Source organism: Carassius carassius, chromosome 17 (genome assembly GCF_963082965.1).
Source record: "Carassius carassius chromosome 17, fCarCar2.1, whole genome shotgun sequence".
Classification (NCBI taxonomy): Eukaryota; Metazoa; Chordata; class Actinopteri; order Cypriniformes; family Cyprinidae; genus Carassius; species Carassius carassius.
This window is the reverse complement of record NC_081771.1, coordinates 7,009,417-7,153,595: the sequence shown is the minus strand read 5'-3', so window position 1 is coordinate 7,153,595 and position 144,179 is coordinate 7,009,417. Positions and strand designations below refer to the sequence as shown.

The window sequence follows — 144,179 nt, the reverse complement described above, 5'->3', positions numbered from 1 at the left end:
ATTAAACCAAGCAATGATCCTATAGTCTTGGCAATGGAAATACTCAAAGGATAATCGGGAATACATCCATATCCTTTGCAGAGTGAACCAAACTCTTAACAGTGTCAGTCAATAAAACCAGTGGAATTTAAAGGCTGGATTCTGTTGTGGCTCAGGGTTGGAGATTTTTCTTTGACCTTGTGTAAAAGCCCAGTGCAGTTTCCAAGAATCAGTAAAAAATAGATGAGAAACTGATGAGAGATGGAGCAAAAGGCCTTCGAGAAATGTCTAGTAAATAATAGCGCTTTTTTTCTTCTTCAGATAATTATGTGCACTGGACTCTCATAGTGAAGATTTAACTTGAGGTGAGCATAAACTGATATTTTACAGCTGTAAACATCAATAGAATAATTCACCAAAAAAATTTAATTCTGTTTTTACTTAACCATTGCATACATCTCACATACAATTTTCCTTGAAACATATAAGAATTCTTAAGAATCAAATTTTAGAAGGGAGCTACTATCATTAAAGTAGATTGAGAAGACTTGGAATTCAGTTCAAGTTTATTTGTATAGTGCTTTTCATGATATAAATTGTTGCAAAGCAACTTTACAGAAAATTACATTTCTACAATATTTAGCTTAGGTGACTTTCGGTTTATGTACAGCAGAAATGTATGGGAAAAATCAATTAAAGACGTAATCAAACAGAAGATGAATACTATTATTTATTATATGATGCAAGTAATATCTTCTAGGAATATCTCCTATGGTCGTATGGAATACTTATATGGTGCTTTTTATCCAAGTATCCTTTACAAGGAAATAATATTTCAGTCTTTCTTCAAAATTTCAGGGTTATTTCACTGTGTTAAGTACCATTTCTGTCTTTTTGAAAAAAAAATAAAAAAATAAAATAATAATTAATAAAAATAAATAAATAAATTACTAGTGATTTCAGAGTGAAAATTGTTTCAAAGAAAATCATACACTGCAAAAATTGGTGAAGGAACTGTTGTTGTATAGAATATAGCTGTGTGAAAACTTTAGGTTGTTGCCTCCGAGCTGAGCAAGTGACCCAAACATCCAAACAAACATTGATATGAAATGCAGCCCTAACCTCAGATTTCATTATCCAGACTTGAGGATGAGACACTGGCTATGTGCAATAAAGACACATCTTCTCACGTTATTTTATCTTCCAATACAGAGGGGAAAATGGCATCAAACAGAATTTGATCCCTCATTTGGTGGATATCCTGCTGGGGCTTGTGAACTTCAAAGCTGGGCAGGTGACACAGATCCATCTGGTTCCTCTGTAGGCTTTGAGTAAATCAAGGGCACCTTACTGCTTATTCAGCATGACTTGTCTTTCATTGTATTCTCTAGACAGTGCACAGTGTCTTACTTGGGCACTCTTGAGACACAGATGAGCTTTTCCAATATCTCCAATTATGTTCCTTGAGTATCTCTTTTTGTTTCTAATTGGCATCTATAGCTTATTCTAAATGGGTATTTTTAGAAAACATTGTTTCCAAATGCAGTTGATATTGATTTTAAAATTGTATTCTGAATGGGTTGAGTTTAAATGAGTCCCAAATCAAAGCGAATCTCGTCAGAAGACAAGAAATTGCGCCATATATTTTATGTTTCGTTTTATTTATTTATGATCCCATGTCTCCTAATTTGTTTGCAATGCCCTGAATTCCAAGAAAATCGTTATTTCTGTATTTCAAAATATATTTAATAATGGAACTCCTGAACGAACTGTCAATCGTGGCTCATCATTAATCATAACCAAACAGTTGGGGAAACTTTTAATGACTAGTCATCAATCATTAATGGCATAATCATCAATCACGATCAAACTGTTGTGGGAAACTTTTAATTAAACTGTGCTTGACCTATATATTTATTTATTTGGTTAGTTGTAATTTTTAGCAAATGAATTTTGATTTTTTTTTTAAAGTAGCATTTACAAAAATGATAAGTCTTAAAATGTCATGCAGTATCAACCATTTCATAAATGGTTTCATTAGTTTCAATTCAATTAATCTTAGAAAAAATAAAAATAACAATCTTTCAGGCTAAATTTGATGAAATATACTGAAAGTACCAAAATAATGTAATCATTAGTTTGTCAGACATTGGCTGCCTGGCCAAGGAAGTAAATGAAATTCATTTCCAAAGAGCTGTGTATCTATCCATGCCTCCATCAAACTACATAAGTTAAGCACAACTTGCTGTTTCAGCTGTTCGTATCAGCCTTCAGTTTTAACCCTCTACTGCATGATGTTTCTTCAGGGTAGCAAACTAATTTTCTTCTCTTTACAGGCTTAGAATGCTCATAAAATGGTAATAAAGGGGTGTATAATTGACAGATTACTTTGAATAAACCATTTAAATGTGTTTCTTTATCAAATTACATCCTGCTGGTCATTAAAAAATAAAATAAAAAATAACTTCTGGCATAGTGCTCCTTAAAAAAAAAAAAAAAAAAAAAACAATAATAATAATAAAACAATATGTTTATTTTTCAAGATTTAACCGAACATGATTTTATTCACTCAACAATTAGGCAATACTAACAACCAAAATGTGAAAAAAAATTGCAGTTGGTGTTTCCTTTTTGAGTTCCACTGTTAACCCTCTGCATGCTATTGTTATGCATTGATCTTTTATGACACAGATATGATAAAAAATGATGTACTATATTAACTCACATTGCTTGTTTTACACACATGTCATAACTCAGGATTGTTGGAACATTTCTCAATGTGTCCAGCCCACCAAACAGCCCTATTGACTAAATTGTTTGATCCACAACAGAGAACACAGAAGCAAGAGAAACACAGGGAACGAGGTATCAATACAAACACACATAGTGCCTTTTTTCGGAGAGCTGCATGGTCGACTGCACGCTCATCTTTCATGACTTCTCATTTGGAGGCTGTGACAGCCCACTGGTATTAATTAAAAAGAGAGGGAGATCTGTACCGCTCAGCTCTGACCCACGACAGACATTGCTCTCAATTAGGTGCCCTCCAAAGTCTCTCCCGCTAAGGCTTTTTGGCAACATGGTTTTTCAGAGTGATGATTTGAGTTTGTAAATGATAGCAAGGCTGTGGTCAGGACTCCAGTTTATTCTGAACACGATGCAGTGCTGCAGACTCCCTTGAAACGTCTAACACTCTACCTCAATAAAGTCTTGCTGAGTGGACAGTCATCTAATATTAAAAAAATGGATTCATTATTTATCTCTATGTTGCTCAAATCTGTTTGATTTAGACCTGCTTTATTACATTGAAGACAAAAAGAGAAATTCTGAATATTGTGCTGCTTAATATTTTCCATGCAGTTACGATGAATGATAACCTTTTGATCTTTTACTGATTAATTATTGATGAATTCTTCTTTTATTTTGAATAACTGTTTCAGAAAGTGATTTGTTTATTTGATTGTGCAACATCAGTAAAAGTCTCAGTTTAAAAAAAAAAAAAGTTTTAAGGCCCGTTAACACTAAGAACTATAACTATAACAGTAACTACATTAGCATCCACACCGATTAAATAACGTTCTATTAAATGTGCGTGATGCCATTATGTCATCTGCTGCTTTAATGAGTTGGATGGATTCTGATTGGCTATCAATGTTTTCATCTTTCATAAACTTGAAAAAAAATATTGAAAGTGATTCCAGTGGTATTGTTCCTCTGTGCCGTTATAGTTGTGGTGTGGAATCTGCTTTTAAATGTAGAACGACTTTTAAAACTACGGTTTATGTTTATTGTTACCATTATAATTATTGTCCTAGTGGTGAATAGACCATTATTGCATGTTCTGCCATTAGTTTTTTTCATTCATTAATACATATAATTTGTTCTTCTCCCAAATGCATTCAGCTCCCAGGAAGACAACCAGGAGACAATACACTATTTTAAAAGTGATCCATATGACTTGTACACAGGGGCGCTGCACAAGATCCCGGGCCCTATGCATAGGCAGTCCTAATGGGCCCCCTAATGGGCCCCCCATTTGTTGACACACACAAAAGAAAGAAAGTCATACAGGTTTGAAACATGGTGGCGAATAAATGATGACAGAACTTTCATATTTGGGGCAGACTGAGAAAAAATAAATGGACTCTCAATAAGCAAAACCACATAAAATGTCTGTTGTGTCCTTTAGATATGAAATATCTATTGTGCCTGTCTGAGTGTTGCAGCTGTCAATATCAATCTTATCTCTGCACAGTCTGAGTTTGTTTAGTGTCTGTTTGCTTCTTTTAGCAGATAGAAGAATTTTCTTCTTGACTGAGCATGTTTGCAGCATTCACTCAAAAACCCAGTGCCAGCTTTTCAATCCATTGCCTCCCACTTCATCTTGTGATAAAACAATCTCTGAACCAAGGGTGTCGCTAGACCCTTTTACTCAAATACTTCAGTGATACATTTTAGTGAAATACCACTGTGCTCCGGCAAAATATAACTGATAATAAATCCTTGTCTGATGATGGAGATTGCCGTACTGACCTGAAAATCATTTTCAGCAATATATCCTCTGTTTTCTGTCAACTGTTTAAAATCAGAACCAGCAGCGATGCCATGTTCGTGCATGAATGTTGCTCTAAATCATCAAACTGAAATTGTTTGCAATTCAGTTTGATTCAATTGGACACTTTACTCACGCGCCGAATCATTTGATACAGTATTTACCTGCAGTCAGTAGGAAACAAAATAATTTGTAAGCAGTGAAACAGCATTTTATGGGAAGTGTAGCTTGTGAACAACTCTGTTGCAGATAAGAGTATTTATATGCATATATCCAAAACAGAAGCAAAATAAAATTTCTATATCAAGTTTGTATATCAGTGTATCAGATTATTGGGACATGGCTCTCTGGAATACTGATTCTAATTCAGAGGTCAGATATATTGTCAGAATAAATTCAAGCTAATATTACATACGAGTAGGCTTGTTATTTACTTTTAGTAGCCATGTTACTCGGAGATCCTGATTGGCTGACTAAATCCTCACTAAACTGATTATCAAAGAGTGGTACTCCAGGCCTATTCATTTAATAACTGAGGATTAGCCTACTCATTTTTCAAATATTGTCAAAACACTGTGCAAATGAACATCCTGGCCTTCCCAGTGTCTTTTTTTCTGAATTGTTACAAAGTTACTGTCAAATAGAAGTGTACAGTATTTTACATATCTGCTTTTTGACACTTGCTTATTAATAGCATGTGTATCACCACAAGGGATTCCGAATTTCCTAAGGGGATCTTTAAAACTGGATCATATCCCAGGAGACCCCTGCTAGCCTGCATCTGACAGCTAAAAGATCACTATATTTTTTTTTATGCTGAGCAACAAATCATATGCACATAGAAGCCAGAAAGGCAAGACCTTAATGCAAACTAGCACTTTGAATCCATCTCCTTATCCTGCTCTGTTTGTAATGTGAAGTGTTATAAATGATGCTATATTCCCATGGAGCTGTTCTGTGCTGGAAGAACAGGAAGTGAGTGAGCTTTTGATGTTTTCTTTCTCAATGTAGGTTAGAGGAAGTGTGAGGCCCAGGTGGTGTGTGATTCTACAGAGCATTTTCTGAACCAATACATATGCTATGATAGGGTGGTGTGTCTTTTGTTTACACCTTTGAAAAGGATATGCAATGTGGAAGCACCAAATTTATGCATGTATTTAGGTATGCATGTGTTAGATGTTTGGCTGCTCTCCAAAAAAAAAAAAGTGTTTTATTTCTCATATTATTTTCTGTCTTTCTCACTCTTTCTGATAGCAGTTCTAATTAGTGTTTTTACTGAATGAACATTTGGATTTGTTACTCATCCACGTAGATCACTCTTGGGCATCATTGCATTCTCTAAGTGAATTACAGTTGGTTGCTTTGTAGAATTCTAGACATATGGCAGTAATTATTTATTTATTAATTTATTTATTCTTTTTGTTTATTTAAAATATTCAGTGTTATATATCAGATCACCAGTATGCATCTGTAATATGTATCTGATCTGATGGACTAGGCAGAAATTCAGAAAACCTTGAGGCAGCTTTCTGCCATTGGTATGAGTTTGGAAAACATGGAGTGTTTGTGAAATGTGCTTTGCTAAAGTCTTTATTTTGATCATAGATTTAAAAATTTGCCTGACCGCAAATTGTATTAAATATAGACACATCGTGTTGCATAGCATGATACTTTAGTCATTCAATTAACAATTACCTAACAGTCTAATAAAGTGAAAAGCTGTATATGTGTAACAATCATTTTCACTTTAAATCAACGCTTCTGGACAAAATACCAGTCTATAATGAATTTGTTTATGTCAAACATGCAGCCTTTCAGTTTACAATCACTTGCAAACATTGTCTCTGAAACCATGCTTTTACTTAGTGTGAAGCGAGCCAAGAAGCCAGGATACAGTAGCGCATCTCCCTTTATTACTCCTTTGTCTCATGAGAAAGGGACACCCCAGTCACCACCAATATCTTCACTTGTTCAGCGTTGCATCCTTTCAAGCCAGGGCATGCCATTCGCCTATTTATTTAAACGGCATCAATATTTAATTTGCTAACGTGTTGCAGAAGATCACAAGAGCACTCACAAAGGACCTCAGGCTGAATATGCAACGCCTTGATAAATATTTCAGCACTCCATTTCGCCAGCTCCCCCACTGACTCACTGTGTGCCTCGAGCTGATGCATGCAAGAATTAAACATGTTATAGCAGTATTTGTTCTTGAAAAAAGGAACAAAACAAGCGGGGCATTGCAGAGGTGAGGCATCCAGAAGAAGAGCATTTAGGCTTTGATATTGTTGCATTATTGTGAAGCAATTAAAGACACACATACAAACACCCACATACTGAAAATCAGTGCATTCATTTCAGTCAACCGTTTCACTTATGCAGTACACTGTCATTTTAATATATGGGACATAATGTTAAAATCACACACACACACACACACACACACACACACACACACACACACACACACACACACACACATATATATCTATATCTATAGCTATATCTATATCTATATATATATAAAATATGGAATAAGTATTACATTTTTTTCTTTGATATTATGAGGTTTGAGTTGTTTGTGTACTTTTTGAAAACATTTAATGTTGGTATAAAATCACCATTTACAAAATGGTTAAAAAAATTAACAAAAAAGTTATAAATTAAAATTATAAAATTGATAAAGATGACAGGATCATATAACTTTAATTCTGTTTTTATTTTTTATCATTTTGCTCTCTGTAATTTTGTAAATAATTAAGTTAAAATTCATGAAGATGCATGAATTAAACATTTTTGAAAGTCTAAGATACCTTTTTATAGAAATATTACAAGCATACATTTTTGAGAAGTTCAGGTGCTGCATAACTGGAATGACCCACATAATCTTCTCTGTTCCCTTATAACACTTCTAAGAATCCACAATAAGAGGAATTACAGCCATATTAGCTTCACATATATATTCAAATTGAAAATGCATAAGAGCATTTATGTATTATGCATTTTAAATTTGAATATATATGTGATGCTAATATGGCTGTAATTCCTCTTATTATGGATTCTTAAATCATATAAACATATCGAGGGGATATAGCCAACAAACTAGAAAATCCACAAGGCCTTAAGGAGCAGCTCCTGTAAAGATTCTCTCTACACTCATTCGTGGGCATCCATCAATAAGGCAATTGTTTAAGCTCCCAGCAGAGCTCGGCTCTGCCTGTGAAATTTATGAGAGCCAGAGCAAACAGACGAGTGGATGAATGGTGAGAGTGAATCCCGCAGGCAGACGGAACAGAGTCCTTAACAATAACAACACAATCAATCAGGTCATACAAGCTTCACACTCAAGCCTAGGACTGCTCCCAACATCCCCTCTGCATCTTCTGCCTAGCTCATCATTGCGCTTCATGGTAAAAGGCTATTGAGGATGAATGATAGTGCACAGGCTGCTATGTTTATACCAGATTTAGTGACTCAAAGGTGGCATTTGTTACCATCATCAGCAAGTAACTGAGGAAATGGATGCAACTTCCTCTGCATATTTTATCTGTTGTTGCACATCTCTAGATGATTGGAGAACGATTTATGATACGGTAACAACCTGGAATGACAAAGTTGAGTGTAGATGTAAGAAAGCAGTTTGCACTAAATTACACAAATTCACTGTGTGGATGATGTTAACATCTTCACGTTGTTTTCGCACTGGAAAAAGGCTCATGGTTAGCCAAATAGCCGCTGGCATCACAACAGCAATCAGTCACTGTATTTTACTCATTATGCAGCCCTCAGGCTGCTGAGAGAAGCTCGGTGGAGGGTTTTATCCACATCTCAGATGTGAATAGCTAAGTTTAGCCAGGGTTTGGGTGAAGGCTCTTGAATGTACAAAGGGTACGGAACATACATGGCTACAACTGCGCATAGATTACTACTAGCATGAAGACTGGAGGCAATGCAGAAAATCTGAGGTCTAGGCTTGCAACTAAGTGCACAAGGGATAGAAGAACAGACAGCATAAAGTCTTGCCACAGAGAGGAATTGTGTTTTGCCTACAAACAATGATGCATCTTTTGAACAGAAAAGATGCTACAGGATCGAGACACAATCTGTCCCCACAGCAGTGCTGCAACACGGTGCGTGGGGACTTCATTATAATCTTGACTGTAAAACTTTGAGATGATCACAGAGAATTTTGTCTGTTTGTTTGTATGTTTCTTTTCACCCTTCCTATTGTGTTTTGGATTTGTTTTCTTTCTTTCACTTTTGCCTCTTTTTTTAAGGCATTCATTTTGTTCCCGTCTGACAGTGTTACTGGCCAGGTCTACCTTAGCAACTGTGGCCCTCCTCACTATAGACAATTTTTTGATCTTTCCTAAAGGAAGTCTTTGAAAGTCTTTTGAACATTATACAACCCAGAGGTTATACGCATTTTTTTTCCTTTTTCCAAATCTTTAAATAAATCCTGTTTGTGCAAAAACAGTTAATTGCTCATTCCCAAATGGAGATATTTCAGTAATCAGTAACATCAGTAATGTCTACCCTATAAGGCTTAAATTATACATTTATTTGGATATTAATATAGTAAATAGAACAGAATAGTGTATATATGCTGTAGAAACATAAGAATTTCTATTCATTTTTGTGATGCGTGTGATTTTTGCCTTAAATACTTTGGGAACCTCGCTCCGTTCCTGCGGCCCTCGCCCCGCCCCACTCATCACATACCCCCATCGCCCCTGTTTTGCATGGTCTGTTCCTTCCAGTTCACTTAAGAACAATAACCATCTCATTTTGCATCACTTTATGAGCATTCATGAGCATTTTTAAGGGCACTGTTTACAGAAATCTCTGGTTTAGTGGATGTTGTATAAAGCTTGTCTGAGCAATCAACATTAACCAAGGGAATCTGAGCTTAGCAAAAGCATTTTTCTCTTTTTCTTATTTCTGAAATTCTTTACTCGCCTTTACTTGCACCCTCCAACCTGTTGGCGTGCCTTCCTTCAAGTATCTACCACCATGGTGACTATTGTCTTCCTCTATTGAGTACTATGTGACTGTATGACAATTGCATGCAGACTAAAAGCATAAATGGAACTTTGGCTGTGATCCAACTTGACCAGAACAAGTTTGATCAAATGTGGTTTAAAGACCAAACCAAAACCACTCAGTGCTAAGTTATTAACATGTATAATACATGTTACTACAAATACATACTGTATCAGTGGTGAAAAGAGATTAATATTATTCTACTTCCCATTCTGTGGTATGGTATAACAATATTCTGTATGTTTGTTTGTCTACATGAAATGTGTGTTTATGCCTGCAAGCCTCTCTTTTGCCTGAGAGTTGTCTAAAGTCTGGAGTTCTTGGTTGTATGTCTGTTTGTTAAGCTTACATCACCAAATCCAGTCAATTTAAGCAGATTGCTCTTCACACCTGTCTTTCAAATGAAATTTGGTTCTCACTCTCTGAAGCGGTTGTCTTGTTTTAGATGTATTCAGAATAAGCTCCGCAAAAAGAGAAATATAATTTTGTTCTGGGGTTGAATAAGATCTGAGGGACAGAAAGTTTATCCTAAAACAGGTTAAACATCCTAAGCTGCACACCTACTTACCTAAAAAGAACTGAATATATGCAACCAGAGCCAAATGAGAGAGGCTTTCAATGCCAAAACTTTGCGTCGAACTTTTAAATACACATGCAGTGTTTGCAAAAGCTCTCATTCAAAATTGATCATTAAGTTCAACACTTCCTTAAAAGCTTAGAAAAATGCATACGGTATGTTTGTTCTTCTCTGAACACTTCCCCACTGAATCCATAAAATACGCTCGTGAGTATGACTAAAAGGCTTGTTAATGCCTTGGACTGCATTATGACAAGCCTTGCATACATTAAAGCTGCTAAAAAATTGCTGTGCTATATTGACTGTGAAGTTGTTATTTAGTATTCTGCTTTCATGTTTGTGCTATACTGCAATGCATTTACCTTGAGTAAAGCTATTGTGCAAATGAAAGGAATAGGAGGACTGTAATTAGCTGCAGTTATTTCTTCATTTCTCTTATTGATCAGGCTGGTGTGCAAATGATTTAATACAGCCTAAAGAATCAAACATCCTCTTAAGTATCCAACAGCTGAGAAATTACATTGTGTTCTATGGCAAGCACAAACACACTGTCCTTGTCCTTCTGCTGTATTTATCTGCTTTGCATTGGGAATCCAAAAAAAACCCTCCCGCCACTCTTGTAAATAATGAGAATAGGGACTTGCATTCCTCTGTTGCTATTAATCACATCATTTCTCAATCTAATTTGGCTTACAGTATCTCGCTGATGGAGAATGTGATGCCTGATGAAGTAATTCCACAGAGGTGTGGATGTGTGGTGGTATATATGTAGTGAAATTCAAAGATCTCTGCCTTAAAGAAACAGAGTAAACCCAAAATAAATATTTTCTGACAATGTACTAACCCTCAGGCCATACAAGATTTAGATTAGTTTGTTTCTTCATCAAAATGGATTTGGAGTTGTCTACTATTAAGTTTAGCTTCCTCACCAGGAGATCCTCTGCATTGAATGGGTGCCATCAGAATCAGAATGGTAGTCTAAACGGCTGTTAAAAACATCACAATAATCTGCAAGTTATCCACACCACTCCATTGCATCTTTTAATGTCTTGAGAAGTGAAAAGTGACATGTTTGTAAGAAACAAATACATCAATAAAATGGATTAAATAACGTTAAAACATTACTCCTGGCCAAAATACCAGGCCATAATCCATAATAGAATTTCCTCCAATGAAAAAGTCCATCCCTTGTGTACATCAAATTCTACTGACGAATTAATTAATATATATATATATATATATATATATATATATATATATATATATTTTTTTTTTTTTTTTCCTTTTTTTTTTTAAAGAAGAAGCATATATTTTTCATACAATTTTGGGTGAGCTAACGGATAGGCCTGTATATATTTTTGATTTCTTGATTTTTTTATATTTTTCTAAAATAAAATGTATAAATGTTCAAATCCCACAATTGCACAAAGCAGTTTTAAAATCTGACAATAGAAATAACATATGGAAAAAAAATACTAACTAAAATTGATATATTTTATATTATTCTACCAGCAGTGGTATAAACAACCCTGATCTAGGCTATGGGGTTTTGAGCACAGTTTTCAGACAGCAACTGTAGGATTCAAGCATCCATAGTGGGTGTAATTTGAACATTGCTGCTCCCTAATAGAGCAGCCGTGTTTCCCAGAGCCTCTTTAGGCATCTCAGGAACATTCTGGGCTGAGATCACTGGCTTGTGTAATCCTTTATAGAGACAAAGGGGTTGTCTTTAGCGCTTCACTGATGCCTTGCTTGGTGTAAGCTTCTTGTAAGTACTTTCACAAAGTCATTTCATCACAAAACCAGGATTTTGAGGAACTCACAGATTGATGCTTTTACTGTCATTACGGCCTTTCTGAGTAGCGTTGGGGATTACTGCGCTCGGCAGGCTGAAATAACAGCAAAGGAACAAAGCTCTGATTGGTATCTCAGGCCAACACGTTGAAATTTTGTTAGAGAGGCTGAAATGGGGAGGTCACTTTTAAGAAATACTAGATAAATAACCATTGTGAACATGAAGAAATGGTTTGAAAAGGTTCTATTATTAGCAGTGTGTTATCTCTGCTTTCTGCCCATCTGTGATGTTATTGGTTTCTAGAAATTCTGGTTCACGTCATAGATGTTTGTAAAATCCTTTCTATATCCTATGCTCAGAATAAGGTTTCTAACGTGAAAGCTTTGCTCTACAAAACTTTGTGAGAGTACAAAGGAAATAACATAAGTGGCTGTGCAACTAAATACACAAAAAGTGATTTTGCTCCATCGTGTTATCATGACTCATGATGATTAAGGTTGACATAAAGCAAAACCATCTTCTTGTTGACCTGTATTTATCCAGTAATTATACATTTCAGAGACAGTAAAAACATCTTGATTGCTTATGTGTAGTTGGACAAACAAGACTCAAGCTTTTTTCCTAGTTAAAATAATTCAGTGAAAATAAACTATATATAGAGATATTTTGTTTTTATCCGTGGTTGCTAAGATATTCATAGACATAATACAGTATATTTTGCCAAGCCATTATAAATAGTTTATTGCATGAACATGGAAAAATATAAGTTAATTTCATGTAAGTTTTATAATCAGCAATGTGTAAGAAATAAGGGCACATAATCTATCATTTATTATTGTAACTCATTAGCATTAATGTTATTGTCATTCAATTAGTGTTAAATAAAAGCACCATGAAAAACCAAGAGGTTTTCTTTCTCTTCAACAAGACACTTGAGCTTCTGTGTCTTTCACAAGTATAAAAGAGAATGCAATTTATTTATAAATGAAATCCAGATGGAACGTTTGAGAAAAGAGAAGTAATTTGCACTCCTTGTAGGAATTTAAAAACTGCGGCAGTACAACAATATACAAAATCTCACCCATGAGCAAGTACACTCTCATTAGAACAAACATGGTATCATTCATTTTAAATATTTAGCTCAAATCAGAATAGTAAAAAACTCTATTTTTCAACTAATGTGCTTTTTTAATTAAGTGGTTATCACTAGACCACCTTTGTGTTGTTTTTGAAGCTTGAATACCTTAGTCCTTTTTTTAATTATTATAATTTTTTTAAATGAATTTATGGAAAAGAGCGACCAGTACAGTTCTTCAAAATCTGAAAAGTCATGGGATGAGCAACGGACAAAAAAACCTTAGTAAAAACATTACTATAGTATTAAGATAAAATGATAAGGAATAGGTTTATAGAATTTGTCATTTGCTGTAATAATACACTAAGTTTGATTAGCATCCATATTTCACAAACTTGTCATGACTATTACAGATCGGGGATCACAAACAGTGTAAACAGAGTTGTGTCTATTCTGAAATGCAGTGTGCAGATGGCTCTGGCCTCATAGAAAGATCTGTTAACTCACTCTGTATGTTCTCTGCCCATCTGTGATTGTATTAGTTTCTAGAATTGCTGGCTCATGCCATGCACGTTTTTAATATCATTTGTACATCCCAGATTATTGATGTTTAGAATAAGATCTTTAACATGAAATCTTTGCTCTACAAACTTTGTGTGACTATGTGATGGTACAAAGAAAATAACATGGTAATAAAATGGCTTAATGGTTTCCACCATAAAAATGGCTAAAGATGTAACTGTTTTTGAATGCTTGTCAAAGTAGATGCTTGATGCAGTCAGTTGGTGTAGTTGTAACATCCAGAAGTTAACCAAGCCGTGCTAACCGGCCAAACCTTGACCCCTTGACACACTCATGATGCAAAGTAATACATACTTGTAGAGTCACATGATCAGCACACATCATCAGGGCATGACACATCTTCCATTACCAGTAAGAAATTGAATGCAAATATCCCAAGCAGATAGGCAGAGCACATCAAAATCCTCCAAAGAGATGTGAAATCCTGCTCCTTAAACCTACAGTATAACTTGTGACATCAAAAGCAAGCTCCTTAGGAAGATCAGAGAGAGTACAATTTGAAAAGTCAAAGTGAAATTGCCATCCATGTCCACGTAAACTCTTCTATATGAAAAATCCAGCACTTGACGAGCAGCTATGTGTGTATATGTGACTGCCAGCGTGGATAGGTGGGTGTACGGAAACAAAAATGAAAGACTTTTGACACAAACCTTGTTCTTATGAATCATCTTCACAGTTGGTTAAAACATGATGGTGCCCCATGGTTTGCAATAAGTCACGTATTTCTCTTTTTTTCACTTGAAAGTCTCCTCGTTTGATTAGAGTCTGGTTTGCTTAGAAAGTTTTGAATGTGTGCAGTCTTAAAATAAAGAGCTCAAGGTTAGAGTTCTTGATGAAATTTCAAAGAACAAGGGCACACCAGGCAGAAACACAGCTGCTGTCTTTCTTCTTTCTAGCTTAATTGTTCTTTTGTTGTTCTTGTACTGAAAGACAATTGTGAAGCCAAAGGTGACAGGAGCTTGATCAAAAGACTGTCACATCCCCAGCTCTTTCTAAATCATCCCATATAGTTGCTTACATACAAGGAACATTGACAGTCAAAAATCCAAATCTCCATTTATTAGGACTGTTGGATCACAAAGTATAAGAATGTGTTTACAGCTGGTTCATGTATTTTACAGAACAAAGAGCTCTTTGATCTTGAAAAACCAAGTGTAAATGTCCTTCAAGATATATTCTTGGATTGGGATGGCAGTCTTTTCATTCAGTGTTCGAGTCTGGTGAACTGATCTGCAAATGTGTAGAATAAAAAGAAAGTTTGATTTAATAAAAAGATTTAAGTAACAGATTGAACTCTTGGCTCAGTACAAAGAATGCAGACTGCAAAACTGTATTTATTTATTATTTAAACTTCATTTGCTTAATAAGATTAAAATCCTAATATTAGAAAATTTTGCATTGTGATATTTTTTATTTATAGAAAATACAATTGAAATAATTGTCAAGATGGCATTTGTTGTATTACCGTTAATTAATTATAATTTATTTAAATAAAAAGGACTATCACAGTAATGAAAATCACTGAAAAAAAATTATGAGAATGGATAAATGTGTAGATGGATGGATAGATAGATAGATAGATAGATAGATAGATAGATAGATAGATAGATAGATAGATAGATAGATAGATAGATAGATAGATAGATAGATATTCAAATTTCTCGATTCTGCATTTACAGTTAATAGCAGATTTCCTCAGACAGACATATTCCAGATATCATTGCTAAACTCGGATTTGAAGTTTAGCAACTTTTCAGACAAAGGCGTTCAGGATTATTGAGGTGGTAGCCCTCAATACCCAGAGAAGATGAACAATGAAAAGAAAATCTCTGGGTTCAAATGAGAGGGAAGCAAGCTTGATTCATTATGCAGTTGAGAGTGGAGTTGTACAGCTGTTGAACATCACCCAGGACAGACAGAAGTGCCACCAAATTAATTTGAAATCCGCCCTCCATTATGAATGAGAGCCAGGTGTTTCTCATTAAAAGTGGGCACACTGTCAGGAACACTTCAAGCTCACATGTGTGCCCACACACACACACACACTCTTTGGTGGGTGTTAAATTATACACTACAAATAAGCTGGTGGCAGAATTTACCTCTGCTATATGATTATGTGGATGTAAACCTTGGGGTTTTGCTATTCTTAGGTTATATCATTTCTAAAAAAAAAAAAAAACCTTGTTAGGGCAGTTCTTATCCAATAAATAAATAAATAAATAATATTAGAAAATGTTTTTTTCAGGGCTATGATGATTGGTCTGTAGTAAGTATAACAAGATTTTTTACATTTTAAAGGAAATGTAAGTGTTTAAGTCCCATGGATAAATTGCTGTCATGATGCCAGAGGGATGCTGTAGCTGCCAAGGTGTTTTGGTTGTTTGCTAACTGCCCCAAAAGACCACACTAGCCTAAATGTTCAGGGCCTTTATATGTAGATTTATGTGTACATTTTATCTTACCAGTAAAATGAATGAATAAATAAAATTGTATACATGTTTTTGAAAGTATTCTCTTATTCTCACCAAAGATACAAACAGTAATATTGTGAAATATTATAACATTTATAACTTTTCTGTTTTAATATTATTATTATTATTATTATTATTAAATATAATTTAGTCATATAATGACAAAGCTGAAATTTCAATGCTGAATCTTTATCCTAATTTGGTGCTGAATTATTTAAAATATGTATTGGCTTTAAAAATTTATATTTATATATATATATATATATATATATATATATATATATATATATATATATATATATATATATATATATATATATATATATATATATATATATAGTTTTTTATGATTATTATTTATGATTATTATTTGTTGAAAATGTTTTTAATGCTTAATACGTAATATGTATGTGAAAGCTGTGATAGATTCTTTCAGTGAACATTATTATTTTTTTATTTTATTTATTTATTTTTTTTGTTCAGAAAGTTATTTTGTAGCATTATAAATGTCTTTACTGTAACTTTTGATTATTCAATGCATCCTTGCTAAATAAAAGTATTCATCTTTTCTTAAAAAAAAAAAGTACTTACCTAAGACTTTTAAATGGTAGATTGCAAACATTAATAAAAACTCAAAAGTCTTTAGTAATGGCTGCTATAAATTCAGCTTAACCATCACGGGCATCATTTACATTTTTTTTTTTAATAAAATGTAAACTGTAACAATATTTCATAATATTACTATTTTTACTGTATTTTTGATCAAATAAATCACAATAATCACATAATTTATAAGAACACTCTCACGTCAGTGAACAGCTGAGTCATACTATTGGTACATTGTCAGTTTGTAGAGAGTCAGTTGTGTTCGGAATATGCAGATCTCTCCATCTGGTGTCCTAGACAAGCACCCTTAGCAGCTTGCCCAGTGCCAGAGCGCCCGTTCTCACCCAGACTCCTGCTTCTTGAGTTGATCTAGGGTGCCAATGTGACCTGATCCTCAATCAGTGCCAGGTGTTTCTGCCAGGAGAAAGAGCTGAAAATAACCCTACAATTCATCATGGGAAATAGCCAGCTGGGTGAGTGTGTGCGTGTGTGAGCAGAGTATGCATGAGGTATGCAATCCTTTATTCAATGGGCAAGAGATGCAGCTTCAGATGAAAATAATCAGCAGTATCCTGTATACTGTACCTGTTATGTAGCCTATTATATAAATTATTTTTAATTTTTTAACGCTAATCTGTGTGAGACTTGTTTTTAGTGTCCTCTCAACAGTATTAATAATAGTATTAATACATTTTATTTATAACTTATATTAAACAAAATCTTGTGCCTATACATATATATATATATATATATATATATATAACTTCTGAAATAGAGTGTTCCAAAATACCAAATTCCAAAAAAGCAATTGCTATTTAAATATCACTATTCAAAAGTCCCTTTTTTGACTATATACTGTATACAGTACATCAAATATTATTTCAGAAGTCAATCATAACCAACTGCTATATTCAAACAGCATCACTGAGAGTCATTTCCCTTTATTTTAAGAAGACTTGAATGACAAATTCATTTTGTAATAGCAACAAATATCTTGACAGTTTTGGATGTGGTTGCTAAAAATGTGTCCTGGGATAATTATTGCCACTCAAATTCATTAATAAATCTCTGGGAAAAAATCTGTTTACACACACACACACACACACACACACAAAAAGCACTATGTACTGGCAATCCATCTATCCAGGCGACTCCATTCTTTTAAATCACAGTAATGTTTTTCTTCTCACACAGGTCTAGGCTTGTTTAAGTTAAATTATTCTTCTGTGGTTGATGGCAAACTGTTATTATTCTCTCCTGAAGTGGTGAAACAGCTGCTAAATCATTTCCTCAGCATTGCGGGTGGATAGATGCCAGATATGATTGAGTAAGGCTGCAACTTACACCTGTCTTCAAACATCATGGATCTGCAGCAACAGGAAACTCTGCCATAAAAACATAACATGATGTGATATGAAACTTGTGATAAAAGAATATTAAGGGATGCAACTGCCTCCTTCATTTCAGATAAGATGGATACACACAGCAATTGTTCTATTTTCTGCATTTGGCATCACCAACCCATTGGTGTAGGAAAATGTATCTTGTCATCTGTTTTGGTCTTCACTGAAGTATATTTTATTGCTCAGTTATTTCTCTGCAGCTGAGGGATATTAGTGGAGTTCTGTTTCATTAAGCTTTGACTAAGTTGTTTTTCTTTACAAAATATAAAAAATATAACATAACTGTCTTGCACTAAGAGTAGCTACAGAATGATAAAATGAACGAAGATAGAGGTAATTTGTTTTTTAAATTAATTCTTGAGTTCATACTGAAATGTGAGTGATTTCACTAAATGATTTCGCTACTATTGCACAGTGCAAATACTGCTGTCTTATTTACTAGTAACCACCCGCAATCCAGTTTAACCAGGCACTAAATGTGCTGGAATAGTGTGATGTTGTGAGCATTCATATTTAATTATTGGAAAATTGTTCTCTACAATTTGCATTCAGTACAAATTTTGTCTGTGGTTGCACCATTTCCTGATTTGCATTAAACACATTCTCAGTGCAAGCAAACAAACAACACTATGAGGAGTGAAATTTATTCTCAGTAATTGATCTCAAACTCAGAATTTATATTTAGTCATAAGAGGGGTTCTCTTAGAGAGCTCTCTCGTACTGCGTCTTAGCTAAGACGCTACAGGAAAAGTCTCTTTTCACGAAATACTGAAGCAAAAAATTATCCTTAATTTTGTATTTTTGTAAAGCGCATTTGCAGCAGTACACAGCCATAGGCGAGACGGCTCGTTCTCTCATTGGCTTGTTCTGCGGCAAATGCACAGCCTATCGAGCGCAGGCTGATGCAACATCAGACCAATAAGGGCACTTCGCGCCCTTCCTGCCACTTTCCGCCGAAACGGGTGTGGCCCAACCTATAAAAGGAGCTCAAAAAGGCTGACTCACCTGATTTTTCATCTCTTCAGCGAAGCTCACGCATCGCTGGATCACGGAGGAAGCAAGCGCCGTCTGAGAAAGCAAATCAGCAGGACGAGCCATTCTGAACCTGCTGGCATCGCAGCCTTCCACTGCCGTTCCAGCTGCGCTATCCGGCGCCTATATCCTTTCAATTCTGTTATATCCAAGCTGTTCTTTATGTGTGTGTGTGTGTGTTCGCCCTGCGTCTCCTGCCTGGGTGAAGATCATGCAGCGCTCGCGCTCGCGCTCGCTGACGGCGGATGCCCCCACTGCGAGCTGTTGCCATGGTGACTCTGAGGACTCGCCTGGGCTTTTTCTCTGAGCCTGTATTCTCCGCTGCGCTGAGGCGCCGTAAAAGCATCGCTTCCAGCGGATTCCGGAACCGTCTTCAGCTCAACTGAGCTCGCCGGTTCGCCCTGCTTCACCGCCCCCCCCCCTGCATCGCTTCCCGGTGGGCAGCGCCCACTGTTTGCCGGCGCATCGTCCGAGGAAGTCGATCTCAGGGCCACGTCGGGGGAAGAGGACACGCGCTCTCTGCTAGCTTCGGGCAGTGAGGGCTGGGCGAGCTGGGTTCGCCTGTCTCACTAGCATTCTCCACACTGATGATGCTAAAAACAAGAACTACCACTCACTTCCGCCGGTGAACAGGCAATAGCGACGCACCTTTGTCCGCCCTCTGCTGGACGGCGGCAAAAGCGGTGTTGCCATCTAAAGCCTGCTGTGTGACGCTGCGTCGGCACTACTAACGATGGCTGCTTCATCGAAGCGCCGGTGTACGAGTTCCGCTGCGGCCGGGCTCTCACCTAAGCGCCCCGCTGTTTCAGTTCCAGAGATTGTGACTGTTTCAGCGTTTTTTGCAATGAGCAAGCCTGTACGGTTGCCCGCTTGCCTGCACACAAAAACCGTTATCACGGCTACCCAGATGTTTCCCGAAAAAGGTGTAATTTCTGGTGTCCCGGCCACGGCCGATGGTGCTATAAATGTAGTGATGATGCCCACTGCTCAGTGCCCATCTCCACATATAAGCACAGCCCTTCACACAGGGCTCGCGCCCATAAAAGCGACTCAAGTCGATCACGCGCACTACATAGTAGACGTGCCCAGTCCTCAGTGCCCACAATCACTATGTCACACGCGTCATGTGGTTTCTGTAAAAACGAAACCCGTGCACGCTCGTCCGGCCAAGGCCGATGGTGCTATAAATGTAGTGACGATGCCCACTCCTCAGTGCCCATCTCCACATGTAAGCACAGCCTTGCACAAAGGGCCCGCGCCCATAAAAGCGACTCAAGTCGATCGTGCACACTGCATAGTAAGCGTGCCCACCCCTCAGTGCCCACAATTACTATGTCACACACGTCATGTGGTTTCTGTAAAAACGAAACCCGTGCACGCTCGTCCGGCCACGGCCGATGGTGCTATAAATGCAGTGACGATGCCCACTACCCAGTGCCCATCTCCACATGTAAGCACAGCCCTGCACACAGGGCTAGCGCACATAAGATCGACACAGATCGGTCGAGCACGCCGCATAGTAAACGTGCCCACTTCCCAGTGCCCACATACACTATGTCACACACATGCAGCCCACGGTTACTCGCAGATATATCGAGTCCCACGGGACCCGCTCAGCCTCCCCCCAGTCGGTTAAGCGCCGGAACGGGGTTGAGGAAGAGCGATCTGCCCGCTGTGATCAGCGCGCTCCCCGCCTCAGATGCGCAGCACACTCGAGCGCCGCCGTTGCCCAGTCAACAGAGCGCGTTTCGCATCCAGCCCTTAGCCATTCATGCAGATGCATGGTCAGCGCTTCCAGGGGTTTCGGATTGGGTGCTAGGCATTATAAAGAGAGGCTACTCGCTACAGTTTTCTCGATGCCCACCGCGCTTTTCAGCGCGCGTCGAAACTACGGTCAAAACAGAAGTAACACACATACTTCGGGCCGAAATATCAAAACTGTTGAGCAAAGGGGCTGTAGAGCCTGTGTCTCAAGCTCAAAGCGAGGGGGGGCTGTACAGCAGATACTTTCTGGTGCCCAAGAGAGACGGGGGTCTCAGGCCCATACTGGATCTAAGACAGCTGAACAAGGCATTGATGAAACGCAGTTTCAAAATGCTCACGACCAGGAAGCTCCTCGCGCAGATTCGCAGAAGGGACTGGTTCATGTCAATAGATCTGAAGGACGCGAATTCTCAAATATAGATAGCGTCAAACTACAGGCGATATATGAGATTCGCCTTCGAGGGCCAGGCATACCAGTTTACAGTCCTGCCATTCGGCTTGATCACCTCGAGAAGCTCGGCCTCAGTGTCAATTGGGCGAAGATTTCGCTGAACCCCAGTCAGACAATCCTGTTTCTGGGTATAGTTCTGAACTCGTGTTCCATGACGGCGCGGCTGTCAGCACAGCGCGCGATGGGCATTCAGCGCGCAGCGAGTTCTTTCCGCTGCGGCGCGACCGTGTCGCTCAAACACTGTCAAAAGATGCTGGGTCTCATGGTCTCAGCATCTCCGGTTCTGCGGCTGGGCCTGCTCCGCATGCGCCCCTTGCAGTTCTGGCTGAAGGTTCGGGTGCCGCGCAGAGCGTGGGCGTCTGGCCGGCTGCATTTTAAGGTCGATCAGAGCTGTGTTGCGGCTCTAGCACCTTGGACAGCGAACAGCTGGTACCGATCAGGTGTAAGCCTGGGGACTTCCCCAAGTGTGAAAATGGTGTCGACGGACGCCTCCACTTCGGGATGGGGAGCGCTGCTCGAAGGCAGACCGTCCTTTGGCCTATGGTCAGAACGGGAAAAGCTCCATCATATCAACTGCCTGGAAATGCTGGCAGTGGAGAACGCGCTGACGCGCTTTTGTCCCCATATCAAGGATCACCACGTCGTAGTCCGTTCGGACAACATGTCCGTGGTGTCCTACATAAATCGCCAGGGCGGTCTCGGGTCCCGAAACCTGTGCAGGCTGACGGAACGACTCCTGGTTTGGGCTCAGCGCAACGTGCGCTCGCTGAGAGCAGTGCATGTGCCTGGACTGCAGAATCTGGGTCCAGACAGGCTGTCCAGAGGCAATGTTCCTACAGGCGAATGGTCTCTACACCCGCAAACAGTCCGGCTGTTGTGGGAGAGATTTGGCATGGCGGAGGTGGACCTCTTTGCGTCCCACGAAAACGCTCACTGCCCCGCGTTCTTTTCCAAGAACGAAAGCGCGCTGTCACGGAGATGGCCGTGCTGCCCGCTTTATGCGTTCCCTCCCGTCTCCCTCCTTCCGCAGGTGATAGAACGGGTGAGAGAAACGAGATGTTCAATACTGCTTGTAGCACCTCTTTGGAAGAACCAACCATGGTTCCCAGATTTGATGCAGTTAGCAGATGTCGTCCCGTGGCTGGTACCGTTGAGGAGGGACCTCCTCTCGCAGGCCAGGGGCTCGATTTGGCACCCTCAACCGGAGTTGTGGTCCCTCCATGTGTGGGCGCTCAACGGTTACCCGCTGATCTCGCAGTGGGAGTGTTAAATACTAAATACTAAATACTCAGGCTAGAGCTCCGTCGACACGACGTCTGTATGCCTCGAAGTGGTTGGTGTTCTCCAGCTGGTGCACAGCTCGAGGTTATTCACCCCTTAGTTGTGAGGTGACGGAGGTCCTCTCCTTCCTACAGGAGCTGTTGGATAAGGGCAGAGCCCCATCCACGCTCAAAGTTTATGTGGCGGCCATCGCGGCGTTTTCTGAAACGGCGTCCGGTCAGTCAATAGGAAAGAACGATTTAGTCATCCGTTTCCTCAGAGGAGCTAGGAGGCTGAATCCTCCCAGACCTCCGTCAGTCCCTATGTGGGACCTCGCGGCGGTTTTGGAGGCCTTGAAGGGTCCCCCTTTTGAGCCTATCCAATCGGTTAGCCTTCAGCATCTGTCGTTCAAGACAGTATTCTTGTTGGCTCTCGCTTCTGTGAAGCGTGTGGGTGATTTGCACGCGCTCTCGGTGAGCCAGTCGTGCTTGGAGTTTGGGCCCAATGACTCAAGAGTCATACTCAAACCTAGGCACGGTTATGTGCCGAAATCCCTCAACACACCGTTTCGGGCTCAGGTTATTGCCCTGTCTGCCCTGCCGGTGTCAAGGGAGGATGGAGACTCAAGTCTTCTTTGCCCTGTCAGGGTATTAAGAGCTTATGTGTCTCGCTCTGCTGCCTTTCGGCAGACGGAGCAGCTGTTTGTCTCGTTCGGTGGACGTTCCAAGGGAATGGCTGTTTCGAGACAGACTCTATCCAGATGGATAGTTGACGCCATAGCGTTAGCTTACGCTTCCAGGGGCCTTCAGTGCCCGTTGGGCGTCAGAGCACACTCCACAAGAGGCGTCGCCTCGTCGTGGGCGTGGTCTACTGGGATCTCCTTGCAGGATATATGTATGGCGCCAGGTTGGGCCTCGCCGTCTACATTTATCAGGTTCTATAACCTGGAGGTCCCCGCCTTGCAAGCAAGGCTGTTGTCGGTATAGTCGAATCAGGGCCCTGAGGGGAATTCTGAGTTCACGAGCGCTATGCGCTGCCAACTGTTATATGGGCAGTATTGCGTAAGACCCGCATTGCCACATTGGTCAGGCCTTGCCTCGGCTGTGTGATGTCATATTGCCGCATCTACGGATGCTGCTAGATATATTACGGAGGGCTTTTTCCCTTTTCTGTCCTGGACTCTCTGTGAGTCCCTCAGGTGACTGTGCACTGTAAATCCTGGGCGTTGCTTCAGATTTATTGGTGTGTGATCCCTGCGCGCACAGCGTTTTATATTGGGTTCCCGTAGCGTCTTAGCTAAGACGCAGTACGAGAGAGCTCTCGTAAGAGAACGTACTCGGTTACTAAACGTAACCTCGGTTCTCTCTAGAAGAGCGAACGAGTACTGCGTTCTCTGCCGTGCGTACGATTCACTCTGGTTCGCTTCGGCGATGAAATAAATCAGGTGAGTCAGCCTTTTCGAGCTCCTTTTATAGGTTGGGCCACACCCGTTTCGGCGGGAAGTGGCAAGAAGGGCGCAAAGCGCCCTTATTGGTCTGATGTTGCATCAGCCTGCGCTCGATAGGCTGTGCAGTTGCCGCAGAACAAGCAAATGAGCGAACGAGCCGTCTCGCCTATGGCTGTGTACTGCTGCAAATGCGCTTTACAAAAATACAAAATTAAGGATAATTTTTTGCTTCAGTATTTCGTGAAAAGAGACTTTTCCCGTAGCGTCTTAGCTAAGACGCAGTACTCGTTCGCTCTTCTAGAGAGAACGGAGGTTACGTTTAGTAACCGAGTACGTTTTCAAACTAGGTTTGCAAGCCTGTGCTAGGAGATCCATGAAATTTTGAGACTGAAGTTTTTGTTTTGTTTTGTTATTTTTCTTTTTAGTCTAGTATACAGTACTATTGGTTTCATTTTTGTTAAATATTTTAAGATATTACTCTTATTAAGACTTACTATTATTAAGAGTCATACTCAAACCTAGGCACGGTTATGTGCCGAAATCCCTCAACACACCGTTTCGGGCTCAGGTTATTGCCCTGTCTGCCCTGCCGGTGTCAGGAGAGGATAGAGACTCGAGTCTTCTTTGCCCTGTCAGGGTTTTAAGAGCTTATGTGTCTCGCTCTGCTGCCTTTCGGCAGACGGAGCAGCTGTTTGTCTCGTTCGGTGGACGTTCCAAGGGAATGGCTGTTTCGAGGCAGACTCTATCCAGATGGATAGTTGACGCCATAGCGTTAGCTTACGCTTCCAGGGGCCTTCAGTGCCCGTTGGGCGTCAGAGCACACTCCACAAGAGGCGTCGTCTCGTCGTGGGCGTGGTCTACTGGGATCTCCTTGCAGGATATATGTATGGCGGCAGGTTGGGCCTCGCCGTCTACATTTATCAGGTTCTATAACCTGGAGGTCCCCGCCTTGCAAGCAAGGCTGTTGTCGGTATAGTCGAATCAGGGCCCTGAGGGGAATTCTGAGTTCACGAGCGCTATGCGCTGCCGACTGTTATATTGGCAGTATTGCGTAAGACCCGCATTGCCACATTGGTCAGGCCTTGCCTCGGCTGTGTGATGTCATATTGCTGCATCTACGGATGCTGCTAGATATAGGACGGAGGGCTTTTTCCCTTTTCTGTCCTGGACTCTCTGTGAGTCCCTCAGGTGACTGTGCACTGTAAATCCTGGGCATTGCTTCAGGTTTATTGGTGTGTGATCCCTGCGCGCAAGGCAGTTTACATTGGGTTCCCGTAGCATCTTAGCTAAGACGCAGTACGAGAGAGCTCTCGTAAGAGAACGTGAGAACTGCGTTCTCTGCCGTGCGTACGATTCACTCTGGTTCGCTTCGGCGATGAAATAAATCAGGTGAGTCAGCCTTTTCGAGCTCCTTTTATAGGTTGGGCCACACCCGTTTCGGCGGGAAGTGGCAAGAAGGGCGCGAAGCATTATTGGTCTGATGTTGCATCAGCCTGCGCTCGATAGGCTGTGCAGTTGCCGCAGAACAAGCCAATGAGCGAACGAGCCGTCTCGCCTATGGCTGTGTACTGCTGCAAATGCGCTTTACAAAAATACAAAATTAAGGATAATTTTTTGCTTCAGTATTTCGTGAAAAGAGACTTTTCCCGTAGCGTCTTAGCTAAGATGCAGTACTCGTTCCCTCTTCTAGAGAGAACCGAGGTTACGTTTAGTAACCGAGTACGTTTTCAAACTAGGTTTGCAAGCCTGTGCTAGGAGATCCATGAAAATTTTGAGACAGAAGTTTTTGTTTTGATTTGTTATTTTTCTTTTTAGTCTAGTATACAGTACTATTCGTTTCATTTTTGTTAAATATTTTAAGATATTAATTTTATTTTAATATATCATTTATTTTATGCATTTAATTATTAAATGTATTTATGTATTATTAATATTATGTAATTATATAACTTAAATTGTATGTATTATATTTATGCAATTTTTAATGTTTTAGTTTTGCCTTGTGATGACCTTAAGATGTTGTTTGCTTTCTGATCATTACTTTTTTTTTTTTTCCAAGGAGAAATAATTGAGATATTAAAGAGATCTCAGCTGTGATTTTGCTAAAAAAATGTTTTGTAGATTTCAGCACTCAGCATCGTTTTGCATAGTTACCATGGTAACTATGACAGTGATAACTTTCATGTCTGCAGGTGTGCAGCTCTGGCAAAGTTTCATTCCCTAGTTTTTTTTATATCTTCTTGAATAGTTCAAAGTCCTGCGGATAATCTGCAGTGCATGTGTCATATTATTTCATGTGTCTTTCAATTTAATGATGTTACATGACAAATTTCCTCATTACACTAAGTTCAGGGCAGTCAGAATATGACTTTTAATGTCTTTTAAGCATTAACGTTAGTGTACTCTGCCTGAGTCTAGCAAAATCTTCAAATGAGCCTCAGCATCAGTAAGCACTACAGCTCACCTGTAAGACCTTGCTTCCGCTTCCATATTCTCTTTGTGTTTTCAGACTGCAACTGCAGTAGCTTGAGACTGAACCCTGGAAATGGACATCAGTGGTTTCACCTGAGCTGCCCAAATCCAAAGCAAGCCTGCACCTGCTGTGGGATCTGTCTAGTGTTGAAACTGGAGTAGAATAGAAAGGTTCTCTATATTGATTGAATTTGGAAATTTGCTGAGATTTAAGTGCAGTCAATAGAATACTTTGCCAAAAAGGGGGGGGGGGGGGCAATAGCAAAATACAGTTATGCACACTGTAAAATGAATGAATAAATACATTTGTCATGTTTAATATGGTAGTTCATAATAATCAGAGTGCAATTTAATGTGCACAAAGCAAGATCATAGGGAACACTATTGTTCATTGTTTATTTGTTAATTTCTTTTAAAATAAATTATGTTGATTAGACTTGAGTTATTTTTTGTGACAATTTAATAATTTTATTATAATTAATAATTTATTAAATTAAAATAATTGAAATTAAATTATTGAAATAAATGAAAACAGAAACAAATATTAAGTGGCACAGTTGTTTACAATATTGATAATAATATTAATTAATTCATTATTTAATTAATTGAGTAATGGCTCAAAATTTAGCTTTGCAATCACACATTTTAAAATATATTTAAATAGAAATAGAAAGATTTTAAATTGTAATAATATTTCAATGTTTTACTGTGTTTTGATCAAATAAATGCAGTCTTGGTGAGCATAGGAGATATCTGTCAAAAATATACAATTAATAAGAAAATAACCTGGACTCATAAATGATGTAAAATTATTGTTCATTTTTAGTTCATGATATCTTATGCATTAAGAATTAACAAAATGAAAATTTTGTTGTAAAATGTTATCTTAAGACTAAAACGGCCCTATTGAATGCCCAAATGAATCAATCTCATTTGCAAATTAATAAAGAAAATGTGTTAATGCAGTGTTAATCATCAACCACGAAGATGTGAACCTTTGAAATTTTTCAATGAAAACGTCTTTAATCACTAGTATTCAGATGTAACATGTCTGCATTAAGATTGATGACTACTTGAAGAACATCTGCTCTGAGCACAGCTTGTATGGAGCCGTGCGAGTGACTCTTATGTGGCTGTTTTCATTTTCAATAATGGCTGATACTGCAGCATCGCACCCCAGCTCTGTGAGCCTGCACCGGTGTCTTCACTCAGCTCTAAGTACGAACATCAGACTATTTAAAGCTCTCAACCAGCCAGTGAAGCACCCTTTAAACCAGCACTGCTCCCTGTGTAACAGGATGCAGGTGCAGAATGACTGTACTGCTAAAGCCAATTAACAGGGTAGTCTGCTTCAAGAGACGTTCAAATGATAAAATTACTGGATGATCACAACAAACCATGGCTGGATTTGACTCAGAGGCCCTTGACTTCTGCCAAAACTCAGTGTTCTGTAGGACATTAGAGGACCTTTTCATGGTAAATATATAGAGTACTTATGCAATGCAGCACAATCACGGAAAAAAAGCTCTCATGAATCTGAGTTGTCTAAGCATTTTTTCTTGCTATGTGAGTTCTATATTGAGCCAGTGAAGATATTAGAGAGGATATTTAGTCAGTAGCCACTTCTATGTTGCATGGAAAAAATAATTATAATAAAAATACTATGCAAGTCAATTGCTATGAAAATGAATTTTTTTTTTATTTTGGTCAGTCCAGCAATTATTTTCTTAGAGTCTGCTAGCATAGAGACAGTTATTGGGATATTTGTAGTTTATCAGCACTGTTTAATCATTTAAATATATGTCCCGGATATGGAACCTTGCAGATATCTAAACATACTTTAAATGTTGACTTGCATGATCAGCACAGTATGGGACACAACAGTAAAGATAAGAATATGCTATGCTGAGCATAGCCATTGGCAAGAGATGGGGTCATACACTCCTGCTATCCATTACCGTGAAATAACTAAATAAAATGCAACAAGACACCCCTGATTCTGATATATATTCACTGATATGCAGTAGCATTTTTTTTTAGCTGTGTCCACAGGCTGGTTTTGGACGCATACAGACTACAGTGATATTTGTATGTTTTTCCATTTTTGCTTCTTTCCTTGTCTCTCACATGCCCTCTTTCTACTATTAGACATCTTTTCTCTCTCTATTTTTTATTCAATCAGCATCACTCCAGTCCTGTGGTCAGGAGCGTGTGGTCAAGAGAAATTATGGGAAATTGGAGATGTATCTGGTCTTTATTGCATCAGTGTTGTCACAATGAACCAGGTCCCTTGTTTGCAAGTACAATATGTCCTCAAGGTCCATATCAGATCAACACAGTTGCATGACTGACTTTCTTTTGTGAAACACAAAAGAAGTTTTAATTAAAACATTGGACACTATTGAATTTTATTGTATTAAATAAATAATTTTTTTTTCAAAATAACTTATTTTATGTTCCTCAGAAGGAAGTCAGTTGGTTTGGAATGACATTAGGATGAGAAAATGACAATAAAAAATGGGGGGGGGGGAAATCTTGTACATTTCATTTTTGTGAAATTGTAGTTTTCCTTAGCACCGGCAGTGATTAATTTCAATACATGGCCAAGAAAGTCATCATATATGCATATTTATAGTGCAAAAATCCAAAGTTTCTTTGGCATACTTGAAGCAACAGATTTTGAAATTCTTTTGACTGACAAGGTTGCTTATGACGACCTTGGCTTGCGCTCACCTCATAGTGATTGGCTGCCTTCCGGCATTTTTTGCCTCTCATTTGCATAAACTTTTCTCAACTTTCTGACTCAGTCTTACCATTTGCTCTACTCCACCATCGATCCCACAATCCCCTGTGCAAGCCTTCCGCCAAGCTCCCATAGAGAGCGAACTGGAAAAACGTACTCGGTTACTAAACGTAACCTCGGTTCTCTCTAGTAGAGCGAACGAGTACTGCGTCTTAGCTAAGACGCTATGGGAAAAGTCTCTTTTCACGAAATACTGAAGCAAAAAATTATCCTTAATTTTGTATTTTTGTAAAGCGCATTTGCAGCAGTACACAGCCATAGGCGAGACGGCTCGTTCGATCATTGGCTTGTTCTGCGGCAACTGCACAGCCTATCGAGCACAGGCTGATGCAACATCAGACCAATAGCGCGCTGTCCAAATCTCTCCCACAACAGCCGGACTGTTTGCGGGTGTAGAGACCATTCGCCCGTAGGAACATTGCCCCTGGACAGCCTGTCTGGACCTAGATTCTGTAGCCCAGGCACATGCACTGCCCTCAGCGAACGCACGTTGCGCTGAGCCCAAACCAGGAGGCGTTCCGCTAGCCTGTACAGGTTTCGGGACCCGAGACCGCCCTGGCGATTTATGTAGGACACCACAGACATGTTGTCCAAACGGACTAAGACGTGTTGATCCTTGATTTGGGGACAAACGCGCATCAGCGCGTTCTCCATTGCCAGCATTTCCAGACAGTTGATATGATGGAGCTTTTCCTGTTCTGACCATAGGCCAAAGGACGGTCTGCCCTCGAGCAGCGCTCCCCATCCCGAAGTATAGGCGTCCGTCGACACCATCTTCACATTCAGGGAAGTCCCCAGGCTTACAACTGATCGGTACCAGCCGTTCGCTGTCCAAGGTGCCAGAGCTGCGACACAGCTCTGATTGACCTTGAGATGCAGCCGGCCAGACGCCCACGCTCTTCAGCCAGAACTTCAGGGGGCGCATGTGGAGCAGGCCCAGCTGCAGAGCCGGAAATGCTGAGGCCATGAGGCCCAGCATCTTCTGACAGTGTTTGAGCGACACGGTCGCGCCGCAGCGGAAAGAACTCGTTGCGCGCTGAATGCCCATCACGCGCTGTGGTGACAGCTGCGCCGTCATGGAACACGAGTTCAGAACTATACCCAGAAACAGAATCGTCTGACTGGGGTTCAGTATGGGCCTGAGACCCCCGTCTCTCTTGGGCACCAGAAAGTATCTGCTGTACAGCCCCCCCTCGCTTTGAGCTTGAGACACAGGCTCTACAGCCCTGCTCAACAGTTTTGATATTTCGGCCCGAAGTATGTGTGCTACTTCTGTTTTGACCGTAGTTTCGACGCGCGCTGAAAAGCGCGGAGGGCGTCGAAAAAACTGTAGCGAGTAGCCTCTCTTTATAATGCCTAGCACCCAATCCGAAACCCCTGGAAGCGCTGACCATGCATCTGCATGACTGGCTGAGGGCTGGATGCGAAGCGCGCTCTGTTGACTGGGAAACGGCGGCGCTCGGGTGTGCTATGCATTTGAGGCGGGGAGCGCGCTGATCACAGCGGGCAGATCGCTCCTCCTCGACCCCGTCTTGGTGCTTAACCGACTGGGGGAAGGCTGAGCAGGTCCCGTGGGACTCGATATGTCTCCGAGTAACTGTGGGCTGCATATGTGCACATTTACCACTTTCAACTCGCTGTCTGCTTGTGCAGAGCGTACGTGCACGGGCCTCATTTTTACAGAAGCCGCGCGCCGTATGTGACATAGTGTATGTGGGCACTGGGGAGTGGGCACGTTTACTAAGCGGCGCGCTCGACCGATCTGTGTCGATCATATGTGCGCGAGCCCTGTGTGCAGGGCTGTGCTTACATGTGGAGATGGGCACTGAGGAGTGGGCATCATCACTGCATTTAAAGCACCATCGGCCATGGCCGGACGAGCGTGCACGGGTTTCGTTTTTACAGAAACCACATGACGCGTGTGACATAGTAATTGTGGGCACTGAGGGGTGGGCACGCTTACTATGCAGTGTGCGTGATCGACTTGAGTCGCTTTTATGGGCGCAGGCCCTGTGTGCAGGGCTGTGCTTACATGTGGAGATGGGCACTGAGGAGTGGGCATCGTCCTTACATTTATAGCACCATTGGCCGTGGCCGGAAAACCAGAAAAAACACTCTTTTCGTGAAACATCTGGGTAGCCGTGATAACGGCTTTTGTGTGCAGGCAAGCGGGCACTCGTGCAGGCTTGCGCATTGCAGAAGACACTGAGGCAGTCACAACTCTTGGAACTGCAACAGCGGCGCGTTTGGGTGAGAGCTCGGCCGCAGCGGAACTCGAACACTGGCGCTTTCCCAGCAGTGCTAGGATGTTTTCGGGGCTTCTGGCTTCACCGCAATCCTCTGCCGCGGCTCCCGCGGCGCGGGGCGATGGCTTGAAGAGCAAGAACGGGGTCCCGAGCTGCGTTGCTGACGCTGTAGCGATAACGCAGTTGGAGGCGGAGGGCGTGACTGAGAGCTCTGTGGGGCCGGCATAGAGCGGCTAGCTGCAGAACCGGAGCGCTTCGGCAAGAAGTGCTTGAACGCCTGCGAAGCTTTCTTGTCCTCGGCGAATCTCTCCACAAACTCGTTGACAGATGATCCGAAGAGGCCAGCAGGAGTCAGCGGCGCGTTGAGGAACGCAGCGCGCTCAGACTCCTTGATGTCAGAAAGCGTCAGCCACAAATGCCTCTCAGCCACCGTAGCAGAAGCCATAACCCGTCCCATGGCCTGTGCAGCGGACTTAGTAGCGCGGAGGGAGAGATCCGAAGCACTCCTCAGATCCGCGAGACAGATCGCTTCAGGTCCCATCTCATCCAGCTTGCGGAGGAGATCGCCCTGGAAAATCTGCAGCGTGGCCATGGTGTGTAGCGCAGACGCAGCCTGCCCAGCAGCAGAGAAGATCCGTGCGAGCAGCGATGACGTCATGCGGCAGGCTTTGGATGGCAACGCCGCCTTAGTCCGCCATCCAGCAGAGGGCGGGAAAAGGTCCACTGCTATAGCCTGTTCCACCGGCGGAAGTGACAGGTAGCCTCTGTTTTTAGCACCGTCCAGTGCGGAGAATGCTGGCGAAACAGTTGAACGGATTCTCGCCGAAAATGGAGCGTTCCAAGCTTTCCCCACTTCTTCGTGAAGCTCAGGAAGAAAGTGGGCGTGCTTTGAGCTTGAAGAAGAACGCTCATCCGGGAGATAGCTACCATCCAGCCGGGAACGTGAAGGGGGCGCTGGTGCAGACCACTCGAGGCCGAGGCTCGCCGCGGCCAGCGCGAGCACTCGCATCAGCTCCTTATCGATATCCCCCCGTCTGCTGGGCCTCTGAGCAGAGGGCGCGAGATCCACGGAGCTCGCCCAACCCTCACTGCCCGAAGCAAGCAGAGAGCACGTGTCCTCTTCCTCCGACGCGGGCCTGAGATCCACTTCCTCAGATGACGCGTCGGCAGACAGCGGGCGCTGAACATCAGGAAGCGATGCAGGGGAGGCCGGCGAAACGGAGGGAACCGGCGAGCTCGGCCGAGCTGGAGGCGGTTCCGGTGGGCACTGCGAGCGGCGCTTCTTACGGCGCTGCAGCGCAGCGGATGATGCAGGCTTCGAGAAGGATGCCAGGCGAGTCCTCAGAGTCACCATAGACAGTAGCTCGCAATGAGGGCAGCCGCCGTCAGCGAGCGCGAGCGCTGCATGGTCCTCACCCAGACAGGAGACGCAGATGACGTAACGATCTCCTTTGCTGAGCGGGGCTCTGCACGAGCCGCACGAGGGCATCTTTAAAAAGATGCAGCTCTTTTTGTGAGTGTGCGTCGCAGGGCGAACACACACAGGATATATAAGGATACAAAGGATATAAAGGATATAGGCGCCGGACAGCGCAGCAGGAACGGCAGTGGAAGGCGGCGAGACCAGCAGCTTCAGAATGGCTCGTCCCGCTGATATGCTTCTCAGACGGCGCTTGCTTCCTCCGTGATCCAGCGATGCGTGAGCTTCGCTGAAGAGATAAATCAGGTGAGTCAGCCTTTTGGAGCTCCTTTTATAGGTTGGGCCACACCCGTTTCGGCGGGAAGTGGCAAGAAGGGCGCGAAGGGCGTCTCGCCTATGGCTGTGTACTGCTGCAAATGCGCTTTACAAAAATACAAAATTAAGGATAATTTTTTGCTTCAGTATTTCGTGAAAAGAGACTTTTCCCGTAGCGTCTTAGCTAAGACGCAGTACGAGAGAGCTCTCGTAAGAGAACCCTCGCCTTGTAGGGTCACAGAATAACAGCATCCTCTTTTGTAAGACCCCACTGGACATTCACAACCTCTTACTTGGAAACCTTTTGTTTTTCCACTCGTTTTGACTTCGTTTTTTTTTTTACTTTTAAAGCATTGCCCTTAATCCCACAGTTGCTGTCGTCAACTCCCGACACTCGCTTCCACTTTTATCTTCTTGTCCTCACTGCAGTCAATAAACTAAGACTCTAGGGGTGAGAAGAGAGAGGAGGATCGAGTGACATGCAGTATAAAAACGGAAATAACAAAGTTGTACTCAAACTTTTGTCACTGCTGGGCCGTGTTGATAATTAATGTCAAAACAGTGCAGTAGTATGGGGCAGCAGTGGCTTCATTTTGAGTCTGACATGGTCGCAGTGTACCAGCAGGCTTCAGAGAGCTTCAAGGGCTGCAGAAGAGACATATTCCAGGAGAATGTACCGCCAAGCCCTGCCACTGCCCCTCTAATGAGGAGAGGGACTGTCAACAGTCGCTTCTCTTGCTCCCTAGCCAAGCCTCGCTTCCTTATTTGTTCTCTTTCCATCTCCCTCTCACTGCCCAAGGGATCCCAATTCCCTGTAGGCCTTTTCTGCCATTCACACTGACTTCACAGATTAATCAAATACCCTCTGAAGTGCCCTCAAATGCACTCTCATTTTCACCCTGTTAAATTTTGGATCCATCACCAACAAGCCGGCTACATCGATGGTTCTTAGCATGGCTGTTTTCCATGAGGAGGTAATCAAAAATTACAACACACAAGATCAAATAGTATGTAAACCATGTATATTCCTAAAATATCACTGTCCCACACCAATGGATAAAGTTTTCTCTAGTTTCATCCCTTCTACTCGTTACATTCTCATAGAGGTCCTGAAGTTTAACATGGACTCAAAATACAGTCATGTGAGAGGAGGCAGTGCCTTCATATTACTTTGGCTAATTTACTGTGTTAGGGTGATAGTGCCCAACTATGGTGCATTGAAATCACTCTGCAAATCAGCATGAATAAAATATCATGGGACTGGTTTCTTGGTGAATTGCTGTAAACATCAACTGGAGCATGAATTTACATTGGGATAATTCCCCTGAAAGAAGTGGTTCACCCAAAACTGTTTTCAATTGGGTCAAAACTATTTATTATAAAAAAAATGTCTACTTATGTTTTCCACAAAAGAAAGAAGTGCATGCAGATTTTAAACAATTTGTTCTTTTTGGGGGGTTAACTGTGTCCTTGCATGAGTTTGTGATGTTCCAAAGCTCTTGAGATAACACTGGCTCCACTAAAGTAACAAAGCACATTGTTTTACAGCTAACCCAATCGCATGGCAATTCATACATATTTTACTAGGTGATTAATTCATACAATTTGTGAAAATTTTTACATATTTTATGAGGTGGCAAACCCCTAAGGACCAACCCCAACCCTAGCCCTAAACTTATCTACAAAATCACACAAGTGAGGTCATATGAATTTGTACGAACTAGCCACCTCGTAAAATATGTATGAATCGGTCATGATATAGCGTTGGTTATAGCCATTTTAAGATAATCTGTGTAAAAATGCTATGCATAAAACTATACATATGTAAATATTTTCCCTCAAGAACAATAGCTTCTAAATTTGGCAAATTGTTAGCAGATGGTGCTTGGCATGAGACTACCCAAACACTGACAGGTGGTGTCACTGATATTTGACATGGAGATGGCCTTTCCTGTATTCCCTACATTTTTTAGATTACCAGAGATATCAAATGTGTTACTAATAATCAAATGTGTTTCAAATAATGGGGTTGTGGAGGTTTTCTAACCATAAAGGGTGAAAATTAGGCCACATGCTGTGTAAAAGTGCTTCAGTGGTCAATGCACCAAATGGACGGTTTTATGTATGCGTGTGACCTGCAGTACACTGTAAAAAATTACTGATGCAAATAGTTGTACAAATGAGGAAATACTTGTTGGCTCAACATAATGGTTGTGTCAAAAAAGAAAAATATGTTTGGTCAACGATTGCATGATTTCCATGACTGTCCTACAAAATGTTCATCAAGAACATAAATAAAAATAAAATAAATAATTGTGTTGACAGAACTTTTAACGGTGCACAAAAAATATTATGTTGCCCGAGCAAGAGGGAACAGCGTCAATCAGTTGGACGTGGTTGTGTACAAGAGGTAAAAACGATATAAATACTGTTCAATTTCTTACACAATCCGCTCGTTTCGTGTCTTAGGTCATCAATGTGTACTTAAGGTGGGGAATTGTTTAATTTTGACTCCTCTTTGCATGCTCTTAGAGGTGGTGACCATAGACCTCCATTATGTGAGTCACAGACAAGAACGGTTGGACCTAAAAATATCAAAATGGGAAATACTGAGGAAACAGAGAAACCTACATCTTGGATGTCCTTGAGGTAAGCTAAAACATACCAAAATTTAATTTGAGAGTGAACTATCCCTTTAACAGAGCATTTTCTTGTTAAAGATGCAAATGTGTAAATGTGGCATAAGGCCTCTAGAGAGCAACAGCAACACATTTAGAGAAAATATTAATTGTGTTGTAACTCAAAAGCAATAACAGAGAAATTAATTGCAGAAAGGCTTATATTTATCCAAATAGCCCCTTGATAATGCTAAAGAGCTGTGACTAGAGAGTCAACACGTCCATTTTGAAAGCACCTGAATGAGTAATGCCATTTTTCGCTTGTGAGGAGCTATATTTAAAATCAGTCGCAGCCAAAGTAATGTATTACACAGTGTAAACTCGTGCTGGGTCTCATTGGTGTGACAGAACCCATGCTGAAGTAATTAAGGACAGGGTCTTTGCTGAAGGGCATAATAAACAGTCCTCTAGAGACCAAATGCACCACCATTAAGGCAGCAGGCCATTCCTTCTCTGGAGAACCCCTTGCTGACATGCACAGAAATGGTTCTTAATTATAAATTTGAGAAAGAAATGGGGGAAATGTGCATGGGGAGACATCCTATTAACAAAGGGACATTGAAGGTCAGTGGAGATGTAATGTGTGACTGTAGTCATCTGTGATTGATTATATGCATGTTCAAATATTTATTTCTCTCATTTCGCATGCTTTTTTTAAAACTTGATTTTGGTCCAGTTTTGTGATATCAGCCATATAACGCTGTTTTTATAAGTATATCGTGTATATCCACTTTAACTTAAGAGTCCTTGTGCATAGCGAAAGTGTTATTAGTGTTCGGGTGTGTAATTTAAATCCTAATGTCTTTGGGCTAGTGGTGCACCTCGCAAATAATTAGCCCGTATGGCCTCTGTGATGTCAATTTGTGAAATGTTTTTAGTAGCATGACAATTCACTTTTTCCACCAATAGGGGACATCCTATACTTAAAAATGCCTTCAAGGTTGTGATAATGAAATATATATATATACAGTATATACAAAAAACAGCATTGTTATTTCCAGACAGTGGAGGGCAGCACATGCCCACTTTTAACACAGAGGTTAAATTCAGAACAGCATACTATTATACTACTTGTATTAATGCTGCCATGTTTATATTAAAAATGTTTAATAATATATGTATATTTTATATAAAATATGTAACTTAACATATTATCAAATGCAATGATCCAGGACAAATTCAAATTAGCTATAGAGATAAAAGGGCAAATATTTAACAACCATTATTTGAAAAAAAAAATAAAAAAATAATGTATATGTTCATTTATTTATCTTATTATGAACACACACACACACACATTTTGTTCATATACAGTATATATATATATATATATATATATATATATATATATACATACACACACACACAAAAGGGGGCATGCTGATGTTAATAATAATAATTACAAATTATTAATATTATTAATATAAGTTTTGTAGCGCTAAAAAAAGGAAAATAAAAGAACTACTACTACACTCTGATAAACTTATTACTATTACCGCCTTACAGAAGTTTCTATTCAATGGCAATCATCTGTTCACATGCACATCCACTTCATTACCGACTTGTTGCTGTTGCAATGAACAATGCAGAGATTGAAGCGAAACAAGCATGAACTTACATTCCACATTATTGTGCACATGCAGACAGCAGACAAAAACACTCTTTCGTTTGAAAGAGGATCCTCTAGAGCATAGTTTATTCATAAGTCAGTCTAGACCTCCATGTCGGTCTCATACAAACAGATGCATTCACACACACACACAGAGACAGACAGAAACTGCACAGACAGGAACCTGATTAGTGGTAAATGCAATTCTACTGTTTGGTGTGACTGACAGTGTCAGAGAGCGAGGGTCTCGTCTCTGGATGATACCATCAAAGTACTGCTTTATTTGTCTTGATGAGGAGGAAATGCCATGTCTCCTCTGCTCCGGGGGGCTTGCTGATGTCATCAGAGTGGCAGCGGAAACATTTGCCTATCTCTGCAGCTGCCAGGAGCCGCAGTGCAATCTCACATCATGAGATATTGTTTGTCAGCCCACCATATTGTATAAAGTTAGAATTTGTTCCATGTTTGTTTACTTTCCTGTTCATGATTTAATCCCAAGGTGTTTTCTTATAGCTGAATAGCTTAAATGTTATATGAGTACATTCCTAGCAAAACAATTGCATTTATCAAAGGTGCTTGCTAAGTGAGGCATCTATATAGTGCATTAATAATATTGTAAGGGATCCTCTTCATAATTCATAACGGCAAGTGTATAGTTTCATGTATAAGGATGCTATGAAAAATATACACTATTCTTCAAAACTTTGAAAAAAAGTAAATGAAATAGTATTACAGTTATATAAAGTTTATATTTTATATATGTACAGTAGTATAGTTTTTTTATATATATGTAATAATAATATATGTCCTAACAACCATTCACAATGTCATAGCATTATGTAGCATACATTTTTTGCTTTATATATTCTTCCGAACTTTTCATGCAAAAATTGAACGTAATTGTGAACATTAATCTTCTATTTTTCCACAGTGTTAGTGGATAATAGGTCTACGATTAGTATGTTGTTTAATGTGTCCCATGCTGTGCTGTTTTGATTTGAAAGTAGTTGCGAGATGAAGCGGCGTCTGGCTTCCCTGCCGCTGCCAGGCTTATTGCAAAGAGGCACATGCAAATTTCATGCAACACTGCCTGGCTTTGTGTGCGCCAGCAGACGTCTTTGAGCACAAGGGGCAGGGCACTTTCTCCACCCTGACAGATTTATCAGTCGCCCTTCTGTGTGCTCGTTTTACTCCACTGTGGATCCTCACACTGAAACCTGAAATAAACACATAAGATCCATCAAGATTATCCCTTGGCAGAGATGTACAAAAGCAATATATAAAAGCTTTTAAGGGCCTCCAAATCTAAAGAGCCCTTCAGAGTGGCATGGTGCAGATGCATATGGTTTGCCTGTGATTATAATGGGAATGCGCTATAAAAACAAAACAATTGATGAATGTGTTAAAAGCAAAATAAATTGTATATTCATCACCCACAGAACCGTAAGCCACGCAAGCTCTAATGATATGCATTAGGATAGCCAATGAACTGAGTGCCACCTAGATTGAATTTCCATAGCAACCGCTGTGTGCTTTTAAAGCAGTTGCGGCAGTAGCTGGGGGAGGAGAATAGAAAAAAGAATAAGTGGAGGAAGATAAAGAACTTTGCATCCCCTCTTCAAAACCTCTTAACCAAGATTAAGTTTTTCTTTTACCCAACTTTGTGTTTCATTTTCTTTGATGTAGTCTAGTGTACTAATCTCCCATTTATCCACAGGCAACAGGCTAAGCGTTAGCCTTGAGAACTGGCGAAAGTGGAACTGTAATGCTTATTATTTGTAGTTGGTGTTAATGCAAGTTTCACTATTACTTTTGATCATGGGATTGGAAAAGACCCCTAACCCTAAGTATTGGGTAAATTAAATTTATGAAAATGCTTGACTTAAAGGGATAGTTCACCCAAAAATTTAAAATTGTCATCATTTACTCATCCTAAAAGTTATACATGCCTGTGAGTTTCTTTCTTCTGATGAACATAAAATAATATATTATAAAGAATTTTTTTTTCATACTATGGAAGTCAACGGCTACCAGGTTTGGTTACCAGTATTGTTGAGCACCAAATCAGAATATTAGAATGATTTCTGAAGGATCATGTGAAGACTAGAGTAATGGATGCTTAAAATTCAGCTTTGTCATTACATGACATTTTTTTTTTTTTTTTATTCAATATAATTTTTTATGTACAATTTTTAGATAATAAAATTATATTTATCAATATTACTGTTTTCACTGTATATTTTATCAAATAAATGCAGCCTTGGTGCAGTTTTTATTTGCTATAAAATTGTTTAAGATTTTTTTTTGGGGTGGGGGGGGGTTGCTTCATGGTTTCCATATAGGCACACAAAGAGACAGACCTATCAGATCTTCTGTCTGGATGAAGAAACAGTGGAGGCCATTGTATAAAGGAAAATAAAAACGGAAGGGAGAGAGAGAAAAGGGGGGATGTGTGAGTCCATTGACTCCGACATGTGGGTGTCGTATGTTCCTGTCAGAAAAAAATGTCATTCTATCACCATCCAGTCATGTCTGACCAGTCCTATTTCCTGTAAGGATGACCATTCACTGATTCACGTGCTGATCTGTGGGTTTTATTCTTCACATAGCCGTGTCTTGTCTTTATAAGAACCGGACATTCATGTTTCACTTTTTCTTTACAGCAGAGTAGTATTCCTAGACATTTCTATAATGCCTTATCCCTCCACTCACTTTGCACAGGATTCTGGGACTGCACGTCCAAGAACTTGCTGATAAGACCTGCCATATCACTTAAAACCCATTAAAGGAACTACTTGCATGTCACTTTGTAAATGTCAGGAAATTCTTATGAGATGCTACAGCATACGCCAAGGGCTATATTTGATGGCTGTCTGTCAGCCAGTGTAAATGACTCATGTGCAGAATACAGAGAGCGAGACGGCTGCTGACTGCAGGCGACAGGGAATGGGGTGAAAACACCAGGTCAGACTTCAGTGCTTGTCACTCAGCTGAGATGCGGTATATGTTTTATGTTTCTGTGCACTATTAAAGACAATAAATAATAGGAGGTGAAGATCTTCTCTGTCATTTCCATCTGTATTTCACTGTCACTACTACCTGGTTTGTCACTTAACCGTGTTATTTTTAGTATTTGTATGTATTCTATACTATGAAATATACACAGTAAAGTATATTGTTATTAGGTTTTCTTTTTTAATAAGGCTGCATTTTTTTTAATTCTCCTTTTTTCTTCATTTCCCTTTCTAATATATATATATATATATATATATGTGTAAATTGTGTGACTTCATCTGATGTTTTCATCTGATCAACAATAGAATTAGCAAAAAAACATCCTTTAAATTTGTGTAAAGGTGAAGACTTGAGCCATAATATATAGACTTGGGGCCAGTCACCATAGCAACCACATAGCAAAAAAAAAAAAAAAAAAAAAAAAAAAAAAGGGAACCGCATAGCAACAAATTAAGAACCATTCTCAACACCCTTGCATCATGGTTCTGTTTTGCACAGCCAAGTATCATGAACTTTTACTTAAAAAAGGTTAAAAAAGGTTTTCCCTACATTTTCCATGTTTTTCACCCATCCTTTATATCACCAGTGATCCCGACCCCCAAAGTGAAGCTCTAAACCATCTGTCTCACCTTTAATATCCGATTACAAATCACTGTGTGGGCATAAAATGTAGAGACAATATACTGGGGACCATTCTTATTGATTTTTGTCTCTTTTCTTTAATTAGCTGTGCGGCTTAAATTGTGATTTCATCTGCCCCCTGGTCTAACTGTATTGATTGCCTGTACTTTCCCCTAAAACAACCATCCTAGTTATTCATGCCTTTTTTACCCAGTCTCGAGCCCTTGTGGTTTGGCATGCTAACTCATATGCTTCTGTCTGATGGGCTGAGATGTGGCAAAATCTCATCCCTCGGGAGAGAAAATCTATTACAATGTTTTGAGTCACCAGTGGGATTTGGGGGCCAAACAGCAAAACTGTAGTGTTTTCTCATCCCTGAATTTCATCAGGGGAATCGAGCAAACATGTCAATGAAATGCCTTAGGGGCCGTGTTGAATTTTCGAGGCCTCTTTTGAAGAATAGCAACAGCATCTCTCAGAGTGTTCGTTTGCTGTGGCTACATCCACCCAACAATAAGTTTAGATGTACATCAGATATGAAAATGCGAGCCTCTCTTCGGCGCATTAGGGTAAGAAATGAAAGTCATTATTTGCATGAACACACTGTCATTGTGCAGCAATCATCCACTGAGAAATGTAATTATGCCACGCTTAATTCTCACAGAGTGGCAGCGGAGCTCTGGAGACAACTTCAAATGTTATGCATGCATGAGCTTTAAAAAAAAATTCTTTGCATTGTACAGATACATCAGGAGTATTTTATAAGACTTATCAAAGTCATATTTTTAGAGACATTTCCATCTCTCAAGCTGCCTGTCCTCTCCTCTTCATTGCTTCATTTCCATTTAATGATTCTTTGAAAGCATATAATTAAGTTCTTCATCAACACCACAGATCTCTCCAGGGTCTGCACATCTTTTGTCCACTGTGGAATTGGAAAATGCCTTTCCATGTTGCTATCCACACAATTTAATTACAAGCTGACCACCAGTTATGGCCCCTGCTTCAGCTGATGAGGTTGTCCAATAGGATCCAGGCTGGAAAAATCCACGTCTTCCAGTGACATTTGCTTAGGTTTCGGAGGGGGGAGGATTACAGGAAGGAACATATGAAATGGTGATAAAGGTATTATGTGGTTATTAAGAGAACCTCTAGTCAATAGCCTGCCATATAAGAATCTCATAATCTGGCTGTAATCATATGAGTATGCTGGAGCAAAAGGACATTACATGGTGTTTCAGCAGGAAGATGATGTCAAATGATTGTGTGGTATGAAAAACTGTTATTTTGGTTTGCAATTTTTCATTTTTTTCAGTAAACATGGACACATCCCAATATTTTGAAGTAGAATGTTTGACAGTATGTGTCTTTTTGTTTTTGTCTTTTTGTGTCTCCAGGTAATGGAGGATTTGACATCCACCATGGGAACAAACATGCTTTTAGCCTGATGAATCACAAATCCAGCCTTGATATGCCTCATGCACAGAGGGAATGAGAGGAAGAGATCATAGGTCTACTTAAAACCCTTCAAAGCTTCCTAATAGCAGATGAAAACAATACAGTAATCGCTTTTGCAAACCAGAAATGCATGTGCAGTTGAGAGCCAAAGATTCGTGATCATTTGTTAATTATTTGTGTAAAGACTCATGCACAAAAAAATCAGTCCTGTGTGTTTGGATTACTGGATTTATAGATACAAGAGGCTATTGTAATTGTGTTTTTTTTTTTTTTTTTTTACTCATGCAGTGCAACACATCTCTTTCGCATAGAGTTGATCTGGTTGTTGATTGTGGCCTGTGAAATGTTGGTTCACTCCTCTTCAATGGCTTTGTGAAGTTGCTGAATACTGGCAGGAATTGGAACACGTGGTCGTATACGCCGATCCAGGGCATCCCAAACATGCTCAGTGGGTGAATTCCAGGAATTGTGTACAGATCCTTGCAACATGGGGCCATGAATTATCATGCTGCAACATGAGGTGATGGTCGTGGATGAATGGCATAACAATGGGCCTCAAATGCCATCAATAAAATGCACCTGGGCCACTCGATCCACAACGTTGATATCAGCAAACATCTCTGCAAAGGAGAAGTGCCCACCAGTGGCGGCTCCAGACAATTTTGATTAGGGGGCAATGGGGGGTCCTGGGCCCGGTTCCCCAAAACGTTCTTATCGCTTAGTAGTTCTTTACCTATTCCTTAACCTCTCTCTTAACCTTATGGCACGGTTCCCGACACGTTCGTACGCTAAGTATATCTTCTGTAAGTCACACTTTCGTAAGGTTGGTCTGGACCATTCGTAGCTCTCTCTTAGCGTTATTTGAGCTCATGACGCTACTGTACAGCAGTATTTAGAAACCAGCGCAGCGAAGTACAAGTCAAACTATGGTATGTTGACAATTTTGTGGCTCAACAATGATTTTCTGTTATTTTTTAAGACTCATAATATATTATGTTCGCAATGGATACAGGCCTATTTATGAAGTTGACTTTATGTGGTTACAGAACTAATAAGGTGGTAATTAGCCTAGGCTTTTTCGTAATGTAATTAAAGCGAATTGGCAATCATTTTTTTGATAATTAAAATCTGGCAAACAATTTGGCTCTAAATGGCTAAGATCTTTAAATAGGTAAGCATGGTGGTGTCCAGTAAGCGACCAACTATGGCAGCGATCCAACGTGTTCTTGTATTGAATCAAAGACGGAGCCGGACTCGGAGCCGGACTCGGAGCCGTTTAGTCCATGTCAGTTTTTTTATTCGGCAAAACTTAAGCCCTTTTGACATTTTGCCTGACGTGGCTATATTAAAAAAAATCCCCTCCCAAGACAACTCATTGTGGAGCAGCTGGACCTTCCCAGACCTGCGCTGGCCAGGCTAACGCGGCGGAATTCTGCTTTAAGCCCTGAAGCCCAGAGCTACTTTTTTTTTTTTTTCTTTTTTTTCTTTTTTTTTTTTGCTACAGAGAGATTCATCGAGGTCGTGGGAGAGGGCTACAGCCTAATAAAGACCTCTGTGTGGAAGTGCGTCCACACTGTCACCAACGCCCTTCTGCGCCATGCCGGGGATTGCATCCTGGTGGATGGCACTCATCCCTATCGCCAATCCATCAGTGATTGATCAGGCGTAGGCTACTTATCGCGAAAGGAAGACGCGGCCATAAATGTGCAGGTTATAGTGGACCATAGGGGTGTGATATCTGACCTGGTGGCAAGGTCCAGCAACACTTCAAGTTCCTCTGACGAGAGGCTTGATGCCCTTTTTTACGTTGCTTCCCCAGCATATTTTGTATCTAACTCTCTCTCTCTCTCTCTCTCTCTCTCTGTTCATTGTAGATAGGTTGCTTTTTATTAAAAACATAAACCAATTGCAATCAATACCGCATTAAACAGAAGTAACTGCAGCTGCTTGCCAATCAATTCTAATTGTAAAGTACCTTGCCATTAATATAAAAGTGTATTATATAATTTTTAGAAGTCGTTAAACCCATGTCAAGAAGCGGCACAAGTGGCACAACGGGATGGATGATTAGCGAGGGATACCCGGTTTGTCTTACCGTCACAACATATCGTGTGAACATTACTGACCCTTTGATAATTTAATTTATAGTCTATATTTTACTGATAACTTAAACTATGTTAAAATAAATGTTACTGTAATAATTTGAGGAATGTTTCATTTGCATAGAACGTGTTGTCTTTCTTAACACTGTAATGCACCTTCGCGTAAAGTGGAAAATCGATTCATGAGCAATCGATGCCAACTAATTCAGCACCCTGATTTTGGACAGCGCTATTGTAACGTCGGACGTAAGAGGCAGCGTGCTAAGAAGCTTCCTAAGGGACACTTCGGGGAACACACTTAGAAACATCAACAAATTTGGTAAGATATATCTTTCGATGTCTTCTTAGCGCGCTAAGAGTGAACGTTATCGGGGAACCAGGCCCTGGTCATTTCAAGGGGGGTCTCATGAAAACCAACAAAAAATACAGTGGACACGGCTAATAACTCCATATTACTGCATCGACAATACATTTTGGTCCAAAATAGCAAAAACTATGACTTTATTCAGCATTGTCTTCTCTTCAGTGTCTGTTGTGTGAGATTTCAAAACACTGAAGTGTAGTGATATCCGGTTCACGAACGAATCATTCGATGTAACCGGATCTTCTTGAACCAGTTCACCAAATCGAACTGAATTGTTTGAAATGGTTCGCCTCTCCAATAATCATTAATCCACAAATGACTTAAGCGGTTAACTTTTTTAATGTGGCTGACACTCCCTCTGAACAGGGCCATGCAGAGACCTTTGGAGGGGCAGGTGCTCAAAGTATAAATCTCCTCATTTGATCTATTACTTTCCACTCTCTGTCCATCTAGGAACAAGGCTCAATTTACTATTTCAGCATTAATCTATTATTTTAACCAACACTACTACTCTTGCACCTAATTAATATGTCCACCTTAAATATTGATACAAAACCTTAAAAAACTGATACACTGGAATATAGTGATTAATATTATTATTACTCATGTAGTTGTCTAAAATTGAACACCTTTGCGATGTAAACAAATGACAGACTACATTTGTTATTCATATCCTTCACACTGCACTTTGATGTCAGGTCAGGTAAATTATGCATTTTTTATTGACATTGATATTTTTACATTTATTTCCAGAGAGATATTATTGAGTTTACAGGCTAAAGTGGTCTTGCTGTTGTAAACACTGTTGCTATTGTAGAAAAAAAATTTTTGCGTCACATTTAAAATATAATTATATTTTAATTCATTTCTGAATTGTTTTTATTTTTATAATGATAATTCAGAGAATGAGAAAATCTGAATAAGCCTTACCAGTGTTGTGATTATTATTTTTAAGGCACTCAACGTGGTAATAAATAAATAAGTACTGTAATATAATAAAAGTTTAGTCAAATAACATAAAAAGACCAGACCCCTCGATGCCTGTGAAACTTTTCTCCCTCAAACAACACGCTAGTGTTATTTCTACACTACAGGCTACACACAGCAATTTAAACAACATATCTGCATATTCTCACATCACATCGTTCTTGTAAAATAAAAATAAGTAAATAAACATCAAAATCACTTCGCTGAGAATGAAAAACCACTTACCAGCTGCCACGGTGTTGAAAACATAGACATGTATAGAAAGGCTAGATAGCTTACCGGCGCTGAGAGCCAATGGGACCCGACGACGTCACACGGCGGCCATCTTAGGACAGGACCGCTCGTCCAGTTATAACATTAAAGTCTATTGTGCATGTAGTGCTGAAATAACTATATTTTGCTCAATTTTCAACCGATTTTCAAACGGCTTGGTGTGTCATAAACTTCAGGGATGCGGCTATTTAACTGCATACTTGTGAAAAATTATAGCCACGGAGTTTATTAAGAAAATAGTATATTAAGTAGACTAGACAGGTAAAGTACTAGGTATACCCATACACACACACAGTAATGATGTCAATATTTATAAGGTACATGAAACATGAAATAGTGCAATTTAGTTTATTACTAATATTTACATTATTAAATACATGTGTAAATTTATGTATAATATAAATCTGTCTCAAGTTGCCATTCTGTAAAATAAAGAGAAAAGAGATGGGTCTTTGTTTTTTGTTTTTTTACTTAGGTCCAAAGGCACACAATTAGAAAAAACTTACAAAAAAAATATACAAAATATACAAAAAAAAAAAAAAAAAACCATTAAGACACAATTGGACACAAAACTCTTTCCATCAATACAATATAATCAATACAGCTCCCTCCCTCTCCTCCTCTCATTTTCCACAAGCGTAATCAGAAGTTCTGTAAACAAAAAACCAACAAAGTAATCCAAATGTAAAGATGTTTTTAAGAAACCAAACCACTTGGAAATCATGTGTAACTCAAAGCTATGTTGAAACGAAAGACTAACCCTGTTTCTCAAAACGTGAAGCTACAATTTAAACATCGGCATCAGCACAAATCATAGCCACGTTAATAAGGTTTGTAATAAACCAAACCGTTTGTAAATCCGTCAAGAATTCAGCAAGTTACGAGCATTTTAGTTGGCGTATGTCACTCACCTTCCGTCCACAGCAGCAGGGAGCAGCAGCGCAGTCTCCTGACCTAAGATGGCCGCCAAGTGACGACACAGCTGACTCCGCCTTGAGCCATCTAGCCTTTCTATACATGTCTATGGTTGAAAATATCCTCTAACAATTAAAAAATGCGCGTGCTGCGTGAGGAATCGTCCCGGTCTGATGAGGTTGTCGCCGTCAGGTGAAAGGTCATCATGTTGGTCATTTTATTTACGGCTAAATTATTATTAATAAATTGTACTAATATTATGATTGGGTGTGGCAGGTATTCACAAAAGGGTATGTTATTACAAAAAAAATTCGAGAAAATTTTGCTTCGACTTAAGGGGCAAAGGAGCAGTGCTCAAGTGAACCGGTTCTTTCGGACAATTGGATCAAATAAACCAGTTAAAAAAAAAAACGGTTCACCGGTTCTTTTGCGCTCGATGTAATGTCATTGGCGATGACTGCCCCTCATTCAAGCTTTCGGTTTACCCGCGCTTATAACATTAGCACATAATCAGTTCAGAATAACTCACTAACACAGATTTAGACAGATTTGTGCACAATATTTGAGAGAATTATGTCATTAATGAACATAGAAAAAGACTTAGATCTTTGAGTTCAGCTCATGAAAAATGGGGGAGGGGGGGGGGCAAAAACAAAAGTGTTGCGTTTATAATTGTGTTCAGTATATATATATATATATATATATATATATATATATATATATATATATATATATATATATATATATATATATATATATATATATATATATATATATACATACAGGTGCTGGTCATATAATTAGAATATCATCAAAAAGTTATTTCACTAATTAGATTCAAAAAGTGAAACTTGTATATTATATTCATTCATTACATACAGGCTGATATATTTCAAATGTTTATTTCTTTTAATTTTGATGATTATAACTGACAACTAAGGAAATCCCAAATTCAATATCTCAGAAAATTACTTTAGACCAATTCAAAGAAAGGATTTTTAGAAATCTTGGCCAACTGAAAAGTATGAGCATGTACAGCACTCAATACTTAGTTGGGCCTCCTTTTGCCTGAATTACTGCAGCAATGCGGCGTGGCATGGAGTCGATCAGTCTGTGGCACTGAGAGCCCAGGTTGCTCTGATAGTGGCCTTCAGCTCTTCTGCATTCTTGGGTCTGGCATATCGCATCTTCCTCTTCACAAAATGTATTGCTAAAATTCCTTTCTTAAATCAAATAAATTTTGCTATTGTATACAAATGATTGTAACTATCAGGAAAATATGTTTAACTAGGTTAAATCTTAATTTAGGTTGTTTGTTTGATTTAGGGCTTTACTCCCGTTAAAATAGTAAAATACTGCAGTCTAATTACAGTTACTTCCAGGGTCACATAACCATCTTTAAAGTCCAGCATTTTCTTTATACCTCAGATGGAAATGCATATTCAGACCTAGCATACGGTCAGCAGACCGCAAACAGGCTGCATATTTATTTCCACATCATTTCTTCTCATTACACAGTTCTTAGGATGTCAGTGGAGCCCTTTCTGCTCCATTGATACACCAGTGTGTGAGAGAGAGAGAGGGAGAGGCGAGATAAAAGGTATTATTGTGTTAAGGTTGAACTGGTGAACTCTGGTAGACACTTTTGAAAGAGGTTGTAAGTATTTGCTAGCCAAGCGATGATTGTACATTTCTCCATTTGGCACTGGAAAAATCTCTAAAAGAAAAATATCTGAAGAAAAACAATTGATGTTTGAATTTGGCAGTTGATACTGGAATAGTAGAAAACAGATATGTTAATAGTACAATATAAATGTTTGTCTCATATGCTGTATAACAGTATTTCAGGTTGCCCATTTTACTTTACACACCCTCTGAATCCACAGCGATATTCACATCGCAATTAAGCTTGACTGACTAAAATTGTTCTGAGATACTATTACCAATCTGCTTCCAGCTTAGCAACATGTTCTGCTACACTGGCCATAAGTCAGTGCTTCTCCCCTAACCTTTTAGTCATCACATGTCTGATACTCATCACTATAGATTGGTGTAGTGCAAGCACTTTCCTGCCCCTGCAGTAGATGCTTAGATGTGACAGGTGTCCGCCGGCTGACAATAAATCAATTTGGATTTAAGAGAGAACCTACTGAGGAGCAGCAGGCCTCATAAAACGATCCAATTACATTTTGTGCTGGGTGAATCTATGATCTTGTAAGCCTCTCAATTAGATTACATTGGCCCAAATTAGATTAGTTTAGATTTTCGCTGGTCACTTGCTGCCTTTGAGGGGATACAGCAGAATGAGTTAGGCACTCGTTTACCAGTTTAGCAGGTATGAATTTCCTCTGTTAATTCTGATGTGTTGGCTAAAATAAATAAACTCAACTAAATGGGTTCAATTGGGATATAACTGACAAAAGCTGTCAACACCAGGGATGGCAAGGAAAACTTATGGGCCGTGGCTTATAGATACACATTTTAGACATTTATCTATTCTGTATATATATATATATATATATATATATATATATTTAACCTCAGCATGCCCCCTTTTATGTGTGTGTGTGTGTGTGTGTGTGTGTGTGTGTGTGTGTGTGGACTTTCTTCACTGTATATAACCTTAAAATCATGATCACTAAAGTGCATATTTCCGTGACAATGTAGAAATGTTAAGGCACACTAGACATAATCCAGAAGCCACCGATTGTGCTGCTGTCAAGGTGCTGAAAACACAACAGGGGCTAAATATATTTTTTTAAGTCCATTACATTAACATAACAGTCTTGCTGGTCTTAGCTGGTTTAAACAGGTCTCCCAGCTCATTCAAGCTGGTCTTCAGGCTCTCCCAGTCTGAAAAGCCCCTCTAAAACCAGCCAAACAGCTACTGTAAGAGCAAAAAACTGGCTTGGTTTAAACTGTTGTGTTTGTTTTTATTTATTTTATTTTTTTTAAGAAAATCATAAAAGTGTATATATTTATACTTATCATAACTGTAATACTTGTTTAACACAAAAGTGAGGAAAGTGGAGCATTATATAGTGATTCAGTTTACTATTAATACCCCTCAGCTTTCTGAGAAATTCATAGTCAATTGGCATATTGTTGGTGAGTAGAGTCACTGTCATTGAGGAAGGGGGTGTGTTAACCCCGGTCACAATGTAGCGAAGTTGTGGAGGGTGTTCTCGGTTGCCATGGATTTGTAAAAGCTATTGACTGCGTTCTGCCTTTCACTGAACGTATTTGTAAGAGAAACGCACCACTGAAGGGAAAGCATCATCGCTCGTGACATTCCGCTGTCGAGCGCTGAATAACAGCTCGAGCTCTGCGCACTTCTCACACCAACTACAGCGAAAGGTAAGCAATTCTTTATTATTATTTTTGGCGAGGAGAGGTGTTACCCTCGACATGTCGTAGGATTCGTGTGTTTTAACACTTTGAAAACCTGTTATGGGATGTATGAGAGTTGTAAAGCTCAACTGACAGGTGAAATCAAACCCGGTTATTTCCTATTCCGACGAATAGTGTACTTTTTTACCTAATGTGTGCTTTCACTGATATTAAGGAAGTTTAAATGATGCAGATATGGAGACAGAACTATGTTTGTTAAGTCTGGCATCGTTTCAGAGTAGGTAGGTTATTATATTAACAACCGCATCACATGTATTAAAGATCGATTTAAGTGGCCACATGCACATTGTATATTGGAATTTTTTTTTTTTTTTTTTTTTTTTGCTAAAGATGTTAGATTTGCAACCCTTTTTTCTCCTGGTTAATAGCATAAAAGTGTATCAGTGGCATTTTGCTGTCATGAGACTTAAAGATGTAGTAAAATCTGTGAATCTATTATTGATACTGGCTTGCAGTTCTATGCAGCAGTACATGTAGTACTTTCATTGCACTTGTGGTGCTTTAAGCATATTGTGCTCTTGAAAACATGCCCTTGGTAGCCCTTGACATCCTTACCACCAACATTAGATCTTGAATAGATGCTAATTTTCCTCTACAGGATTGATCTCTCGTGTGTTTGGAGTGCTTGGCTTGCTCTTGGGTTCTCACTGAACCCCAGGCTATGTGGTCTTAAAATAAACGTTTCGGTTAAAAGGAAAAGGAGCTTTAGAGGAAGCTGGTGAAGTTCCACAGTGTATTTTCTATTCTCCAGTTGAGAAAATCATATTGCAGTGGCATATGGTGAGCTTTTGAAACGAAGAGGCAAAGTCCCATTCTTCCATTGATGGATGTTTTAGGTTTAAATTCATGTTCCATTTGATGGTGAAATTTTTTCCAGGTTAATGAAACAAGCTATGAAAGAACATTTATATTACATTATACTATAAAACAATTAGCTTTTTTGAATGAATAGTCATCAAACCCTCAGCAGGTGGATGCCATTTATATATTAAGTAATTGCAGGTAAATTTTGATTCAGATGTGACCAAAAGTGAAGATTTGAAGTCTGAGTGGGTAAGTTGAATTCTTTTTCTATTTTAACCAGTTCCAGGATGATTTGCACACCTTTTTTGAAAATCATAGGCAGGTATTATTAAGCTGACAGTGTGATTAATAACCAGCCCTCTCTTGTAACTTTTCACCTGTATCCATAAACTTTTTCCATTGGTTAGCCATTTTTATCAGATTATTTTAGAGAAGGCAACGCTACATTTTCTTCCTTTGAGAAAACCCTGATGTACTGGTATTTTCAAGAACACAGAAACTAATATGTTGATTGAAAGAACTTATAGGCTGATGTAACATCAAAACCATTGAAGAACCTTTAATTTTAAGAATTTAGTTATACAAAATTCATTTACATAACATGTAGGCTTTGTGAACTCCGTAAGAACTGTAGGCTCTTTAATGTAAAACATATTGAATGCTGCCCTCAGAGTTGAATTCTGATGTGATTATGAAGCCTTTCCTTTATGAAAATCAGATTCTTTCTAAATCTCTGTCATGACAGCAAGATAAGTTACTCTACTGTAATGAAAACAATTAAAGTCACATTAGAGACAGAAGGCAGCCTAGCGTGCTTTGAGACTTCACGAGTGAATTCGGTAGGATGAATTAGCACGATGATTGGTTTCTTCTTCGGTCCACAGTAAGAGTGTGGAAATGCCAGATAATAAATGAGTTGGATGTTCCTCCACTGAGACAGTGGCTGTGATTTGCTACTAATGAGTGGTGGCAGAGGAATGAACATTGTGCTCATCTGAGCTTGTGAAAACATCATAGATTGCTGGTTTTCTATTAAGCATTTTTAAAATCCTACTTCGAGGAACAATAGGCCTCATTTATTTCAAATTCAAATCTTGCTTATGTATGATATCCAGTAGGGCTGATAATCATTATTATGCAACAGTTAACCTGAAAAAATTGGGTTAGGTCAAAAATGTGTGTGTTTACTACTAAATTATAAATCATTAGACCTGCACATAGTTTGAAAGCATTATGATTCATTATATGAAAGATGTATTGCAATAACAAAGTTCAGTGCACTTTATAGCAACAAAGTTCAAGGTTTCAGAGCTCATAAAAAGTTATAATGAACATTATCAACAATTTGAACCAATGGGTGATGTTTCTTTTTGGATTTGATGACAAATAACTATTACCATTTAAGCAATTCAAATTTTAATGGAAAGTCGATTAAATGGTTTTATGTTCATACCGTCTTATGTAAGTTTAAACTGGAATTCTTTCATGGCATAATGGCCATTTATTTGCCAAATTCTGCCAATTGAGGCCACTGTGAGGAAAGTGGGGCAAATTCCTCTCACCAACAGTCCACAAATAGAACAATGCAGGACACCACCATTTTTCTGTGCCTATCAGATCCCTGCCATCCAATAAAATTATTTTCTATGCGTACAGTTTATGTGAGGATCAAGTAGTGTCGCTTATTGAGGAGAGGTGTGCTGTTTTCTAAACATTCAGATTTATGATTTAATCTGGCGGATGATAAAATTACTAGAGCAGAAGGTACTTAAGGATTTCTAGGGACAAGAACACCTTAGGAACTGCATAGGAACCACCCTAGTTTCATGCTAGCGGTCTTGTGGTCAAGCACCAGAAATCTAGTTCTTTATACTCTTTGAGGATCACTGTAAATCGATGTGTGATAAGACCTTTTTCTCTTTCATAATATACTTTTATCTTATTAAAAGGTTTCAAAAACAATCCAGAATTCATTTTGTGTTGGAGATAACCTCTATGGCGAAGCACAGTGTAGGCTAACTGATTTTCGCTGTGGATTCGAACCATTGCAGGCAGATGTGCAACCTACAGCAAGGCCTCTCATCTCCATGTGTGATGCCATATTCACTCAGACATACAAATTCAATTGAGGAACACCTGCGCCCTAAGCTAAAAAATATGCTGCATCTCGCTTTTCATTTTCATGCCAGCTTAATGCAGGCGCCAAAGTTTTCTAAAGCAGAACGACACTAAATAAATAAAAAAATGAATGAGGGTGGCATGCCTGAAAAGAAGCGCAGATATGATGTGAATCCATGTGAAAGAGAATGTGAGAGCTTTTTAGTCTGGTTTGCAAATGTAACATTACTGGAAATGTCACAGAGTTGACATTTGCAAACTGGATTTGATCAATAATTTTTCTCAAGGACTAAGTTAGAGACTATTGTTGTTAAGCTAAACATAGAAAGCATAGTTCAATAAAAAAAATAACATTCTGTCATTAATTATTTATCCTCCATAATAAACCTGTATGACTTTGAGCATATATTGGATATATATATATATATATATATATATATATATATATATATATATAATTTTACTAATTCTTTTTTTTCATTTTATAATGCCATTACTACACATTTTAAATATTTTATATACAATAATTACAAATATATAATATTAAAAATGTATTTTAGCAATGATATTACAATATTCTATATATTTATTATAGTGCTTTTTTGTACTTTAGATTTTGGTTTAAGCAGAAAAGAGAAAGTCTTAAATATCTGAAACAACATGAGGGTCATAAATTGTGTCAGAATTTTTTTTTATATTTTTGTGAACTGTCCTTTTTATAATAAGAACACTTTGGACCCATGCTATAATTAAAGGAACACTCCACTAATTTTGAAAATAGGCTCATATTCCAATTCCCATATAGTTAGTCTCACATAGCCAGACCTTCAGACTGAAGGTCTGGAATCTATGGCAGCTTTCATTGGCCAAGACCCACCCATGAAGCCGTTTGACCGACATGTCAAAAAACCAATCACAGTTCGTTTCATTCATCATCACGTTTCGGGGTGCAGAAATGTTGTCACAATAACAGACCATTGTGTAAAACTCTCTGACATATTTTAAAGATTATATATTTATTACATTGAATATTTCACATACTTTTGAGATTCCAGCGTTTAGTTGATCCTGATACGCACTCGTCGTCAGTTGTAAGCGCGAAGGATTTCTTCTTTCATGGGGAGGTTTGGCGCCACGGTATCTTTGTTTCCAGGTGGAATGTTAAAGAACGCGACACACACGTCTCACGGAAATCCTGTAGAATTCAAAGAAATCCGATGACGACTTCGACACTCCTGAAGTGTTTCCACTTTTGTGTCCCATATGCATCAGATGTTTAGCCAACAGTCCGTGTGCATGACGTCTGAGGCTGAGACTACCCTAGAGTTAAACAGTTCAGTTTTACTTTTTTCTAATCCATTCAGCCGATCTCCTGGTCTGGTGGTAGCACTTTAGCTGTAGCTTAGTGTAGATCACTGAATCTGATTAGACCTTTAGCATCTCGGTCAAAAATGACCAATGACTTTCTATATTTTTCCTATTTAAAACTTGACTCTTCTGTAGTTACATCGTGTAGGCAACTGTTGGAAGTTAGCTGGCCCTACGTAAAATCATTGCACTTGCTGCACCTGTGGTATGGCAGCAAAGATCCTTGATTATTACGCCAGAATGAGAGTATATTTCCTAGCTATATCAATATTATATATAATATTTTATCTCACAACTGTTGTAATTATGGCTTTGGTGAATTGTGCTTCTGAAATGGAAGGCTACATCCTAAAATTCAAATGATCAGTACAGATCATTTTCTTTCTGTTTATTTTTGTAAATTTAAATGTGTGCAGCCTTTGTTGGATGTAGCCTTCCATTTGAAAGACTCCCATAGATAAGCTTTGTTGAACTGAAAAAGACTCTGAATGAGGAGTCGATTCCCCTTGATGGGGGACCTTTGGAATCGACTCTCGATTCCCAACGCCTCAGAATCGATTCTTTTTGGAATCGATTCTCAGCTCTAGTAGCCAGTGCAAATTGATAAACAGAGGTGTTACGTGTATTCTTTTCGGCTCATTAAAAATTAATCTTGCAGCCGCGTTCTGGATTAATTGTAAAAGTTTGATAGAACTGGCTGTAAGACCTGCTAAGAGAGAGTTGCAATAGTTTCTCTCCCTTTCTCCGTCTCACTTGCCTGTTTCTCTCCCTTTCTCTGTCTCACTCATCTTTTTCTCAACTTTCTCTGTCTCACTCGCCTGTTTCTCTCTGTTTTCTACATGTATGGCTATATTTCTACTGTCTTTTAATGTGTAATTTGGCTCTAGTCTAATTCTCTCATCTGTTTGCACTGAAGACGACTCACGATCATGTTTTCCGCCTGGAATGCATAGGGTTGATTGGATGAGTGGTATCACCTGGGATGGCTTAACTCGCATGCAATTGGTCTATGCTTTTCCTCTACCCCTACCGTAAAGACAACAAAAGCTGTGCCGGATTAAATATAAGCGCTCTATCAGGTTTTAAATCATGTAGGTCCAGGTCCGTAAGGGACGGCTTCCGGGTCCAGACCCGGACTGCGGTCCGCCTGTTAGTGACCTATGATCTATGCTAAGCTACAGCCAAAGTGCTACCGCCAGACACCGATATTGGCTGAATGGATTCTAAAATGATTAAACTCAACTGTTAAACTCTGTGGGATTTGGAAAATGAACCTATTTTCAAAAATAGTGGAGTGTTCCTTTAAGCCTTTGCTTAAGGTCTTTTATTACATTAAATTACAATATAAGCTTTACTTGTCATTTCTGAAGACATTCCTCACAGTGGCAGCACCAATAGAATTTTTTTTTCATGATTACTAGCCTGAAGTCTCTGAGATCCACTTATTTTTTTTATTAAATTATTTTCTCTGAAGGAGAGAGCAGTGCCTGCGTGTTTGTGTGTAGCCTGTGTATCCTGTGGTTTTGAATGTGTGTGTGAAATTGATCAATTCTGTCTGTTCAGCATTGGGGGAGGGGAATAACGGGTAGCCGTAGAAACGATGCGGTGATTATAGTGATGGAGATTCTCCCCCAAACCTTATTTAACAGGCTGGTTGTCATTGGAGTTGCTCGGTCACCGTCATTAGTTACACCAAAAGGAGAATTTAAATGATGAGGTAATACTGAAGGACAAACCTGAAAAGAAGGTCAGTCTTATCAGACATGTTCAGGGTTCCCTTTATCCATCCTTTCCCAAGAGGCAAACAGAAAGCAGCAAGAACGCCAGGCCGGTACATTTTGCAAATGCCTAAGGCAGTAGAAAAAACACAGTTTCTGTATGATTCATCTAGCGTTAGATGTTGTTTGATCATTCAGTATTTTTTTGGATCTTGAAGCACTGGATCGTTAACTATTGGAGTTAACAGTTTGTTTTTTATGATTTTGAGAAAATGCCCTTTGGCTGTTTGTGTATTTGAGGTAATATAATGCTCACAGACTATATTTTAGAGAGGCACCATTCTTTTTAGTTTGAAGTCAACATAAAATTATAATCAACCCTGTTTACCTCTCTTTAATGCAAGTTCCTGGTCTTATTGTCCATCATAATTTAATCATAAAAGACTATAATCATAATTTTCAAAATGTAACAATTACTTTTCCTTTTTTACATTAATACTAGCAAAATTCCAAATAGAGTGCTGCAGCTATGATGTCAAAACCCGGAAGACTAATTTGCCATAGGTTCCCTCAAGATTTTTGTAGGGATTTTTATAATGGGCTGTTTCAATTTATGAATAAATCAAGGTCTGTGGAAAATATAAACTGACAATACTTGGATATTTTTAAAATTACACACACCTAAACTGAAAATGTAAATATTGAAGCAGTTATGTTATTTTTGTTTTTTAATGTCTGTTTATAATAATAAGTTTAGGGCTGAAACGATTTCTCGAGTAACTCGAGTAACTTGATTACAAAAAATGATCAAGGCAAATTCCTCTGCTTCGAAGCCTCTTTTAATTTATTTTAAATCTCATGTCAGGTTCCTCTTCAGGAACTCGAGCTGCGTCAAGCGCTTTGGGGAAACGCCTTTGGCAAGATCAACTCTGAATATTGTGTGCAATCTGTTCAATGGAAGGGCGTGACGTCACGGGCGGGGTGACGTAGCGACCAGGAAGCTATAAAGGCACCTGCCACGCAGCTGACTTCAGCTTCGCGTCTTTCAGCAAGCGCTCTGTGTGCATGTCTAAAGTCTGTCTTGTGAGTCTTATTTATTGTTGTCTGTCCCAATAAACAACATAATGCCAAAGAGCAAAGCAAAGACACGACACTAACGTCTCTAGGTTACGAATGTAACCCTAGTTCCTCGAAGGAACGAGACGCTGCATCGCAGAGCCATACTCCCGGCACCCCTGCCGGCGCTTGCTTCCCTACTCGAAGCTGAAGTCAGCTGCGTGGAAGGTGCCTTTATAGCTTCCTGGTCGCTACGTCACCCCGCCCGTGACATCACGCCCTTCCATTGAACAGATTGCACACAATATTCAGAGTTGATCTTGCCAAAGGCGTTTCCCCAAAGCGCTTGACGCAGCTCGAGTTCCTGAAGAGGAACTAGGGTTACATTCTCAACCTAGAGACGTTCTTCCGCAATGATGTTTTTTAATGTGACACAACGCGTTTACGTCACCCACAAAGCGGAAGGAGACATAAGCGCTGCGTCGGAAATCGCATACTGCAAGGAGTCAGCAGTGTTTTGATTTGAGGGCGCGTGCAGGCTTAAAGAGAACGTCGTGGCATGTGTCCATTGCAAGCTAGAACTGGCATATAGGGCCCTATGATTTCCGCAATGCAGAAAACGCGGAAGGAATTGCGGAATCCAGTCATTAAAATGTAATTTACAGTTTAACACGGAATGGCATGGAATTTGCCAAATTTTTTATGAATTAATCAAAAATAGGTCATTGTACTTACATCAAATCACGATATGGACTAATATCTGCAAATATTAACTATTTAAATATGAATCCTGCATGTTCTGCGTGTCTCTGTTAAAGGCAGGGTAGGTAATACATTTATAAACAACTTTCTTCCAAATTTGTTTAAACTTTCTGTATATATCAATGCATAATTAAAATGTAAGTACTCTGATAAAAAGAGTATAAAAATCGAGTGACTCTAGACCGTTTAATCTGTATTAAACACAGCTCATTATTTCCATTTCGGGACGAAACATAGGATTGGCTTAGGCGACTGTCACTCTCTCGCAACCATGGCAACCACCCTTTTGCCACACATGACCTGCCCACTTGCGCGTGCACGTTTGATTTGAGGAATTCAACAGGCACAGTACCAGCCTATGCAGTTAGTGAAGGCAAACCAGGCAAAAAAAGGAAGACAGTAACAGTACAAGAAAAGGCAATGAACAAAAAGTCTTTGGATAAACAAAGAAATAAAACGCGAGTTAAAATCGGCGTGGCTTTCCAGCGATGGCGAGAACTGAGGGAACTCAAGGGGCTGAAAAGTGACTCCTTGATGGCTTTATTTCTGCTGGACAGGTAAATCTTTCTTTTTGTATTTTGATCATACATATTTTTTTCATGAAGCATGTGTCATTAACACACGTAGCTGCGTAATATAGCTAACATAACATTACTTAGCGAGCCGTAGTAGAGGCTTTGGAAGGAGCCCAGAAGGGAGGGGGTGGAGTGAATGGAAATAATGAGCTGTCTTTAAAACAGTCGTGAGAGGTCTACAGACACTCGATTTTTATACTTTCTTTTTCAGAGTACTTACATTTTAATTATGTATTGATATATAAATAAAGTTTAAACAAATTTGGAAAAAAAGTTTTTTATACATTTTTTTACTTAACCTGCCTTTAATGAATGGCGCAGAAGCGTGACTTCCTTTATCACACACACTGAAGCGTGCATGACAATCGCGGTAATTTCAGCGTCTGCTGTCTCACTAAATAAGGACCTTAACACATGAACAACATCTCCAGAACTGCTCTGACAGTCACTTCATGAGCATTTGACCGTTTGATTTGAGTAAAACTAGCGTCACATCACATACACATTTTATCCGATTAATCGATGGAATTTTTGGTAGAATACTCGATTATTAAAATATTCGATAACTACAGCCCTAAATAAGTTACTACATAAGAATGTTTGGGTGTGAGTGTGTGCAGTTTATGTCGTACAACAAATCATCCAAGTATTGTCAAGTTATGTTGACTACAGAACTTAGTTTGCTCATGAATTTAAAAACCCAAATGAAATTCTCGAAGGAACAGGTGGCAAATTAGGTTTTTATTTTATTTTGCTATTTTCATGGCTTATTTATTCTAATGTGGAATTCCCATTATTCACTAATATCCAGTCAATTCTAGATAAATAAAGTCTCCCTGTATATTTTTTATCTGAAGATTCCATTTCATTCAGACTTATGTCACAAGTATGTTTCTTGTAATTTCAACTTTATATCTAGCAATTGTGCTTTTTAAGTCGTAGTGTAAATATATATCTCACATCAAGAATGTATTACTGATTTTAAATTTTTTTTTACAAATATTTTTTATGTGTTTGCCAACCATACCTCTCAACAGTATAATTTGAGTCAAGTAAAAAAAGAAAAGAAAAAAGAGATCCGCTCAGAATGAATAAAGGTAACAAAAAAGGCAATAGCTTCTTATTAATATCATGCCTTTGCATCCTTATTCATGTGTAACCTTATCAAGTTTGATTATAGGAAGTTAAAAGATCAGCATCTTTTTAAAAATTAAACATCACATTGTCGCACAGGGCTGCTAGGCAAAATAACGCAAGTGGTAACATTTCCTGCGGGTGCCCATCCCCCAGCATGCCTGTGGTCAGAGTCTGATCAATGGTCCTATCTCTTTCACAAATCTCCAATTCCACAGATGCACTTTAAATCTTATTCATGAGGCAGGACATATCAGTTAAACAACAGGAGATACGATTCAGAACTTTTCAAGACAGATCTCATACTGTGCCACAGGGTGCCGCATTAAAAAATCATGCTAGTATATGTCCCATAACATGGTGTGAAATATAGCATGCTCATGATGTCTACAATATAATGTTGCCTGTGATAGAGATATGAAACGCAAAGCATGTGACACTGATGGAATTTATACGAGCAAGACCCAAACTGTGAAGGGAGCAGATTATATAAATAAAGACAAAAAATAATAAAATGATGAATGAGCATTGGCCGCTTATAAAATAGCGACATCTTTGTCCCTGGGGTTCTCATAAAGGAGGTTGTGTTTCAGGGTATGGGCAAGCCTGGAAAGGCACTGCAAAGATGGAGAGGAGGGAAAGAAAGGATGCTAGAAAGAAAGGATGAAGGAGGATAGATGTGACAGCCATGGGGATCTAAAAGTTCATGGCAGTGAAAAGGCTCATTGTATCCGGGGACGTGATATGAAACATGCAGAGGTTTGCTTTTGCACCAGTTTGTCCCTCTCGCTGTGTAAACAAGGATGTACCAGTCACAGGACCTGCAAGAAGACCTTTAATGAAGAAATATTTAGCTCTTGCTTTAACAAGCTCCTTTATAAATTTAAATGGACAGTTCACCTCAAAAAGAAAATTCTGTCACGTTCTTCAAAACCTGTATGTTTTTTTTTCTTCTGTATAATACAAATAGAGATGTTTTAAAGTATTATTTTCCCATAATGACGCCAGATGAGAACCTGGTTACGACAGCATTTTAGTGCCACGTTGAAAAAATAAATAAATCTAAGATTACGAGATTAAATTCGTAATACATTATTTCGAGAATAAAGACAAAAATACGAGAATAAAGTCAAAATATTATGAGAATAAAGTCAAAATATTACGAGATTAATGTCGTAATACTACGAGAATAAAGTTGAAATATTTCGAGAATAAAATCAAAATATTATGAGATTAAAGTCGAAATATTATGAGAATAAATTTTCACATATTTGGAATTTTCACAAAGAAAACTGTTTAATTGTATTAATTGTTTTTACATAAATACAGTGAGCTCATCATTGAAGAGCTTGAAAAACACATTACTGTAAGACACATAATTTGTGTTTCACTATAAAACTGATTTTGAAAGCTGAGACATTAAAAGTAGGTGTATCAAAAGCACAAATCTTATTGCTATTGGGTGGCTGGCGCACTACAAATAAGGAATGCAATGGAATATATGAAATATTATTTCCAAGCATACTGTCCCTGCGAGTATGACACATGGTATGATTTCTGCTAATAATCCCACATATATTTGTAGTGTTTTTTTTTTTAGCGATAAATAAGAGAGCTACAGCGCCCCTGAAGGAATGTCGATTTTTGTGTGTGAGCTGATGTCAAGATAAAAAAGTTGTTCCAGTTCTGTCTGTTAATAAATATCATATTCTTGATATTAAGCTGTTTCTGCGAGTCCTTAAATCTGACTCTTCCTCATCCCTGTAAAATGATGTGGCTGCTCTGACGCAACAATATTCAAATCAATTCTAGTAGCCTGCAACTTCTCCCGGTGCTCTCAATCGTAAGTCACGTAATCTTAGATTTTTTTTTTTTCAACATGGACTTCTTTTGTGCACGCCGTCGTAGTTAAGAAATTTCATGTTTATTTATACACTGTATTTTAATGGAAATGCATTATTGTTTTCGTAATTGAAAGGCTGTTGCATTCCTAAACAGGAGCTGTCAATCTCCAAAATGAACAAAAAAGCAACTAATATAAGGAGTCAATACAATTCAAGATCTATAAGTCTTTTAAGTCTAAACAATAGCTTTTTAAGTAAACATAAAAAAGTAATTAATGGCTGAATCTTGTATACTATTCACTAATCGTTCATGCTGTTTTCTTCCATACGACTTCTTTTGTATTACAAGGAAGAAAGAAAGTACAGGTATATAGAATAACACAAGGATGACTAAATGAAGAATATGTAATTTTTTTTAAAGAATTAACCCTTTAAGCATGACTGCTAGGATTTAAATCCACAGATCAGCCAAACCTAAGCTAAATAATTTAGCAAGGACTTGTGGGTCATTAACTTGTTATATTGTTTGAGGTCAACCTTCATGCCAGAGCTAAGGACTTCAGCTTGTCTTGCATCACATTGTAAATCAGTTCTAATGGGTATGAACTCCATATGTGCACACATAAACAAAAACAAGACCAGCAGGTGCAGTCCCCATGTGAATTAAGCCATTTCTGCCTTCTCGAATGCCCACTTCTATTTGTTTAACATGCGCTATGGTTTTAACCAGCCTCTCTATACAGTATATCCAAATCGGAAACCATGTCTCTCAGAATGACAGAGTGTGACAGAGTTTTGCGAATGCAAAAAAAAAAAAAAAAAAAACACTATGCGCATACTAATATATGTGCGTGTCCTGCATAGAGAGAACATGTCTACTGGCTAAGAGTGGTAAAACGCTATTAGCCGGGCATCAGAGGGTTGATGAGCATTGATTAGAAAGAAGCATGGAAGGCATAATAAATGGCTCACAAAATAAACTTCAGTCTCTCAATGTGCACTTAAACCTTAAAGACACTGTTGCAAAGAAAAGCATCTTAAGGTAATTAGATTCTGCCTTTTATACGTAAAGTGTTGCACAAATCTCAACATATGGCCAAAGTTTGAGTGGAAATGTAATTGGATTTAACCCAACGCTAATCCAATTAGCTAGTTAAATTATCTAAATTACATTTGAATCATTTGGCTAACACTTATTGTAGATGTGAGAAGAATTTCCATCAGTCTTGAAAACATGATTAAACTAAATTGATCCCAGTAAAGTCATAAAAACATTATCTTGAATGTAAATTAGTGTTTTTAACCAGCCAACCAGAACATTTTGTCGGTAGCTATCGTTCTGTCTGTCTGTTGTTCTGTACATCTATCTATCTGATAAACATTAAAATCTGAAAGCTTTTAAAAGTAAAAAAAAAAAAACTTTCAAAAAAACGTTTTCTTTAATGTAAAAAAAAAAGCTTTTTCTAGTTACTAATTGCAGTTTTAACAATGTATTTTAATTACATTTAGTTTGAACTGCAATTCAACATCCTGTTTGAATCCTCAATTCTAATTTATTTCATAATTCAGGAATAGAATCGGAATTTAAAAGATATTCTTTATGTGACAAGTTTCTCTGGAAATTTACTGTGTTCTTCCTTGTTAGAACACCGTTTAATCTCTGACAAAGAGTTTGCAGAAGGATAAGACCATCTTTGTGTCTGTCCTTGGCACTGTGTGCACCTAATCTTGCTTAGGGCCAGAAACACAGTGATATTCAAGATCTCAATGTTCACATCCTGCAGGAACAGCAACTGTTGCACAAGAACACTGCCAAACCTATAATTCAACACTGCATTCTGGGACCAAAACACCATGTCCCTTACTGACCCTGCTGAGAGCCCACAGCCCTGTGACCTCATTACAATTTCTTCTGCAGGTCCCGGTGAAATCCCTTAAAACCAAGACAGCTTCCAATTTGTTCAATTTATCTTTGTATTTAGAGGGAATACAGATGTGCTGTTAGTTCCCATATGGGTGAATGGTCGCTAATTTGGAAAACCTTGGGAAATAAGGAAACTACATCCCATCCCTGTAGCTCAACTGGAGCTTGCTTGTTTTTAATACTCAAACTGATAAAATATCTATTTTTATGCATTTGATCAAAAGCATGTAACTAGGGCTGGGCGATATATCGAATATTAGCGATAACATCGGAATAATTTTGACGACGATGTACAATTTGAATATATCGGGAATATCGAATATTTCAAATTCAAGCATACTTTCCCAAAAGAACGCGCCGAATGTCCAAAAAAGGAACCTGTAACTGCTGACTGCTCTACGCCCCTCTACTACGAGAGCTGTAATGATAGCGGTTGCCAGATAACAAGAGTTTAAATCTCCGAATCAGAGCTCCACTGTTACAAGGATACATTTTCTGCCCGGTGTTTGCTTTATTTTAAGCAATCTGGCAACCATGCGCACGTGCTCACTCCTCATTGCGGAAGAGCCGCTGACGATAATCTGAAAACACTAACAAACTGGAATTGAGCGATCTAATGAAAGCGTCGTTCAGCCGGTCTGCGTTCTGTCGTGAGATCTCAACTGTATTGTTTGCATTTGTGATCCCAAAATAAATGCACTTACTCGACCGCTGATGTTTGAATAGAGAAACATAGGCTATGGCCATTTATAATTATTATTGGGGAATTTCACTGATATGTTTACCAGTTTCCATAATATAGACAGAGAGAATGCAAAAGTCTTTGGAATTCATTTATATATATTTATATATAAGAAATAGCTATGTGCTTCAGCAACTAGCTCCCCATCTAAGAGGGTTTTTAGTGTCAGTAGGACCATAGTTTCATGCCACAGAGCTTCTCTTAAAACCACAGACAGTTGACAGACTTGTGTTCTTAGCTTAAAAACTTGTAAAAAAAATTTAAATAAAATACTTATCCCAGTTGCATAGTTTAAATTGTGAATTGCATGCACTAAAAAGAAGAATGCACTTTCTGTAACTGTTACTTAATTTGCACTGCTTCAGTTACATATAGGCCTACATGTATTCATTTAATAAAAAGCAGTAAGTGATCTATTGGTCTAGATTTTTTAACTGCTTAAATTAGCTGTTTAATCTAAATAGTTTTTTTTTTTTAATGGGCAAAAGAAAATCATGTTTTATTTTTTATTATTTAAATGCAAATGCAAACATATCGAGATATATATCGAATATCGTAAAAATTTTGACAATATCGAGATATCATTTTTTTTTGTATGTCGCCCAGCCCTACATGTAACTACACATCTCAAAAGCTTGAACCCTGCTGCAGTTACATGATATGAAATTACATTATTGCAGAACTCAGGAGGGGATAGCATTTGATTTAGACTTTACTTGAAGAAATGTAATCACTATGCTTAGTGGCAATTGCTACATGGCAGATTTAGGTACGTAAAGTACCAGAAAACAGAGCATAAGTGATGGTAATTTCAGCTTAATTGTTTTAGATAATTATAGACATGCAGGTACAAAGCAGAATCGGATGCAAAATGTTCACGTTTTACATAAACTGTACGGTTGCTAACTTTGCAGCAGTGCTTTCATACAATAAAAATAGAGATGGAATGAAGTTGTAAGCAGAAGCAATAGATACTGGTTTATTTTTTTATTTATGTATTATTGTGTTTGGAAGCACATTTCAATTGATGATTAATTGATGATTGTTAATCAACATTAATCATAATGATGATTGAGCATAGCATGATTTTTAATTTTTCTTTCTTAATTATGTGGCAGAAATGGCTTCTAGGTTTTGTTCTTGACATAATGTTGTGCTGCAACTGTGAAAACTTTTAAGGCTAAAGAAACACTGATTAAATTTAAATTACACATTCTGCAGAAGGTGGTAATCTCAAGATACTTCAGACTCTATTTGCTCAAGAGACGTTAAATGGTAAAAACAGTTCAGAGTTACATTTAAAGTTGTGTATCTTGGGAAACGATTGCCCTACTTTAGAATGAGTTTATATATTTGAACTGTTATCCGACACAATGGCAATGAAATAAGTTGCTTAAATGCAGAAAATACGGCATGCTGATTGAGTGCCAGGTCTTGTATGTTTTTGTGTTGTTTACCAGTAGGCTAGTAGTAGCTACTCAGCTGTTGTATTCAACCTTAAGTTGCTATATATGTGAACTCCCCTTGCAGTCAGATTTAAATGTGAAAGACTATGTGTGTATGGTTTTTTTAAGAAGCATAGAATACTAATCTGGTTCTTTATCACTCTCAGGCCAAGAGAATGACAAAAAAGATAGCTATAATTGGCGTACATTATGGACTGCCCTTAACAAAAGAATTTCAAGCAAAACATCTCACAATTAACCCTAATTAGGGCATACTGATCTTTTTTTTGCCATTCTGCAATTCATCTTCTCTTTTCTTTTAAGCTTTAGCTTTCTACCCATTACTTGTGTCTTGCGCAGTGTTTCTACGCTCTCCTAATTAGCATCTTGCTGGGAAAGGGTGCACGGATGCATTACTGTCAGCGCCGAAGCCCCTCAGAGACCTGCTGTTATATGACTCACCTCAAATATGGCTGCCAAAGTGGTTTCACTTCTTTGTCAGTCTTTGTACCGGCTGACATGGATGAGAAGAAACATGAACAAAGCAGTTTTGCACACTTCTTTCCCACTAACAATGTTTGAGGAAGTGGTTATGTTAGCTTTCAACACAGACTTTTTCTATATGCTTATGTGTCTACATGCATGGAGAGGCTTTGTGTTGGGCTAAATGGGAATGACAGCATAACAATAACCGTTAGCCATTTCGTCAACATCATTTGCATAGATTGTTCAGATAAAAAAAAGTCTTTTGTGTCACTGACAAGCATCATTGTAACCGTCGATTTATATTTGAACTATTTATATATTTACAAAATAGTTTTTCTTTTCTTTTTTCTTTTTCCATAATTAGAAACCTGTTTCTGTCTGTCGTATGTTTCAAACATTCAGCTAAGGTTACCTGAACCTCCCTCTTTTAGAAATGTCACTGATCCAGAACTGTCAACACACCCAGTGGTAAATTGCACGATGCAGGTGTTCTTCCTGCAACCGAGGTCTGTTAAATGCGACCCTTGTGGTGATCTGGCAGCGTGTGGTGGTAATTGGACGACGGGGCTGTCCATCATACAAATGAGGTCAAGAATTAAAAAAAAGACCTGCCTACATTTTCACAGACCATCAGCTATGATTGACATGTTGAGCTCTGCTGTGCAATAATGGCCCCAAGCGGTTTGTATCTGATTCATTACATCCACTAACTGAATCTTTCAAGACTGCTATGTTTGAAGTTGTTTTCACTACTCTTTAATGTATTATTTTCCATTGACTGCAGCTAAGCCGGTTACTATGGGCAACCTGTGTCACATGGGACCCTTGATAGAACTACTAGCGTGTGAGGTGCCTGTGGCGTAAATACACCGTTTCTCCACACATACATGCAGCAGAAAGAAGATGAACACTGTTTCATCTGGTTGGTATCATGAGAGAGAATTCATGTATTGTTTAATAGTGTTGATAAGATTTGCTTTTAATAACAAATGTTACTTGCTGTTTTTTTTTTATTATTATTGATGAAATATAGTAGCAATTTCTGAGTAAAATTGTCCATCCTTCACCAAATATACCAGTAAACTCTTTTCCAGGTTGGAAAGGAGCTTTTCAACTTCTAAAAAGGGATGCAAAATCTCTATAAAATGACCTAAAATCGCTAGTGTTAGTTTTTCTGAAGTCATATGATACATTTGTGTGATATACTGACTGAAATTTGCATCATTATTCACTGATAATCTTCCCTTCCAGCTGTTAATCACTGTAATCGGATCATTGAGTGATTCAGCTGTACTAACTAGATTAGTCAGGTTTCCTGAAAGAATTGCGCAAACTGTATTATTTTTTTAATTAAATCATTGGTTTAGGAACTTAAGAACTCAGCTCAAGAACTTTGTTCAAGAACTCAAAGAATGATTTGTTCACAAATTAGACATTGGCATCTCTCTCATGAACATACCTATAAGGAGAAATAGAGCAGATGTAAATTATTTTGAGATTTTTTGTTCTTTCCCCTTTTAATCTCATGGCTTTAAAAGAGTTTGTGCATCTTTTAGATCATTTTTTAAAGTTTGAATTGTCTAGTCCATTTTAATTGCACAGAAAGAGTTAGCTGTTGTGTAAAGAAAGTCCAAGGATTTGGGTGACATAGGTTGATTAAATAATGTAAGAATTTTCCCTCATGCAGTCTCCCACAATGATCAACAACTAATAACAAAGAAATAAAGAAGCAAGGTTGGAAGTGGAAGGCGTAAGTAGAGTAAGGGCACATACTCATGTTCATCTCCCGCTGATCCATATCTAATCTCATTACCGTCATACATGGCACCATATATAATGTCACTTTTTGTTTAGACAAAAAATCCCGCACAATCACAATCCCTCCACCTGTGGCATTAGAGGCTTTGAGCTTCGGTGTGCTTTAAAACTCCATTAAAACTCACATTCCACTAAGTCTTTTAAGCCACCCTATAAAGAGCACTTGGGCAAGCTCTTCTCCATTCACTCCCAAGTGCTCAGCATTCCTCTCACTTGACATGAACATCCTTTACTGGACCCAAGCGGCCTTTAATTTGAATTGTGTCTTCAAACAGAAGCTACACTGTTTTGGTCTTGTTAGTAACTTTTTCAACCAGCCTAATTTGGAATAGATGCACTTCTAATTGCTTTCCAACAAAGGCATTCTGAAGAACTTTTTGAGTATTCCAATTTGCAACCAAATTAGCAACCAAAAAATCTGTTAATTGATGTTACAGTAGTTGACATTTGCAACCCATTTTACTGCAGCAATATGAAATTAAAAACAAAGAAAGAAAGAAAGAACGAAAGAGAAAGAAAGAAAAGACCATCATTTTAGATGTAGATAAAGTTAAAGTAAATTTTCACAATTTTTAAACTGTAACAAAACAAGGTTTCCATTCAAATAACACTATGTCATTTTGGTAGTGCTGGATAAAAATGCTGGATGGAAACAGTAATATGCATATAAAATTACAATATTTTTTATATGAAAAACAAATAAATAAATAAAAAATCAGTCAGCAGACGTGCATAAATCATTATGGGATCACATTTACGAATACATTTCTAGATGTGTATCAGAAAGGTCATTTGAATAATTCACTTAAAGCAGATATTGATTATTGCATTATATATATATATATATATATATATATATATATATATATATATATATATATATATATATATATATATATATATATATATATATATATATATATATAATTTATATAATGAAATGTGCACAGTAAGTATTAAGTTATGGTTAGTAACCTGTTTGTCAAGTGTGAAATCACAGAGTATGTGATTGTGTTTATGATATTCTATTCATAGCTACATTATCTGTCTATTAATAATGTAGAAAGTGCTCTATAATGATAAATTATGCACTGACTTAAACATAGTTATTGTATGTGCTGTGGTAGTCAGAATGACCTCTTTTGTGACTGCAGTATAAATAATATAAAATGGCCTTGTTGCTCAACACTGCTGTGAGTAATTTAGCATTAGCAGTGGAGTCACGTCACCAAATTGCTTTTGTGCTGTGAAGTGTGGATGACATAGAGTGAGCTTAACCAAACCTAGCAGTGAATGCTAACAACAGACTTCACCTTCACTAGACCGCTGAACGCAAATATCATCCATTTGCAGAGCGAAACCAGAGTTTTTGAGATACAACAGCTTTAGCAGATTAGCATAGCCACACCTAGCACATCAGTGTAAAGACCTTAATGTTAAGGTTATCGCTCCATGCATTACTAGCATGACTGTAGCCATTTTAACCCCCACTTCACATTTTATCATACACACAGTTTCTCTGGTAATAAAGCTAAAGGAGATGTGGCAATGCAAATGGATTTGTCTCAAATCTACTAGTGATTCAGAACGAAGTAAAAAGGAGTGTGTCAAAAAGGGCAAGATAAGATTTTTTCCCCCCATGTTTTTATTTAGTGAACGTAAATATTTGTCCACTTGGTCTTGTCCACCCTGCACAGACCGTGAGGGGGAATGATAACGTTTTGAAAGAGCCATGTCTACCTGCTGTTATCAATGGAAGACAGCTGGTGTGAGGAGATATGCTGGGAATTCATAAAGGTCCCAAGCTTGGCAAGATGATTGCTCTCCACAATGCCTGAAATGAAACTCCTCCTCATATTATTTTATATAGAAATGTATTAAAGGATCTGTAAAGGAAATGGAATTTGAGAATGCGGCTGGCAAGATCATATCTTTAGAGAAAATGGGGAAAATTACTAATTCTGAGAACAAATGTTAACAATACAATGGTAGTACTTGAGTCATTCTTGCTTCTAAAGAGCTTCCACCAATTTTTTTATATTAAAACTATTATTTATTATATTATTATATTATATTAATATTATATTTAATATTTCTATACTACTTTTTTTATCTTAAGGCCTTGATCCAATATTTACATTTTAATCACCTTGATAAATATGTGGAAATGGAAGATGCAGTTGTTGTTTTTTTATATATATATTAGGGGTGTCCCCGACTAAGGATTTTCATAGTCGAATCGGAATATTCGAATCTTGCCGATATTCGACTGATAGTCAAATCATATGTTTGGGGGCGGGGCAAAATACATTAACAAAAGTCAAGTCAGACATTCGACTGACATAATTACTGATGTTAACACACAGGGAAAATGTGTAATGAACACCTCGCAGATATAAACGGGGTAAATAATGTTTTATGTTTTGATGAACAGACAGCTAACACTTAAATTCTATTTATTTTTTACAATAGTGCTCTCATTATAATGTTAGCCTAAAACGTTAGCGGTTAATGTTCTGCATTTCTGTTTTTAGCTGCGCCCTGAAGATGACCAGTAGAGTGACGCATTTTATAGCAAGTTTTTAATCAATGAGATTCAACTCATAATTTCATATAGAATATGCTTCGTTATTTATACAACATAACGTTAATATTAAGACTTATAGGCTATTTGCAAAAAGGGCCCGAACGCACATGGACATATCTGCGGGGCTCTGAATGCGAACTCCTTTTGTGGACGCGTTCTTCACAAAACAATGTGAAGTATAATGATTTAGTATAATGATCTTCTCATTATAATAGTATGTATATAACAGTCCCAGTCATAGTTATTAATATTCTGCATTGTAGTTTGACCTGCTCGCGCTGAGATATCACCGTAGTACTACAATGAAGCGCTTGACTCTAAACCAAATGCATCTTATATCAGGTAAATAATATATCCACGATATATATACACCGGCTCAAATTTTTTGAAATCACTTGAACCCTACCTGTTCGAAAAAATCCAGTCTTTGCCTGTGTCAGTTTGAGTCACACTTTAAAATATTAATTTGAAGCTTCTTTCTTTACAGATTCTTACAGCTTTATCATAATAGGCTGTATATTAACTTATTGGGAGAAAAACGGTAGTTCTATGTGAAATCAGACATTTGAGCTCCCCCATATAGTCAAAATGGCATAATCAATAACACCCTGCGATTATTAGACTGTTAGATTGGTAGTCGAATCAGGCTCCTTGAATCAAAGCATCGTTTTGTTGACTATTCGGGGTCATCTGCTAATGTAGCAATATTACACAATTGTATTTAAAGATTCATGCAATCCAATGGAACCTGTTTCATATAGTGACTCATTTTGATCTTCAGAAGAATTGTATTTTGCCCATTGACATTACAAAAAAAAAAAAAGCCATATTCAGTAGATCTCTGTGTGTCGGGTAATTGGTTAAACATTGAATGAGTGAACAATTAACTGGTCTGATCAATTCTCTTTCACAAAATGAGAAAAATACTCAAGTGAAGTGCACCAGTGACCAGAGGCAAGAAATCTGTCTAATGTGGCACAAATACTAGAGGCCAATCAATACTAGCTGAACACGCAAAAGACGAAAAAGACAGGCAGTGAGAACGCACCCAATGCATGCAGCATCACAGACATTCAGGGACAGTTTCCTGTTTTCCTGCATGCTTAAAGCTTGAATTAAGACAGGCAGCACAATCAGCAACCTTGCTCGCCAGGAGTGGGGGGATGCAATCCCAGGGCTACCAAGAAGTGGAAACTCTACAGCCATCATCATTAAAAAACCACCAAAGGCCCAGAGACTATAATGCGTCCTTTCTGCAAGCGCTGCAGTTTTATCTGGCTCATTTGAGACTGAGGAGACCATAGCACTATGAATTATCGGCTATGGGATGCTCCTTCCCGCTAGCTCTTGGTGGTATCCAGGAACAACCGCAGAAGGAAGCATGCCATCCTTCTGCAGCAGTTTTTTGCCCTTTCTTTTCAACCCTACCACCTGTCAGCCATCTAATAGGGGTTTTAGTCTTCATTTATCTTCATTTAGGTTGGGGAGAGGGGATGGTTTTGTTTGCTGTTCGAAATATTATGCGTTTAGAGAAGGGAGGAGGGGTGGCCAATGTAGGCAGTGTTTGATTGGGGGTAGGGTGCTTTCATGAGACTCCTAGACTCGCTTTTCCCCAAGACTCCTAATTACTCTGAAACATTCTTCCATCGTCTCATAGTCAGTGCTGACAACAGTTCAGAATTAAAGATCCTGGATGCCCACAAATGGTATTAACATGTTGATACAATAATGCTATGTGCATTTATCATGCTGTCGACAATGCTATTGAAAATGGGGTCAGTGCAATAAGATGACAATACACATTAATCAACTCCATTTATCAACTATATATATATATATATATATATATAAAATACTATTTTTTATTCTGTTATATTGTATTTGCATACGTTTCCTTGCAGATGCTCATTGCAAACAGTAGTCTCAAAGATCCCACCAAGTTTGTATTGGTTTTATTTGACCATAAAACAATAGTTCAGTGGTCCCCAGTTCTACCCTCCCCCATCCAATTGAACCCCACACAATCAATGAGAGTTTGATTTAACACTTGCAGCTCCAGAAGCCATGAGGGAGCTTTGGCCTCTCCCGTGCTTAGCAATGCCATTGATTGATATTCCTAGTTGAGCCGCTGCTGTCTGGTACTGCTGATTGATTCAAGCAGCTATAGTGTATGAGAGTGTATTGAGAGTGTATTTTAAGTTGATGCATACTCTTAAACAAATTAAATGTGCTCATATGGATCTCTTGCTTAGTATTAAATGTATTGGAGTAACTCTTTATGTCGGCCCACTTCGATCTTACCATGGATTCCTCATCAAATGCTTAAATAAGGGACACTGCAGTGTTCAAGTGAACAGTTCCACTTGCATACATTGTGAAAACACATCTTTGCAGTACACAGAATGTGGTCATACATATCATATTGACAAATTAGTTTAATAAGTTGGATCTGTACTGTATACCACAGTTTGCAAGACTTTTAGTTTCCCACTACTAAAGAGATTACAATTTTATGCTAATCAGTGAAACAAATAAATTCACACTGCAAATGAACTGTGATGATTTGCATCTATCAAACCAATACTTTTACAGCCACTTTAAAGTAGTGGTCAAAACCACCTCAAAATGATGTACAGTATACATTACTGCATACTATAATGATTGAAAAGTAAATCTGTGTCTGTGCCTGAAAGGGTTAACTGAAGCTATGAGACATCAATTATGATTAGCCTGCGGCTGCTCATTGTCACTAATCAATTTTTTATTTTATTTATTTTTTTCTAATCAACAAGCTGCTTTGCCATGCAGAACGAGGCCTGACAGTGCGCCAATAGTGGCACTCGCTCCTTTGATTCGTGACCCCTCATTTTGTGTGATTGTACCAGAGACATAATGCCTTTCTGTGGTTTCGCTTCATTGGTGCTTCTGCTTTGTACCAACAAAGGGTCATTGCTCATTTGTCCCTGTCCTTTCTCTGTGTTGTCTCTCATTTCTCATATCGTTCTCCTTCAGGACATAATGTTTGGCTGAAAAATGCATAATCCTGTTATGGACTGGCCACCTGTCCAGGGTGTTTCCCTGCCTTTGGCCGAGATTCTAGAATAGGATCCAGGAATCATGTGACCCTACACAGAGGATGCAGTATAGAGAATAGATATACGGATTGATGGACAATGTCTGTCTGGAGGATTTAAAAGATAGACAGACAGATAGATAGATAGATATATAGATAGATAGATAGATAGATAGATAGATAGATAGATAGATAGATAGATAGATAGATAGATAGATAGATAGATAGATAGATAGATAGAAAGATAGAAAGATTTGTAACAACATGTGAACATTTTTTTGACAAAATATCTTTTTAAAATGCAACAAGGATTTGGCCATGCTGGACTTTACCAACATGCTGACTAAAACAGAACAAACTGTGCTCGAAAAAGATGTCACCTTAAGGGTAAATCCCTATTTTATTTTATTTCATACACCTGTCACTTTTGATGGGTGAACAGCTGGGTTTGGGAGATATTAAAACCTGAATGCAGCATCCTCCAAAGAGAGATTTCCCGTCTATCCTTTAAATGGCTCAGCTCTGGCACAATAAATCTGCTAGACCTCTGTATCACTCTGTAATCTTCTTATTTAAAGGGCAGGGGCCCTACCCTGTCAGCAGTAAAAGATAGACCATTTCCAGAATCACGTGACTCCTCTCGAAGTTTTTTTGGATTAGTCAATAACTAGTCTGCAACCAATCAATTGTATCTCTCCCATTAACCTCATTTTAGATCTGAGATCATGATGCGAATCAAAGCATCCTCACAAATGTAAATTCAGGTAGATCCTCTAACCTTTCATGCCATTATCACTTTGGCTACAAGAGTATGACATACATTATGCATGTTTTGGGGGTAAAACAACAAAGCAGATTTGCTGACTTGAACTTCTGAGTGTTGCTGGATGAAAGCTGTGGGCGATATAGGGTGTGACGTGCCGCTCAACTGAACAAACTGTCCCGCTGTGTAACACAGCATGGCTTTGCATCCCAGGTCAATAGCAACCATTATTAGTGCCAAAAGCTGTCAGATGGGATGTTGGCCTTGTCTCTTTCAGAGCTTCTAAAAGACATCGGGATCAAATCCATTAAAAACTACACTGTGGTGGGGCATGTTTTATTCGGTGTGAAAGTGGAATATAATGGGGAAGTGTACCATGTCATCTGAGTGGATGAGTATATTCAACAGCATGGAAATTACATCATGTGTGACTTTTTTGCCTGTGCCTTTTCAAGCTTGATATACTGATTTTAATGTTATTGTAAAATGCGAAGTTCAGATTTGTTCAGTTCTTACAGTGTTCTGATTGTTTTGTGTATATATATATATATATATATATATATATATATATATAAAATATATTTAAAAACATTATTTTTTTTATTTCATTTTAAATTAATAATTTGTGTATGTTTTAGGGTGTCCCTTATTGGGGGTAATGTTTTGGGGGAAATGTTAACCTCTCACCCTTCAATTGTTTCTTGATTGGTGATATTAATAAAGTTTTTGTTCATTGATAAAATGTTAAATGTTTCTGATGTCAGAGATGAGGGGCAGTTGTGGTCTAATGATTATAGAGTCAGACTTGTAACCTGAAGATCCTGGGTTAGAGTCTCAGTACCAGCAGGGATTGTGGGTGGGGGTTATTGAATGACCAGCGCTTCTTCCACCCTCAATACCATGACTGAGGTGCCCTTGAGAAAGACACCAAACCAAGCAATGACTGTCCACTGCTCCGGGTGTGTGTTCACTGTTTGGTTGAGTTGTGTTCACTACTCACTGCTCTATGAGTGCACTTGGATGGGTTAAATGCAGAGCACAAATTCTGAGTATAGGTTACCATATCTGCAACATGTCACAACAATGGCAGAACAATACTAACTACTTCATTACGAGTGTTTGTTCCTAGGTCCATGAACTGGGACTCAAACTCGGGACACCTGAAGTGCATTGGCGCTATATGTCAGTGTGCCCACAATGCTATCAGTGCCAATGTATTTTAACATTTTAGGACTAACAACACTCTTCTGTGTTCTCGTTTTTTAACATAATTCACAGTTTACTAATGGTTTTGTATAATTATTAATTATGTACTGTTATTGTCATTAAGACTATATTAAGAATTTAAACTTCAAAGAGCACACCATAAACGTAGTCCATTCTCAGCTAAATTCCTAACCTTTTTTTCTACTTCAAAATGTCATGTTAAATTCAACATACTGTATAGCTTGCAATTTGTTTGTTATCATTCATTAAAGTTACTAGTGATTAAATATTGAGAAATTTTCTATAATAAAGTTTTTTTTAATTATATGAAGTATTATATTATTATTTTATTATTGTTTAAAGGGTACGTAACATACACAGTTTCACCTAATCTCATGTTAATCTTGAGTACCTATAGAGTAGTACTGCATCCTTCATATTTTAAAAAGTCTTTAGTTTTGAATACAGCTTTCCAATTATCTCCGGAAAAAGCCGAGCTCATGGAGGCGTGCCGTCACTGAAATGACGAGAACACACAAACGCACTTGCTACACTCCGTTGCTGTCCCGGAAAAACAAACTGCATCCACTGTTCATGTAACGCTGGGTTCTTCTTTGGGAAGCTGAACACGGTAAACTTTCCCTCACATCCAAAAACACACTTATTTGGAGACATTCTCAAATCCTATGCAGCGCTGCTGACGATTTCCCGATGAAGTGCGGTGATGTGCGCGGTCTCACTCTCCTCTGGTCAACGTGTGCGTGGCCGATTTTCCGAGATAAATGCTCATATAAGGAGCTCCACCATCGTCATTAGATCCACGATCGAAAAAAAACTTCAACCCGTAAGTACGATTTTCAGCAGAAATTCTCTGTCATCCATCCAAATTAAAAATTTTTTAACTTTGGCCATGTTTAGCATGAGAATCCAACTCTTTAACACTGTGAACAACTCTGAATACACGAAACACCACTGTAGCCAACCTTTAATGTTGGCACAGTAGTCTCTTTTTAGAAAGATTTAATTTTGTACATTTATTTATTTTTTTATTTAAAAAGTATACATAAAATACATTTTTATGTATCATGTTATGTCTTGATTCTTGATCAAGTGTGTTAATGCAAATGTAAAACTTTCAAAATTCCTTCTAACCTATCCTAAACATGTCAAAGACGATGTACTTCCTGTAGCTTTCTGCACTAACAAGCACTTTAACTAGCATTAAAGTGGATTTCAAAATACTGCCACCTTGTGAACCTCAAAGCTATTTCTATGAAGGGCAAGATGAAAAGACCTGACATTTGCATTCATATAAACAGCCAGGAAGTGTTTGTCCTTTTCGATTGCGATTTTCCCCTTATAATTTTAAGATAAAGCCCCGTTTCTAGGACACGTCAAGCGACCTGCCAGAGAACGTAATTGACTGATGAACTAATGGGGGGAAAAACAGGGGGAAAAACCACAGTGCCCGATTTACTGCCTGACTTTAAAAGTATCACAGAGGCAAATGTACATACATTTTCAGACTTATCATTCTCACAATCCTGACTTCTGAATATGAGCAAGAATCTATAAGCCATCTTTGACTTAAGAGAGTCTTTCACTGAGGCACAGGAAGAACAAATACTTTCATTCAGCGCCTTCCAAAATGCAAATTCCCCTGGCTCTTAACATCTTTCCTTTTTTTTATTGGGGTTCCCATGTCACAATATGGCCTCAGTGGGTCTTGCGTGTGGTGCCTAAGTCCTGTGGTAAACATGAATGTGTTTTCAGGGTGAAAACAAGACTGTTGGTTTCCTGTGGTGGTGAGAGGTCTGGTGACATTCTTCACTTGGACAGAGCTGAACTTTTATTCATACTACAGCAGATAAAAGTAACTTTTTGTTGTTTTTTGAAGTGATGCATTTATTATTTATTACATTTATGATTTGAATTTTTGGGGAGGTAAATATAGTTAATTTATATATATTATATATATATAGTACAGACCAAAAGTTTGGAAACATTACTATTTTTAATGTTTTTGAAAGAAGTTTCTTCTGCTAATTCAAGCCTGCATTTATCTGATCAAAAATACAGAAAAAACAGTAATATTGTGAAATATTATTACAACTTAAAATACTAGTTTTCTATCTGAATATACTTAAAAAAAAATAATTAATCCTGTGATGCAAAGCTGAATTTTCAGTATCATTACTCCAGCCTTCAGTGTCACATGTAACATCCAGTCTATCACATGAACATTTAGAAATCATTCTAATATTCTGATTTATTGAAGGTGGAAGAAGCGCTGGTCATTCAATACCCCCACCCACAATCCCTGCTGGTACTGAGACTCGAACCCAGGATCTTCAGGTTACAAGTCTGACTCTATAATCATTAGACCACAACTGCCCCTCATCTCTGACATCAGAAACATTTAACATTTTATCAATGAACAAAAACTTTATTAATATCACCAATCAATGGAGTGTTGGAAACAGTTCTGCTGTCTAATATATTTGATGAATAAAAGGTTAAAAAGAACTGCATTTATTCAAAATAAAAACAATTCTAATAATATATATTCTAATAATATATTTTCTTTACTATCACTTTTTATCAAATTTAACACATCCTTGCTGAATAAAAGTATTGATTTTATTTAAAAAAAAAGAAAGAAAAAAAAATTACTGACCCCAAATTACTGACCAATAGTGTATGTTGTTATTACAAAATATTTATATTTTAAAAACATATCTTCTATTTTTTTTTTTTTTACTTTTTATTCATCGAAGTATCCTAAAAAAGTATCACATGTTCTGAAAAAATATTAAGCAGCAGAACTGTTTCCAACTTTGGTAATGAATCATCATATTAGAATGATTTCTAAAGGATCATGTGATAACGATCCTAAAAATTCAGCTTTGCATCACAGAAATAAATGATAATTTAAAGTATAATAAATTTAAAAACAATTATTTTAAATTGTTATAATATATCACAATATTACATTTTTTTCTGTATTTTTGATCAAATAAATGCAGGCTTGATGAGCAGAAGAAACTTCTTTAAAAAACATTAAAAATAGTAATGTTTCCAAACTTTTGGTCTGTAATGTATATATATATATAATATATATATATATATATATATATATATATATATATATATATATATATTAGTGTTGGGCGATATGGTCATTTTTCAGATCGTCATATCGTCAGCCTGTGAGATCGACGATACACGATATTATCGTGGATGGGTGGAGCTAGAGAGAGACTCTTTGTCCTTGTCAAATCATAACTATTGAGTGTTTTAAACCGCGCAAGTGCGCGAGAGAGGCCTATGGAATCACCAATAATCGAAAAAATATACTTTCAAACATACTGATAAACTAACGTTAAATATAAAAATACTGTATTTAAAACAGCTAGTTCATACATAGTCGGACGCAACTGTCATATCGCGCGTCCATATCTGTGCACGGAAGTTATCAGTCTAAATCAGTCAACGGTGAAAATCAATAGTAGATTTCATTTAGAGTCCAGCAGTTTAACACTACTATTGGGCATAAACGAACACGTTAAATATAAAGTATTTAAAACAGGTAAGTTCATATATTTGGAGTAAGTTGAGTTGAACTGATGCATCAGTCATACAGCGCTCCGGACCGCGCGCCTCATGACGAGTCTGACGCACCGTCACAGAAACAAGAATGAGATGCATTCTAACATTACTGTGACATTAAACTCAGTTAGTGAGGGCTCGTTTAATATATTACACATATAAAGGCCGTTCAGATTACTTGTTAAAGTTCAATGAAATACCTTTTATCTGCAGACCATGTACGCCTGTTTGTGGATGGAGACTTTGTAACGGCCGAAACTATGTATTTTGCATGCATCATATTATAGTGCATAGTGCATGAAAATAATAACTAGGCGGCAGATTGAACTTATTATCCATAGTGGTTCTCACGTACTCCTAAGTCATCACCACATAGTGCGTGTTATAAGTTAAGTGATCAGTCTTTAAGAGAAGGACTACGTGAGAACCACTATGGATGATAAATTCGACCTGCCGCCTTGTTAATTATTTTGTCTTTACTTTATTTGTGACGCCAAGAAAGAGATAATCTCTCATGTTTGAGAAGAGCGCGTTGCAGTGTAGCAGCCATTAAATGTGTGGGACACCAACTCCTCGTTTTCTGTCTCTTTCATTTCATGGATTTATGAGTTATCCGAGTCAAAGCGGACAATTTCAGTGACTGCAGGCTCTAATCCTCCTGCGCTCGCGCGCGCTGTGTGTGTATGTGTGTGTGTGTGTGTGTGAAATGCGGTGCTGAAGTGAAATAACTGGGCAGTTTGATAGCCGAATTATAATAAGCAGCCTAATAAAAATAAAAATAATAGTTATTATTATTATAATCTAATACATTAATAGGAAAATGAGCCTAATATCGTCTTATCGACAGAGAAATCTGCTTATGTCGATATCTCTGACGATCGTCGATACACGATACTATCGCCTATCGGCACAACCCTAATATATATATATATATATATATATATATATATTTCTGTATACTTCGTCTAACTTCAATTAATGTTTGTTAATGTGGTAACATGGTTTGAGTAAAATAGGGGATCAGGTTTTGGAATAATATTTCCAAGGATTGATAACCAAAATCATTTATGAAACCGAAACTTTATTGTGGAACTGAACAATACCTGGTGGCTTAGTCACACTCTTAGTTCATTGTCTCTGACTTTTGAAAACCTTGTCAGGAGAAGTGCTTTGCACGCTTGATGAGAGAACATTCAGCCACGAAATGGAAAGTTAAAGTAATTATGTCCTTATCTGGGACTCTTCAAACCAAGACTTCCTCTCCATTGAAAGGCAGATGTGACTCTGCTCATTTTTGCTGCCCCAGATTCACTTTTGCCCCTTCCAGCTCTTCATTGAAATGAGCTTAGTAAGTTTTTACATAACTTGATATTCTAAGTGCTAAATGCAAGAGCAAAATCTAATTTTCTATATTATAAAATATTGGAACCCTGATGGTAGACTTCAAAGCTATCCATCTGGCAGTTCTGTAGCCTCTGGTTGCCATCCAGAGAACATGACTACAGTACATTATTTTAATATATGAGTGTGCATTCCCTCACTCTAGATCAGGGTTTCCTGATCTTTTATGTCAGCTGAACTCCTGTGATCTCAATAAATTTACTTGAAGTACCCCTGAGATTTTAAGTCATGCCAACTAAATATAATGAATTTTGCAACCCCTTTGCATATTCACTTATGAAATCTATTTTTAAGCCAGTACAGCAGTCTACTTTTATATAGATTTAATATTGTACGTTTTTATTTTATTCATTTTCTAAATGAGTAACTAAAATGCTTTATTTAATTAAAATTCAATTTAATCCGTCAAACAGACTTCTATGTACGTAGGGCCTCAGCTCAATCAATGACTTATTTTAATGAATCATTTAGGCCTGTTTTCACAAAATTGGATTTATGTGAACCACCTGAAGGAACTGTTTCATAAATATAAAAAATTATACATTTAAGTTACTCTCCATGACAGCATCTTGTTTTGCACAAGAATGTGCATATATTGTACCAACATATTTTTTCCTTTGTGTTTTTCCTTTTTTTTCTCTATATTTTTCATTGTGCCATTAAGCTGCATTTATGTGAAATGATTCTTCTCAAACTACAACAATGAAAATCTGACATCATTGGCAAATGCTCAGGAGGAGTGCGCTCACATGTCATGTGTCTTTCATCTGTCATACGCAAAAACCATGCCAGTCAGTTGTAGAATATAAATACATAAATATTCTAAGCAGGGTATTTCCTTTCTGTTTTTCTCCATTCAAATTTCTTCTATTCAATGAACTGAAGTACTCAAAGATTTCTCTTTCAGCATATATGAATTTTAATGTGTGTCAACAAGGGACCTAACCTATTTTTCTTTTTTTTTTCTTTTCAATACACCACGTTTTACTCAAGAGGGCAAACATACATTTTTGGGTTATTTTGCATTGTTTGAAGATGGAGTACTTAGGAAGTTTAACATGGTTGCTGGGTGTGTCTTGCCAAGTATTAGACTGTCTGGCGGTTTTTAAGAATCTTACATCAAACAAACAATTCACCACACACATTACCGCTGTTGAGTGCTGACTTTATCAACAGCATGCAACAATACGCATTTTTCTGTTCTCCTCCATAGATGAACACATTACTCATGTCTTGCAACATCTCTTCCGTTGCTGTCACTCTTTTATTTTGTGTATGGCTTTCATTTTTGAAGTCTTTGTTGGAGGGTGCACAATGAGCACTTTAGAGAATGCTGGGTAGATGATTGCTCAGCTGTACAGTCCAAATATAGCTGCCCTTAAAGTCACCGAGAGCCATTTTCAAAGCAATGTCCAGCTATCATTTCATGTCCTGACACACTGTGAAAGCAGGAGGTGTGCATGAAGAAGTATTCATGATATTGCTGAAAACATTTCAGAAAAAGATCAAATAATTGGTTTTAAATGAATGGTTTGGATTATGAGTGAATGCATGTGGGCTGAATGGACTAAAACTGCTCGACCACATGATGTGTTTGGATCCTTGTTCAGAAACAATGCTTTTGTCCATTATTTGAAACTAATTTAATTTACAGCCGCCTTGATCACCAGAAAATATCTCACTAAAAGAAAACTCAGCATACTGCCCATTTTTCACAGCCTTAGTTTCACCAGGCAATTAGCACTTAGTTCTGGGAACAATATATAATTAATCTAATTAGCATAAAGGAGGCGTGTTTTGCACTAAAAAGGATGAGAATTACTTTTTATATACAGCTTAGTGTAATTTAAATGCGTTTATGGTGCGGTTAAACTGAATTGTAGGTGGTTTTGTGCAGAAATACCGCTCAAGTGATGTAATGACATGTAGGCGTAACATTCTATGCTATCATTCATTTCTTAATCAAGTAAAGGTGAATTAGTAAATGGGAGTGTATATATTCGGATCAGATTTCAAATCTGATTAACCAACCCTGTCTTGTTGGACTTTTTGCAAGGACACAATGTCCTTTAAACCAGTAACACAAAGACTCTCAAGAATGCCATTCATTAGCGTCCATTCAGAGCACATGCTAATTGCAGCCAAGATAACCCTTCTTTGCTCTTTAACCTTCTGACCAGCGTACATCGAATTCATTCAGCACTCCTTAATTCAGTCCACCCTTTGGTTGAGGATGCTGACGTCATCAAGGGAAATATATTTAGGCTTCACTATCAGTGTTTTAAAATCTGCTCTTCAAATGACATTGTATACGAGAGCTAAAGGTCTCAGGTTAATAATGAAGAGAGGATATGTGTTGCTATAAATATGTGTTGCTAGAAAGCTATAGCCTTAGGCTAAACAAAGACAGCACATTCTAAAGGGATGCCAGTTGAAGCTCCCAATGTGATATTGTCCTCATTTTGGCGGGTGATATCCATGAATTATACAGTAGGTAATGTGTTGCCACTATGAGACAGATTTATGCTTGTGATTTAAAGATTTAGGTGGATATAACACTGATATAGATGCATATAATATATGAAATCATAGATGACATATTGTTAACAATTATAATTCAAACATCCACTAGAACATATTTATATGTATATTATATTTTATATGTATGTATAAATGTAAGATTATGATATATAAAATGCCAAAAAATCTTATATGTCCTATGCTAACAATTCTAGTTTAGAAAGGTAATCCTGTCCAAATAGTGATTTAGACTTACATTCAAGGTTCTTTAAAGATGTTAAACCAAAATATCATGCAGTGAGGAACAGTCATGGTTAAATAGCCATAAAATGTTGGAGGTTTACCAATACTTCTTTCAATAGGGTTAGCTCTGCGTGTAGTCATGGCCAAAAGTTTTGAGAATTACATAAATATTGGAAATTGGAAAAGTTGCTGCTTAAGTTTTTATAATAGCAATTTGCATATACTCCAGAATGTTATGAAGAGTGATCCGATGAATTGCATAGTCCTTCTTTGCCATGAAAATTAACTTAATCCCAAAAAAAACTTTCCACTGCATTTCATTGCTGTCATTAAAGGACCTGCTGAGATCATTTCAGTAATCATCTTGTTAACTCAGGTGAGAATGTTGACGAGCACAAGGCTGGAGATCATTATGTCAGGCTGATTGGGTTAGAATGGCAGACTTGACATGTTAAAAGGAGGGTGATGCTTGAAATCATTGTTCTTCCATTGTTAACTATGGTGACTTGCAAAGAAACGCGTGCAGCCATCATTGCGTTGCATAAAAATGGCTTCACAGGCAAGGATATTGTGGCTACTAAGATTGCACCTAAATCAACAATTTATAGGATCATCAAGAACGTCAAGGAAAGAGGTTCAATGTAGGTCCTTCTTGTAAAGAAGGCTTCAGGGCGTCCAAGAAAGTCCAGCAAGCGCCAGGATCGTCTCCTAAAGAGGATTCAGCTGCGGGATCGGAGTGCCACCAGTGCAGAGCTTGCTCAGGAATGGCAGCAGGCAGGTGTGAGCGCATCTGCACGCACAGTGAGGCGAAGACTTTTGGAAGATGGCCTGGTGTCAAGAAGGGAAGCAAAGAAGCCACTTCTCTCCAAAAAAACATCAGGGACAGATTGATATTCTGCAGAAAGTATAGTGAATGGACTGCTGAGGACTGGGGCAAAGTCATATTCTCCGATGAAGCCCCTTTCCGATTGTTTGGGGCATCTGGAAAAAGGCTTGTCCGGAGAAGAAAAGGTGAGCGCTACCATCAGTCCTGTGTCATGCCAACAGTAAAGCATCCTGACACCATTCATGTGTGGGGTTGCTTCTCATCCAAGGGAGTGGGCTCACTCACAATTCTGCCCAAAAACACAGCCATGAATAAAGAATGGTACCAAAACACCCTCCAACAGCAACTTCTTCCAACAATCCAACAACAGTTTGGTGAAGAACAATGCATTTTCCAGCACGATGGAGCACCGTGCCATAAGGCAAAAGTGATAACTAAGGGGCTCGGGGACCAGAATGTTGAAATTTTGGGTCCATGGCCTGGAAACTCCCCAGATCTTAATCCCATTGAGAACTTGTGGTCAATCCTCAAGAGGCGGGTAGACAAACAAAAACCCACTAATTCTGACAAATTCCAAGAAGTGATTATGAAAAAATGGGTTGCTATCAGTCAGGATTTGCCCCAGAAGTTGATTGGTCCTGAAAAAGAAGGGCCAACACTGCAAATACTGACGCTTTGCATAAATGTCATGTAATTGTCGATAAAAGCCTTTGAAACGTATGAAGTGCTTGTAATTATATTTCAGTTCATCACAGAAACAACTGAAACAAAGATCTAAAAGCAGTTTAGCAGCAAACTTTTTGAAAACTATTATTTATGTAATTCTCAAAATTTTTGGCCACGACTGTACACAAGGATATCTCAAAACCACAACAAACTCCCACCAATGCACTGCAAAACACAATGCTAAACTATTCACTTTCCAGAAGCAGCCTTTGATATGAGTTTGACAAAGAGGCCTCTGTAAAAGCCCTCTTTTCACTGGGCTCTTTAATGCCGTGGCTCTCCTTTCAAGCAACCGAAAGATAACTTTCAATGTTCTTAAGTGAAACAGGCACATGTGTCACCTGTGAGACGCCCCGCAGGCTGCCAATGAGAAACTCTAAAGCCTCTTACATATGTTGAGCTTAGAGATTACTTTACATTATTTGAAATCATCAGGGTGGAGGAGACTGTTGAGATTTGTGGAATAAGCTGCATAAAAACGCAATCTCTTTTTTTATCACACAGCATGGAGAAGATAAGGTGTAGAATTTCACACTCAGGCTGTTTTAGGGTCATGTAATAATAATAAACCAAGATTATTTTTTTTATTATTATTTTTTTTTTGGAGTAGGAGGAACCCAGCATGTGGACCGTAAAACTACATGATACCTTACCCTCTGAAATGGCTTTAGTGGACAATTACAAAGTAATATGTCTATGTCCCATAGTGCTTGTAAGGAAACATGCACTTTTAGCCCAGGGGGTTCACAAAAACCAGATGTGCACTGCAGGTGCTGCTATATTTTCAATTATGACTTCTCAAATGTATCTGCAGTATAAAACATAGATGGCTCGGTTACCAAAAACATTTGATAAGTCTGAAATGTTGGGAATTCTATAAAATATAGGTTGTTGTAAATGTTGAAATGTTGATTCGGGTTATGGGTGAATCTCAAGAGGAACATTACTACAAATTACATTACATGTCTTAAAGCATTATGAAGAGAATTGTAGTACCATAGTATGTTAAAATAAAATAGCAATTCAACTTCTTCTGCTAAATTATATATAAAAAAAAAATTATAAACTAATGTGAGGCAGGGTGTAAGACTGAGAACATTCTCTTAAAGGGTCAATCACGTACCATGTACCATGATCTGCAGTGACCAGAAGCCATTTTCAGTTCATGTCAATTGCGGTGCTGAGTTATAGAGACGGTTAGGAATGCAGTGTAAAATCTCTGTATATATAAACGTGACATAAGGAACCACTTAACTTTAACACACATGCTTGTTGTTTTCTTGACTAGTGCATCATTTAAATACATCTGTTGCTTTCACTTTTCAGGTTTTGTGATTTTTTTTTTTTTTAAACACAATTGCGTGCTTTAGATTATGTTGCTTGCAGAGTAATTGATCAGTTTAATGAATCTTGGGATGTCAGTAGGTACATTTGCATAGTAATGCAGGTTTCCAAAGCATCTTATAAACTTTGCCTGTGGCTTCTTTCATTCGCTATTTGTTAAATGGCTTTGGGGAAGAAAAAAATTACACCTTGTTGAGAAAGACGAGACTGTATCTTTCCCACCATTAAATTGCACCTGAGGCTAAGAAGTACTGGAATTTTTATTTTATTGTTGCTCCTGGCACTTTCACATGATTCCTAATTAGAATTTTATAATTTAATTTAATTCGCTGTTTCCTTTATCCTGTTCATAACCATAACCTATATATATATATATATATGTATATATATATATATATATATATATATATATATATATATATATATATATATATATATATATATATATATATATATATATATATATATATATACACACACAAATAATAATAAATGTTCTCATTATTATTTGTGTGTGTGTGTATATATATATACATATACATATATATATATATATATATATATATATATATATATATATATATATATATATATATATATATATATATATACGCTTACTCTTTGTAATGAGAACATTTATTATTATTTGTATATATATATATATATATATATATATATATATATATATGTATATGTATATATATATACACACACACACAAATAATAATGAGAACATTTATTATTATTTGTATATATATATATATATATATATATATATATATATATATATATATATATATATATATATATATATATATACACACAAATATTTTTTTATTATATGTTTTAATTTAACTGACTTTTAATATATCTATATAATTAGTTTACAAAATATGATTTTTCTGTTTTTATTTGTTTATTATTTCATATGTCAGGCTTTACAGGGTAGATTATTTAATGTTCCTACACTGATCTCATTACGAAGAGTGGGTTTTTATGTAATATTTCAGATGTATTTCCAAGATCTTGAATGTTCTCAAGCACGAGCAAAATGCTCTGAGGGAAGTTTACTATCTTCTCCACACTGTTCCTCCGTAGTCTGACTAAAGAATACTTGTGCATTCCAGAGGCATACACGACTGTGACCCACATGTCAATGCAACACCTTCCTTTCCTTCTGAGTGTGGAGACCTCCACCTCATCAGGAGAAACTTGCTGATGCGAAGCTGATCCTTGATACATTATCCGCTTCAGGATTAGAGCAGTATTACAACATGCCCTTCCATTCCCCTACTGGAATCCCCCGACCTCCAAGGACAGACCGCTGCTTACCCTCTCCTTACAAGGCATTAGCTAGATACTTTGCCTTATCATGGGCTTACTAACCCCTGTGTTTTATCTTATTAAGGGAAGAGGAAGAGAAGGATTGATATGGAGGCCTCCCAGAAACACGCATCTCACTTATGAATCTGATTTAACAGGAACTGAGGTGTCTGTAGGACTGCTATGGATTCCACCTGGAGTGCTTTATGATACGATTTTTCTGTGATGATAGTCAGTGAAGCACTTGGCCTGCAGAATCATGCCATTAAATTACTATCGACCAGCTTTTTTTTTTTCTTGTAGGAAACTTGAAAACTAGCCCTTGAAGCTTTTTGTACGTGCACAGACAGTTTAAGTGGGGATAGGTTGCCATGTACACCCATTCATTTGGAAGAGACATGGTGGTTATTTTAATGAATTTGTCTTCGCAGATTTGTGTTTGTATTGCACTCAGACGGTTTGTGTACACATTCAGTGTACTTCAGGATGGCAGACCCTCTTCATTGTTGAGGTTGACCCAGGGGGGAATAGTTTATTGATTTCTAGGGTAACATGATTAAAATGGGTTTCAGGAAGACCCCAACTTGTCAACTAGATGAGAGACTTGGGGCAATAAAGAGAGCCGCGGAGGAGCCGCCTATCAGATAGGACACCACTGACCATTTTTTTCCATTTATGTTTAAAAGTGCTTTGTAAGAAAGTGTTTATATATTAAAATTCTGGTTTAAAATATTAAGCCAATATTTATTTTGATTTTAACTACCATTAAATGGCTGATGTTAAAAAACAAACAAAAATGAAACACTTTAAAAATAAAATGTATAATTTTAAATGCTACTAAGTAAATTTAGGCATTGCATTTTATAATTTAGAGTTTTTGAGCCAGTTTGAGTTTACTCAAATAATCTGTTTTATTTAATTTTTCAAAGTGTATGAAAACAATGTTAATCAGGTAAATTCCCAATATTACCTCATATATATATATATATATATATACAATACTGAACACCAATCAATGAAAAAAAAATCACTAATATTGGCGGATGTAGTCTACCTGTATTGTTTGTCCCCAACTATACAAAAACACACAATGAACACACACAAATAATAATAATAATAATAATAATAATAATAATAAAATAATTCACAAATTTTCACAAATTAATAATAATAATAATAATTTCAAATATGCTGTATGTAACTGTATTGAATTAAACATGACATTTTGAAATAGAAACTAAAATGGTATTTTCTTGTATAAAATACTCATTTTTTATGTTTCATTTACACATTTGAAAATCTTTTTATAATTTAAAAAAAAAAAAAAATTACACAGTCTAATATGTTTAGATTTTGAGCCACTATCCAGTTTGCAAAATATAAACCTTTCAATCTCAATTCAAGACAATTTGACAAGTTAACTTGCCTGTTTTGACACCCCAACCAGGATATCTCAGCGAAAAACGTTTGTTCAATTGACATATGTTTGCACAAGATCTTTGGTGGGGCAGCTAATCAGGAAGAATGATCACATGCTCACTGATGCCAGTTATTGCAGAGAGGGCCATCTGTGAATAAGGCGGCCAGAAAGAGTCTGAGCTCTCTCGACCTCTCTCTCTCTCAGGTTGAGTTATGCTAACCATATGGCACACTAAGCCTCACCCAAACCTCAATGAGCACTTAAACACACTTAGCTTTGTTAATTCCATTTTGAAGATGAACATGGCTTTGAATTGATGGCCTTCTCAACAGCTGTGTTGAACATGCTTTATTTTCTTCTCAGCACACGTGTAGATTGTATAATGAATGCCTAAAATAAATCATGTCCTGTATGTTGCTGCTTCTATAAACTTGTGTATGGAAACAATTTAGATGCTATCAAAGTGTCAAGGCTAATGGGGAATTGCATATAAACAGGCAATCAAGACAATGGGTATTTTATTAGAATGGCATATGGTGTTAAGAGTTCTCGGAGTGCTACACATCAGATAAGCGATAATTATGACATATTTGAAAGAGTTCAAAAGGAGGTACTTGGCGACAAACCAAATGAACCTCTGGGGTTCTGGAGCAAATCAACCTGAGAAATTATTTGAGTAAATTGACCTTACTTAAAATAAATACTTAGGAGAGCATTTTCTACCGCTCCACAGGAGGCCATTGATCAGTGTTGTTTGATTTCAGTGACACGATCACTGTTAACTAGAGCATGTCAAACAAGCTAATTCATGCTAACTTTCTTTTGCATCAGCAGCTGTTTAACTAAATCTAGCTTGAGAATTAAAATAGATCAGGGAAGCATTGAAAACAGGAAGTGCATGAAAATGTATTTAAAATAATAATTGAAGGTCTAAGTAGCTAAAGGTCATATTTTAGCTACTTAAATACTTTTTCAATAACTGTGCATAAATCTAATTTTCTAAAAAAATAAAACTTGTACATACATGCTGCTCACATATTATTGTAGCACAGTTTGAACTGAATCAAACTTGAACTGAATCAAACTATATGTAAGAAACTGTAAAAAGTACAAATGTCAGGTCATGTCAAAATTTCTTGAGGACCCAAAAACACCCTCAGACCCCAGAAGGTTAAATATATCTGTTGCATGTCATGTTATAAAGCATTATCAAAAGCAGTGATTGTGTCTAATTACTGTTTGTTTAGATTATAAAAGTAGTGTAATTTGGCGGTTCTGTAGGCCTGGAAAGAGTTCAGTTCAGTAATAATTGCATGCTGGATTAGCATTCAGTCAGCAGGAGACCGTCCTAATTCGGTCTGGTGAGCTGGGTTCATCCTGCCCCTGACCTACTAGCACATGCCGTACAGCGGTCTTTATGCCTCAGCCTATAGCACCAGCTATGAGACACACTCTATAATGCTAGTGCATATATCATCTTGTCATACTGGAGGGCATTGATCAGGGCCCAGGTGAGCTCATTGTGTAGGTTGTCAGCATTGCCTGAAGGTTACAGGGGGTTTATTTCTTATAGAGGAATGCACATGTGCTTCACTCTTCTGTGCCCTTCACTACTTTGTGGTTTTTGCAGGTTGTGCATTTTCCCCTGTCTCTCTATATGGTTATGGTTATGGGGAAATGATAAATGGACTATCCTCAGACAAGGTTTGGACATGTGCATGATACTATATAATACTGCATATAGGAAGAGTAAAAATTAAGAATGTTTTCTACACTATTAGATGACCAAAGCCACTTCAGTTACATTTTAAATGCAAATGAATCATTGAGTTGACACTGGTTCATGTAAATAAATCTAACTTGATAACCCTTTTACTATGCTATCAAAGCTTAATTAATTTAATGACTAACTCTCAGAACACACACACACACATGTTTGTTTTTGTGAAAAGTGGGGACATCCCATAGGCGTAATGGTTTTTATACTGTAAGAACTGTATATTCTATGGCCCTACACCAACCCTACACCTAACCCTAACCCTCACAGGAAACTTTGTGCATTTTTACTTTCTCAAAAAAACTCATTCTGTATGATTTATAAGTGTTTTGAAAAATGGGGACATGGGTTAAATCCTCATAAGTCACCCTCTCCTTGTAATACCTGTGTCATACCCATGTCATTAAACAGAGTTGTGTCCTGATATGTCAGAAAAACAAGACCACAGTAACAGATGACACTATCTTTATACCCTGTTGAAAAATGCAGCATATGCTGGTTAGGTATGTTTTGAAGCTTGGCTGCTATTTTGAGCTGGTTTAAACTGGTCATGAGCTGGTTTAAGATTGTCATGTGCTGGTCCTAAGCTGGTCCTAAGCAGGAGCTAGTTGTTTAGGACCAGCTTAGGACCAGCACATGACCAGCTTAAACCAGCACATGACTAGCTAAGGACTAGCTTAAACCAGCTCAAATCATGCCTAACCAGTGCATACTGTTTTTTTCAACAGGGTATGGCCAGCAAATCATTTAACATATCACATTTGATACTTAATGTCATATATTGCAGTAGAATATATTGTGAGGGGATATATTGAGGGGACACGTGAGACTTCCTAATTCTTGTTCATTTTAAACATCCAAACTTGGAATAGACGATCATGTGGACTACTTTTATGTGCTTTTTGGAGCTTGCCCTTTACAATGACCATTCTCTCATTCTTGTATCATGAATGAAAACGTCATATTTTTCAAATGCTTTATATCACCAGCAGTAGCAGCAACCCTAGTAGACAAATTTAAAAGACATTTTGTGTGCGAGTGCCTAAGTATATCGATGACGTGCACTAACAATATTATATGAGCATTATGCTACATAATCATATTTGCTTCTAAATGGTCTTGTATCAAGTAAAAGCATTTTTAAATAGTCATTGTTACTCCTAGTATAGACATGTTAACCGCAGCACACAATGTTGTTTTTGTTTGACTCCTTTTCATAAGTGAAGTTATTCAGTCATATATAGTTTATTCAATTACAAGAGCAAGAAAACAAACAACATAAGTGGGCGTAGAAGATGATAATGACAGATCAAACAACCTCAGCCGAATCCTCCAAAGCAGAAAAGCGAGAGAGGTTTCTGACTGTGAACAGTGAATGAAATCGAGGAGCGGCGGAAAAGAAAAAGAAAGAATGGATGTGATCCCCTAGGCAGCACCCAAAACAGTGTCAGGTTTGTTCAGCCTGGTTGCGTGAAGACTAAGCTTGGTGGAACTGGCAGCTCGCCCTCCCATTCACTCTCTGTACTCCCTCCTGCCACTCTATTCTAACCCTGTTGCTTTCAGGAAGAAGCATTCCTATGAAGTTTATCAGCCGTCTTTCTGTTTGTGCGGCCATAATGGCAGCTTCATCCTCCGAGCACTTAAAAAGGACATGCTGGGGACTGGAAGGGCCCCGTCAGTTCAGCACCGGCACAGTGGCGCTTTGAGTGTTCTCTCTGTCTGGCAATCTGCTCACGCTATCAAACAACACTCTCTTCCTGCCAAAACCTGTCCCGTCCCTCCTTCAGCAGTGGAGAATTGGCATTTAAAGGGTCTTGTTCACATTATCGCCCAAGTTTGGATGAATGGGCTCTTTGCAGAACAGCTTAGCATCAATAATAGATGTTATATTTGTTCACTGTGCTTATTAAGACAAACATTACTGTTATTGCGCCTACTTAGTTTCTAACTCATTTAACTCAGTACTTAGTATCTATCTCTTCCTTGTTTGTGCTGTGATTGTTTGAATGATCATTTTGATGATTGACAGCCACTCAGAACACTCTAACAACCTTCATTACACCACAGCCACCACATAGCCACATTATAAAACTACTCCAAACTAATTAGCAATAGTACCTGATCACTTTTTCAGCAACCTTGATTCTGAAAGCATCTTTCCTATTTTCTTTTTTTTTTTCTTGTAGGGATTAAAAAAAAGTTCTCACGAAAGAGTTGTAAGCCATGAACCAAACCAACCAGCTATGAGGTGAATCACAATATTGTAAACTTTGATTTGAAGCAAAAAAATAATATAAATAATAATAATAATAATAATAATAATAGACAAAGGTAAAATACTTTGTACTTGATGGCTTTAATGAGGAAAAGAAAAACTTATGAAGCATTGCAAATGATATACATTTAAAACTGGTGAAATATAAAACAGTTTGCAGTGCTATAGGAGTGAGTGTTCCTTGCAAGCTCTTTTGGTGTGATTTGCTAGCCGGATGTTCTTATTGGTGGAATTTTCCCTACAGCATCATGGGTAATGCAGTTTTTACTACAAATTCCATTGTTAAACACAATTATAAAAAAAAAAAAAAAAAAAGTTAAAATAATGCAAACAGATGGCTTCAGCAAAAACATAAAATGAAAACTTCGGTGCAGATCTGTATTTAGGTTTTGTTATTATGTCAAAATCAATTTCCCTATGGAGAACAGGAAACGGACAGTTGCAATCAATTGGTAGTGTTTTTTGCAGAATCATGGATAATTCAGTTTTTCACAATGGTATTACACAGTTGACCGTGATTATTTAAAATATAAGTTGTAATACTAAGTACTAAGTAGCATTAAAAAAAGTGATTAAGAGTCACAGGTAATGAAATTAATGGTACATTTAAACAGTGATAACATGAAAGAATCCATTTTAATTGAATTTTAATCAGGAATGTTTATGGCGCCTATATGTTTAATGATGTTTCCTGAAATTGATGGCACATTCTGTGATCTCACTTCACACGGAGAGCATTTGACACATGGAGAGCATCATTTTTTTGAAACCTGAAAGTCTAATTATACCTTTACCTATATGGGCACTCTTCCATTTGACAGACACATCAGTGGCACCTACATCAGCATAATTGAAGCAAACATGTCAAGTCTTTCTGATTTCAAGCTCTCCCCACACCCATTTACCCAATTCCACATCACACATCACAGCAAGCCTGTTCTACCTCAGCGCTGCAGGATGGGGTGGGGATTTTGTGTTTAGATTGTGTGACCATGTCCTGCCCTGTGCTATTTGCTCTGTCGGCAAATAACATGATCCCCAGAGATCCCGTCCTATTTGTGAGGTACAAATGAACTGTTGCTGTCCACTGGCTTATGTCAATTAAGTGGATTTTAGACAGAGGTTATCGTCATTATTTGTCCATGCCGACCCATTTTTAAGTTTAAAAATTCTTGCTTCCCCCAATGCAGAAGCTAAAGTGTATCTGTTATGATCTCACAGGCTGCAGATTATATTAAGAATAAAATATTATTGCTATCTATGGTATTAATTCAAAATAGATTTTTTTGTTTAATTTCAGTTTGATTTTCTGATTGATTATAATTGAAAGTGCACAATCTGAATCATTTAGCTAAAAAGTATGCATGTATATATATATATATATATATATATATATATATATATATATATATATATATATATATGTACAATAAGTGGGATACAGTGTATAGAAATCTTCCATAATCCCATGTGGCCCATCATTTTAAGGGACAGTTCACCAAAACATGAAAATTCTGTGATATTTACTTAACCTGTTGTTGTTCTAAAGCTGTATGCCTTTTAAGTCTTTTTAGGAACACAGAAAATATATATGTTAAACATTTTAACATTGTGGTCCAAATAACTTTGGACACTTGTATGGACAAAATGACTGAATAGCATGAAATATTTTTATTTTATTTTTTCATTAACTTATGTGACTGATGTGACAGACATGTCACCCTGTAGCCCAAGACTGGTTACCCACTGAAGCTCAGCAGGGATGAGCCTGGTCAGTACCTGGATGGGAGACCTCCTGGGAAAACTAGGAAACTAGAAAACTAACTGCTGCTGGAAGAGGTGCTAGTGAGGCACCCATAGTTTTTCGAAGAGCGTTTTTGAAGCCAAAAGTAGGCAGAGCTGGCCGTCGCCATCTTGGCAGCAGGACACTCCAGAATAACGAGTTATAAAAAATGTAACTCAAAATGTAAAAAAGGGCAAAATTAGCTATATAGACCAAAATGATTTTTTAAACCAGCCTCTAACGGCCAATTGACAAATTACAGTTTAAGTCACTTCCATATGGCTTCAGGAGAGAGAGCAGGAGGTTGTCGCTTGGTGGGTCCTAGTGCCCCAGTGTAGTGATAGGGACACTATACTGTCAACAAGCACCGTCCTTTGGATGAGACATTAAACCAAGGTCCTGACTCTCTGTGGTCACTAAAAATCCCAGGATGTCTTTCGAAAAATGTAGAGGTGTGACCTCGGCATCCTGGCCAAATTCACCCATTGGCATCTGGCCATCATAGCCTCCTAACAATCCCCATATCTGCTTGATTGGCTTCATCACTTTGTCTCCTCTCCACCAGTGCCGTTGCATCATCCAGGTGGATGCTGGTGGATGAGGAGATACCCCCTGACAATGTAAAGCGCTTTGAGTTCTTAGAAAAAGCACTATACAAATGTAAGGAATTATTGTTATTATAACTAATAATGTGTATTATTTAAATGTGTAATAGTAAACCACTAAACTACTGCTTTTCTCAGATTTGATCATGCATAGTTTTCTGAATGGATGTGTATTGTAGGTTTTGCTAAGGATAGCCTCACTGTTGCTGTTCTTCATGCTTAAGGTTTTGGATATGAAAAATTTAAGGTCTTTTCCAAGAGATTTTCTTTTCTACTTACCCTGGCTGATGAGAAAATGAGTGAAATTCACTTAAACGAAGCAGTGACAAGTACAAGCTATCAACCGCATAGCAACTAAAACCATATTGAACACCTTAGCGACTGCATAGCAACACCCTTGCAATCAACCAGAACATCATAATGGCTACTCTTGTACCAGCAAGTGCTGCTCACACTGCCTTCATAAAATATAAAAGACTAAACTAATAACTTTTTTAAAATATGTATATTTATCCTTTCTTTTTAACATCAAACAATACTAAAATAAACTTCAGGTTAACCCTATTTAACCATAATGACAATGTTACAAAAGGCAAAACATGGATCTTGACATCCATGGCACAAAACATAGTCAAGTCTCCCCATGCACGAGTGCTTTAAATACAACTTCTTCCATCCAGAATTCCTTAGCTATCTTTCATTTTCTCTCTCTCTCTCTCTCTCTGTATCTCTCCTTCTTTGTACACTCCATGTGAAAAGCGCTCAGATCTGGCTTTGTGGGAATGATTGTCACTCGCTTAATGAGCTTCTTTGCCAGGCGAGAGGCTTTGGCAGCATATGTCTCCCCTGTGCCTCTCTCGCTCTGCACTGTTCTGCTAGCTAGTGGCGGGGCTTCTTTCCCGCGTCTGCTGTGGTAGACGTTTCTCTGTGTTTTCACGCCTGTGGGATTAGACTGTGTAGAAGAGGAAGGTTCGAATGTCTTTTTGAAGACGAGTGGACAAGAATGAAGCAGACTCCTGTGAGTATTTAGGCTTCTGTGTGATGGGTTTTTCTGAGCTTGATATAAAAGTGTGCCGGTAGAGGGAATTACTACTGTAGTAGTGTGTGCTGTGACCCCTGCACGTGTGTTAAAGAAAGCCTTTGGAGGGACAGTGAAGCAGTGTGTGATATGCAAAATGATTTTCTTTTTATCCAGTGCTTATATAGGATCTAATATTAAGTGCAACCTTTTATATTTTTGTGCTTTATTTTTTTCTGGCATGTTTCATGTGACTAATATCCATGTCAGATTAATTTTACTTTTATTTCATGCTCATAATAATGTTTTGGCTTATTAGTTCTCATGCTCTGTTATCTATTTTATTATAAGGTAGATTGTTATTGTTAATTCCTTTTTTTAATGTTATGATAATAATAATAATGTTATGATAAATTTTAACTGCTAACATGCTTCAAACATCTTATGTTTGCAATCTTAGTAACCACTTTCTGTATGTAAATAACTGAATAAATGTAATTATTTTTTAAACCCTTCTGTGTATATAGATAGAGTACTGATTTTGATCCAAAATTTCCCTCCAATAGAATTTTTTTTTTTTTTACATTTCTAAATAAGTTCATGTCAGCTTTGTGGTACAGCAGAGGGTTAAAAATGTAAGCAATATTTGCCTACTGGGTTCTGATTCTGTCAATGTTTTTGGGGGGTGGAAATCATTATTATTTTGAGGGAAAAATAAGTGTTTAATTCAAAAACAGTACTTTTAATAAGAATTTTGGTTATGTGTACTCATGCATTCTTAGAGTTTCTGAGAACAGTACAATAATGTTCAACCTGTTTTTCTTGATTATTTGTATGCACTTTTATTTTATTGCTGTTGGTTATTTGGTATGAGAAAAGTTACGGAAATGTCTGTAACTTAATTCTTTAATCTTTGGGATTTTCTTAATAAGCATCTCCATGAGGTCATAAAAGTGCGTCCAATAAGCTCCTTTTTTTTGGATTTCGCTGTTTTGTGCCATATTCTGTTTTATAACACGCTAATAAAAGGCCAGTGGTTTATCTTAACGTTGAAATGATTTAGAAATCCAGATTGTTTTAGCGCTTCCGACAGAACTGTCAAATAGCTTATTTAAAACAATATTATCCAGATGTTAAGGAACAAGTTGTAACATGTTCAACACTAATAGCTCATACTTTATGAGTCACCTTCTACACATCACAAAAGTCAATAGACACAGGTGTGCCATTGTTTGAAAAATATACAGAGGAGAATTAGTGCTTTATTTACTCTATGACAAACACTGGATATTTCTTTGCCTTAGGAATAAAAAAATTCTCCTACAAGAGCAAAAAAGTAAATTAGCTTTAGATTTATCAGGGGAAGAAGATAATCTTGGGCACAAGTTCCATTTATCTTGTCTGGCTATAGCCAAGTTTCATCCTGGGAGATTACCAACATCCGTCAGATCTGAATGAACGTAGCAAGGGCTCTTGCTGTGTCAGTTCCCACAAAATAACACTCCTGTCCCCCTGGTGTGCCTGTTTCCAATCCCCTGTACTTCAGGCCACTCAACACGAATTGCCTAATATGATCACTGTCCAGGGCACATAGGCTTCTACTCATCTCAAAGACTTCAAAGAAATAGGGGAATGAAAAAAAAATTATAAACACTGAGACACAAAAGGGAATTTCTCACTCAGCCAGTTCCTTCTCACATGTACTTGAAATGGCACAAATAGGGACATTTTTACTTTCTCTCTCTCTCTCTCTCTCTCTCTCTCTATTCCTCCCCCTCCTCCCTACTTGACAGCACATCTGTGATTGCCAAGCATTTGAAAGATCTCTTTCATTCTTCACAGCCGACTTCTGTGACCTTAGCTGTGTGGACAATTTGCTTCGTTCTCATTCTCAGATTGGGCTCTATGCATCTGGGTCCAACAACACATCTGTAGAAGATTGCATTCTGGTCATGAACTTGTTTTAAATAGCTGAAATTGTGAAATACTGACTAGCAATACAAGATGCCTGCTGTATTTTAGGGTACTTGAATTCTACAGATTTTTGTTTGAATACTAAGTATAATGCATTTCTCATTATCGTTTGCTTTCACTAAAATTGCTTTTTGTAAGTAACATTGTTTGTTTCTTTTTCACATCAGTGAGTCTTTTATGTGAATCATTTACTCAATTGAAAACTGACTCACATGCTTGATCTTTTTGAATGAACAACATGCCCTACAGATTCCTCATTCAGTTCGTTCACAGACAAGTTCATTCAAATATTTCACAAACCAGATTTATTCTCATTCAGTGACTCTCTTGTTTAGTGAAGGGCTGTGTTGTTTGATTGTTCCAACCAATGAAATGATTCTTCACAACCCATTTGTTTATTTGTTCATTTGTGATCCTGGACCACAAAACCAGTCTTAAGTCGCTGGGGTGTTTGTAGAAATAGCCATTGACTGGAGAACGAGTCAATCTTTCGTTCGTTATTATGGCTCGGCTCGGTGTTCATCTTCAGTTCTCTCTTCACAGCAGTTCAGTCAGTGTACTGTTTGAGTACATGAATTACTCCGGGATATTGGTTTGTTTTAGCTCAGAGGGAGTGTCAGCTACATTAAAAAAGTTAATAGCTTAAGTAATTTGTGGATTAATGCTTTTTGGAGACGCGAACCGTTTCAAACGATTTAGTTCGATTTGGTGTACTAGTTCAACCGGTTCACTAAGAAGAACCGGTTAAATCGAATGATTCGTTCGCGAACCGGATATCACTACACTGCAGTGAACGCGCTCACAACAGACCCGGAAGAGAAGGCAATGCTGAATAAAGTCATAGTTTTTGCTATTTTTGGACCAAAAAGTATTTTCGATGTTTCAAAAAATTCTAACTGACCCTCTGATGTCACATGGACTACTTTGATGATGTTTTTCTTACCTTTCTGGACGTGGACAATATACCGTACACACAGTTTCAATGGAGGGACAGAAAGCTCTCGGACTAAATCTAAAATATCTTAAAGTGTGTTCCGAAGATGAACGGAGGTCTTACAGGTTTGGACCGACATGAGGGTGAGTCATTAAAGACATCATTTTCATTTTTAGGTGAACTATCCCTTTAAGACCACTTTTGTGGTCCAAGGTCACATTTGTTTAAAAGATTTGTTCTAAAACACTGATTTGTTCAAATTTAGTAGACTATAAACTTATTAGAAAACATTAATAGTACACATTATATTTAGACCATGAATTTTGAAATGCAGACATGAACAATTAAAACAATATGGACTATAAATCATTTGTCCTTTGGATATTCTCCTGGTGTGTATTTTTGCCCCGGCAAGAACATTTATGAGAGGAAGTTAGACTTTTTCCACTCCATAAAATCCAGAAAAAATGTAACAGGTTGATAACTGGTCTTGGTTTGAGAGCGCTTTTATAATATACTGCACTGTTGACCAGGGACACGTTAATCTCTGTCATAGCAGTTCACAGGGGTCACAAGGTCATCCACCATCTCTCCAATGGGGACTTAAGGTTAGGAGCTCATTTCATTGATTATAGTTCTCTTGCTCTCTTTCCTCATCTTTTTCACACTTCTACTCTAGCTCCTTCATAATCCACCTGTACATCTCGGTCAATACGCCTTTGTGTCATTCTACATTTTGCTCATCCACTCTCCCACTCCATCAAAAAGCAATCTCTCCACTTCTCTGTACGGCAAGTTCATGATCCACGCCCATGCCATTCCTCGCCCCCATCCATCTACGTTCTGTCTCCTTCATTCACTCCCACATCCCTCTCCCATCCCCTGTCAACGACAGAGACGGTTTATGACTTCTGCTTCCCACTATCCTATTCCAAAGCTGTCTTCCACCTGCCCACATCTTTTTCTATTCTTGCCCAAATGCATGCTTTCTGCCTCTGAGCCCAAATCATCCCTGCATTCTTTATTCATCCTCCTGTCCCATCCCATTCCCTCTCTAAGCCTTTTCCAGGCTACTGTATTATTAATGGGTTGATAATTGAACCGTTTAGTCTCTGGCATGCATGTTAAAATCGACTGAAGCAGAGTCAAATCTCAGTTAGCTATAGTTATTTTTTAATATCGCTTACATGTTTTAAGCTCATTTAGAGTCATGTCTCTGCTTTGTGCAAACAGAAGTTTTAATAATGTAACATTTTTGCAGATTTTTCCTCTTCTTTCTTTCTTTCTTTCTTTCTTTCTTTCTTTCTTTCTTTCTCAGCACCAAATCAGAAATCAATTGGAAAATTCAGAAATAAATTGCATTGTTCAAATAAAAGAATATATATTTACTATACTCATTTATATAACTTGTTGTTGCTGCTGAAAATGTGTACCCTAAATGTTACATCTTTATCCATTTTCTGTGTTTGTTTACACTGTAATCAAGCTAAATGAGAGATTAAAGTGACTAAATGGATGAAACTCTTAATTACAACACAAAATGAGATGAATTTGCTAATTGCTCTTTAGTGTGAGTAATCTCACCATTTTTTTAAATGTGCTGGAGAGATTAAATAAGAATCTGGGTCTTATCCAAAGGTTTGAGGATGATACACAGCCATCAAGACTCTTCAAGTAGTTGAATATAGCTATTAATCCAGTTTGACAACACAGGGATGGAGCTAATCCCATTAGTGGCCTTCACAGTGTGCACACAAAGTTTTCATACCAAAAGGCACTTAAATGCTGAGCGTGTGCTGAATAGCAGATATCTGTCTATTTATTGACAATGCAGTGGTACTGAGACCATTTGAAGTAGAATTACTGTAAACAGGCAGCTTTGCTTGCATTGACTCTTTACTTGCCAGTTGTTAAGAGCGCTGTTATGCACTCTTAAAGGGATAGTTCACCCAAAAATGGAAGTTCTGTTATAATTTACTCAACTTCATGTCATTTCAAACCTGTATTTGTATTGGAACACAAAAGAGAAAAATGTCTCATGCTATGAAGGCAATGGAATCCAATGTTGTTTGGACACCAGCTTTCGGTTACACTGTATTTTGCAGTATGTGTATTTATTCTGTAATTAGATTGTACTTAACCCAAGAAATTAGTGGGAGGTACAAGGTAATTAAATATGGTAATATTGGTTTAGGGGTAGGTTCAGGGTTAGTACCTAGTAATTACCCAGTTATTGTAATTGTTATACACAGTATGTACATTACAGGGCTGTAAAATAAAGTGCTACCCACCTTTCTTCAAAATGTTATTGTTTCACAGAAGTTAGAAAGTCATGCAGGTTCGGGAACTTCTCTTTAAACTGAAAAGACTTTGATATAATAATAATAATAATAATCTTTTCTAATTTTTATCTTTATGACTGTATTAGATGCTAGTTTGATCTGGGAATTGGCTGGGCAATACGTACATATCCAATATTGATACTGATCAATTCATTTTAAAAAGCACTGATATTAGTTAATAACCAGTACTGTAGATGAATTGTGTATCTCTGCATGTAAGCATCAGATGCAGTTCTTCTGGTTATTTATTAAAATACGGCCAGTAATAATCAGATAAATGGTGATGCTTTGGTGGTGAGGAACAGATGTGATTGTTTTTTCCTCATAGAGTTGAACAGCCAACTGCTTCCCTTCGACTGCCAGTTTACTTCCTATTTTATTTTCACTGTCCTGATTTACGCTTATCCTCCATGGCAAATGAGTCTTCACAGTGGGCGAGGCAAATGTGCGAGGGGCAGGACGCCATCAGTCAATTGGAGAGAAAAGCTTGCTCTTGATTGCTCTCTGCCCGGATTCTACCTTCTCCTCCTACTCTGGCTCTTACTCTAGACCGGTTTGCCCAGGCAATGCCAGGTCAGAGTTCATGCAGACCTTCCCACGCTGGGCAGCTTTTACCCCTTGCAAGTATCATTAGAATGAGATGTGGGGATTAAGAGCAGGCTGTAGTTGTTAAGAAAGTCCCACTTTGTTGTTAAAAGGGTATTTCTTAGGTAGGCTGTATGGGGATGAACTTTGTTAGTTTGAATGTTGCAGATTGAAATGTTTAGAGGAGCTCTCTTTGGTTGCAATGTTGTCTTACTGACATTTCCTTACAAATCCACTTACGAGTGGATAGAGTTGATCTGATTCTTGTTGATCTATTTGTAAGTGCCAGATTTGAACTGAAATGCTCTTTCATAGGACTTCAGGGACTTCTTGCTTGAATATTCCTATGAAGACATTTTATGGCAAGAGTGATTTACAGTGTTAGGAACTAAGCAAAGTAGCAAAGCTACTAACTTTTCGAAACTCAGCTACTTTTTTCAGTGAGTAGCGAAGTAGTCTTGATTCGTTCAAGTGAATTGGTTTCTACGACATTAAACTCACACATGTTATACTCTTACACATAAATGACTTATTAAACGACTCTCTCTTTCACATAGTGAAGGGAAATCTGATTTATTCTTGTCAATTGATTGATACTAAATGATTTTCTCTCATACATGTCGCAATGGAAAGTGTATTCTAGTGAATAGGTTAATATTAAACTTTCTCACATATTTTACTACGGAAAGACTGATTTATTTTGCTGAATCAGTTCATACTAAATTACTCTCTCACATAAATGTATTTCGCTGCTGCATGGAAAGACCAATGCATTTTAGTGAATCAATTTATACTAAATTACTTATATGTTGTGATGGAAAGTCTGATTCATTAATTGTTCCTACTAAACGACTCACTTTCTCAAACATGTTGCTATGAAAAGTAATTCTAGCCAATGATTTTCATACTAAACAACTCTTTCCTGTTCATTTTTGTGATTGAATCATACTAAGTGACGTTTTCTTTTGTATGTTGACATGGAAAGTGGCTGCAATGGTACTAAACAATTCTTTCTCACACATGTTGCAATGGAATGTCTGATTCATTCTGGTCAATTGATTCATTATAAAGGACTCTCTCATATTTTGTGATGTAAATTGCAGTGAATTGTTTTGATCAGATGGTTCATGTAAATGAGCATATTAACAAAAATATTCTCTAAGTGTAGCATTTCAGGTTTAATTGTAACTAATGCAGTAGTGAAAATACAGGGTGCATTGTATTGGATCAGGATGATAAACATATGCCACCAGTAACACACTACACTGGCCAGTAAATCACAATCCAATTAGTTTAGCGCTTTACCTTTTGATTTTAATCTGGCCACTAAAGCTAGACACCATCTGTGGGAGATAAGAGAAGTCTCGGGGCAAGTGCTAGAGCCTCAGGCGTTGTCTTTGGTTTCAAGAAACGCATCCAAGTCCGACAGACCGTAGCCACAAGCCTTTCAGTATGACAGTCAAGGGGTGCAGAAACCCATCCTTACTAGTGACATCACAGAAGTCATCTCAGAGGTCACCATAACCAGCACTAAATCACAAAAGCTTTCCTCGGCAGAGTTAATACCATTATGAAGAAATGCAGGCATGTGGAGCAGAGTTCAAGCCCATCAGAAAACAAGAGCCCCCACTGAGGAATGAAGCGAATCGACTCATTCACACAGTGGTCAATTATTCAATTACTTCTCCGCTTACTGGTGTTTGACCTCAGTGTTTCCTATCGGATTTGTTAAGCAGTGGAGAAGATTAAAGGGAGGATGGGCTTCAGATGTCTAGCTGGAAAAGGAAGTGATTGAAGCATCTGCTCGGGTTAAAATGGAGGGCCAGTGAAGTGTGGTTATCTCTCATGACTGGTCCTGAATGCTGAAATAAAGAGAACATAACAGTCCTCCACCAACCAAATCACTCTTTGGACTTTAATTAGATGCATGAATAAAAGACCTCATATGGTTTAAAGAGTCATAAATGGTTTTCTGTGAACATGAATGGCCGATAAAGTTATATTTTGTGAGCTTTGAGTCTTTTTTTTTCTGCCTTCCTCCCTGAAACACTTTTTTTCTCAGAGTTAAGCACGGATCTATTTTATTGTGTGTTTAACTAATTAAAGTCAAAAAGGAAGTGACCTAATGAGCCTTGGGCTCCAACCTACATGAAAACGGCTATTGAGCACCAATGAGACTCTGTTGCAAAAAGGAATACAGCCATTGAGATAAAGTTTCCTGTAAGTAGTTCAAAATCACTTCCACTCACTAAGTGCCTTAGGTGCACAATGGTGATGGATTGAGGTTTCGTTCCTAGGGGCCTCAAACTAACGGACACAGTACAATGACAATGTACTTTATATATTATATCACAATAATGGGACACAGTGCATCACATATAGTACTTCAGTGTTGAATGTGACAAAATATTTTAAAATATTAAATAAATGTATAATTAATTTAAAACTGTATTTATGTGCAGTACTGGATTTGTTAATTTTTGATCAATCTCACATTTGTTATTGTATGTATATATATATATATATATATATATATATACATTTCACTTGCTTTCGTTTTTCAGATTGTTGTAATTTTTTTTGTTACATTTTTTCCACATAATCAGCAACTGGCATGCTCATTTTGGTTATTCATCACATCTTGCCCTTTTTTTTTGCCTCGCATACAAATGACACTATATATATTGTGCATAATCCACTATCGGTATGCCTATTATTCTTCATTCATTACACATTGCCTGTGCTGTAAGTTCAGTAAATAATATGACAACCAAATTTGTCTACTTTCAGCTACCAATAAGTGCTCTTAGCTCCATTTACAGCTACCAAACTCACTATAGAAAAAGTCTACAGATTCTGTCTGACCCTAATTATAGATGTTGCAGACCAACAGGCACCAGACATCGTATTGTAGTTTTGGAAGTTCAAGGCTGATTCCCACCACACCATGTAAGGTGACCTCCATTAAAGTTACTCCAATCAACTGCAGCATTTTATAGCCAGCACTGTTATGAATCTGAAGGGAAAATGGGCGTGAACTCTATTTGTCTCCAACCAGATGTCTTGCTGGCGCCAGATTCCAAAAGGTTAAAGCAACTACTGATCCCTTACCACATATGACATCACCAGAGACTGCTCAAGACGACTTTAATGGCAGCAAACATGACATCTAACTCAAAGTTCATCCACTTTGGTATAACAAAGCAACATGTTTCTTACTGCATATTTAAGCACATGCATCTGCAGGCTTTAACAGACGTGTGGTTCTGTCCCTACTGCATCCAACTAATCAAAATCTGTCACTGTTATAGTGCCATGAATTCATAATTCAGAATAATTTCTGCAACAGCTGCTGCGCATTACCATAGCTGCAGGGGGGCTCCATTAATTTTATTTTTTTAAGGTTTCATTTTTCGTATTCAGTGTTATGAAGGAGAAACGGAGGGAAGAAATGCCTGCCACGCATACACTGATAAACAATTTGCAGAAATACAATTCATGTCTCCAGGGACTCTGTGATAGAGAGCTTTAATATGGAGATTCCTCTCACAGATGCATTTTAAGCAAACACAAGTTGGGATAGACATTGACGCAAGTTACTCAGCAGGAGACATGCAGAATGTGCAAGTCTTTGTGTCTGTGCGGGTGACAGGGTTGTTTTTATATGTGATGTTGTGGGTCGACCGTAAGCATATGGTTGCTCCGAAGTCTTTGTACTGTTTATACACACGTAGGTTTGTGTGTGTGTGTGTGGCAGTGATTTCTTGTTTGCAGCTGACGTCTGGGTGCCAGTAAGATCTGTGTGGTGTTTTGTGCAGGTAGAGAGACCCCAGACTGTGTTGGAGTGAGATGCACTGACTCCTGGCAAACTGCAGCATTCCCTGTGTATCATCCGCTCTCCTTCGAGGCTTTGGCCAGTCATGTGGTTGCTACAGAAAATCCTCTTCCTTTTGGTTGCTTGCCTTCATATGAGCTGCAAGTATCAGAGTAATGCCTTGGATATTCCACTTGAAGGTAAGTTGAATAAATGACTTTCTGTTCTATGTATTATTTCTGTAGTATTTTTATTTTCTTTCTCTTACTGGTTTATATATTTGATCAAATATTCAACACTGTTTAGTTGTTTGCCATTTGCACAATTAAAATTAGCGATGGAAGCCTTTTCCTACCTCAGATAAAAAAAATAAATATGATTTCATTTCAGTTGAGACTTCATATCTCACAAACACGACTTCATACCACAATTGAGAATTCATATTTATGTTATTAGCAAATTCATGCAATCACTGTTAATCATTTTTATCCCATTTGCAACTTCATGTCCCATAGTTCAATTTTTTTTTCATTTATTTTCTTTATATCTCAGAAATGCCACTTCATATCTCAAAAATGCCTTTATATCTCACATTTATCTCATAATATCAAAATTGTGAATTTATATCCCTCAGTTGTGACTATATATATATATGAATGTAAGTTCCCAAATTCATAACTCAATTGTTATTCCATATACTGTATAACAACTATAACTTCATTTTCAAATCATGTGACTTTATATCTCACGTTGGTGATATCAAAATTGTGATAGCATATCTTACAATTGCAGCGTTCTCATAATAGCAACTTTATTTCTCATAATTTTAAGTTTATCTAATTGTAACTTTTTCTATCACAATGTGACAATAATAATAATAATAATAATATTTTACATCTATCACATAATTGTTTGTTTTATCTTTTACTCCTTCCATATTGAGCAAACTATTCTTACAACTAATCTGTTTGAAACTGAGTGTTTGTATGCAGGTTCACTCAAGCTGACAGCAGGTATAATTTATTGCTCGGGCTATGTATTTCACCATTTCCAAGGAAACCAGATAAAGTGTATTTTATTGCTGTTAAATTATTCGCCATATATCTTTAGGGCCTGAAAGATATCTTACAGGAACAGAGCAATGCTCTTTTTTTCTGTTCTGCTTTTATTTAGTCATTCATGGAGCTGGATTCAATTGTTTGATGACAATAAATTATTTGTTAGCAATTCAAATGGATTTATATCTACATGGTTCTAACAAATCCTTGCACGTTTGTTTCTTTGTGTTCTTCCTGCTGCGGTGGATTTGTTAGTTTTAGCACACATGAACAGTAAGTTTAATGTCAAGCCATCCATAGAACTAGTAACTTCATCCATAGAATTCATAAGCTTCCACCATCATCAGATCTCCTTTGAAAATCATGCATTAATGCAGAGATTTGCTCTTTTGTTGGGGACATTTAGAATAAAGTAGCTACTGCTTTCATATTATGTTATTAGATGGGGATACCATGGTACTTTATTTATCATATCCATGTTCCTTGATGGTATTTGGATACCATGCTACTAGTATAGTACATTCTGGAATATATTTTTTATTATCATGAAATCATATTAAAAAAAATAAAAAAGTGTACTTTTTATAACAGTCTAGAAGAGTTATTTTTCGTAGACATAAACATTAAACATTGTTGTTGTGTTTAATAAAAGTAGAAATGTTAATCTGAATGTTCCCTCAAATCAAAGCATTTAGATTATTTTAGAGTGTTTTTTTTATTTTTTATTTATTTATTTTTTTGCATAGTGGACAACCTACAACATCAGAGCGAGCGAACCACTTTACATTTGTCAAACTGTAACTAAATACCATCACCCCATTATGATTTTGATAATGCATATTCAATTTTACACTCAAGCTGTATCAGCCATTAGTTTCTTCCTGTTCTAAACCACAAACAAGCTCTCATTGACATTATTTTACAAGATCATTTGCCATTGCCTGATAACAACTCACTTTTTGGCCAACCACCCAATCAATTATTCAATATCTAATTATGTTCTCCAACAAATATTTTGTTTACCTTTAGTCTTGTATGCATTGATCAAAACAGTTGACCTGATTGTGAAAAATCATTACAATTGTACCAAAGCCATTTCACATCACCATTTTCTGCATGCAGGTTGCATGCTACCATTTTTCCTCAATGGTCTACTGAACTCTTCCTCTCTGGCTGTTTCTTTATCTAGTGGAGCAGCTGCCCACAATTACAGAGCACTCACCTGCCTCTCTGATCGCCTTCTCTATCGAAGAGAGCTTTCCTATGAAGTGTGAGGCCACAGGAAACCCTGGACCGGAGTAAGCAATACACACACACACACACACACACACACAAATACGCTACCATTCAAAAGTTTAGTGCATTTGAAAGTCAAACAAAAAATTGTTGGAAAACTATTTATTTTTTAGGGATTCTTTGATGAATATAAAGTTCAAAAGAACAGAATTTGTATTTCATTTTCTTTCAATTTTAAATTTCTTTAACAAACAGTTCTGTTTTTCCAGCATCAATCTTATTATACAAATTTGATTAATTTGTTCCATACTGATCAAATTGGATCAGATTCAGTCATGAGATAATCATATGTTATCATCTGGTATGTAATCATAATAAATGCATCTTCAGCTTGAAGTCGTCTTATCATTTGTCTTCCTTTACTAACTACATGCTTGTGCCGGTTTTGCATCGAAAACTAGACCAGAGATGGAGGGAATGACCTTCAGGAATGAAAGCGAGAGCCTCATCATAGTGCTTCATGCTGGTTGATCAGCATCACCAGCTATTTTTGTGGGTGAACAGTGCAGCTGTGCTAGATCAGCACCAAACCAGCAATGAAATGCTGGGTAAAATGGGTAAAACAGTTCATAATATATGAAAAGAAAAACCTTCAGAAACACCCCACTGGCATTTCAAAGCACGTTTCAAAGCCTTGTCTGAGTATTTGATGTCGTTTTTAAATTTAAAATCCTGAATGTGTAAATCCGCTTTGCGTGCTTGTTCTGTTTTCATCATATTTCAGAGGACGCAAGCTGAGTGGTATAATGTCATTTAATTACTGATCATCTCTGTTTTATTCTTTTTTCAGATTCAGGTGGACAAAGAATGCTCAAGACTTTGATCCTTATCAGGACCCCAGATTAATAACATTAGATGATTCCGGAACATTCATCATCCCCAATAATGGGAATCTGACAGAATTCCAGGGCAATTATCGCTGCTTTGCAACCAACAAGTTAGGAACGGCCATGTCGGAAGAGATTGAATTCATTGTTCCGAGTAAGTAATGTATAACTTTGTGCTGTATGCTCTGTAACGACTCTTTCGGAATGACTTAGAGAGCAGTGTCCAATAAAACAACCGCTCTGGTCCTTAGTGGGATATCCATTTTACTTACCCGCTACAAACCCTCAAGCATTTCTTTCCCTTTCATCACAGTGTGTATGGACCATGAGGAGAGGGCTGATGAAAAATGTGTTTTCGCCATCATTTTTTGATGTCACATTTCTCATTGTGTTCTGAAATACAGCACATAAATTTCCCCAGATGTAACCAGAGCAAAGAGTCATCAGTTACCAAACAAGACCAGTTTTCAATCACTCAGTTGACACGTACAGTTTCAGCAGCAGAGTGATGTGATATTGGCAGATTTTTGGACTAAATTTGGGAAATTTGAACAACTAATCTTTTCAGGCATGCCTTTAGAAGAGAAAGTACTGCCACCTAATGGTGATTTAATTTATAAAAATGGAATATAATGGTATGTATCGATTCATTTTGCTTGTTGATTTCTGCAGATGTTCCAAAGTTCCCTAAAGAGATCATCGATCCGATTGAGGTTATAGAAGGTCAGTCAGTCATTCTGGAGTGCAACCCACCTAAAGGAATCCCCCCACTGCAAATCTACTGGATGACAATGAGTAAGTTCAAGTTAGGTTATCTGGGTTAAATTAGTCTAAGGCACACCCACAGTCCACCCACAGTCTGACCACAGTGCCTTCAGTGATCATCTAATCAATATTTCACAATTAAAATGACAGACTGGCTTCTACAGTACTTCTGCAGACTAGGGTGGGTTTTTAATACCCTGGAAACACCTGGAAACAATTGTTTAAGAATACTTTTGTAATTAATTTAATTGTTCACTAAAATATAAATTAAAATAAATAATTAAAATAATATTTATTAATTTAATGATATAATATTTAAATTATGTATTACTTTTGAACAGACAAATGTCTATAACAGTGGAAAACCTGGCACTAAAGACTTTAAGACTAAAGCTTGCCCACATGAAAGATGTTTCTAACATATGACGTTATTTGCTATTTTGACATTTGAATGTTATTTGCAATGCAGAAAGACAGATTTGAATGTGTTAGGAGTTTTATAATTCTGAAATTATGTTAGGGCTTCTAAGCACAAGAAGCTTAGTTTAGTGCTTCTGTGAGCAGTAACACTATGTTAGTAAAACTAAGCAAATGAAGAGAGTGCAAGCGATTATATGCTGAAAACCTTCTTTCTCTGTAAGAGAAAGTTGATTTATGCAATGTTAATAATATTAGAAATTATACTTATTAAAAAGAATAGTTCACCCAAAACTGTCAGAAAATTTACTCATCCTAGGCCATCCAAGATGTAAATGAGTGTGTTTCTTCATCTGAACAGATTTAGAGAAATTAAGCATTACATCACTTGTCCGCCAATGGAACCTCTGCATTGAATGGGTGCCATCAGAATGAGAGTCCAAACAGCAGATAATAATCCACACAATACCATTGTTTACAAGATATTAACTGGCGGACTGGAGTCATGTGCATTACTTGTTCATTATTGTGATGTTTCTATCAGTTGATGGACTTTCATTCTGACGGCACCCATTCACTGAAGTGGATCCATTTGTGAACAGGAGATGTAATGCAAAATTTCTCTAAATCTACATCTTGGATGGTCTAAGGGTGATCAAATTTTAATTTTTGGGTTAATTATTCCTTAATTGTGGTAGAGCATTGTGTTAGCAGCGCAAGGTTGTGGGTTCAATTCCCAGGAGCACATGTAATGTAAAATATGTTAGACTGAATGCACTGTATGTTGCTTTGGATAAAAGCATCTGCCAAATGCATAAATTTAATTTAATTTAAATTTTCCACATCTATAAATGTTCATTAAAGTTATCATATTATTACTCTAATGTCATTGTTACTTAGTTAAAAGTATTACAAGCTTTTTTTTTTCTTTTCTTTGAACATCACAGGTCTGCAGCACATCGAGCAGGATGAGAGAGTATCAGTGGGTCTGAATGGGAACCTGTACTTCTCAAACGCCATCAAGACGGACAGTCGCAGAGATTACTGCTGCTTTGCTGCCTTCCCCCGGATACGAACCATCGTCCAGAAAAATGCCATGTCTGTCGTGGTCAAAAGCAGTACGTTTAAATTCTCCTTTTTAAGAGTTTGATTGCATAAAATGATAATTTCTTTACATGACCAGCATCAAACATGTCGGTCATGTGCATCTGATACATCCCCCCAGTTTCTCATGTAGTCAATCTCCAAGCACTTGCTGGGCTTCAGCAAATCAGCTTGGAAGATATTGATGCTTCCCGTACTTTCATAACACTTCCTGTGAAGACTTGTTTGTGTATGCCATGTCCATATTATCTATTGTTTAAGCTCTTTTTGCATTTGCCACACATTTTATTTGTCTCCATTTCTTCATCCAAGACAAGTTAATGAAGGACTCAGACTCTGGTAGCGGCAGAGGTTACGGTGAGTGACATTCATTAGGGATGCTACATGGGCCTAGATCAGCTTCTTTGTTTTTAATTAGTTTTGATTAATTATCTCATTCCATGTCACGTCATACTTGCCTACTCTTTAGCCTAGATTTGAAAATCTCAAAGGTTTTCTGTAATCAATGAGAATAATTCATAGGTTCATCCATGACTCATTCTCTATACTTGTTTTTCCTATGTTAAAACATTTTTCATGAGTAATTTATTAATGCAAAACAGTGTTTTGGCAGTTCTTTTTGGTGATGCTAGTGGCACAGTAATTAAAGCATATAAATCAATATAACTGTGCATGATAACTATATTATATTATATTATATTATATTATATTATATTATATTATATTATATTATATTATATTATATTATATTATATTATATTATATTATATTATATTATATTTTTCATGCATGACCTTTTCACTGTTATAAAGCAAATTCTCTCTTGGAGAGGAAGCCAAGTCTACTGACGCCCACAGGAAAGGAGTCACATACATATCTGGTGAAAGGCGAAGATCTTCAGTTGGAGTGTATTGCAGAGGGCTTGTAAGTGTTATTGTCTAATTCATTTTATTAATTCGTTAATCTAATGAAGAGCTTGGCATGCATTTCAATTATACCACTTGAAATGCTTTTGAAATCTAGTAGGAATAATTAAAACGGTTATTTTGCAAAAATAAAAAAAATAAAAAATATTTAAGAGAATTTGGATGGATGCATCATAAAACTTATTATATAAATGACTGAATACTTCATGTCTACTTGAACACAAAACGCTATTATTAGACTTTAAAATGTTTTGATTGTTTCTGTCTTTCAGCCCCACACCAGAGGTGGAGTGGGTTAAAATTGGCTCCCACAAGCTTCCAGAAAGAGCCGTGGTGGAGAGTCACGGGAAGTTGCTTACTGTAGAGATGGTGAATGAAGAGGATGAAGGGAAATATATGTGCAGAGCCAAAAATCTCTATGGAGATGTTATGCATTATTTTCATGTTACAGTAGAAGGTGAGTCATATTATTGATCACATTAATCTCATATTATAACCACAGTAAACGTGCAAGTGTTTCTTTAAAAATGGTTTCAATATCATGGCTGTATTAAAGACACTCTTTGTGGTAAAGAGGGCCATCTTCTGTCCAAATACAATGTATTTATGAGAAGAACAACTAGAAGCATTTATAACATAATACAAGGACACAGTGATCATTTTGGGTATGACAAATGATCATTTTCAGATTATAAGAGAACAATTATGCATGCATATATCAGATTACTGTTCACAGCTGATAACCTTATATTTAGTGTTTCTGTATTTTCATCACATATAGTATCTGTATTTTTCCAGTGCAGATCTTAGTTAAAGTAAATGCCATATTATATTTAACACAGAAAAAAAATGAGACTGTGAAGGATAGATATCTAAATAGACAGATGTATCTAAAAAAGAAAGGTCAGGCCACACACATCTCAACCCTTAACAACTCTTTGTGTTCAAACATCAGTAACTATTAGGAAATATCCAACCACTGAATGCCACAACGGACTAATCAGAATTATGTCATGTGATTCTTTTGCATGAACAGAGTCTCCTGAGTTTGAGATTGAACCTCAAAGTCAGTTGGTGACGATTGGAGCTGATGTGGTGATCAAGTGTGTTGTGAATGGAAATCCTCAACCTAGTGTTGTATGGAGGGTCAATGGCCAACCTCTGAATGGTAAACATTCCTTATTCCTGTTTCAAATTACTGAACTTTCCACGAACAATACAAAATTCAGATTATATTGATTTCAAATGATTGTGCCAATTTACTTTAAACATCCCTTACATGGGTGAAGTTGCATTGAAATAATCAATTTCCTTATGATTAAAAAATGTACAGTAATAGTTTTTATAAAGACATCCTTGCCATTCTGTACTTTAACTGATCATTTAACCCACTTTTATAGATGTCCCAACATCCAATAGGAAAGTCTTAAAAGATGGCACCATTTCCATCCACAACGCAAAGCCTGAAAACAGTGCTGTTTACCAGTGTGAGGCCACAAACAGACACGGCACCATCCTAGCCAATGCCAACATCATGATTATGAGTAAGTAAACAGTACACGATTTGCATTCAAATGAAATATTGTGTCTTGCTTGTTAGAGATCTCTTACGAAAGGAAAATATATTTACCAATATATTTCTTAAAATATATTGTGATATATTGTAATATATTATTTTCCCTTTTTATTTTTTGATATATTATATATTTGAATACATTTAATAATATATTGATGATGCATATGTTATATAATATATTGCAAACTATACAAATGATTGCCGCTTTCAATATATTGCAATATATTGGAAAAAATAAATATTAAATCCCATATATAAGAATATATGCCTAATATATTACATGATATTTTCCAAAATACTGCAATATATTTTTGTTTCATAAGGGACGAGCTATAATCTAATATTGTGATTGAATTATTAATACACAGATCTGTATGCTGGAAATAAATTTATGTTGATATAAAAAAACACTTGATATTAATTATTATTATTATTATTATTATTATTATTATTATTATTATTATTATTATTATTATTATTATTATTATTATTATTATTATTATTATTAATGTAATGGTGCAAAGTTAAAAATGATCAATAAAGCATTTCCACTGTGCTCCTTTTTCACAAAATCATGTCTGGTGATTAAAGGTTAAGATAAGATTTCACCTTACCAATGGCTGTCAAGAGCCAAAAATGAAATAATTTAATAAATAAATAAATACAATTCAGTAATGAGAATGTGTAACATGCTAGAACAAAATATGATTTTTGGAATCAGCATCCCAACATTTGTAAGAGACAAGTATTGAATTTTATTCAGGAAATTTGCTTTAGGGTGGTAATATGATTGTAGAGATGTCTAGTTATATGGTTAAATGCGGTTCATAGTACAGCAAAATAAAAAATATAAATAATAACAAAAAAAATACAAATTATTCTCAGCCTCCATTAATTTAAGAAAGGTTCCTTGCAGTATTCCTTTCAGAAGTGCCTACTTATGGAATATTCATGGTTTAATTCACTCTAGGCCAAAATAATCACATAAAAACACTACAGTGTTGCTTGGCTGTGAACAATCATCTGTTTTTGTTTTTGTTTTTTGTTGTTGTTGTTGTTGAGTGTGGACAGAGCCATAAGCTGAGGTGTGATATGGACAGTGGATGGCCTTTGGGTTTGTTCAGAGAGCGTAAGGTCCTCATGATAGCAGACAGGCTTTGGGGTGGAGCTCTATGTCAGTTCTGATCTCCAGACACACTCTCCCTCAGGCAGCCAGACGCTTTTATGTGCGAACAGTTTCGCCTTCCTCCATTCATATTCAGTTGCTAGAACCAAAGCATGTGTTGCTTTCATCTGGGAGATAAAATAAGCTGCTAAGGATCCTCACTTTAAATATATATATATATATATATATATATATATATATATATATATATATATATATATATATATATATGAAAAGGAAAAATGAAATTAAATAAAGAAGAAGCAGAAAAACAAATCTCAACTCTCTCTCCGTAACCCTGAAAACCTGCTTAACTCCCCTGATAGAGCAGGAAGCTGCTTTTCCAAGGACAAGGATTTTTTTTTTCCCTAAACTGATAACAACATGCATCACAAGAAAAGAGATAAAGAGGCTAATCCAATCGTGTTTTGTCATGTTTAATGGTGCAATGCTGATAACTCTCTCCTCAGACATCCAGCCCCTGATCTTAACAGAAAACAATCTGCAATATATGGCAGTGGAGGGGAAAGGTGTGGTCATGCACTGTAAGGTCTTCAGCTCACCAGCATCCAGTATCACATGGTGAGTAGAGTATTTGCACAGGCCAGCAGAGGGCAGCACAGCTCTAGAGGCGATAGTGCTGCAGTGATTGAGTGTCTTGCATGTGGTTTTGCGCTAGTGAAGCAGTTTACTCAAGGGTGGGCCCTCAGGCTGTGTTCAGCACTGTGATAATGAGGTTAACTACTCATGTGGATCTGTAAGTATGCTACTGTTAAGTTAAAGCAGTAACAACAGAAGTGTTGACTGTGGTGGCACGTTAGAGAAAGCAAACAGAGCATTTTATTGAATTCATAAAATGTACACTATCGTTTCAAAGTTTGGGGTTGGTAATATTTTTTAATGTTTGTAAAAAGCTCTTATGCTCATTCAAGGCATTTATTTATTTATTTCTAACAATTAAAATATGTTTTCTATTTGAATGTAATTTATTCCTCTAAAGGCCAAGCTGAATGTTCTGCAGATCTGATTTAGTGAAAACTTTTTTTTTTGTCCAAAATACACCATTTATTTGAAATAGGAATCTTTTGCAGTATTATAAATATCTTAGACATGGTAACACTATTATGCACACAGTTGGAGCTGTTTTCTGAAAATGATCGAGTTGGTTTATGGTTGCACAGGAGTAAAGCTGACAGTGCCGATGCGGTGGAAGGAGAAAGGTTTTCTGTTCATAAGAATGGTTCGCTGGAGATCCAAAACATAATGAAAGAGGACATTGGGGAGTATTCTTGTTTTGCTCAAAACACTGAGGGCAAAGTTGCCATTGCCACAACACTTGAAGTCAAAGGTAAGAGAACCAGATACTCTTGTAAATTAATCAAGTTCAAGGGGTTCACTAGATTCCAAAATCAATCAAATTATGTTAATCCATATAATCCAAAATGAGTTTTGTTTTCCTTGTCAGATCCCACCAGAATAGTCGATCCTCCACGCGATTTGCGGGTTTTGGCCGGAACCACTATCCAGTTTTCATGCCAGGCAGAGTTCGATCCCTCCATTGGAGATGACTTTGAGATTCTCTGGGAAAAAGATGGCATGGCCCTCAATGGCAGTGAGAACGCACGGTAAAATACAAGAAGATGTAATTCTTTTACAGTAGCGAATATCAGAGCTATCTAATCAGTGTCTTCGCTGGTGTCTGTAGATATATCCTGGACGATGGAGTGCTTGAAATCATTAATGTGAACTTTGGAGACCAGGGCTTTTATGTCTGTGTGGCCAGAACACCATTTGATCAGGACATGGCGCTTGCCCAGCTTTCAGTTGTGGGTGAGTTATGTGCATTTTAGGAAAGTAAAGATGGACGGAAGTTTTGAGGGCTGAATTGGGTTCAGCAGAAGACACAGGATTCTGCTACCTGCTGCAGCACAGCTGGAATTATTCCCTTAATAAGACAGCACCATGTAGTATTTGTACAAATGAACTAGCTGGAGACATGACCTGGCAGGTAGTGCATGAGCTCTGACATGTTTAAAACAAGCTGGAGTCATTTCCCAGACCCAACCTCCCTCTTCTCCCTATCATTTTCTTCTTTTATCCCCGTCTCCAAAACATCTATAAAATGGCAAAAAAAAGCAACTTAATCATGTAATGAATCTGACTGAACTCGAGATGCTTGATCGATTGACAGCCCTAAATAAAATTAGTTGTTTTCTTAGATGTTCCTGATCCACCAGAGGATGTGATTCTTTCTGAACATAATGGTAGAAGTGTAAAACTGCAGTGGATTCCAGGAGATGACCATAACAGCTCCATTACTGGTAACACAGTCATAACACTCATGTTGTCCATATACATCTATAAATTTGGATACACTATGTATGGATTATAGACAAGGACTTGAACAACCTCTTATATAAATGAAATAAACTATATAATATAGAAATGACTCAACAGAAATGTTTATGGTTGGTAATATTTTTTTTCAAATTTATGAAGTCACCAAGGATGCATTTCTATAACTATGAAAACAATTACAATTTAAAATAACTCTGTTCTATTTTAATCTATTTTAAAATTAGATTTATTCCTGTGATAGCAAAGCTAAGTTTTCATCAGCCATTACTCCAGTCTTCAGTGTCACATCATTTATTAGAAATCATTCTAATATGTTGATCTGATGCTCTAGAAACATATTTTATATTTTTTTATTGATAAAAACATTTGTCAATTTTATTTCATTTAATTTTCCCCAGAATTATCTGATGAACAGAATGTTTAAAAGAAAATATTTTATTTAAAATTGAAATATTTTATGATATTATAAATGTATATTACCTTTTTTTACATGAACACATTTTTGCAGAATAAAAGTTTTAATTACTTTTTTAAAAAGTCTTAACTGACCCCCACATTTTTAAAAGGTACTGTAAAATGTAATTAAAATTATATTTAAATTTGGGCCATTAAAAAGTATTACACAAAATGAATATCACACAGCTACACCGGGATGCAGTTTATGGACAGATAAATTTTGCTCACGCACTATAAAAGATTGGAAATGCACAGTTGTTACTATTTTGTTACTGTTACTGGTCTGTTTTATATCTGATTTACCCTTCAAAAAAAATGTTCATTGGTGTAACGTAATGTGGTCAGTTTGAATCAGTCTATATAAGGAATATTTCCTGACAAAATCCAGTTAATTAAAATGTTGTGCAAGTATTGACAGTTTAAACTTTCAACTTTGTGCAGAGTTTGTTATAGAGTTTGAGGAAAACCAACATGAGCCAGGCAACTGGAGGGAGATGATGAGAGTACCGGGGAATCATCACTCCGCTCTGCTGAAGCTTCACAGTCATGTGGACTACCGATTTAGAGTCTATGCCATCAATGAAGTGGGAAGTGGTCGGCCAAGCCAGGCCACTGAAAGATACAAAACTCCAGCATCAGGTACAGTATCTACGAGCTCTCCTACTGTTTCTCCTAACCATATCACCTTTACAGATAGCAGTGAGGCCAACTTCATCACCTACTGAACTTTAAAATATTCAAACTTGTGAGATAATTGATTTTCCTTGTCGTTTAAGCTCCAGTCTAAAGTACATATTTCACAGGCCATTTTTCTGTCTTCCACTAACAATTCCACCTCCAACAAAATCCATATTTCTGCTCTTTCCAAAGCACCCGACAAGAACCCAGAAAATATCAAGATCGAAGGTCATTTGCCACAAGAAATGGATATCAACTGGGAGGTACGATGCTAAATGTTCAATTCCAGTAGTCCTCCAGAATATCTAACGTTCAAAGCACTGGAAGGGATGCACAGATAAAGAAATGCTCTCAAATACTGAATTTCATTTAGTTCTCAGAGGGGGAGAGAAAACTAACAGTGTCAGTTGTTAGGTTCCAATTATCGATAAGCGTATTCCCCAAGATAGGAGTTTTTGCATAGCAAAACACAGCTATCTCTACCGCCGTACTGTTGGGAAAGTTACAAAGCCCTGCTGAAATGGATCTGTCTGGATACAGGTTCCCATCAAAAGGAGCCCAGAGTGAGTCTTTGATTAAAAAGTAAAAGGAACGGGATAAATAAATTTAGATTTTCACATAAAGATGAGCTATTACTTGGCCCTGCTAATACAACTAGTTTCTAGAATTATGAGGAATCTCATTGTTAATGGTGGATATTAGTGAATAATTGCATTTATTGTTTCTGTCTTTTGCTGCAAGAGGATTGTAAAAGCGTAGTTAGCTGTTAGAGCGTTGCTAATAAAAGTCAGTTGTTATAATGTTTAACATCATGAAAAATCGCAGTTAACCAGGTAAATCAGGACTGAACATTCTGCAGAAGAATCCACAATAATTGACCAACATAGAAAAAAATTATAATTATAAAATCTATTAATTATATAATTAATTTTTTAAATAAAAAATATACAGAAAATAGTGAAAAATCTAACTTTTGGGAAACATTAAGCAAATATTAATGTAGAAAATGCTTCTTGAGCAAAATCTGCATATTTAATATGATTTCTGAAAGTTTGTCTAATGCTAAAGGCTGTAGTAATAGCTGCTGAAAATTCAACTTTGCCATCACTGGAATAAATGTAATTTTAAAATGCATTTAAAGTGGAAGAGTTATTTTACATTGTAATAATATTTCATTGCAGTTTCTACTCTATTTTGAACAAACAAAGACTTATTTATTATTTCACATGATTGCTTCAGACACATCTAAGAAAACAAAGCATGAATACACAGTTCCATTTGCTGGTATCTACAGTACTGTAGCTAATTTGCTACTGACTATCTTGAACAAAACTCTCTAATCTTGCTCAGAAGTGCTTATTACATAAACGTAATCTGTTAAACTGTGTAACGCCAGATAGACTAAATGTAAGTTTTGATTTCTGCCATTTTTTGTGTGCAATATTCATCATACAGTCAGCAACTAATTTTCTGTCAGCATGCCCTCTGAGGCTGAGACAGTAAAGAAAACAAGTGTTTAAGAACTAAATGCTATTCCCTTTGATTTCCTGTTTCCTGTCAACTCACTGAGATCTTTCGCTCTCCTGTCACAGCCACTGTCACCTATTGAACACAACGGGCCTGGTCTGGAGTACAAAGTAAGCTACAGAAGACAAGGCAACGGAGAGGACTGGACGGAGCACATGGTGAAGAGGCACTCATTTCTGGTTACAAACACCCCAACGTTCGTCCTTTACCAGATCAAAATTCAGGCCAGAAACCACATGGGCTGGGGTCCGGAACCCAAAATAATAACAGCGTACTCAGGAGAGGATTGTAAGTAGGAAGAACCTCTATTGTGTCTGAGATGTGGAGATGCATTCAAATAAGCCAATACCACTGACATTTCACTCACTGTCAACGCACTGTGCATGTTTACCTTTGAGAGCATACAAAACAGGTGAAGATTTTGAAAGACACATCTTTTTTTTTTTCTAACCTTTTCTTTGTCTGTAAGGGTCTTGTTACATTGCAAATAAGCATTGCCTGTAAACGGAAACACCCACAACCCCTCTAGTGCAGTACATGTGTGACGAGAATATCAACAAACCTAGAGGGCAGAGAACACTGATGAAATGCCATCTTGCCTTTACACAATATCCAAACAGTTGCGCTGATATGCCGATTTGTTTTGCCTTATTGAGGATATTAAATTCCACAAGGGGAACGATTTCTTCACTCAGAGTCTTTGTAGACTAACAAATGAAATGTTATCATGGCTATGAGCTATTTACATTTGTGGCTATAATTATTCTCTGCCTTCAGTTTTCTTTTGGAGTTGCCCTCCTGATGTTATCTCAGGTCACTACGTTTCTGTGCAGTACGATTAGTTTAGTCCCCCTTTCTCTCCCTTTTTTATTTCTTTATTATCTTAGCACATGTTTGCCAGTGTTGGGGAGTAACTAGCTAAAACTAGCTAATTAATGATAAATTGCTGTTTTGCGCATGCAGTTTTAAATCTGAGCATGATGAGAATGATTCATTCTAGCGAATCAGTTCATTTGAGCAGTTAATGTACAGTAAATGACCACATTCAAAAAAATGAATCACCTGTCTCAATCCCTGAATGGCAGAGTTTGATCTTTTCGGATTCCTTAATTGTTCTGTTAACAATTCTGGTTGCACTTTAGGGAATACACATTCACTATTAATTAAGAGTTTTAAGGGATCTAAAATATGGTCATGCAGAATAAGTCATAAGTAAAGTATGTGCTTTATAAGTACTAATAAGAGTCAGTATGCTGGTAATATGCATGCTAATAAGCAACTAGTATATAATGAGAATTGGTCCTTAAAATAAAGTTTCACCACAAATATTTTAATACCTTTAAAGGGATAAATTTTTTTATTAAACTAATAATAATATTCTGTATACAGAAATTCTGACTATTGGTATAATATAAAAAGCACATTTTTTTAAACCAAGCAAAATATATATTACTCTAGAGTTATTTATGGAAAATAAATGAAAAAAACTTTTTCAAAAGAAAAGCTTAATGTAATTATGTTTAATTCATATGTTGCTTAGCTTGGCACGGTAGATTGTCAGTGTTGCTTCGTTTTAGGTTTTATTCCATTATAATCAAATCTCTTCCCATTAGCAAGTGTCATATATGGTGTCTGTGTGATTGTGAGTGTGATATAATGTTTATATAGATTACTTAGATTTGTGTATGGTAAATCACTGTTGTGTAGCCAATTTGCCAAGTGTCTGATAACGAAATGTAGCTACAAAGCATTAAAAACAATATTATAGTCCATAACTCCACATAAACAACTATTACCCCCGCCTCAGTTTTTCCCATGATTACCCACAAAATTACACCACATTTCTTGATCCTTATTTTATGGAATAGCTGAATCTAATTCACTGGCATTATCTTGATGTAGGAACAGTGTAATTTGGAAGCAGCTATATAGATCCATTTGTAATATTTCATTTGCATGTGATTCGTCCGTAGTCCCCTCGGCTGCTCCAGAGGATGTAGCCGTAGACGTGATGAACAGCACCATGATGAAGGTCAAATGGAAACATGTTCAAAAAGAAAAACTCAATGGACATCTGGGCGGCTACAGGGTAATTCCACACCAACATGTGTTTTGCTTTTTAGCCATGGTTTAAAGGTTTTTTGACCTTGAACTCCTCTTGTTTCCCAGCAAGCTGTCAAAGTTATCCACGTGTATTTAACGGTGGTGTTGTTTTATACATCAGCTGTATTTCATTACCTATGGACTCATCTAATCTCTTGTACTTCTAGATAAGCTATTGGAGGCTTCGTAGTCTGCTGGACTCAAAGAAAACACATGGTGACAAACACACATTGACATTCTCAGGCGAGAGGAACCATGCGGTGGTCACAGGGCTTAGGCCGTTCTCTGAATACAGCCTCATTGTCATGGCCTTTAACAGCAGGGGAAACGGGCCTGGCAGTCATCCGGTCAGCTTCAAAACACCTGAGGGAGGTGAGTGAGGAGAGGACGTGTGTGAACACTTGAGCTAAACATAATAAATTTGGTTCTTTGAGGTTAAGGCTTTTGCACTATTTTCCCCTGATTTGCAGTCAGAATGAGTAGATGCTAGTTGATAAAAGTCAGAGCCAGTCTGCAGGTTTTGGGCAGTTGGATATGACAGATTTAATAGAAAATTGCATCATGTACTTCGGGCACAGACTATTTTTTTTTAGCTTCAGACTATCTGTCTGTTCAGAGGATATCAAACATCTTTTTTTTTTAGGTAATTTTAGAACAAATTCTTTTCATTTGTCATATTTCTGTGGTTTTATTGTTTTTGAAAATTCTTGTGGTATGTAATCCTCAGTCATTATACAGTATGATGCCAAGTTGTTCTATGTAACCAATTCCAAATTCGACAAGTGCAATGATGCCTTAAAATATGTTCAGATTTAAAAATTTGTGTAGTGTGTTCCAGCCTTTAGTTTACCTAAAAAGACATGTGCTATGTACTAATTTGAATGCTATAATTACAATTATTGCGTTCTAAATCATATTATATTGCAAATCTGTGCACATGCTAATGGCTAGTATTCACCCAAACACATTGCCTATTCGACACAAATCTAATTATAACTACAAGTAAGAATAAAAAGTGTTCAAAAACCACAAACATGGCATACGTGTAAGACCTACAGTTAAGTAGAACGATTTAAATAAAGGGGTTTGAATAATGAAAAAAATATTTATTCAGGTTATCCGCATCTGCAACTTTGTGAACATTTCTAAAGATATATTGGTGAATTGGCATGCAGCAGTTGGTTCTGGTTTGTGACCATTCTAGTGACAGCAAGTTTAAATATTTGGAAATGCAAATGAGCTGCGAGATCTTTGATATACTGTAGGGGAAGATGTCTTTCACAGAAGAAAGAAAGTCACAAAGTTTTGGAATGCACAAATGAATAATAATGATAATCATTTTCTGTGTGAAATGTTCCTTTAAATTATTAATATAACTGTCAACTATTTGTTTCTTTCCCTACCTTCAGTTCCTGGTCAAGCAGCTGCTTTCAGTGTTACAAACATCCAGAAACACAAGGTCACTTTAACCTGGTCTCCTCCGGTTGACGCAAATGGATTCATAACTGGCTACATCCTCCAATATCAGCTAAGTATGTGAACACTGCATTTCCAATTTGTTCATAACCCTCACTATAAACATCTGCATCTTGCTGTGAGGGTTATGCGCTGGGCTTTGAGTAAACAGCTTTTATTACTGATATTTATTACTGACGTGAAACAGTGGCATTGCTGGTCATTACAGGGATTTTACAGTGAAACCACAAACCACTGGTTTTGCATTGAAGGTTTTTAGGACTCTATTCGTGTCACTTAAAGGGCCAGACTATAGATTATAAAAAAGCTATTGCCTTGTGTCAACATGTTCCCTGTTATTCAGATGTGGATTTGGACATAAAAAAAAACAGCAAAGTGCTCTTTGATGGTTTGTGTTCCATTACATCGAGTGATGCCTACGTCTCACCACTAGGAGATATTGTTGTGCCACCTACCTTAAACTTGGCAGCTGAAATTCAACAGAGATTACAGTATTATGAAAATAAGGCACAGGACCTCAATAAGACACAGTTGTATATTTGCTAAATGATTTATGGAAAACAATTACTTTGACTTGTTAAAGTTGCCTCACTCAATTTACTTATTTTTATTATACAGGTCCTGTTATATCGAACTGAAGGCACACTAGTGAATTAAACAGCTATTTACTGCATGTCATTAGAGTATGCTTTGGTTTTAATTAGGATTTACAGTGAGAAACACTGCTGATTACATAAACAGTGGGTTATGTGCATCATATTAATAGGTAAGTGATGAACTGTAGGGAGAAGCAAAACATTGTGAAGCACATCTGTGACATCTGTATATGTCAGAGGATTTTTTTCAAGATATACATTTTATGTCACTTAGTGGTCACATGACATGCAAGTAAACTAATCAAATATAAAGTATTTTTAGTAAGCATTTTATTTTTATTTGATTTTAAATGTAAATGTGTGGTTTAATGAATTATTCACTTTCTGAAATCCCTGCAGTTCCCTCACAAACCTTCACAATCTCCAGTCTGGGAAACCCTGGTATACTCGATCCTGGCACATAGGTATTGCAAAGCGCTCATGTCAAAAACACTCGTGACCTGGTATACCAATGTGATCAAGCCGACCTGCTTTCTCGCACTGACCCTATGCTGTTTTATATGCATTGTAACACAACATCAGGCTGGGCACATGCACCGCTCAACATGCAACCAGATCCCAGCAGGAGTGATGACGGAGCTGATTATGATGCGTACAGTCTGGAAGGCCTTGTCAGCTAATTGTGTTTGATGCTGTGGCTGATCATTGAGGCCAAGTGTCAGGTTGTGTATTAAAAGAAGTGACATTTTTATCAGGATAGCTTGCTAGAACCATTGTGCTCCCTTTGAAGTGGGCTCATTGAAGTCCCCTTGAAGAAAGTGGTGTGTAAAATGCTGGCGAGAGAGCGCACAGCTGTACCTATTGAATGGAAAATAGCAACTGGGATTAAAGAGCCACTGCACAGATGGCCCGCAGCCAGCTATGGTGAAATAGCACAGAGTTAACAATTCACACATTTTGGATTACTTATGGAGGATTCAGAAATAGTGTTTTATTTTTATTTATTTATTTTTGTTGGACAGACAGATTGGGAATTATTTGAAGGACTCCAGAACATGTTGCAGTGCAGACCCAAAAAGTGTTTACACAACATAAGCATAATAGCTCAAAAACACATCATTAGCACATGGATAAGAAATGATGTTTTAATTGAAAGTACCCGATTCGGTACACAAATGCTGCCTGATGACTGACAGCTACTTTCAAATGCACACATGCTTGTGTGTGTGCATCATCTGTAAATAAAGCTCGTCCCTTGCTGTGATGCGTGAAAGGTCAACTACAGTTCTTGCCAGGGTTATTAATGCCAACAGAAGTGGTTTGCCACGAGAGAGAGGAAATCTAGTCTGTCAAAATATTTAAAAACGCCGTCTAAATGCTATACTCAGTTTAGAGATTTTGGGTTATTTTGCTACCATAACACGTCTTCAGTCTAGAGGAAAGACACCACCCAAAATACACATTTAAGTGTTTACGTTATTACACTTTGTCTATTTGCGATTTCAATTAAAATACATACCTTTAAAGGATGTCTTCTCAAAATTATTGTTTTTCCTCATGCATTGAACAATAAATCTCCACTTCAGTAGCACTTACATATACCAAACTTGCAGTTGAAGGTGTTTTTTTTTGTTCATAAATCATTTGCCTGAATTTTTTCCCCTAAAAAATATGGTGAAAATGTATTTCGAACCTGGCTACTACTTTATGCAAATGTGCAATACAAAATTTAAAGTTTTAACGTGCTGTGATAAATTAACTATGGAAGTGTGACCATATCTATTAGTTAGTAGTCACCTGTGGTGTTTAGCCTTTATTTATTTATTTGTTCCCTGTTGCTGTGTGCTGACTGTTTACCAATTGCTTGGAAAAACTTTTGTTTTAATATTTATTAATATTTAACTTAATGAAAGGAGTGTGTTCGATCTATTTTTCCTTTTTTGTTGTATTTAAGACAATTAATATAATAAAATAAATGTTTAAAATAGACAAAATATGTAGTCCATACAATAACATTGTGCATCATACCATAAGACAAACAGTAGTATCGTGACAACCTTATTGTCGTCCACTATCAAATTTTGGGTATTGTGACAATCCTATTGCAGACTGTCAATCTGTGTCTGTGTCAGAAAAAAAAAAAAGAAATTTGACCTCTGGCTGACTAAACACATCTGACATTTCAATGACATGGCCTTCCTGCAACCAGTCCAGCTGAGCAACCTGCCATGACACATGATGAACACGTGCCGCTTTGCTGCATAGCTTTATTTATTATTATCTGTGTAATCATCAATGGATTCTAATATGTGGATAGACATGCATTGATGGTATGCTCTTTTTTTCTTTTCCTGTTTAGTAAATGACACAGAGGAACTAGGTTCTCTGATGACCCTCAACGTCTCTGCCGACAGTAATAAGCTGCACCTCCAGGATCTGGAATCACTGAGCAAATACAAGTTTTACCTACGGAGTTGCACACGGGTGGGCTGCGGACCAGCTGTCAGCGAGGAGCGCACCACTGTCCCTGAAGCGAGTGAGTACGGGCAGCAGCTGCTCATGGGTGGGGTGTCTCAGGGGAGTCAGCCTGTGGCATTCCAAAGGACAGGGAATCTGGCGCTCTGACATGGGTGACCAAGTTGCTGTTGTTATGAGCATCGACCCGGCGAATGCAGGCGGCGTTATTTTGACCTCCCATCTCACCAAGCTTTTCATATGCCTATCTAAGCATTTCTTTATAGCTAAACAATATCATAACAGAGTGCGACTGGGCTGCATTCATCACTGTCTTGGAAGACCAAGCACTCATTGATTTGATGGTAAAATCTTGCCTGCAAATAGGAAGAAGAAATGAAATGTTGCCTTTGGGGATGGAAATGCTGGATTGTTATTAATACAGACGTAGAAATAAGTTGGTAATCAACCCTCAAAAAATATATTAAAAAGAAAAAACCACACAACTGTGAATTTACAGCACATTTATCATGATTAATGGTTCACGCTGCAATACTTATCATCGGCAGTTAGCAGATTGTTGATAAAGTGCTGTTTATTTCCGTTTCGCCGAGGGTTCGTAAGGAAGTTGTGTTTATGGAAGAAATATGATCGAGATGAAAATCCCAAGGCGTATTTCCAATATTCGGCAGAGTAATAGACAGTCAAGAAAACAAATAACTGCTCTGATGTGAGGGGAGATATCTTTATGTGACAATGGGAAACAACCGCCTAAACATGACCAGTATACATCAAGAAAATCAGCTAATTTCAAATAATGTTAGAAAAAAAATGTTTATGTACAGTTGAAAGCATATGATAGATGTCTTATTTTAAAAAGTATCGGTTACGATCGGAACCCAGGGAAACACAGGAGACGAGAGATCCAATTGCAGTGTGGTATTTTTGGGAAATCCAAATCAGAATCCAACAAGCAGGGGTCAAAACCAGAAATCAATCCAAACAAACAAACACTAGGGATAGGGATAGGGATAGGGATAGGGATAGGAACTGGAACAGGAAACTCGGAAGGCGAGGAAACTGGGTGACGGAATGAAAGGACTCCATGAAGACAAACATAAAAGACCGGTTAATATAGGCAGGGTAATGACTATCAAGTGAAGACACCTGAGTGCAATTAACAGGAGTGCAATTACTGTGATGAAGGGACAAGGCTTGTGGAAATTGTAGTGCCTACGGTGAGGTGCCTATGGGGAAGTGAGACCACTAGTGGAGACTCAGGGAAACAGAGACCAGAGAGCGTGACAGTATCATGTTTTTTTATGTATTTCTGGTCATGTTGCCATAGAAATACCATGTTTTTTGGCCATGAAACATGGTGAAACCATGGTGTATTCGACTAAGAGCCTTGTACAAATTACATGTAAATTAATGTATAATATATAACATCAAACAACAATAATGGCAAGAAAAAAAATATTTTAAGCAAGGCACTACATGCAAAATCTTTTTTTTTATTTTCTTCTTCTTATTTTCTCTCATGCACTGTCAGATTCTGAGATTTTGCCTCCACAGCGTACTTTATCTATTTGCATTTGCAGATTTATCCATTAAGCCATTGTATTATTTCATGTACCTTATTTTCCATGCACATACCATGGTAAATGAATGTGGCAGTTTTTTCCTACTATATATATATATATATATATATATATATATATATATATATATATATACTGTATATGTATATCACATACCGTAGTATTTCCATCTGATACATACAAAATGCCTTTCAAAACCCTTCTTTAATACTTTAATATTTCTGGTGAGACATTTAAAAATATGACATCATATTTTTAAATACTTTAGAATGGAATTTTCCAAGCTTCTTGCTGCAGCTTTCTCGCTTTAATGCTTCGGTAACAGGCACTGCTGTCTTATAAACAAGCTGTCTTATGAACTAAAGTTGTCGTGATTTCAGTGTCTTTCTGTCGTCCTTGCAATATGTCTTTTTCATTGCTTTATTGCTTTTGTTTTGCCAGCTTCACCAGATGTGGCTTCTTTCAACATCAGTATGAAGTCTTCTGTTTTCTTTAGCACTAGAAATAGCTAACACACTAGACTAGAAGATAAAATTGTAGCTGTATTGTAGGACTGTATCTTGAAAATGCATGTGTTTATAATAGGATAATCATTTCATTTTCATATACCGTAGAAGCATAATGCTTTTTTCTAGCTGTTCTAGCTGACAGTATAGGTCTTGATGTTTGCTAAATTAGATAAATCTCACTATTAACCTGTCATCTGCTCTTTGTCGGTAGCTGAAACTAATTGATTTATTCCATTTAATCCTGTTCAATCCATTCGAAATATTTCTTGCATAATGCTATGGTTCAGCTAACATAGAAATGTTTTATATTTCATTTAGCAGCCGCTTGTTTAGTACATCACACGACTGCTTCTTTCTTAGTCACATCACTCCCATAGAATAGTTCAAACCATTTAAAATACGGTCTTTCTTTCCAGGAAAATCTGGCTCACGACTTCCTCCAAGAAAAACCACTGTTTCCCCTGTGGCTAATGCTACTCTTTCGTCTATAGGTACTAAACCACACAAAAACAAGTCTGAAAGAACAAATGAGAACCAAATTGGAATTTAATACCAGTAAACTCTGCAAATATTCAGTTATGAAATACCAAACACATTCAAAAGTTTGGGGTTGGTAAGGTTGTTTTTTTTTAATATCGCTAAAAGAACTGTTTTACATTATGATCACCTCAGCTGTGTTAATTTGAACAAAAATACAACAAAAACTGATATATTTTCAAAAAGAATTATATATTTTATATTATATATTTTCTGTTTTAATACATTAAAAATGTAATTTACAAATCTTTATTTTCAGCATCATTACTCGAGTGTTCAGTGTCACATGATCCTTCATAAATCATTCTAATATGCTGATTTACTGCTCAAAAAACATTTCAAAATTATTGTCACAGCTGAAAACAAAGATTAATATGTTTGTGATAAACCCAAAATTTTTAAGTTTTAACTGTCGGAATGCTAAATAAACTATAAAGTTATTAAAAATAAGTAAGTAAATAAATAAATACAAATCTTACAGACCCCAAACATTAGTGTATTTATGGATAAAGTGGTAAGGTCTGATTTGTTGGGGAATTAAAGAGCAGTGCTGATGTAACCCAGAAGTGGCTTTTAAATGGATAAGAGGAAGCCCTTTTGTCACCTTTATTTATATAGCGCTTTAAACAAAATAAATTGCCTCAAAGCAACTGAACAACATTCATTAGGAAAACAGTGTCAATAATGCAAAAATGATAGTTAAAGGCAGTTCATCATTGGATTCAGTTATGTCATCTCTGTTCAGTTAAATAGTGTCTTTGCATTTATTTGCAATCAAGTCAACGATATCGCTGTAGATGAAGTGTCCCCAACTAAGCAAGCCAGAGGCGACAGCGGCAAGGAACCGAAACTCCATCGGTGACAGAATGGAGAAAAAAAACCTTGGGAGAAACCAGGCTCAGTTGGGGGGCCAGTTCTCCTCTGACCAGACGAAACCAGTAGTTCAATTCCAGGCTGCAGCAAAGTCAAATTGTGCAGAAGAATCATCTGTTTCCTGTGGTCTTGTCCTGGTGCTCCTCTGAGACAAGGTCTTTACAGGGGATCTGTATCTGGGGCTCTAGTTGTCCTGGTCTCCGCTGTCTTTCAGGGATGTAGAGGTCCTTTCTAGGTGCTGATCCAGCATCTGGTCTGGATACGTACTGGATCCGGGTGACTGCAGTGACCCTCTGATCTGGACACAGACTGGATCTGGTGGCCACGGTGACCTCGGAACAAGAGAGAAACAGACAAATATTAGCGTAGATGCCATTCTTCTAATGATGTAGCAAGTACATAGGTTGTTATGGGAAGTGTTTCCGGTTCCGGTTTACTTAATGCAGCCTAAAAATCCTTTAACGGATTTGGATAATAAAAGCATATTAGTATGTTATGTGTATGCCAGGTTAAAGAGATGGGTCTTTAATCTAGATTTAAACTGCAAGAGTGTGTCTGCCTCCCGAACAATGTTAGGTAGGTTATTCCAGAGTTTGGGCGCCAAATAGGAAAAGGATCTGCCGCCTGCAGTTGATTTTGATATTCTAGGTATTATCAAATTGCCTGAGTTTTGAGAACGTAGCGGACGTAGAGGATTATAATGTAAAAGGAGCTCATTCAAATACTGAGGTGCTAAACCATTCAGGGCTTTATAAGTAATAAGCAATATTTTAAAATCTATGCGATGCTTGATAGGGAGCCAGTGCAGTGTTGACAGGACCGGGCTAATATGGTCATACTTCCTGGTTCTAGTAAGAACTCTTGCTGCTGCATTTTGGACTAGCTGTGGTTTGTTTACTAAGCGTGCAGAACAACCACCCAATAAAGCATTACAATAATCTAACCTTGAGGTCATAAATGCATGGATTAACATTTCTGCATTTGACATTGAGAGCATAGGCCGTAATTTAGATATATTTTTGAGATGGAAAAATGCAGTTTTACAAATGCTAGAAACGTGGCTTTCTAAGGAAAGATTGCGATCAAGTAGCACACCTAGGTTCCTAACTGATGACGAAGAATTGACTGAGCAACCATCAAGTCTTAGACAGTGTTCTAGGTTATTACAAGCAGAGTTTTTAGGTCCTATAATTAACACCTCTGTTTTTTCAGAATTTAGCAGTAAGAAATTACTCGTCATCCAGTTTTTTATATCGACTATGCAATCCATTAGTTTTTCAAATTGGTGTGTTTCACCGGGCTGCGAAGAAATATAGAGCTGAGTATCATCAGCATAACAGTGAAAGCTAACACCATGTTTCCTGATGATATCTCCCAAGGGTAACATATAAAGCGTGAAGAGTAGCGGCCCTAGTACTGAGCCTTGAGGTACTCCATACTGCACTTGTGATCGATAGGATACATCTTCATTCACTGCTACGAACTGATGGCGGTCATATAAGTACGATTTAAACCATGCTAATGCACTTCCACTGATGCCAACAAAGTATTCAAGTCTATGCAAAAGAATGTTGTGGTCAATTGTGTCAAACGCAGCACTAAGATCCAATAAAACTAATAGAGAGATACACCCACGATCAGATGATAAGAGCAGATCATTTGTAACTCTAAGAAGAGCAGTCTCAGTACTATGATACGGTCTAAATCCTGACTGGAAATCCTCACATATACCATTTTTCTCTAAGAAGGAATATAATTGTGTGGATACCACCTTTTCTAGTATCTTTGACAGAAAAGGGAGATTCGAGATTGGTCTATAATTAACTAGTTCTTTGGGGTCAAGTTGTGGTTTTTTGATGAGAGGCTTAATAACAGCCAGTTTGAAGGTTTTGGGGACATGTCCTAATGACAATGAGGAATTAATAATAGTCAGAAGAGGATCTATGACTTCTGGAAGCACCTCTTTCAGGAGCTTAGATGGTATAGGGTCTAACATACATGTTGTTGGTTTAGATGATTTAACAAGTTTATACAATTCTTCCTCTCCTATGGTAGAGAATGAGTGGAACTGTTCCTCAGGGGGTCTATAGTGCATCTGATGTGATACTGTAGCTGACGGCTGAATGGTTGCAATTTTATCTCTAATAGTATCGATTTTAGAAGTAAAGTAGTTCATAAACTCATTGAGGCTTTATTTTTCGTTAATTTAGCCACTGTGTTGAATAAATACCTGGGGTTATGTTTGTTTTCTTCTAAAAGAGAAGAAAAGTAATCGGATCTAGCAGTTTTTAATGGTTGTCTGTAGGATATGTTACTTTCCTGCCAAGCAATACGAAATACCTCTAGTTTTGTTTTCCTCCAGCTGCGCTCCATTTTTCGAGCTGCACTCTTTAGGGTGCCAGTATGCTAATTATACCATGGTGTCAAACTGTTTTCCTTAACCTTCCTTAAGTGTAAAGGAGCAACTTTATTTAAAGTGCTAGAAAAGAGAGAGTCCATAGTTTCTGTTACATCATCAAGTTGTTCTGAGGTTTTGGATATGCTAAGGAATTTGGATACATCAGGAAGATAACTTAAAAAGCAGTCTTTTGTGTTAGAAGTGATGGTTCTTCCATACTTGTAACAAGAAGTAGAATTTACAATTTTGGCTATATGAATTTTGCAAAGAACTAAATAATGATCTGAGATATCATCACTTGGCTGAATAATTTCAACACCATCAACATCAATTCCATGTGACAGTATTAAATCTAGAGTATGATTTCGACAATGAGTAGGTCCTGAAACGTGTTGTCTAACCCCAATAGAGTTCAGAATGTCTATAAATGCTGATCCCAATGCATCGTTTTCATTATCAACATGGATATTAAAATCACCAACTATTAAAACTTTATCTGCAGCCAGAACTAACTCAGATGTAAAATCACCAAACTCTTTAATAAAGTCTGTATGGTGCCCTGGTGGCCTGTATACAGTAGCCAGTACAAACATAACAGAGTATTTATCATTAACATTTGTTTCTTTGGATAATGTTATATGAAGTACCATTACTTCAAACGAGTTATACTTGTAGCCTGCCCTCTGAGAAATCCTGAAAACGTTGTTATAAATTGAAGCAACACCTCCACCTTTGCCTTTTAGACGTGGCTCATGTTTATAACAGTAATCTTGGGGGGTGGACTCATTTAAAATAATGTAATCATCAGGTTTTAGCCAGGTTTCTGTCAAACAGAGTACATCTATATTATGATCAGTGATCATATTATTTACAAAAAGTGTTTTCGTAGAAAGGGATCTGATATTTAATAAGCCAAGCTTTATCATTTGTTTATCCATATTGCTTCTGTTTTTTATTTGTTGAACCTCAATTAAATTGTTAATCTTAACTTGGTTTGGACGTTTTTTGTTTTTTCTAGTTCGGGGAACAGACACAGTCTCTATAGTGTGATATCTAGGTAAAAAAGTCTCTATGTGCTGAGAATTAACTGACCTCTGTGACAGGAGGCAGCTAAAAGACGGTCGGTTTAGCCAGTCTGTCTGCTTCCTGACCTGGGCCCCAGTTAGTCAAGTATAAACACTAAGACTATTTGCCATATTTCTAGAGAGAAGAGTGGCGCCACCCCAGGATGGATGAAGACCATCTCTTTTAAACAGGTCAGGTCTGCCCCAAAAGCTCGTCCAATTGTCTATGAAACCTATGTTATTCTGTGGGCACCACTTAGACATCCAGCCATTGAGTGATGACAATCTGCTATGCATCTCATCACCACGGTAAGCAGGGAGGGGACCAGAGCATATTACAGTGTCTGACATCGTGCTTGCAAGTTCACACACCTCTTTAATATTATTTTTAGTGATCTCCGACTGGCGAAGTCGAACATCATTAGCGCCGGCATGAATAACAATCTTACTGTATTTACGTTTAGCATTAGCCAGCACTTTTAAATTTGCCAAGATGTCAGGCGCTCTGGCTCCCGGTAAACATTTGACTATGGTGGCTGGTGTCTCTATATTCACGTTCCGTACAATAGAATCACCAATAACTAGAGCACTTTCATCAGGTTTCTCAGTGGGTGCATCACTGAGTGGGGAGAACCTGTTTAATGTTTTGATCGGAACAGAAGAGCAGTGTTTTGACCCACGACTACGCTGCCTCACCGTCACCCAGTTGCCCTGCTGCTGGGGCTCTGTTTCCGGAACCGAACAATGTACAGGAATCCCTGAGCTAGACGCATCCAAAGCCGTATCTAGAGCCCTAACATTTTTACTGTCCTCAATTAAAGTTTGGATGCGTGTCTCTAATTCTGAAATCTTCTCTGTCAGCCTAACTATTTCCCTGCATTTATCACATGTGAATCCCTCATCAATGACAGAGATAGATAAACTGTACATGTGGCAAGAGGTGCAAGAAACAATGATAGGAGAAGCCATTACTCACCGTGCTTGATGAAATATTCTTACTGCGGTTGTTTGATGAACTTGTGAAAAACTGGAGCGAGGGAGAGGAGAAAAGAAAACAGCGATAGGTTCGAATGAAGACGCTAATGGCAAGCTAATGAGTGCTAACGCTTTGCAGGTGTACTGCACTCACGGAAATAAAATAAAAGTGAAAGATCAAAGTTAATCTGATAAGATTGATCGATAATATCAGAAATATGGTGTGAATTAAGTTATATTTTACCACTTTAAAAAACAGAGAGTGATAGTAAGATAAAGATTCTAGAGAAAAAAAAATAAAATAAAAACAGCTTTACGGAGCTACAATTTGCTACAGAAGGCCAACAGGAAGTAGAGAAAACACTGTCCTTTTAAATTCCATTGCTAAATTTTCCCCCCAAAAGCTTACAGGACACATGTGGCGCGAGCTGATGCGGACTGACAAACCTCCAGCTAGCTCGCTCAATATTTATGCGCCATTTCTGTGTCAAGCAAAGGTGTCTCACTGCACCGATGATTAAAGCAATTTCTACAATAACAGGGTGGATGGAAACGCATCATGATTAGAGGATGTCATTCAAGCATGGGGCGATGGGCAGGATAGCCGCGGTCCTTCGGTGCAGATGGATTCCTGAAAAGAGCCTGAGAATAAATGTGTTCCATCTGCATGTTTTGCCCAAAGGGAGAGGTGTTGTGTGATTGAGATGTATGGTAATGAGTTTTGACAGCAGACAACAGTCTGCCTAATTGCTACACCTGAAGGTGATGAAAACACAAGTTATCTGTGATTGATATAGCTCCGGCGGCACGCCGTGAAGGTAGCAATTGTCCAAGTCGAATACTTTTAGCTTCCTGAATAGAAACAGTGTACGCTGTATTCAGGTGTTTCTGTGGCTCTCAGAATTTGGTGACTGCGTAATTATTACTCTGCGACTCTGTCTAAAATTATCTCCTATTATTTCCCTTTATTTCGCCCAGTGTAACGGTCACATCATTATTTCAGGTTGTTAATTAGTCATTTAATTACAGAAGACTCGCAGCTATGTTTCTGATGGAAATTAAACTGCACTCCATTCTATCTTCTAAAGAGCCACCATTTGTTTGTGCCATCCCATCACGTTAATTTCTTTACGCTGTGTCCTAACCAGCCGCGACACTAGGGTTTCCAGTGACAAGTAATTAGTCTGACCACAATAAAAGTAAAAATGCTCTGCATCCTAACAAGCTATCAATCAATCCAAACACATTTATTGTTCACATGACAAAATGACAGTAATTATGAGCTCCTAAGTAGTAAAAAAAAAAAAAAACCTTTGTCAAACTGGTAATTACTTAGAATAGGTTTGAACGCTTCTTAATTCTACACTGAATTAGTTATTAAGAGGGTTTCCATCGAAGCACATTATATCATCCGAAGACATAAACAACTCCAAGGTTTTATTTATTTATTTGTTTTTAATATCATTATTATAATTCCAAGTCTACATGAAGCTGCACAATATTTGTTATGCAGAGCTGTACTTTGGACCTATCAGGTTTCCTTGTGGGCGGGGCTACCTACTTAAAAACAGGTTGTGTGAAGAAGTTTACACAGAAAATTATATTTGCACAATATCATTAGGTTAATTATAAACGTGCTACCATTTTGATCGGCTATCAATATGTTTAATGTTAATTTTGATAGTGATTCTAACAATATTTTTTCTCTGTTCTGTTATTGCTATAGCTGTGGTGTGGACTATGCTATTCTTTTAAATTTGGAATTATTTCTAACCTTTCTAAAATTTCTAAACAAAATTTATAGTTATCGTTCTTGGTGCGAACTAACCTTTAGTTCAGTACCTTCTCTTTTGAAGTGCATTGCAACTTTTAACGTATTAGAAATCATGGCTATGGCAGTAAGGAGCATTTGGTTGAAGTGATATCTGGCAAAAGTCATGTATTACAGTGAGTATAAAGAAAAAAAAGAAGGCACTCGTTCTCCTTCAAGTCATCTAACAAACAACCCTTCCTCGTTTCATTTACAGTACTAACCCTCTGTGTCATTTCTCTCTTTTCTCAGCTGTGTTGAATATTAGCACCTCAGTTAGTCACGACTTTGCAAATATCAGCTGGATTCCAGGCACAGAACAGAAGGAGTCAGAGTTATATATTGCCTTTATGAACAACCGTAAGCTTCCCTTACTGTTTTCCATCCTTGTTCTTGTAAATTAAACCTTGATGTCTGTGTAGCTTAATAAGTCATGCTAAATTCGATCAAAAATAAAACAGGTCATTAGTTATATGTGTAGCCTTTAGAGAATTATCATAGATTTACAAGTAGCTATATATCTTTACATCTATGCATCCTAATTTTGATAGTAATAATGTATAGTTTAGATTATATATGGATATATATGGATATAAATATAAATATTAAGGCTGTCATTTTTTAAATTTACAAATACCTGTATTTGTTCAATTTTCAATTGCATTACTTCCTTAATTAACATGCTAATTTGGCAACCATAATAATTGTTCAACTCCCATCATATACAATATAGTTGTGTTTATATATAGTAGAGATTTCTTAGTATACTGACACCACTTGACCCACTATGTACATCCTGTAGGTGAAGGTAACTGGAAGATTTCCGATGTGCTAAATTCTTCTAAGACTTTCCACATCATTGAAGGGCTTGAACCTGGGACTGAATACACAGTGCGTCTTATGACTAAAAGCTGGGTTGATAATTCTAGTATTTTTGAAGACGTTATCAGGACCAGTGCCACAGGTGAGGGGAACGTAGTCTCAGAGATGACAGGAATGCAAAGCAAAATCGTCTTTGTCTCTTCTTTTCCCATCTCATCAAGTGTGCAAGCAACATCCTGTGATAAAATTATCATGCATGGCGTGCCTCATGTCCATCCCAGAGCATGTGTTCTGTGGACTTGATAAAAGAAATTATGCCTTATCAGCCTCTGCCGTTGATTAATTAGACATGCAGTCTGGCAGTTTAATATTAATATCTGCACATTTTCATTTCTAGAGTTTGCCTGGTGTCTCTCATTTAGTGTAAGATGTTCTCGGTGGATGTCAACATTCGGTGAAGTGTCCTCATGAAATGTTTTGTCTCTCACAGATCTGGCCGGTATTCGTGGAGGCATCTCCAACCAGGGCTGGTTCATCGGGCTCATGTGCGCCATAGCTCTGCTCACCCTCATAGTGCTCATAGCGTGCTTTGTGAACCGAAATAAAGGCGGAAAGTACTCAGGTATTCCCTCACACAATATGCTACATGGAAGTCAGAAAACCCTAACAAATGTCTAAACTGTCTGGAGATTTTCTTTTAAGTGTAAAAAAGCCAAAAGGTTTAACTAGAAGTAAAAAACACACACTGAAAATAAGATGGAAAAACATTGTATTTCCAATTCACAGCTTGATTATCACAGCAGCACATGGAACGTGTTAATGCGTTTATATTTAGAACATGTTGCACATCTTCGTTGGGGGCTGCAAAGAGGGTATGATTCTACCCAATCACCTTGTTGTATTTTTAACTTGATCTTCTAAACCACTGTAACCTTTTCAACTGTGAATTTTTTCTAATTACTGTACAGAAACAGCATGAGCCAGATCTGTTCATTTACATGTGTTAATATGAACTTGCCAATGTGCTTGCTGATTCAGTACAATTTTGATAATAATAATCATAATAAATATGAAACAGCTAATGGAACAGCTGGTATGAAATGTAGGTACATGCTTAATGTATGTAAAGGTAGCTTTAGAGACTTCTTTTCAAAAGTTTGGGGTTAGTATATTGTTTATATATAAATCTGATTAATTAATAATTAATTTGTAAGAAAAAAAAAATTATATAAACATATTAAGCAGCAACACGTTTTCAGCATTGATAATAATAAGAAATATTTCCAATCAGCATATTAGAAAGATTTCTGTGACATGATTCATAAAGAATCGAGAAATGGCTGTTGAACATTTAAAAAAGTCTGAAAAACATTATTACAGTTTAATTTTCACTGTATTTGTGATCAAATAAATACAGAGACTTGTCAAGTCTTACCTACCCCAAACTTTTGAATGGTAATGTGTGTGTGTGTGTGTGTGTGTGTGTGTGTGTGTGTGTGTGTGTGTGTGTGTGTGTGTGTGTGTGTGTGTAAATAAACAAATAGCATATACACAGTGTGTATAAAATATGAATAAATATAATGTATGTTGTTAAAAAGATCAAGAATATTTGTAAGTCTCTTTAAATTTACAATGCTCTATTTTGTTGATTCAGTGAAAGAGAAAGAGGACCTCCACCCCGACTTGGAGTCCCAGGGCATAAATGATGATACCTTCTGTGAATACAGGTATTTCAAACCGCCACCAAGATTTACTGCACACATAGTGGCAGAATGACGGCAACCTGTGACACTGTTTCCTTGTAATCTGTGCATTTTTTCTTTGGTTTGAAAGCCAGCACCAAACCAGCCTGAGCTCTGGATGTGCAGCAAGCTAAAGTAACCACCACACGTATGTGCTAAACAATAACAACAAAACCAGTGTTGTTCACACATCAGTGCCAATGATGTGTTCCTGTTTCACATGGTGCTTTGTGAGTAGCTAGTACACATGTAGCACTTTAGAAACAATGGCTTTGGTGTAAAAATGAAAATGATGTTGTATTGAGATCGAGCAAACAAAAGATTTCCCAGTAGGATGATGGTAAACAATCCGGTTTAGTTGAAAGACGCTTATCTTGAGGCTGCAATGAATGTGTTTCGTTTCATTAATCATTCAGCGATCCAGTAACAATCTCTTCAAGAACAGTGTGTGTAGTGAGAATTATTAATCTGAAAAATTGAGCAGATTATCCGAGACGTGTTCATGATGAAGGCTGAACTCTAGGTTTGCCCATGCAGCGTGGTGTCTTGTGTTTATGGTTTAAAACAAGGCTTGTTTTATGCAGATGTCAAACAGTGTGTGAATGCATGAGCTTCAGGGTTTGAGTGGAGATGATGCATGCTCAAATGCACCCTTCCACCTTCAGAATTGTTAATATTTCAATCATATTAGCCATTCTGTTAGGTTTGGGGCTGGTGGTTTCATAGGCACAATCACTGTGTGTTAGAAACAGGAATGAGTTGTCATGCTGAAGTCTTTCTCTATTGCTCTTTTTAAAGGTGTTGTTCATACAATACTGGACATATTGCTATTATTTCCTGACCATAATGTTGTTATGAATCTGGGATGTGTTTTTTTTTTTTTTTTTTACATTTCAGGTCTTCTGAATGCAAGTAGCAGGTTTGTGTAAGGAACAGACTAAGTCATTATGGATTGGAAATTATTCCTTTTGTCAAAAAGAAATAATATTCGACTGTAAATCTGCATTTTGATATTGAATTTTGGGCACAAACAAGGGCTGAACTGTCTCCTCATTATATTATAAGTGAAACTGAAATTTCGAATGTTTTCCTCACACAAAGTTTGCATACGACTTCAGAAGACTTACTATTCAAAGGTTTGGAGTCAGTAAGATTTCGTTCATGTTTTTTGAAAGAAGTCTCTTATGCACACCAAGGATATTTTAAATACAGTACACACAGTAATATTGTGAAACATTATTGCAATTTAAAATAACCATTTTTATTATTTTCAAATATTTATAAAAAATTTATATTTTTAATAAATGTAGTCTATGTTCAAATCATTTGCTGAGTTGGTGCTTAAGAAACATTTATTATTAATAAATATTATTATTTTTTTTTTCTTCAGCATTTGAAGAGTAGAAAGTAAAAAAAACTGCATTTATTTTGAAGTAGAAATTTTCTGTAACATTATTTGAATGCATCCTTGCTAAAGAAAAGTATTAATTTCTTACCTTTGCATTCTTTCTCCTTTTTTTACTGACCCCAAACTTTTAAATGATTGTGTATATCAGTAATTGGAATAGAATGCACATGTAGACTATCTATGTCAAATGGGCTAATTTTATATTTTATTGTGCTTTTTTGTTTCATTTTGGAGATTGACAGGTCACAATTACTTGTATGAAAAGAGTTGCATTAAGATAATTCATAAATTATACATTATGTAGCTCATCTATATCTACTAGAGGAAGGTGCTGGTTTAGCATTAGACCAACCAAACATAACAAGGACCAGGCAGCCAAACTCAATTTTGTTTCCCATGTCTTACACAGCGATAATGATGAGAAACCATTGAAAAGCAGCCAGCATTCGTTGAATGGTGACTTGAAAGGAGGGGACAGTGGAGACAGCATGGTGGACTACGGCGACGAGGACGCTCACTTCCACGAGGACGGCTCTTTTATCGGAGAATACTCCGGACGCAAGGAGAGGGTCTCCATGGAAATCAAAGGAAACAATCAGAGCATAGCATAATGGACCACGGACAATTTATTTGTTGGACAAGCTCTCACAAAAGGTCAGTCAAAAGGAAACAGAAGAAAAAAAAAACACGGGATAACGACACACAAAGGACATTTTAGCAATTAATGTGTTACTCTCGTCATACTCACATCGTTTTACAAAGCTTAGTTTGTTTCGTGTGCTATAACTGATCAATCATGTCAGTTGTGTATATTTTTGTGGGGTGTTTTCGTATTAAATATTTGCAAGTCATTGGTGACTTTGGAGCTGCCAGAAAGTTTGCTTTTTTTGTAAATGCAAACTCTGTACACCGTTTTTTGCTTTCTCCATGTCATCATGTAGCCAAGCAAGTTTTATGTCAGGGTATGAACTTTGTATTTTTATTTTTCGTCCGAAGCAAATATTATTGACATTTTATATTTCAGATACTGTATACTGTTCATTCATTAAATGTGGGTTATTATGTGTACAAAGGAGTTGTTGCTTAAATAATCCTAATTTCTGTTGAAATCCAAAAAGCATAAGGCAACGTAAGGGTTGACTCAGAATTACATGCTTTTTTTGAAGGTTTTTCCATTGAAATGATTATTATTAACAGTTCGGACTGTACTAACAAACTGCATAGCCATATTCAGTACCACATAAACCCTACAGTGAGTTTGCTGCTCTTTAACCCAATAGCCATAATACAGTATATCATCAAATAGGCAAATACTCAATGTTCATATGTTTAAAATAAAACACCTCTTTTGCCTCAGAACGGCCTTGATGTTCTGGTAAGTATGACGAAACAAACTCTCATGGATTCCGTGATACAGGGTTGGAATTCCAAAATTCCACATTGGCATTAAATCCTATGAAATAAGTCCTCCAGGAAATGCAATTTTGTTCATTTATGTATGTTTTTGGAATGGCTCCACATAGAGTCAAACCCAGATTCTGTACAATATTCCTGTAAATTCTGTTTGCATGTTTAAAGATGTTGAATGAGGTTTGTGTGCAGATTTGACATTAAATTGTATCATTTTTTCTTCACTCTGGGCTTGCTGAATGCAGCATCACAGCCTTTTTGCTTTTTGAACCTTCTGGGCTGATTAATGCCTAAACGCATAACTCCTATTGTGGGGCTTTTATGAACGTGCTGAAAACATTTTACGAGGCTTTCATATTCCAAGCCCACGTACAGCTGGATACATTAAGGTAAAAGCAGACTGAGGATGACAAGGACTTTAAAAAACACTAGAGTTAACACAGCAAAAAAAGTATTGGATACTGCAGGCAGAGTCTGTGAAAAGATATATCGTAAGTAAAGATCTATAAAATAGTACATCTATCTGAGAGCTACGCACCGTAGATTCTGCTATATTCCTGGAATATGATTTTACCAAGCATATCAGACATTGTGCTCAATAAGCTTTCATCCCAGAGGAAATCTATGTATTTGGCTGTAAGAACACGGATGTGCTCTGTCAGGGAAATAACCTCGGTGAAAGTGGTGGAGCAGTTGGAAATGAGACAATGAGAAGAAGAACAGAGGGGTCAGTCACTCTTATGATGTGTTCAGCATATACAGATACAGCATCTCGCAGCAACTCGGAGATATCAATAATCCAACATTTTTACTGAGTGGGCAGCCTGAGGATGCAATAGATGAAATCCACTAAATAAAAAGCTGATATTGTATTAGAAAGCCCAAAGATCAGCCTCTGTGGAGCAGCACAATAAAATGAAAATATCTGCAACTTCAATTGTAAGGTAGGATGGATAAATAGACAGATAGACAGACAGACAGATAGATAGATAGATAGATAGATAGATAGATAGATAGATAGATAGATAGATACAGACCATGCTCATTCTTACAGCACCATCAACCAATCACTTCCTTGCTGTGGCAGAAATATCTGGACATTTTTCATAAAAAAAAAAAACTATTTTGTTGGATCTTTACTAAGAACTTATTTCAAACACTGAGTCAACTGTTTGTTAAAACTCTAAAAAAAAAGTATCAACATTTTAGTTTCTTTATCTAACCCTTGGCTTGAGACGTATGCACTGGCTTAACAGTACACAAGCTATCTGCATCTCTTTATACAGTATCTCTATAATTCACAACTTCACATTTCACACTCCCCAAATTCTCACATTTTCTATGTGAGCTGAATTCCATTACTGCTATCTTTCAAATATGTAAACAGAATTATAATTGCTCTGTCCCCTGTAAGCATTTATTTCGCTTTTGGGAACTGAAACACATGCGATGCCTACATTTTCTGTAATGAGGGTTTGCATTTCATAGAAGACATTAGATGAAGCTTCTGCAGCATCCAATCAACAGCCATCTCGTTTTTATAATTAGGAGGCTAGACCGCAGCCTGACCCAGAGAAAAT

General features: G+C 37.4%; 1 protein-coding gene across 11 annotated transcripts; it reads left to right on the top strand.

Moving 5' to 3' along the window:
* Positions 1 to 50,437: 50,437 nt before the first annotated feature.
* chl1b (cell adhesion molecule L1-like b) lies at positions 50,438 to 142,823 on the top strand. 11 transcript variants are annotated; one of them, XM_059570615.1, is made up of 32 exons: positions 96,775 to 97,019; positions 106,673 to 106,868; positions 107,982 to 107,999; positions 108,916 to 109,024; positions 109,813 to 110,003; positions 110,522 to 110,644; positions 111,979 to 112,149; positions 112,448 to 112,492; positions 112,948 to 113,059; positions 113,334 to 113,518; positions 114,098 to 114,229; positions 114,462 to 114,605; positions 116,273 to 116,384; positions 116,984 to 117,150; positions 117,268 to 117,427; positions 117,508 to 117,632; positions 118,022 to 118,123; positions 119,058 to 119,255; positions 119,487 to 119,557; positions 120,887 to 121,109; positions 122,795 to 122,910; positions 123,092 to 123,296; positions 124,334 to 124,456; positions 127,356 to 127,532; positions 129,493 to 129,522; positions 129,977 to 130,051; positions 137,470 to 137,577; positions 138,020 to 138,181; positions 138,530 to 138,661; positions 139,694 to 139,766; positions 139,873 to 139,929; positions 141,599 to 141,735. In XM_059570615.1, exons 2-31 carry the CDS (start codon positions 106,775 to 106,777, stop codon positions 139,913 to 139,915), a joined length of 3,726 nt encoding a protein of 1,241 aa, XP_059426598.1. In that variant the 5' UTR covers positions 96,775 to 97,019; positions 106,673 to 106,774; the 3' UTR covers positions 139,916 to 139,929; positions 141,599 to 141,735. The 11 variants fall into 11 exon arrangements, with proteins under 11 accessions (XP_059426592.1, XP_059426598.1, XP_059426591.1 ...); XM_059570609.1 differs by lacking the exons at positions 96,775 to 97,019; positions 139,873 to 139,929 and adding an exon at positions 50,438 to 50,672 and having other exon boundaries at positions 141,599 to 142,823; XM_059570608.1 differs by lacking the exon at positions 139,873 to 139,929 and having other exon boundaries at positions 141,599 to 142,823.
* The last annotated feature ends 1,356 nt before the right edge of the window (positions 142,824 to 144,179 follow it).

Coding starts and splice junctions, on each gene's coding strand:
- chl1b (XM_059570609.1), top strand. CDS start 106,775: ATGTGGTTGCTACAGAAAATCCTCTTCCTTTTGGTTGCTTGCCTTCAT. Junction 112,150..112,447: donor GTCTGTCGTGGTCAAAAGCA/GTACGTTTAAAT, acceptor TCTTCATCCAAG/ACAAGTTAATGAAGGACTCA. Junction 117,428..117,507: donor AATGGCAGTGAGAACGCACG/GTAAAATACAAG, acceptor TGGTGTCTGTAG/ATATATCCTGGACGATGGAG.